This window comes from Myxocyprinus asiaticus, chromosome 7 (genome assembly GCF_019703515.2).
Source record: "Myxocyprinus asiaticus isolate MX2 ecotype Aquarium Trade chromosome 7, UBuf_Myxa_2, whole genome shotgun sequence".
In the NCBI taxonomy this organism is placed as follows: Eukaryota; Metazoa; Chordata; class Actinopteri; order Cypriniformes; family Catostomidae; genus Myxocyprinus; species Myxocyprinus asiaticus.
Window position 1 is genome coordinate 40,820,386 of NC_059350.1, and position 144,179 is coordinate 40,964,564.

General features: G+C 38.6%; 1 protein-coding gene across 1 annotated transcript; it reads right to left on the bottom strand.

Moving 5' to 3' along the window:
• Window positions 1–12,280: 12,280 nt before the first annotated feature.
• LOC127444117 (protocadherin-7-like) lies at window positions 12,281–63,238 on the bottom strand. Its single transcript, XM_051703319.1, has 4 exons — window positions 59,936–63,238; window positions 58,589–59,305; window positions 15,601–15,799; window positions 12,281–15,459 (listed from the first exon to the last, which is right to left on the bottom strand). Exons 1-4 carry the CDS (start codon window positions 62,504–62,506, stop codon window positions 14,957–14,959), a joined length of 3,990 nt encoding a protein of 1,329 aa, XP_051559279.1. The 5' UTR covers window positions 62,507–63,238; the 3' UTR covers window positions 12,281–14,956.
• Between the last annotated feature and the right edge of the window lie 80,941 nt (window positions 63,239–144,179).

Here is a 144,179-nt window from a genome sequence, read left to right on the forward strand (position 1 = left end):
GGCCAGAGAGACCATTAAAATAGTACTCTTGTATTTATCCAGATTGCTTCAAAACTGTTTAGAATAATGTTAAATGCCAAATGCATGGGTCCATTTCCACCCGGTGGCTTTCAGAAAACAATGAAAGGTGGACACATGCATTTGGCATTTAACATTAGTATATCTTCTGTGTGCATTGTGTGATTTCCATCAAAATAGACCTTTTTCTCACTCAGGGTTTTGGACACGGAAGTAAATGTTTGCAGGGTAAACATAAAAAGTGGTGAATGGGAGTGAATGGGAGATCACAGCTATTTTCACTTACCCATTTGCTCCAAGACCAAAACAAAAAAATCCACTATTACATTTGAATGACTTTCCAGAAGAGGAAAAAATAGAGAGAGCGGTGGATTAAGACAGTAAATTGGGAGAAGATGCCAAATTTACAGTCACACTCTCAGCAGCTGCAATAGAAACCTCCTTGCAGCTGTTATAATTTGTTTTTTAAAATGAATTCAAGGGTTATTACCCTGCATAATTATTACACAAAGCATAATGTTATAAATTTATGCTTAATATTTAAAAAAAATGTATTATATAAAAAACTGCGAGATTTACACTAATAAATAAGGTGGAAACACGCCATCACAGTCTATGAAAAAGGTCTATTGAGCTGCATGTTTGGTAATGGGAGATGATCACAAGGATGTGGCTATTGTGGGTCACGGTAATAGCGTCACCAACTGGCAGCAGAAAGTGTGGCACTTAAAACAGACTTTGAAATAGTCCTCTTACATTTACTCAAATCGCTTACAAATTGTTTAGAATAATGTCAACACTGCTGATGGAAAATTGTGAAGGGATACTTAATATCTTTAATAGGGTTGTCATGGCAACGGATTAAATTACATGGTGTTGTAATCAAACTGGCATGGTGGCATATATCTATTATGCATTGTATGATTAGGGTCAAAGTTTACATGAATGTTGAGCTGTTGTGGTGTCCATCATGCATTGTTTTCCAAAAGCCAAGGGTGGAAATGGACCCATGGTGCTTGGGCCCGTCATTGCTGCTTGCAGCTATATATATATATATATATATATATATATATATATATATATATATATATATATATATATATATATATATATATATATATTATTTTTTTTTTTTTTTTTTTTTTTCAAGGTTTCAGGGGCTTTTGGGGCACTTAACATGCTCAAAAACTCATAAAGTTTTGCACACGATTCAGAGTCGTCGGCCATTCATACATTCATGTATGACACTCAAAGGTTCATACATGGGCGTGTAGAGGGGGCTCTGTAGCACCACCTAGAAGATGGGCATGTTCGAGGGGCTCTGTAGCACATCCCTTTTGAGCTACAATCACCAAACTTTGTACACATATAGATCTCATCAAGCTAGACAACTTTTGCGCTAACAGTCATAAGCTCCGCCCAACAGGAAGTCAGCCATTTTAGATTGTTTGAAAAATGCATGCTCTGGAATTTGAAATACTCCTAGGGGATTCATGTTACAAGTACCAAATGTGGGTGACATCATGCCAAGACACTAAATTGTTAACAGATTTTTGATATATCGAACGGTGTTGCCATGGCGATGCGATAAATTAAAATAAAAAAATGGGAAATGGAAATAGAGAATTATCATAGAGAAAGTTGCGCCAAGCTTCTGTCTTGTATGAGTTAGGCTTAATATGTGAGTCTAAACCTTCAAAGCGGCAACACATCATGATAGCATGGGTAAATCAAAATTATGTAAGAATGTAAGAAATGAATACTGAAATTTTGTGTAGATGAATTGCACAAGCAGTAAATAAATGTATTATTACAGGGGCCTGGGTAGCTCAGCGAGTATTGATGCTGACTACCACCCCTGGAGTCGTGAGTTTGAATCCAGGGCGTGCTAAGTGACTCCAGCCAGGTCTCCTAAGCAACCAAATTGGCCTGGTTGCTAGGGAGGGTAGAGTCACATGGGGTAACCTCCTCGTGGTCGCAATTAGGGGTTCTCGCTCTCAATGGGGCGCGTGGTAAATTGTGCGTGGATCGCGGAGAGTAGCATAAGCCTCCACATGCAGAGTCTCCGCGGTGTCATGCACAACAAGCCACATGATAAGTTGCATGGATAGACAACTGAGACTTGTGTTCTGCCCCTCGGGTTGAGGTGAGTAACCGCACCTACTAAAGTGGATAAAATAAATAAAAATAAAAAAATATATTATTTATTATCAAGCCAAGAACCAAAATCCTGCCCAAAAAGTATTTTTCTAATTTAGGAAACTTGATGGATGCTTGGTTTGGCATACATTCAATTCAGAATCATGTACAGTTTTTATTTTTTCAAGTTTTCAAAATTAGTTTTGTGAAGCTACAGTGCTAGAGTCAAGGCATGTTGGAAGCTCCTGTTCCAATCCCAGATTATTTATACTATTCACTGAGATTTGAGTATTTGCGTGTTTGATTTGATTCCATTACAAATCAAAGCTCAAAATGCTAAGAGTCTGCATTGCAGATATTATTGAAAACCAATGATGGCCTACAACTACTGGCAATAAAGGAGACACTCAAAATGGAGATGCATCAAAATTTCAAAGTTAAGTGCGCTGAGTCCACTTCCAGAGAAGCATTTCGATATTCTACTGGGAAGGTGGAATCCTTGAAAAACACCATGCACCCTGAGCAGCTCTGTTCTTCAAAGAACGCTGGTTCATTGAAATTGCCTTCAGGGAGAAGTTCCTTGATTTTGACTCAGGCAATTGCCAAAATTTTTAGATATTCCATTACAACAGACACAGCTACTTCAAACAGCAACAATAATTCTGGAGCTGAATGTAATTTTTAAAATCAACTCAATTGCTAAAGCAAAGATATACATATTATTTCTACATTTCACCAATCTGTCTCATTTAAAGAAACTTGCGCATGGGATGTAGCTGTGGTGAATTGTTTCAAGTATACTACTCTAGGATCACTGTGCTGCACTAAAATGATTGTCAAAAATAACAACTTTCTCTGGTATTTTTCTACATACAGAATTCTAAACCACTAGCCCTAAGTCATTTCTTGTCCTGCATGTTTTGTACATTCAAAACATTGCTTTTCATGCCATGCTTAACTCTGGGCTGACACGTTTTTTTAACCCCCGGCTAAATTTTTTAACCTTGGGTTAAAGTTTCACACTTGTAATTTTGAAAGGTATAGTACACTTTTAAGGTATATTTCACCCCAAAATGAAAATTCTGTCATTACGCATACTAATGTCGCTCCAAACCTGTATGACTTTCTTTCGTGGAACACAAATGAAATTTTAAACAAAAATCTTCACTTGTCTTTTTTCTATATAATAAAAGTGAATAGTGACTCTGGGTTGTAAAGCTCCATAAAGGACAAAAAGACACCATAAAACCCCAGGAAATTTTTTTTGATGCAACTTGTGCACTATACTCAAAGTTTTCTGAAGCCATATGATCACTTTGTGTATTGAAGTAATTATTTAAGTCAATATTCACTATACAATCAAATAAAATCATTAACCAACTCTTGTAAATGGCGCCCAATTCAAATATGGCGACAAATAAAGAACATCAAACGTCACTGGTTCTTGTGTTATGATGTTTGGTCATGCGACAAGAAAGAACCAATGAGGTTTGGTGCCATTGATAAAGTGATCTTATGGCTTCAGAAAAGCCATGACTTGGAAAATAGATTCATTGACTACTTTTTACAGAGCTCCTTAGAGGACAGGCTGGGAAGTTTTTTCTGAAATAGTTTTGGGTGCCCTTGCAATAAGTTTTGCATTCCCTCGCAATAAATTTTGCATGCCTTTGCAACACGGACACTCATAGATGCGTAACTTGGCAGAGTGAGATTGGATCGGCCCCAAACTCGGGTCGACGGTAGTCCTGGTGGTACTAGAGCGAATGATGGCAGTACATCCAGCCGGGGAGCCACGTCTGAAAGCCTAAAGGCCCTGGGTGAACGGCAGAGCAAAAGCAGTGAAAAAATGTCGATGCAGTCGGGAGGAGCAGTTGATCCATGGTCACAGTGACAGTGACTGAAGCCGGGGAGAGTGAGGTGCCCAGGCTTGACAACTTGCCCCAGGCCCCTGGATGTGCAGTTTAAACAGGGGGTATGATGATTTATCCTATCAGGTGCAGGTAAGCTCCATACCCTCACTGTCAGTGACATAAGCCGAGGTGGGTGGCACCTCTCGGCATGAAGCAGAGCCCAAGGGGCCTGGATGAATGAGCAGAACTGGTAAAATGACAGTCAGGAGGAGCGGTTGATCCATGGTCACGGTGACAGTGAGTGAAGCCGAGGAGGGTGGCTCCCCTCATGCATGCCCCCTGGATGTGCAGTTTGAACAGGGGGTATGATGATTTATCCTATCAGGATCAGGTAAGCTCCATGGGGACAGTGATAGTGACCTAAGCTGAGGTGGGTGGCACCTCTCAGCTTGAAGCGGAGCCCAAGGGGCCTGGATGAATGAGCAGAACTTGTAAAAAAAAAAAAAAAGTCAAAGTTGAGCCACCCTCCTCGGCTTCAGTCTCTGCCACTGTGACCATGGATTAATTCTGACTGTCATTTTACCAGTTCTGCTCATTCATCCAGGCCCCTTTGTCTCTGCTTCATGCCGAAGGGTGCCACCCACCTCGGCTTATGTCACTAACAGTGAGGGTATGGAGCTCACCTGCACCTGATAGGATAAATCATCAAACCCCCTTTATGCACCAGAGAAACTAGCACGCAGCCATCTTGAAAATTTTGTATCAGAACTTCCGATCTAACGGTTGCTATATAGATATCTATGGTGTTGATGTCAAAGTGTAATTAGTCAGCGAAGTGGATTTACAGGTTAAAGAGTTGTCAAAAGTTATCATGAGTATTTTAAAGTGTTCAGGGGATATATAACGACTGGAAGCAGAGCAGGGAGATTTTAAAACAAGAGTGCTTCATTCATAAATCCACAAGGTCCTACCTGCACGCTGTGGATGTACCGATATGCCTCCGTGCTCATGAAACTCCAAGAGACAACACAAAGTCTTTAAAAATATCTCTATAAGACACCTCTGGCCAGGGGTGGACTGGCTATAGGGAGTACCGGGCATTTTCCCAGTGGGCTGCTTAAGTACAGGCACGTCCTACAGGCGATATAGATGGCCACCCTGGGCTCCAAATTGCCTGAGCCCATTACAGATTGAATGTTCAAAACACTCTATAAGATAAATCTTTTTATTCTGTCTTCTGTCTTTTGTAAAACTGTAATGACTTTTATTTTGATAGTACTCATCATAGCGCATTTCTGCATGTGCACAGTATTTCTCTACCTTGTGTGGACCTCATTATTTGACATACAAATTACAATAATGGTGACAACCAAAGACAACATATTAAGTATAAGATAAGCTCTGAATAATCACAAAATGACAAAGAACTGCAAGTTACAACAAATACAATAACAGCAGCATATATATAAAAAATAAAAAAAATTGCATCATTTATTCATACTGCAAAGCATTACTGGGAGCTGAAGTGCGGCTTGCTGAATAATGCTTATGTCTGACAAATTGCAGAAAAATTGAGGTTTACTTTGTTTAAAGGATAGCAGAAACAGCACTTGTCAAAGCATTGGGCTTTTTACTTTTTCTCAAGAATAATCTGGGGAAGAAATTAAAACACTGCAGATACAAAGATGCAACAAACTCACATGAGTGAAAATATGAGCAATTAATCTGCAAAATATCTGCAAAGTTCTCCACTTTAAGAGGTATGTTTATTTTGTTTTACATGTATTTATATTTGTTTATATTTATATATGTACATATTCTGGCCAACTTTGTTTTCATTGATTTTTTTTTAAAATAAACATTTACACATAGTTGTGAGTAATTGACATGAAATGTTGAGCATTGTCATCAGTGTCCTTCTGTGTGACACTTTCTTCATCTAACTGTTTTAAACAACATTTTATGATCTTGTATATAGCTACAGTATATATACATATACAATATATTATTATTATTATACTTTTGTTTCCACAACCTCAAATAAACTAAGACAATAGTTTATTTGCACTTCTAGAAAAAAGTTTAAAGTTGATTAAGATCTTTATGCTGACTTGTCACAGCACCTAAAATACACACCTTCCCTTGTACTTTCATGTACATTTTAACCTAATATCGGTATGTTGGGGAAAAAGTTTTCAGACATGTTTGCTATAAAGTGCTTATTTTAGTGCTTTCTCTAAAAAAAATCTACTCATCACATTTACAGTGGTTTTATATGTTTTAAAGTTATGACAATTTTTGCACCTTGGGGCCCGTTGTCATGACTAGCAGTCAATAGAAATGTCATTTTGTTTTATTTTTTCAACACAAAAATTTGAAATTGAGCCAGAAAATGAAATCAATGAGCCGGTGTGTTATGGTGTGGTGTGTTGCGGGCCGGGTTTGGTGGGCCACTCTGGGCAAGAAAGTCCAGGGCCACTTTTTAGTCCCAGTCCGTCCCTGCCTCTGGCAATCTTCTCCTGTCATTCACCCATTGCGTCATATGAGCAAATGTTTTGAGTGTTAAACCAGGACCAGTTTAGTTTTATTTTATATTTTGTTTACAACAATTTTCATCACATTTAAGCCTCTAAAAATGTAGGGAGACAAATTAATTTAAAAAGTAGAACTGTAATTTTCTTTAATGGTATGAAATTAAATGTGTAATAATACGAGCTGTCACTTGAAGTTGAAGCCTAAATATTAAACAGAATTACACGTATAAAAATTAAACGATTGTATCATGAAAAAGTGCAGTGTGTCGTTGTAAACTGAATATGATCTGCCAGGTCCAGTTTACCTCCACAGGTGTCGGAAAAAAACGAACATTTAGAGTGACAGAAAAAACAACTCACTTGCATTTTCACGTAGGAAAGGGGTGTATGGCATCAATTTTATATCACTAGAACTTGAATTTTGCTGTTGATTTTAAATATTTGAAAATATTTTGTGTGAATTCAACTAAAAAAAATTATTCAAGTGGTGGATTTCAAGTTGTGAAATTTAGGTCTCAATATTCAGGTTGTTGAATACGGGTTGAGAAATTCAGGTGGCAAAATTTGAGGATGATATCTGGGAATGCAAGGAAGAGCAAACAAGCGTCGATATAACACATCTCTCTCTTTTACAATTGCAAAGCGATGGAAACAGCTCAAAAGTAATTTTAAACAACTGTGGCAACAACATTGTGAAAACACAAAAAGGTATGCTTTAGGGATATTTATTATAATGTTTCATTAATGTATTTTGATGATCAACTTAATCAGTAAATTAGATCCTTCACCACTAATGATATGGGCACATTTACCAGTGGAAACGAATAATCAAACTACCTCTTTTTAACTGTAAGTCTACAAAAAAAATAATAAATAAATAAATAAATAAACAAAATTTTATTAGCCTAAGTATTAAATAATAAATCTAAAAATAGATTTATTTCTATACATCTGTTAAACGGTTGTGAGATCAAAAATAGCTGAACAGTTATATAATATATATATATATATATATATATATATAATTTCTCCGCCTTCAGAGAACAACAGAGTGTGTTTAATCATTATATCCAAGGTAATATGAATCGGGTAAATAGCTACCTCTTGTTGTTACTATAAATAAGTGAAATAATACAGACCTATGGCTGACTGAAACAACAGCCGCCTTTACCCGTTTTGTGTGTGTTGCATGACTTGGCTGTTTGATAAAATTATATTTCACTTTCTCGCACATTTGTACTAGTGATGAATAAAAATATAGTGAACTTCGAATGTACAACACACATTTTGTACCTAATTGTTTACATTACCAGTCTAGATTGCTTCAGTTAGCATGCCATCTCGCTTTTTAATATTTTTATCAAAATTCTGGATAGTCTAGCCTCATATGTATTACATTTGTAGACTATTGATGATTTGTCAGTGTCTTATTTATTATTATATTTTCAAGCAGACCATGCTACCTTCATGATAATATAAATCTGGGCTTCATCTATATACATTACAGAAGTGTTCTGTAATATGTGCATTTGCATTGTACCCCTTACTAAAGTCAGACAGCAGTATTCAGTTATAGTTTCTTTTGTCTTGCATGTAATGTATGCGTGAAAGATCAAAATAGAAAAGTGATCATTACACGAGTCATTTAACCTTAAATGTCAGTCTTTTTGTTCCTCACATTTTTAGTATTAACAATCACACACACACACACACACACACACACACACACACACACACACACATAATAATACAGAGGCCTATAAAGTATTTTTTGTCATTTCCTGTAGCTATTATTAATCAGGTATTATTATATTAATTTCCTTTATAAGACACTCAATTCGTAAATATACCAAAAAAATAAAAATAATTCATGGTAATGTATGAGCATATTGACCTTTTTCATGTGACATCACTGTATGACCATGCTGGGGATCTGGGAATCGTGTTATTTGGTCATATATGCGTGCAAGTGAATAATTTTACTTGCCTTTTCAGCAGATTCGTTTAATGTGAATTGCCAAGGAGCAAAGAAAATCTGCTCCGTTTGTTCATCTGTATGCAGCAATCACACAAGCCCTTTAACACATCTGCTTTCCAGTATAGTCTGCCGGTATTTTACTTTGGATTGAACTTAGTCAATTACAACTTATACGACAACAGAAGTTCACAGAGCTGCACGTGCTGTCACAGTCACTTAAGCTGAGTCCACCACTGCCGCAGCATCATGCTCTTCTAACTAAGTGAAACACTTTCTTCGCTCCGCACAGTGAAAAAAGAATAGTTTAGTCATGCAACACCATTTTACACCAAGTCGAGCGGATATTTCAAGATTAAAATTGCAGCTCCAATTTAAGGCAGCACATTGAGGTAAGTTGTGGCTCTAATGCTAATGAGGGCTTTTTTGTGACATGGTGATGGTCATTTTGAGGGAGATTCTGTAACTGGGCTCTTATGACATCAGTTTTTAAGTGTAAATTTTTAAATCTGCAGCAATATATCAGTGCACTTTGTCCTGGCTGTCTCGTTTCAGAAAAGCAGACTTCGAATGCAACCTTCTTTCACGGGAATTCGGAGGATGCATGAGGTGTATCCTTCGTGCGCACTCACAACCCACAATTCTTTGCTTCAACGGAAATGTCTAAAAAAATGATGCCAATTTGCCCGTAAATATGATGTTCAGATGCAAGCAATGTTATTTCCCAAGTTGAAGTACCTCAGTAGATGGGTGCAGAGTATATAATATGTATAATTATATTAATATATAATTAAAATAAAGTATTAGACTAAAAGTACAACTGTAAAATCTATTTTCTTTTCTCTTTACATCATTATAACTCTCCTAAAATGTACCTCATACATTCCCTTCTAAAGGGACTTTGTTCCCTTCTCACTCAAAGCGCTCGCGCTTGTTAAAGAGTGGCCTGCTGTCATAGCAACCATGCAATGTTCCGGTTCCGTTTGTCCTATGAAGGCCATCACGTTTAAAGAGGCTTGTTTAAAGGAGGACACTCGGTATACTGCAGCCTTTAAAGGACGCGTCCTACCTAGCATGCAGCCTTCCAAACCAGACACAGCCACATATCGCTTTCACATTCTTCTTCTTGTGTTTTTTGTGATTCACATTCTTCTCTGCATATCGCCCCCTGCTGGGCTGGGATAAGTCATCCTTAAAATGACTTAAATATCGATCTCTTTCTCACCCACACCTTTCATATCACTTCTGAAGATATGGATTTAACTACTGGAGTCATATGGATTACTTTTATGATTCCTTTATGTGCTTTCTGGAGCATCAAAATTTTGGCATCCATTCACTTGCACTGTATGGACCTACAGATCTGAAATATTCTTCTAAAAATCATAACTTGTGTTGTGCAGAAGAAAGGAAGTCATACACGTCTGGGATGGCATGAGGGTGAGTAAATGATGAGAAAATTTACATTTCTGGGTGAACTAACCCTTTAAAGTGATAGCTCAGCCATAATTTAATATTCTGTCATCATTTCCCTACCATGATGTTGTTCCAAACCCCTGTGACCCTTTGTATTCTGTGGAACACAAAATATGTTAGACAGAATGTTAGGGACTGACATTCACGATCACCACTGGAATGTTGGGAGTTAACATCCATTATGTCATTTGTGAAAGTAACGAGATACTCACTACTTGAGTACTCTTTTAATTGGATACTTTACTCTTACTCAAGTAATTATTTATGTTAGCACTTTTACTTCTACTTGAGTAATTATTATTATTATTTTTTTTAAAGTAATTATACTTTTACCTGAGTACAGTTTTTGGCTACTCTACGCACCTCTGGTTATAACACAAGTCTACAACAAGGAGATGGCAGAGATCAGTTAGCGTCCTAGTTCACATCAATAAATCGGTATATTAAAGTTTAAATGATCAATGTGCTGCACTTATAAAAGCAAGAATCTAGCGCTTCTCTGTTCGTTCTCAAAATGTTTAGTGTTTTAAAATATTTTGCATATACACTAACGGTCAAACATTTTGAAACACTTGACTGAAATGTTTCTCATGATCTTAAAAATCTTTTGATCTGAAGGCGTATGCTTAAATGTTTTAAATTAGTTTTGTAGACAAAAATATAATTGTGCCACCATATTAATTTATTTAATTATAAACCAAAAATGTAATAAAAAAATTAAAAAAAAGATTTTGAAATTGATGACTTGGACCAAATAATAAAGAAAAGCAGCCACTAAGTGCCCAACATAGATGGGAACTCCTTCAATACTATTTAAAAAGCATCCCAGGGTGATACCTCAAGAAGTTGGTTGAGAAAATGTCAAGAGTACATTTCTGAAAATTCTAGGCAAAGGGTGACTACTTTGAAGATGCTAAAATATAACACAGTTTTGATTTATTTTGGATTTTAGTCACAACATAATTCCCATAGTTCCATTTATGTTATTCCATAGTTTTGATGACTTTACTATTATTCTGAAATGTGAAATATATATATATATATATATATATATATATATATATAATAAAGAATGAGTAAGTGTTTCAAAACTTTTGACCGGTAGTGTATATATAAAACTAGCCTATAGTTTACACCATTTTACATTAAAATTATTTTATGTTATCAAATTTATAGACAAAAATTTTAAATACACGTTATAATATATATATATATATTGTACGAAATAAACCACAACAACCTGGATTGTTAAATATAACTGAAGTGTATTGTTTGGACATTTTAATCAGTGTACAAAAGGTAGTGGACAATTACTGTACATTATAATTTAAACCTCTTTCTAAACAAGAACTCATGAGTGGTAACAGACAATTTCAGTGTAGGTAAAATGGTGCTTTTAAGATTGTTTGCGGTAGTTCTTCGAAATACAGCCGCATCTTTCCTCAAATTTATCTCATGGGATTGAAGCATCTTGGTATATAGGCCCTGATTTAATTTTAGAATGGATCTATTAATAGTAAATGTTGTTCATGCTATTATAAATAGTGCAAAGAACACTTTGTAGTGAGCTGTTTATTATGAGATTTAACTTTACCACCCTTTTGTTTTGTTTTTTCGGAATCGAAAAAAATTAGTCTGGAATTGACTCTTGGATTCGATTCCATCAATTCCAAAACCAGGAAACGGACTCGGATTCGATTCCCCAATTTCTGGAAGCGAACAGCCCTACTTCTCAGTAGCTTCAATACAAACAGGAAGTTAAAAGGGGCGGGGCTGAATAAGTTGAATACTCGAATTGCGGTGCCGAATGAATTCGGTGTGAAACGTAATAAGTAATATCACAGAATATCACAGCAAGTTGTTTAGCAACAGATATAAAGTAAACAATGCTTGCCTCATTATATTCTATTTATATTATTAGCTTGCCCCATTATATTCAATGCGTTTTGTAGAGAACTCAGAATTAGATTAACTCCGTAGCTTGTTGAACAATTTCAAGTGTGAAAAGCACATCAAAATTGTGTATGCGTTATTATTATTATTATTATTATTATTATTATTATTTATATTTACACAATTTTATGAGAAGATATTGCGAGAGAGCAGCCTCAGTAGTTTTTGTGAAATATCAAAGGAATACCAATTTTCTCGTTTACCAGTAGGGGGCAGGCTTTTCAAAAGAAACCACTTCATGACTGTTATAAGGAATTCAGGAATGGCGATCAATTCATGTTCAAAAACATGTAGAGTTTCATATGTTGATGAATGCAAGAAAAAAAAAATCAGAACACTGTTTAAAGGTGTTTTAATGTCAAAATCAAACTTTTACATGTCACATACCAAATCTTTCTAACCATTCCAACCCCATTTTGATTTATTTGTCATAACAAATGCAATGAACTCATTAATTCCATGAGAGAGAGAGAGAGAGCTTCAAAAACTCTTTCACATAGCATAAAAACAGAGAAATAAAAAACATTTTTTCCTCACAGGTGCAAGATTAAAGACCGTCAACATGCCTTTCAGGTTCAAAGTTCAGTGGTCATTTCTTTACAGGGCAGCAGTAAAATGGCGGATGCTGGGCGAGTACATGAGTTCAGTATTTAACGCATAAAAAGGTTCAAGTGAATGTTACGCAATGTTATTTTGCCCTCCCAACCCCATTTTTCTGGAAGTGAGAACTGTTAGGTAAACGTGCAGTAAAAAAAGAAGACACACCATTTCATATACATTATGCACACCATTCTGTACACTACTTACAGACTGCTGTATAACAGCATTTTTAGCCTACAAACCTGGCAAAGGACACATTTTTAGAAACAGATTTCCTCTTTCGAGTCCTCCTGGTCCTGGTTTTACAAACCCTGTTCAATGGAGCACTGTCCACAATTTCCCCACATCCAGGCACTGAGCTGCAGGTTCTGGGCTAGTCTTTTTCAGGTAGGCCTAAGTTTGTGCACCAGCGCTTCCAGTAAAACTGGATTTTGGCATAGATGGACTGAAGTCCACCAGTCGTGTTCCAGACCCAAGGCTGTTCCGTGAAGTGAGAGGGATGAGTCTGTGATTCTCACTATGGAAAACCAGAAAACACACTTCCGACACAGTTGAGAGAGAAAAAGATACAGTGTCTGAAAAAAAAGAAAGAGCAAGAAAACAGGTCCCCCAAACTATGGCCTTGTGAGGACAAATTGATCAGAGACAGAGCGCAAACTAAAGCTCAGTGTTGAAAATGGGCCGAGGACACATACTGAATCTCAAGTTTCCTGAGGTGAAATACATGTCAGTTTGTTTTTATCAATCAGATTGTACTTACAATGCATAACAAGAGATCAAAAAGCCATTACACAATTCAATGTTAAACTTCCAGAGGCTTGATAAGACTCACTCAATGCCAAAGACCAGGTCATGGCTGTCTTACAAGATTAATAAAGACTCATTAAACTGCCTTGATTCATTTTTCTGTAATAATACCAGGTATTTGCCTGTATTTAAATTGTATGACTTGTTTTGAACACTATGGCGTGTCATTTTTAGCTTTTTGAACGACATTTCCAGCTAAATTAAAGACTGCTGTCCTCCGTTGATTCATAATAGACATTCTTACTTCACATTCACATTCATACCCACACGTGCACCCGCACACACTCCACTCCTAACAAGATTATTATATCTTAAGAAACGAACAAAATATCGGATTCTTATTTAACAAAATAAGCATTAGGTTATCGTCATGCAGTGTTGCCTTTAAAGAAATTTGGTTTACATATGAGCTCTACTTAAAAGGGATGAGATACAGTATATTCGTTGCTTATAGTATAGTATAGATGTATATAACATTGTTTAATACCCCTATGTATGCACTTTACACAGATGATTAGTTATTCAAATACATGTCAGTGTCTTATATACTAGCTGAAGTTCAAGCAGGCAAAAATGCTACAACTACTTTCAAAAAATGTTTCCTTAAAAAAACCTCAGATATGCCAAAATTGTCAGTCTTTTTATACATACACACCTGTACACACACACCTGCATGTAAATGGATACAGACAGAAAATGTATCTTGTGTCTGTTTGTAAGCGTTTGTGTGTGTGTACGTGTTTGTGCTGCGTACAGAGTGTTGCGTTGTGTTATTTGACTTATTTAATCTCTGAGGTCTGATGAGATGGTAATTTAACAGTCATTGTGATAATCACTCCATTACGGAAGTGAAATAGTAATGAATTCCAGTAATGGATGCTGCAGTATATTCCCATATTTGAATAAAAGGAAAACAAATAGCTTTACAAATGAGAAATAAAAAAAAAAAAAAAAAAAAAATTGACAACTTGAAACCTTTTCACCTTTTTCTCTAAAAGTCTCTAATGAATGAATTTACATTGCATGTGACTCTAATTAAATAACTGTACCGGCACAGCAACAGAACACTAGTGAGATTAATAGTCAGGTATCACCATATGATTGGTTGGGATATTCTATGTCTTTATGCTACATGGTAAATACTATTTCCGTAATGTGCCACAATCTGATTCGTTGTCCCTTTATGACATGATATCCTCTACCATACTGACTATCTAGATTGTGGTCTGTGACTGGATTGTGTCCTTATGTGAACTAATTGAGCGGAAAACTCTCAGAGAACTAGCCATTAATCCCAAAAGCGTCCCCTATCTACCAGAGGCCTAACATGCAACCGATTGCCGTTAACAATGTGACCAAAGTCCATCAATGGTTATGGAAGAATAAAAGATGATGCACTTTTTCTCCTCAACTTTGATTTCTATATTTTACATCCAGAGAAATGAATGTATAATGAATTTTTGGCAAGGAGAAGAAACCTGTACTGAACAGGTATGCGCTAATATCTCAATGATCCTCCAATGCAGTGAAGTTGCTCAGGGGGACCCATGGTGGAAGGAGAGGTCATCTGGTACCCCTTGCCCCCCGCTGAGGCCAACTGCAGCTCACAGGTACACTTCTCTGCGAGACAGAGTGAGACACGAGGTGGTCTTATAGTCACCCCCTGTCCTCGTAAGCGGTATGACCTCTGGGGGGTGTGAGTCTTCCTCATCCTGCCGACATCCGAAGCCGGCGCTGCTGAACGTGTCATAGGATGCAGAAGTCATTTTACGGTTCAGAAGATTGCGGTTGTGGTCGCCCATGTTCCTGTTGCGGTCCCGGCGGCTGAGCGTTCCGAGCGGATCTCCATTTGCAAGCGAATCTCGGACCTCCTCGCTGCCTCCACTGCTCTTATCCGTGGCTCCGTCTCCATCTTCTTCGCGGTCACTGTCGTCCTCTGTGTTGTTGTTGTTATCACCGGGCGAGGTGAAAGTGGAGAGCTGGGGTGGTTCGATGTGTCTCCGTGGTGACGGTTGTACAGGCATCCAGCAGGTGTCGGAATGACCAAACTCATCACACTCTCGGGTGCACTTTCCCGTCAGAGCCACATCAGGTAGCTGCCTGGGATCTAGAAAAAGACAGACAGTTTAAGGATATCCTGCCCGAGAACTGTCTCTACTGTCAAGTAGGCAGGTAGGTAGGTAGGTAGGTCTATATCTATCTACGTGTCTATATACGTGTCTCTCTGTCTTAGTGAGTTAACAGTTACCATTCTCCACATGTTCCTCCTCGCCTACACTCCCTTCTGGTGTTGTCCTCTCATATCCATCCTCAGGCAGCGGTAAAGATCCCAGTCTGGGTCCAGAGGAACTCTTGCTACTGGGGGTCTCTGAGTCCTCCACCCCACTATCATAGAAGCCTTGATCAGGAGCCTGGCTCACCACTGAAAATGTCACCCTTCTGAGGGGCTGCGGAGAGACACAGAGAGACATATTAAAACATATTAATGAGGATATCTAACACGTGTAATAGCAATGAGGATTATTCACTGAACTGACTTCACAATGATTTCACATTGATCTCCATGGATATACACTCTGTGGATATATAAAATATACCTAGAATATGTATCATATACTATGCAGAACCTGTCAACCACGGTATGGAATTATTTATGGCATGTGTTTTATGGCACCGTCTACATGCCTGTATGACTCCACGACTCCCCAACCTCATCTTACTCCAACAAATCAGCACATTCAAAGTCTCATAAAAAAATCATAAAGTCCTGTTCAGACTATCTGAAACCAAAGGGAGAAATGAGCAGATCTCAGTAAAAAAAAAATCCAACCGCAGGAAACTCACATCTTCTCTTCAGTAACTATTGGAGCGATGACTGACAGCAGTTAGAAGAACTGCTTTATGAGCAGCACATTTATATGCTCCAATGTCTGCCTTAATCAAGACAATGTGAACTGAGAGAGAGAGAGAAAGAGAGAGAGAGAGGGAGCTAAATGAACAGAGTAATTAACTGATGGTTTCATTTTTCACTGGTGGGAAGTGAAATCGTAACAGATATGAGAGAGGGTGATGAATCAGTCGTTATGGGTGTCAGATGTCAAATCCAGCAAGTGACAAATGAACATTAATAAAACAAATCATCTGTTTTATCTACGAGCTCACGTCTGACATGGTTCTGACATTTGAGAGGTTTTGCTGACAGGTTTTAGGTCAAATCAACAACAGCAAGCCCCAAAATATACTGTAGATGTGTTAAAAAAAGTTGGAGAAAAGAAAGAAAAAAATAATAATCTGACAAAGTATAAGGTCATGTAAACGCCTTAAGCAGTTTTCTTTTATTTGGGTAAGGTCATAAAAAGTTTAAGCATAAACCAATCAGCACACACACACATTTTTGCCCATTTCCCTTATTTTGTGTTGCATGTAAACGCTGTTACCAACATTCTTACCAGTTTATCCAATGTGTGCAAGTGTTGTGTGCATGCCGATTTAGAATTTGACGTCAAAAGGAGAGAAAAAAAACACAATGATTTCAAGTCTATTGTAAACGTGTTTTATTTGCACTGTAGAATTTTTCTAATAAGCAGATTTTGTAATTTATCAAAGTATTAGTGTACATATAAACACACTCACTGTTACTTATCGTAGTCTCATTGGATGCACTGCCTTTGACATCAACAACAAAAGATAAAGGTATATGTATTTTCTCTCATCTTTAAAAACGTTATTTATTTTGCTTTCCTAACAAAGCACCATATCCCCACAATTATATGGTTAGTTGTATTTTATTTTTTGCATTTAGCATTCCTTTTTCCCAGCAGTTACCTACTAGTTGAGAACCACTGTAATTTACGCAGTATTACAGTATGTAGCTGTCACTGCAGCTGCCATTTTCTCCACACTGCATATTCTATAAATAATATTCTTTCTGCCTCATTCTATCCACATTAAAAGCAGTAGATTGTGTGTAATTTGTAATGTTTACATTCTGCATTCAGGGCAAAGATTTGTGGATTTTAAGTGGTCATAATATGCATCTGTTACTGCCAGCTGTATTTTATGATTAATTTTGTTAAAATAATCAGTGTAAGATCATAAAAAAAACATTCTCTCTCTTCTCTCTCTCTCTCTCTCTCTCATTTGCTCGCACAGTCACACACTATCCTTTCTAGTAACTGAACTAGTAATGGAGGCTTGGGTTGTTTCAATGCATGATGCTTAAAAAGTGGTGTTTGAAATTAGTTCTACACACAAAAGCATATTGAGGTTGAAAACCTGAATGTTTTTAAAGTTAGAAACATACATGTTGTAACCGTGGTATATTCAAATGTTTTTAAATCACTGGAAATCTCCTAAAACACTAGTCACAGCGGTCTCTTCTTTTTAAAGAAGGTCAAGATTTCCTTGAATTGTTCTCCTGGTCATTTTTGAAAGTTCACAAAACTGACAGAACTTGCATTACCTTCGGCGGCATAAGTTTCATGGGAAGGACATGACAACTCATTGCTAAAATCCAACAGAAAACACTGGCGTGTTTTCACAGAGGAGAGAGAGGTCACGCTCTCATGTTTGCCAGATTGCGCAGATAAAGCATAACAATGGCAGAACATTTCCAAACTATGCAAGTGTAAAGATCTGATTAGGGGACTGCATCTCTTGATATCTGGCGACCCCAATTAAGTCTAAACCTACACAAGTCTCGTCTAATTGACGTTACTGTCATACATAAAGAATTAAGATAGTTTACTTGCATGATTAGTTCTAAGTAATACATATGACACAATTGATCTAAAGGGGATGTTAAGGCGGGATGGCGGTTTTACAAGGGGGATGATTTTTTGCCATTTGCTGATTAGATAATTGCATGAATAAGTAGGTGTACAGGTGTTCCAAATAAAGTGTTTAGTGAGTGTATACAGTATATACTGTATATATATATATATATATATATATATATATATATATATATATATATATACATATACATACAGTATATACAGTACTGTGCAAAAGTCTTAGGCACATAAGATATTTCACAAAAGCATTTGTCTTATGATGGTTATTTATACAGTATCTTCAGCTTTAGTGTGTCAATAGGAAATATAAATGTTAGATTCCCAAACATTACTTTTGCAAATAGAAAAGATTAGAATAGAAGAACAGGGAGCCCTGCAACAGATGTCATTGCCCCCACAAAGCCCCCACTGAACATAGTGTCAGTCTGAGATTACATAAAGAGACAAAAGCAATTGTAGGTTCTGCTGGTTGTTTAGATCAGTGTTACAATCAGAAATAATTAATAATTATTTCTTTAGTTATTAATTAATATTTAAATTAAATAATAGAATCTAACTCATTAAAGCCTCATATGGGGCACCAGTAAATGTAGTGCACTATGTTCAGGAGTGGGTTTGGTTATTAGCAATAATTAATCATTATCAAAGATAATGATCAATTATTAAAATCAATGGAACATTGATTAGAATGAACACTAGCTTATTGATCCTTCAAATTCAACAATCATCAAAGATAATTATCAATTATCAAAATCAATAGAATATTAATAAGGATTAATATCGCCGGGGCACCACCCTGGAATCAGGGACTAATAACCAGACAGTATAACAGTCTCAATATTAGATTGTTCTCTTAAGAAAATCGACATTCAAAAGGAAACAATGAAGGCTTGAATCCGAGCACTGACATCCCCTGCCAGCATTTGACACAGGTGTATACAAAACAAACCAAAACACTTCTCTTTGAAATATAACAAAGTTTATTTATGCAGTAATATCAATTAATAATCAATACAATGCAGTCAATAAACTTCTGACTTACAACTACAAACTAAACAGTGACATGATTAGATATGGTAACCAAAATAATCCTATAACACATGAGAGGAAGGTGTGTGTTTGTGTGTGTGTGTGTAAGGAGTGACACGCACAAAATGGCGGACGTGACTCTTGTGGAGAGTACGTCACGTGAGATTTCTGGCCAGAGAATATGGCCGCATATGTGGGCAGAGAGAAGACGGTTATTGGCGTCTGCCCGTTTACCGCGTGTCCCCGCTTGTACAATAACTTAGGGACAAAGCTGAACTTTATCACAAAGTTATCTACTAGCCAAAAGTGTGTGCGAGAATGTTTGAGAGGGATCGCTGTGTCCAGGTGTACCTAGGAGAATTGGTGCTGTTTTAAAGGCAAAGGTGGTCACACCGAATATTGATTTAGCTTTTTTATGTTTACTGGACTTTGTATGACATTAAGTGATAAATGAAAACTATTTATGTCATTATTTTTGAAGACATCCTCACTATGCAACATTTTATATATACTGTATATATAATTTTACTGGTAAAATGGGACACTTTTTGCCATTCATCTCAATGACAAAAGTCATTTTATCTGTATTCAACCTGTTATATATAATTGTGGTATCATTTTCAAATTATTCTGTGTTGTATAGTGAGTTTATATTGGGTAATAATTGGATAGCACTGTTTCTACATGGCAAACATACAGTAATTCCTGGAAGATCCTGGAATCTTTAATATTCTCTTTTAAACTTCCTCCACTGAACCCTTTTCCCAGTGTATGTCTGAAGAGACAGATAAAAATGCACACACACTACTAAGCTTTACGTTGTGCCAATCAATGCTGTGCCCTTGACCCATCTTGCGAGTCTCAGTGGTATGCTGTTTTATTGACCAATAATTCCCCACCATCATTTACTAACTGCAGTCCTCACTTTTCTCAGAGGTTCTGCCTTTTAATTATGAGCGGAGATATTGTACAGCCAGTTCCCACATCAGCTGTTGCTACATTAGAAGCATTTGAGATGGAAGCATCTTTCAGTTATAGATGTATTATATGAGAACTGCACACAGTTGACTCATTTGACTGTATGAGGGTGGGACAAGAGGCTCAATAACATGGGTGGGAATATAATCCTGTTTGCTGCATTGTCTTATCGACACAGTGGAACCAAGCAGATTAAAGGGGATTTCATGTTGAATTGCCAAGCACTGTTGGCTTATGTATTCCACTGTAAACTGATTACCCAAGCCCACATGTACACTAAGAGGTTCATTTGATTTGTTTGATGAAGAGATCAAATTCAAAAATGATATGAACTTGCGTGTGTTCCGTTAGTTTGCATTATCTGTGCTCAGACCAGTAGCCTTTAAAGCCAAGCTCTTGGAGAACATTTCAGAAAATTCTAGAGCATAATTTTATGCACCCAATTGTGAAGAACACACAAGTGCCTGAAGGATTTCAACAAATTACCCACTGAATTGAGTTTCACCTACTCTTTTACGAGGTTTCATGCAAACTCACTCTACTATAGAGTACTGCCGCGATCATTTGCTCCAAACAAGGCCAGCAAAATCTAGTTTAGGTGAATACTTGGCTACTTTGAATGAAAAATAGTGTAATCAGTCCTATTATGTGTTGAAATGAAATTTTGTCCATGTGTCTAAGACCAAAATATGGGCAGACTATGAGAAAGACAATTAAAGGGATAGTTCACCCGAAAATGAAAATTCATCTCATCATTTTTAGAAGAATATCTCAGCTCTTTAGGTCCATACAATGCAAGTGAATGGGTACCAAAAAGCAGGCTGAAGGTCCAAAAAGCAGATAAAGGCAGCATAAAAGTAATTCATAAGACTGCAGTGGCTGAATCCATATCGTCAGAAGCAATATGTTAAGTGTGGGTGAGAAACAGATCAATATTTAAGTGTTTTTTTACGTTCAATCCCCACTTTCACTTCTATATTCTTCTTCATTTTGTTCCCGGTGATTCTTATTCTTTGTGCATATCGCCACCTACTGGGAAGGGAGGAGAATATATAGTAAAAAAGGAATATTGCTTCTGGAACATGGATTTAATCACTGGAACCTTATGTTCAGTTAGTTGTCTGATTCTCAAGGTTAATGTTAATTATGTATTTGAGAAATGCTTTCAGGTAAGGCCTGGTTAACCTAAAATGTTATTCTACAGGAAAGAAAAATCACAAATGAAATCTCTTTAATACCTCAGTTGTTTCTTCGAGACAGCAATGAGATGGAATGGAGAGCAAATTGAGACTTTTGCTTTAGTCTACGGCTTCTATATGTTTCAGATGAGAAAAAAACTCCAGTAATCTCACATGTGCATCCTTTACTTTCTAAAGAATGTCATAAACTGTGCTCAGATTTGTCCAGAAACCAAAATCATAAATCTCAAAATAAAACACATTAACACTCAATATAACACATTAATATTATTTTATCTAGAATATATTTAAATTAGTTCTGTCAGTCGATTAAACATTTTAATCGCATATTTTTTTGTAGTTAAATGCGATTAATCGCAGATTTTAAAAGTGCTGAAATTTGACGCTATATATACTTTTTTCCATCAAAATTAATGTATTTCCATCTTAGGAAAGGAAACAAAACAATATGTAGCAATATAATGCTTTATCAAATTTTTCAAACAAAGCCTTCCACAATATAAAGATAATGCACTAAAATGTCACTAATTCAAGTAACATTAAATGTTTCCCAGAATCTAAGTGGGAGTTTAACTAACTGAAAGAACTAGTCAAATGAGCATTAAATCCCTCAAACTGTCATCCGCCACAATATTAATCTGCCGGTAGACTGTAGCTCTCCGCTTTCCTATAGCAATTGTGAAGCTGCATTCATAATTTGCATCAGGGCGGCAATGCCAACATCGAATGCTGCTTTGAACTCACCATGATAAGTGCTGCAGACAGTGTCTCATTCTGCGTTTTGGTGATAGTTAAGATTTGGTGTGCTTCTGTGGTAATTAAAACGTGCCTTACATAGGCTGAAAAATACTTGATTTCTATCACAAGTCTCATCTGGGCTTGTTTTGTACATCAAATAGTGTTAAGAGCTCTTTCTCCATCATTTTATCACTGACAGGGAAGCGCTGTCAGAGATTCTTTTATTTATTGAGATACCAACCTCCGCAGCTCTATCACAGGTGAGAGCATAACAGTCAACTACAATGTCTATGAGACCACTGCATTATGCTATTTTATACAAAGCTTGTAGGCTAATCTTTGTTGAAGGGCTCTGGTGCTGTGGTGTGTGCGTCAGTGTAATGACTCCGGGTGGACACGTTACAAAGGTTCCGCCCTTCACACCAGTGTTTAAGAGGTATTAACGGTAAATGCGTTAATCACGATTAAGAAAAATTGACTCATTCAACTTTTTTAATTAATCGCATGTGTTAACGCGTTAATTCTGACAGCTCTAATTTAAAAATGTGAATATATGTATGTATGTATATATATATATATATATATATATATATATATATATATATATATATATATATATATATACACACACATACACACACTCACCCAATCTCAGTGATTTAGACCGTATTGATTGTTGGTGCCAGACGGGCTGGTTTGAGTATTTCTGTAACTGCTGATCTCCTGGTTTTTTCATGCACAACAGTCTCTAAAGTGTATAGAGAATGGTACGAAAAACAAAAAGCAACCAGTGAGTGGCAGTTCTGTGGATGAAAACAGCTTGTAAATGACAGAGGTCAGAGGAGAATGGCCAGACTAGTTTGAGCTGACATCGGCCTCAATGTTCGATGTGTTGTATGTTCAGAAATGCTTTTCTGAATAGAACTGTTGTAACGTGTGGTTATTTGGGTTACTGTCACCTTCCTGTCAGCTTGGACCAGTCTGGCCATTCTCCTCTGACCTCTGTCATTTACAAGCCGTTTTCACCCACAGAACTGCCGCTCGCTGGGTGTTTTTGTTTTTCGCACCATTCTCTTTACATTCTAGAGACAGTTGTGCATGAAAATCCCAGGAGATCAGCAGTTACAGAAAAACTCAAACCAGCCTGTCTGCCACCAACAATCATGCCATGGTCTAAATCACTGAGATCACATTATTTGGTTGTTGTGAGCATTAACTGAAGCTCCTTACCCATATCTGAATGATTTTATACATTACACTGCTGCCACACGACTGGCTGATTAGATAATCGCATGAATAAGTAAATGTTCAGGTCTACCTAATAAAGTGGCCAGTGAGTATATATATATATATATATATATATACAGTTGAAGTCAGAAATTTACATACACCTTAGCCAAATACATTTAAACTCAGTTTTTCACAATTCCTGACATTTAACTGTAGAAAACATTCCCTGTCTTAGGTCAGTTAGGGTCACTACTTTATTTTAAGAATATGAAATGTCAGAATAATTGTAGAGAGAAAGATTTATTTCAGATTTTATTTCTTTCATCACATTCCCAGTGGGTCAGAAGTTTACATACACTTTGTTAATATTTGGTAGCATTGCCTTTAAATTGTTTAACTTGGATCAAACGTTTTGGGTAGCCTTCCACAAGCTTTTCACAATAAGATGCTGGAATATTGGCCCATTCCTCCAGACAGAACTGGTGTAACTAAGTCAGGTTTGTAGGCCTCCTTGCTCGCACATGCTTTTTCAGTTCTGCCCACAAATTTTCTATCGTATTGAGGTCAGGGCTTTGTGATGGCCACTCCAATACCTTGACTTTGTTGTCCTTAAGCCATTTTGCCACAATCTTGGAGGTATGCTTGGGGTCATTGTCCATTTGGAAGACCCATTTGTGACTGAGCTTTAACTTCCTGGCTGATGTATTGAGATTTTTCTTCAATATATCCACATCATTTTTCTTCCTCATGATGCCATCTATTTTATGAAGTGTACCAGTGTGCAGCAAAGCACCCCACAACATGATGCTGCCACCCCCATGCTTCACGGTTGGGATTGTGTTCTTCGGCTTGCAAGCCTCACCCTTTTTCCTCCAAACATAACAATGGTCATTATGGCCGTTTTGTTTCATAAGACCAAAGGATATTTCTCCAAAAAGTAAGATCTTTGTCCCCATGTGCACTTGCAAACTATAGTCTGGCTTTTTTATAGCAGTTTTGGAGCAGAGGCTTCTTCCTTGCTGAGCAGCCTTTCAGGTAATGTTGATATAGGACTAGTTTTACTGTGGATATAAATACTTGTCTACCTGTTTCCTCCAGCATCTTCACAAGGTCCTTTGCTGTTGTTCTGGGATTGATTTGCACTTTTCACACCAAACCACGTTCATCTATAGGAGACAGAATGCATCTCCTTCCTGAATGGTATGATGGCTGCATGGTCCCATGGTGTTTATACTTGCGTACAGATGAACGTGGTACCTTTGGGTGTTTGGAAATTGCTCCCAAGGATGAACCAAACTTGTGGAGGTCCACAATTTTTTTCTGAGATCTTGGCTGATTTCTTCTGATTTTCCCATGATGCCAAGCAAAGAGGCACTGAGTTTGAATGTAGGTCTTAAAATTCATCCACAGGTACACCTCCAATTCAGTACACCCCCTATCAGAAGCTAATTGGCTAATTGTCTAAAGGCTTGACATCATTTTCTGGAATTATCCAAGCTGCTTAAAGGCATAGTTAACTTAGTGTATATAAACTTCTAGACTCACTGGAATTGTGATATAGTCAATTAAAAGTGAAACAATCTGTCTGTAAACAATTGTTGGAAAATTACTTGTGTCATGCACAAAATAGATGTCCTAAACGATAGGCCAAAACTATAGTTTGCTAATATGAAATCTGTGGAGTGGTTAAAAAATTAGTTTTAATGACTTCAACCTAAGTGTATGTAAACTTCTGACTTCAACTGTATATATATATATATATATATATATATATATATATATATATATATATATATATATATATATATATAAAATTGATAAAAAATTATGTAAATTTTTTATAATTGTATTATTTTTTGTTTTGTTTTGGTATTAGTTATTATTAGTAATTAGTTATTAATTGTATTATTTAATGTATATATATATATATATATATATATATATATATATATATATATATATATATATATATATATACACAAATTAATTATTAATTATTTAACTAATAAAAATGTATTAAAATAATTGCATAGCTCTACTGTCAACAATTGAGTCATTCTCTTAATATTTCTCTGCTATTAAAAGTACATTACTATTCCATATGGCCATGACATGATTGGGCGCTATAATGTTTCTGTGTGTTTGAGAGAGAGTATCTGTCACAGAGGTTAAGCTTTTGGCTTTGTGATTGTTTGTGTTTTGTGAGAAAGCATTTGTCTAAAGACAGAGGTTTGGCTGTGTGAATGTGTGTGCCAAAAAAGCCTGGCTAAAGTCACAAAGGTTGGGCTTTTGGATGTTTGTGTGTGTGTGTGTAGGCGGGTTTGGGTGGTTTACGAGGACATTTATTTTAGGTTACAAACTGGTAATTACAAGGGTATTATGCTATAAATGTGATTTATGGGGACATTTCTAGTGTCTCCATAATTCAAATTGCTTAAAAAACATACTAAACTATTTTTTATTTTTATTTTTTTGAAAATGTAAAAATGCAGAACGTTTTTTGTGAGGTTAGGTTTAGGGGTAGGGGTTAGGGTTAGGGGATAGAGTCTATAGAGTATAAAAATCATCATGTCTATGGAGAGTCCTCATAAAGATAGCCACACCAACGTGTGTGCGTGTGTGTGTTTGAGTGTGTGCTTGGGTCTTGACTGGGGTCCAGCCTGTGCACCAGCAGCAGAAACAGGGCTGATGGAATATTAATGGACTTTGACGGCAAACATTAAAAACCAACCCTTTAATCTGACACAGGCCATTTTCTTTCCCTTTCCAGCATGACATCCGTTTGTGTATGTTTACTGATGTGACTGTCTGTTAAACCAGGTGTGCATCAGTGCCTGCCTGCCTTTGTGTGTGTGTCCGCCACCTCAATGCCTGTGTGTAGATGTGCATGCACTTCTAAGAAACTTGTTTGTGAGGTTTTAGGCCTTAGTGTGTGCATGTGTGTGTGCGTGTGTGTGTCTGCTTTCCGCAGTCATCAACATAATTAGAGAGAAACACTCTTACCTGATGGCTCAAAGGAAATTAACGAGGCCTGATTAATTAGTGCTTAGCCTCTCCTCTGCGTTCCATGACTCTGCATATTGAAAGGGCATGCCGCATACAATGAATAATTCAAGCTAGCTGATTTGGATATGGATCTATAGTGTGTTCCAACTAAGTAAATTCAATTAGTGACATTGCTCAAACAGCATAGAAGAGCCCCTCAAGCTGCCACCATTAACTGTGGAATCAGTTTTATTCACAATTAGTGTCCACAAACTGTCCTGTTAACTATGCCCTCTTCTTCTATGCAATTATTCATAAGCATTGGCTGCAGTTTTTCAAAATTGTAATTCTATTATATTCTATTCAATTAGTCTAGTCTGGTCTGCTCTTGTCCCATAAGAAAAATCACAAAGGAGATCTCTTTAATATCTCAAATGCTTTTTCTAGACAGTAATGAGATTAAATGGAGAGCAAATTGAGACTTTTGCTTAACAAAGTATCCTAACCAGGACACTAGTAATCTGTCACATATGTCTCCTCTAGAGTTTAAGAAGAGAGATCTCAAAAAAACTTTTCACACTGTGCTTAGGTTTGCTAAAATACCAAAAACTGTGATCAAGTCAGAGATTTCAATATGAAATCTAACATTTTACACCCAATTCTTCCAAAGGCCAAATTATTTGAGCTATATTGTCCATATAAATGTTATAGTTCTTTACTATTACTGTGTGTCAAAAATGCATCTAATTTGCATCTAGCTTTATTTCTCATATGGAAGTATAGCAGAAACATCTGAAAAGTTTCTATGAGCAACATCTGAGCAATACAATTTTAGTCTGACATAGCAGTGCTTGCACTAAAGGCAGCAAATTAGTGCAAGACACATGAACCTCAGGTACTTGAGCAAAGCAATGCGCCACAAAAGCCCTCACAAATGTGAGACTGAAAGGAGGATGTAAAATAGCTCACACAAATAGAGAGAGAGAGAGAGAGAGAGAGAGACAATTTGCTGTTGCGTGTTTACTTCAGTTTATATTCACTCATTTGTTTGTCCTGTGGAAAACAATTTCACGTGTGTGTGTAACTGCAGCAAACACTGACAGTTATTAACAAAAGCAGAATGAAAATTCACAATTTATAACTTGGGATTTAGAGCATGAGTCATAGAGACAGGTCCGGTTCTATGGGGGTGCTAAGCACCCTCAAATGAACCTTAGATCACCCTCAATTGCAGACCAGGGCAAACTATTGCCCGCAGGTCGATTTATCATGAATGTTTTTATTAGATCTTTCAATTATCTGGCTTTGGGACCAATCACACACACAAGCTTTTAATTATCTCAGGGTTGCTAGATAATAGATGCAACACCCCAATCAGAGATTTATTCTTGCATTTCTTGAGATAAATTGGAAATATTTTGCCTTATGTAATACTTAATTTATGCAATCTGGAAACCATGCATATGAGTGCACGCTTTCTCTTTCCTCTTCGAAAAAAACCGTAACGCAGCCAATCCGTGTCCATTCGTGAGGCTGCTTGTGCTGTTTAGTGCCAAGTCTGAGAGCAAACCTTTTCAGTGATGAACTTTAGTAAAATCCCAATAGATCTTTGCATCATTTGCACACAGAGGTTACACGCGAGCAAAACCAAGCGAGAGAGGAAAATGTTTGTTCTTTGTGTTATTTGTACAATGCTGAAGTCCCTCACACCTGTTTGTGAATGTTACTCTGGCAGTAATCATTTATCAGTGTCATGCAGCCTGTTTTATCCAGTGGTGTGCTGAATAGGATGCCAAACAAACCATTGACGAGACCCACATCATGACCCATGAGCATGTAAACAGGTTGATAATGTTTTGAGAATAAAACAACTTTGTCCACTTTGCGGCAAACATTAAAATTAGCTTTTAGATTCTATAATTTCTGAATATTTTATTTTACTGTTAAACCAGACTCCAAATGTAGAGTGTTAAATTGAATACTAAATTACCACTGCATTGAAGTACGCTAAAATAAACAATTAATAATTATAATCAGCCTTTATTTCGTTTTACTAACACATGATAGAAAAGTAGCAGCAAAACTTCAAGCAATCGCAGAATGGTCCCATCAGTATACACTTCAGAAAATTGTGCATCATTCACTGAGTGCATGAGTGTACTACTACTTCTGGGCATAAAAGATACAACTATGTAGTACTTTTTATCTTCTCTCTTCCATGTTCTATTTAACAGCTGATGTGACCCCTGTACCAAAATAATTGCACACCCCTGCTCAATTGAATATGTAAGACTAATACTGTAAATTGGCAAGTAGATTTCCTTGAATCCAATCAAGCACACAAAAATTGTGAACACACAAAATGCTGCATCAAAACTTATAAATGTGTATGATTTTAAAAATCAGTATGTCCTAATCTGCAGGCGCAGCATTTTGCTGTCATTTTCAGTGACAGGTCATGTTAAAAAATAAATTAAAAAAATTAAGCAATAAATGCTTTGTACATTAAAAAAAAAAAACAACCTTTCTTTATGTTGTTTTAGTAGCATTTAAATATAATTTAATCTATTAAAAAATGTGTAATTGTGATACATCTCCACTTTATACAGAGCACCCCCACTATTTTCAGTAGCACCCTCAGTGATTTTAATCTGGAACCGGGCCTGCGTAGAGACTATACTTGTATGGTAATTTTGTGCTTTTTTATTATTTTAATTTTTTTATTTTTTTGGAGCTTGACAGTGTCCATGCCCATTCACTTTTAATGTATGCAAAATAACATTATGAACATTCTGCATAACATCTAGTTTTGAGATCCACTGAAGAACGTTTGGAATGAGAAGAAGGTGCATAACTAAAGACAGAAATTTAATTTTGCATAAACTATTCCTATTCCTACTAATTCTTTTGAGCTATGAAAGAGCAACCTCTGATCAATAAAATTTTCATTTGACATAGCAGTGCTTGCTCAAAAGGCAGCAAAAAAGACACTTTAATGTCACATACTTGAACAAAGCAACACAAAATACAATGCAATCCCTTGCAAATGTGTAAGGATTTAAAGAAATAGTTTCACACAAAAATGAAAGTTCTGTCATTAATTACCCACACTAATATTGCTCCAAACCAAGGCTGTAACCATGTCTTGAACACAGGGAGGAACCAAACCATTTTGGGGGTGGGGGGTCGCGGGTGTCCTCGGTCCTTTAAAATAGTAAATGCGGTACATTTTCTGAATAAAGGCTTTAAATGTGTTAAAGTTTTTTAAATGTTTTAAATGTTTTAAATTTTTTATAATTTTTGTTTTTAAATTGCTAGCAATTTGCCTATTTCAGCCTATTTTCAGTCTTAAGCTTGATATGCTGAAAACTACTCCGTTAATGTTTTTCCATTCACATTTTTTACTGACATCCGAATCACATACTCTACATAACATATTTTCAATTCCAAACGACGAATTTCGCAAAATGGAGAATAGTTTGCACCCTTAGAAATTACTTATGGTACAACATCTGAATCATAAAACAGTGGTCAATTTTTGCATTATTAAGTTAGATACTTACATTTTACATGACACTAACACTCTTAACCTGAACTGCTTGCTGATGCGTGGCACTGTGATAATCCATGAAGTTCCTGCTTAGCATCTTAAACTTGAGTCTCGCCTTCATCGATTTGATTGGCTATCTCAAATGACATTGACGAGCGGTGTTAGACTAATGAGCATGCTAAAAAATAAACTTTTTTAAACCAATATGTTATTCCTGCAACAACTTAATGACAATTCCCCTTCTGTCACTCACTCGAAGTTGTGTCGATGTAGTGACACTAGCGGTTGCACTTGAGAGCCCCGAACACCTCAGGTCTTTGAGAAAACTCCATTGAGAATTGGCGAGTAGAATTTGCATGCCACTCCCCCGGACATACAGGTATTAAAGGAGCTGGCTCGCAACCACTCATTCAGATTTTTTCTTCGGAGCCGAGCGGTTGTACTATCAGCGAGCTGAATACTACTGCTATTCCATTCACCTCTTAAGAAGTGTATGCTGTTGGATATACAGAGCATTTCCAGCGGCTTTCTCTCCTTCTGCACGATGAGTGAAGATTTCGCCCCTGGGTGCTTCGACAGCGCTAAAAGTTTATATTCCTGCTAAAGAGTATATTTTCTCTATTAGAGTACACACTTTGACGTTGAACATCTTTTTAAAGATGCGTCTTCATAAAGATGTCTTTCTGTCTTTGTGTGATTCCTGGATGCGGTTGCTATCTGTCCGCTTCCGATGGCCACGGGCACTGCTTCTAGTGTCTGGAAAGCGATCACACTGAGGCAACATTCGTGGATGGTTCATGTTCTCATTGCGAGAATATGACCATGGCAACGTTGCAGTCGTGGCTTTCCTTCTTCCGGGGGAAAGCCACTCTAGCCGCCCCCCGCGCCTCACCTCACAGCCATGCCCCCCCGCGGTCCCTTTCTTCCCGGAAGTGCACGATGAGCTGACGAGGTTCTGGAGGGCACCTTTTTCTGCCCAAAATCGACCTCCAAGCTCGTTCGCTCTCACTACCCTCGAAGGCGGGGCGGCCCACAGCCACCTGGCAGGATCGCCCGGCACTCCCTTCCAAGGCCTGTAGGATGATGTCATCTCTGACAGCCAAATCCTACAGCGCTGCTGGTCGGGCGGCCTCCGCCCTGCATGCCATGGCCCTCCTGCAAGTACACCAGGCCAAGGCACTAAAGGAACTGCACGTGGGTAGTCCTGAACCTGATGTGATGCAGGAGCTGCGCTCGGCGACCGACCGACAAAGGTCACGGCGTGAGCACTCGGGCAGGTGATGTCCACCCTCATGGTCCAGGAAGAATCTAGAATCTAATCCACCTGTGGCTGAATCTGGATGAGATGAGGGACGCGGACAAGGTTCACTTTCTCAACGCCCCCATCTCCAAGATCGGCCTATTCGGCGACACCGTCGAGGACTTCGCCCAGCAGTTCTCGCCGGTGAGGAAGCAGACGGGGGCTATACAACACATCTTGCCCCGGTGCGGCTCAAGGTCCCGTATCCCGTCCCCCCGCCTTCGCGCGTCCGGTCACACCACACTCACACCCATGGCCAGGTGGTTGTGATGGACTACGAGGATGGTCAAAAAGTCCCTCCTACCCCGTCGCCGACCCCCCATGCCGGGTACATGGAGCAAGGTAAGTGCTTCGAGGGTCCCCTCAGCGCAGCCACGAGTTTGAGACGAAGCGAGGCTCCTCAACGTGGCATCACCTGCTCCCTCCTGCAGCAAGGCCCCACCCACAGGTACGTTAAATGCAATCATCCCCTTAGTGCCCCTCGCCCGGAGCTTGGACGCATGGCTAGCGCTTTCCAACCCGTCGCGGTGGTTGGCCAGGACCATCCTGGCATCAAGATTGGTTTGCGGTGGTAGACCTGAAGGACGCGTACTTTCACATCTTGGTTCTACCTCGACACAGACCCTTCCTACGATTTGCTTTCGACGGCCAGGCATATCAGTACAAGGTCCTCCCCTTTGGCCTGTTCCTGTCCCCTCGCGTCTTCACGAAAGTCGCAGAGGCAGCTCTTGTCCCGTTAAGGGAAGTGGGCGTCCGCATAATCAACTACCTTGACGTCTGGCTGATTCTAGCTCACTCTCGAGAGTTGCTGTGCACACACAGGGACCTCATGCTCAGGCACCTCAGCTGGCTACGGCTTCGGGTCAACTGGGAAAAGAGCAAGCTCTCCCCGGTTCAGAGCATCTCTTTTCTCGGCATGGAGTTAAACTCAGTCTCGATGATAGCGCGCGGTCGGTGCTGAACTGCCTGAAGTCATTCAAGCAGAGAACAGCGGTTCCACTGAAACACTTTCAGAGGCTCCTGGGGCATATGGCACCCTGAGACCACTTCAGCACTGGCTTCAGACTCGAGTCTCAAGATGGGCATGGCGCCACGGCACACGTTGCGTGGCCATCACGCCGATCTGCCACCACTTGTTCAGCCCTTGGACAGACCTTGCATTTCTACGGGCAGGAGTTCCCCTACAGCAAGTGTCCAGGTGCGTCATCATTATGACAGATACCTCCAAGCGAGGCTGGGGCGCCGTGTGCAATGGGTACGCAGCTGCTGGCTCCTGGACAGGACTGCGACTGTGTTGGCACATCAACTGCCTCGAGTTGCTGGCAGTATTACTTGCCCTGTGGAGGCTTTTGCCGTTGATCCAGGGCAAGCATGTGTTGGTCTGGACGAACAACACAGTGACAGTAGCGTATATAAATCGCCAAGGCGGCTTACGCTCACGTTGCATGTCGCAACTCACCCGCTGTCTCCTCTTATGGAGTCAGAGGTGACTGAGGTAGCTGCGGGCCACTCACATCCCGGGCAACCTCAACGCCACAGCGGACGTGCTGTTGTGGCAGGTGATGCTCAGGGGAGAGTGGAGACTCCACCCCCAGGTGGTCCAGCTGATTTGGAGTTGGTTCGGCAAAGCACAAGTAGACCTATTTGCCTCCCGAGAAACCTCCCACTGCCCGCTCTGGTATTCTCCAACAGGGTCCCCCCTGGGCCCAGACGCGCTGGCACACAGCTGGCCCCGGGGGCTGCACAAGTATGCGTTCCCCCCAGTGAGCCTACTTGCACAGACCCTGTGCAAGGTCACAGGACGAGGAGCAGGTCACCCTCGTGGCCCCGTATTGGCCCACCCAGACTTGGTTCTCAGACCTCACGCTCCTTGCGACAGAGATGACATTTTTTGGAGTGTTGGGGGAGGTTACGTGCAGACCGGTGCACCTGCTACTACGCACACAGCAGCTTGCTTGCACCTGCACCAGCACTCCACGTAACATGGTTCAGCTAGTTGTTGTGTTTTGTATAGGGACCCCTAGTGTCACTACATTGACACAATGTCGAGTGAGTGACAGAAGGGGAACGTCTCGGTAACTGTCATAACCTCCGTTCCCTGATGGAGGGAACGAGACGTTGTGTCCCCCCTGCCACAACGCTGTACTGGCCGGAACCCTGTCTCGGCTCCTCAGCACAAAACCTGAATGAGTGGTTGCGAGCCAGCTCCTTTTATACCCGTATGTCCGGGGGAGTGGCAAGCAAAAATGGCCTTTTCTCAAAGATCTGAGGTGTTCGGGGCTCTCATGAGCAACCCCTAGTGTCACTACATCGACACAACGTCTCGTTCCCTCCATCAGGGAATGGAGGTTACGACAGTAACCGAGACGTTATACAGCAGCACATAATGGACTGCAGCAGAACAGCAACAAGGATATCAATTACTGGGGGGGACTTGTCCCCCTCAGAGTATATTGTGGTTACGGCCCTGCTCCAAACCCATATGACTTTCTTTCTCCCATAGAACACAAAATTATATATATATTTTTTTAAATATTCATTTTTAAATCTTTTTGCCATATAATGAAAGTGAAAAGAGAGTTGGGGCTGTCAAGCTCAATAAGGACAAAATACACCATAAAACTAGTCCCACTAGTGTTTTTGCTGGTTCATGCTTTATTAATGGTAAATGTGTTAATATATATATATATATATATATATATATATATATATATATATATATATATTTATACAGGTGCATCTCAATAAATTAGAATGTCGCGGAAAAGTTCATTTATTTCAGTAATTCAACTCAAATTGTGAAACTCGTGTATTAAATCAATTCAATGCACACAGACTGAAGTAGTTTAAGTCTTTGGTTCTTTTAATTGTGATGATTTTGGCTCACATTTAACAAAAACCCACCAATTCACTATCTCAAAAAATTAGAATACATCATAAGACCAATAAAAAAAACATTTTTAGTGAATTGTTGGCCTTCTGGAAAGTATGTTCATTTACTGTATATGTACTCAATACTTGGTAGGGGCTCCTTTTGCTTTAATTACTGCCTCAATTCGGCATGGCATGGAGGTGATCAGTTTGTGGCACTGCTGAGGTGGTATGGAAGCCCAGGTTTCTTTGACAGTGGCCTTCAGCTCATCTGCATTTTTTGGTCTCTTGTTTCTCATTTTCCTCTTGACAATACCCCATAGATTCTCTATGGGGTTCAGGTCTGGTGAGTTTGCTGGCCAGACAAGCACACCAACACCAAGGTCATTTAACCAACTTTTGGTGCTTTTGGCAGTGTGGGCAGGTGCCAAATCCTGCTGGAAAATGAAATCAGCATCTTTAAAAAGCTGGTCAGCAGAAGGAAGCATGAAGTGCTCCAAAATTTCTTGGTAAACGGGTGCAGTGACTTTGGTTTTCAAAAAACACAATGGACCAACACCAGCAGATGACATTGCACCCCAAATCATCACAGACTGTGGAAACTTAACACTGGACTTCAAGCAACTTGGGCTATGAGCTTCTCAACCCTTCCTCCAGACTCTAGGACCTTGGTTTCCAAATGAAAACTTGCTCTCATCTGAAAAGAGGACTTTGGACCACTGGGCAACAGTCCAGTTCTTCTTCTCCTTAGCCCAGGTAAGACGCCTCTGACGTTGTCTGTGGTTCAGGAGTGGCTTAACAAGAGGAATACGACAACTGTAGCCAAATTTCTTGACACATCTGTGTGTGGTGGCTCTTGATGCCTTGACCCCAGCCTCAGTCCATTCCTTGTGAAGTTCACCCAAATTCTTGAATCGATTTTGCTTGACAATCCTCATAAGGCTGCGGTTCTCTCGGTTGGTTGTGCATCTTTTTCTTCCACACTTTTTCCTTCCACTCAACTTTCTGTTAACATGCTTGGATACAGCACTCTGTGAACAGCCAGCTTCTTTGGCAATGAATGTTTGTGGCTTACCCTCCTTGTGAAGGGTGTCAATGATTGTTTTCTGGACAACTGTCAGATCAGCAGTCTTCCCCATGATTGTGTAGCCTAGTGAACCAAACTGAGAGACCATTTTGAAGGCTCAGGAAATCTTTGCAGGTGTTTTGAGTTGATTAGCTGATTGGCATGTCACCATATTCTAATTTTTTGAGATAGTGAATTGGTGGGTTTTTGTTAAATGTGAGCCAAAATCATCACAATTAAAAGAACCAAAGACTTAAACTACTTCAGTCTGTGTGCATTGAATTGATTTAATACACGAGTTTCACAATTTGAGTTGAATTACTGAAATAAATGAACTTTTCCACGACATTCTAATTTATTGAGATGCACCTGTATATATAAACTTCCTTTTGTTTTCACAGAAGAAAGCAAGTCATACGAGTTTGGAATGCAATAGGGTGAGTAAATAAAGACATTTTATTTTCATTTTAGGACTAACAATTCCTTTATGGATGTAAAATTGCAGGCACAAACACACCAAGAGAGACAGATAGATAGATAGAGAGAGAGAGAGAGAGAGAGAGAGAGAGAGAGAGAGAGAGAGAGAGAGTTTGCTGTTTATGTTTACTTTAGTATTCACTCATATGCTTGTCCTGCATGTAATTGCAGCAAACACTAACAGTTATTAATACAAGCAGGTGGCAAACTGACAAGCGTGAGTTGGTGCAGGACAGAGATAGACGGACAAACATGTACACGTACACACACGCAAACATACACATACATAATTTACAACTGACAATTTCCTGTATGTCTCCTGCTCAATGACATGAGAATGTTTCTGCGGTGGGATAAAGGTCACCAAGGGAGACAGAGCAAGAAAGACGCATATGTGTTCTGCAATAGCGTGACAGATCCTCACAGTGATCATCCTGCACCACGCCGCACTCTGACTACATTTTACACTAATGCACATCTCTCTTTCTGCTTTCCTCCTTTCTTCTTGTTTCTCCTCTCTCTTGTTCCATTCTTTCTTTGCTGTATTCCCTTGCAGTTTCAACCTTTCACTCATTCACAGCCCCCCCTTAAATTCTCTCGCCTCTCTCTATATATATCTCTCTCGTCCCCTCTCTCTCTCTTCCTCTCCCAGCTCCAGGTGATTTACAGGGCTGCTCAGCAATATCTGAGTATCAGCACTGAGTCTGTGTGAGGAATAATAATCACCATGCAGTGAAAGAGCCACTGCAGAGAGAGAGGGAGAGAGAGAGAGAGAGAGAGAGAGAGAGAGAGAGAGAGTTTGTGTGTTGTGAGAGGAGCAGAGAGCAAACAGAGGTAAGAAGTGGCAGCGCTGGAATACACACAAACACACAGATATACAGGCGTAGATTAGAGCACATTAACTGTTGCAGAGAGATCATTTACTGACTGCAACTCAAAGTCACAGAGGAAGGCACCAGTGCCCCTTAGTGGCCAAAATCGAGGACTATCAGTTCCTCAAATGAACTGTTGGGGGAATGACATCAGTGCTTTCTTCTTTGGTAATAAGATCTGGTAACAAGACCCTTAGAAGTCTGTAATTTTTTTTTAATAAACATAAACTTAATGTAAACGATTTAGTCCGACATAAAACGTACCAGTCAGATCTTTGTGAAGTTGGACTAACAGACACTGCAAAAAATCAAACAAGATTTATTTATTTGACAAGAAAAATGTCGTAAGTTATGAAGTCTTGTTTTCAGAAAAATCTGACAAAATGTAGTGAACTTTATGCTTAAAACAAGAAAACATCTACGAAATGGGGTAAGAAAAATAAACTTGCTTTCCCTATAAATAAAAAAAAAAAACAATTCTTACCCCCTGGGCAAATATTTTTTTTTTTTATTTTTTTTTTTAAGCATAAAACATTTATAAACCTCAATAAATTTGGTTATATTTCTCTAACGATGCCATGTTCAATCGAGCATATTTCTTGGGGAATCTTATTTTGACCCCATAATATACAGTATGTTAGTCAGCTTGCTGAAGGTAATGGAACTTTGGTTAAATACTTCCTATTTTCTCAGTGTAAATTGTTTTTTACAATATGCATCAAATGGTTACTGATATATGTAAATGTTTACAGCCAAAAACATAAAGTGATAACAAGGTAGATGCATTTAGAACTACAAAACCATACACTCCGCCGCCATGTTGAAAGTTTACATCTTCTCGCAATTCGGAAACTCTGGTATCAAAATAATCTCTGAGTTTCCCAATCGTAATTACTACTTGAGGTGGCGTTCATGTGCAACTTCCAAGGACGACACATGTATTTAACATAATTCCGATGGCACGTGAAGGCAGCATTAATCCGACTTCGCTAAAATCGGGCTGGACTGTACTTTAAAAAGAAGAATTATTGTTTTAGTCTGGCTGAAATTGAATTTTTAGAGTGCATGTAAATGTACTGAGTGACCAGTGGCAGTATGCACTGTGCTTACCATAAGCACTTCAACTGCCCTTAGAAACATTTTCCCTGAGAATATTTCAGCAATCATGATGCATGTCCCGTATTTCTGTCTGCTGATATGAATCAGAGCTAGTGATGTACGCTTCATGAATGAATCATGTTTTTTAGTCGGTTCCTTTCAGTGAATTGTCCAAACGTGTTTGCAAAACGTTCTGAATCGATTTGCGTTTCAGTTTGATTCGTTCAGACTGCACATTCGCTGAATAATTTTCTCACTCAGTAAAACAGCATCAGGACACTTAAGAACACAGAGAAAAAACAGAGCACTGGATGAAGTAGATATTTACCTACAATCATTTGAAACAAAATACTATGCTTTTTTGAAAGGTTACTTTGAGAAATTTTTTTAGACGCCATGACAAGATAAAAGGAACTCAACTGTTGAAATGCGCCTCAAGACACCTGTTTTCTGCTCAGGTGTACCATTGCACTGTGTCTTGCTATTTTGGTGCAAGAACGTATTTGGTCTGAAGGGTCTCTAAGCCTTTTAGAAATATTTTAGGCAATAGTTACATTGGATGCTACACATACTCAAGAAAATAAAAAGAAATTCCTCTCAGTCACCAGAATTGAACGTTTTGGGGTTGTTTTTGCGCAATTGTTTTCAAGGGGGAGCACAACCCTGGACATTAAGGGTACCCTTTACTTGGTCAGGTTTCAGTGCGTACCCTGAAATAAAATCTTGAGATGAAAAAGAGTGCAAAAGAAATTACAGGGAGAAAAGGAGGAAAAGGATTGGCAAGTTATTTCTTACATCTGTTTGCTTACTGAATTGTGAATGGTCTTTTTGTTCTTACTAATATGTATCTCTGTATGTTGCATATTACTATTTCAATCTCTCCCTTTCTTCCTCTATCTATCTTTATGTTTACAACTTTTCAAACTATCATATCTAAAACTTTGACACTATTGTTTTGCTCCCTTGAAAGCACTGGTATTTTCTTCAAGAAATGTAAATCCAGTTATAGCTTGTTTTATTTTTTTACTTTGTTTGCTTTATTTATGCAGCCTATATATTTGCATTGCTTACCATCTTACTGTCTTACTGGGTGATTTATTCATTAAATCATGTAATCTTTTTGATTATTATTTAAGGCCAACTTCTCTCATGTTTGGCTATACTGTGTTGTTTTACTAGGCTGTAATTATTCCTAAACTGGCAATCAAGACAAATTCAGCAGTATCTCTGCAGTGGTGACAGAACACTATTCAAATTCAAATTCAAAATTCTGATTTGGAGAATGACTAAACCTTCAAAAATATGTTATTTTTAAAGACAATAAGTACACATTGTACACACTAGGTATGCTCAGAGGTGTCAAACCATAAATTCTTATAATGTTTTAATACATATTCCGTGATCTTGCAGTTCGTTTTCTTCTTTATCATTTGTTTAATGAAGCCAGACATCAGACTTCAGTCAATGCACCACAGCTGTGTCAAAGTCAAACATGTGTAAGCACTTAATTCCTGGAGGAACTAAAGAGCATCTTTTGATGCAGAGCTGTTTAACCAACCACACTGTGGTGTTAAGGAAGGATTAAGCTCTTGATTTGAGGGCAAACAAATCCATGTGTGATTGGGCATTGACTGAATAAAAAAATATGATTAGGTGGATGCTTTACAGACACATCATGTCTTCCACATTCATTTCACCTAGAACAATGCTCTCTTAATGAGCGTGTCTCTATGTGTGCGGAGGTGATATTTACAGCTTACCTTTATCATCATCTCAGACTTCCACATAAAAGTCTCCATTGTGCTTTAAGAAGTAAACAGGATGTTTCAGCTCTAGTCTTGTCTGTGTGTGTTTGTGTGCAAGTTATATGTATCGTGAGACAGTGAAATTGAATGAATACCCACTTGTGATGAAAAGCTACACCCACACGCACATACATGGACATACACACACACCCACCTCTATTGTCCATTTTATAGTGACCAGCACCCAAACAAAGCAGTTCTGTTACAAATGCAAAAAAAAAAAAAAAAAAAAAAAAATACTATGAAGTGAATAAGGATGTCTTGCAATGTGTGTGTGTGTGTGTATTATGAGCAAGTAAGTCCTGTACCGGGTGAATTATTTTCACACAGATGAACTAATTCTATGTGAGACACATTTTTAATGAGTATTGTTACACAGAGTTTTGCTGACAAACACACACACACACACACACACACACATAATCTTGTCTCTATTTTCTGTCTGAAACTTGTCACACGCCAGGACCAAGAACCCAAGCCAAAATCACACGATTTACACAGTCGTTAAATGCAAAACAATAAATACATACACACTTAGTGGCCCCAGACAGTGAACACACCCCTGGGTCAGACATAAATTTGAACCAAATGTCTCACGACATATTGCGGTTGCTGTGACAATAACCTCAGTGTGTGTAGTATGTGTGTGACAAAGAGGGATGTTATTAAGCGGAGCACACTACACTCTTTCAGTCCTTTCTACGATTACTGTTCCTCTCGGACGCAATCATTCATCTCCTAGAAGCCTTCATCATATAGGTTCATCTCTTGACGTTCACTCTAAGAAAAGGGCCTTTCTTTGACAATGGCATAATTAACATCAGCTCTCTCTCCATTCCCTCATCTTTTGTTTTTCTCCTCCCTGCTGTCGTTTTAGTCCATAAAATATTCAGACTATTAAATGCAAACATTAAATCACTCTACACTTCAATTCATACCAATTCGGAGAGATAATGACCAGCATAAAGCATCATAAAGGCTGCTGACACAAGGCTCTGGTCTTTAAAGTCCAGGATGTTGTAAACATCAATTACAATCCTTGTGTGTGATGAGGGTAAACAGGTTTGGTTTGCTGTCCGCAATGAAGGGGCTTGAGTCCACTCTCCCGGATGTATTTAATTATAGAAGTAAATGTGGAGTTGGGGTGGTGGAGGGATACCAAAAGAATTGTCACAGGAGATAGGCAAGCAGCTGTGTACATATCCTTAGTGTTGTGATTAGCAGAATTAGATGAACATGCTCCTCCTGAACATCCGTTTGGAACTCCATTATTATGTATAATGTATATAATGTATATACTGGAGTCACATCTAATTAGTTGTTTTTTTCGAAATAGAGAGATTACAGGAAATTACAGGACGAAGGGGGAAACACATTTAGGACATGGCGATTCAAACTCAGATGAGCACCACGGCTTAATGTGTCTGCTAGTCTGCAGCTTTGACATACTGGAGGTCTAAAAAGTATTTGGACACTTAAGCCACCTAAAAGTGTATACATTACCAGTAATGAGATACATTTTTTAACTAAGTGGCTTCTGCAAACAAATGATGCTAGACCTAACTAAGGACTAACTTTTGCAATTACTTTTAACCAATTGGTCTCAAGGTCATTTTAAGTGCATGTAGGAAATCAGTTCCGCTCAAGTTCACAAATATGTCTAGGACCACAGGTGTAGTTCATCACATTAACCCTTTAATGCATACCTCAGGTCTTTAGTGAGCTGGGACCTCATTCCACCACCTGTACCTCATCCATTTTTTTGGAGTTATGTCCATACCTCATTCCTCAACCTATCTGAACAGTGTAACAAAAAAAAAAACAAAAAAAAAAAACAACAACAACAACAACAAAAAATATACCAAACGTGTATAGGGTCATATAATACTCTAGATATGTAAAAGTGTCTGGGTTTTTTCAGCACTTCCATAATTTTTTTAATGGATTATTTTCTATATATCTATATAAGTTTACTATCACAGGATAATATTTTTTTTTTTTTATTACACGACAAATTAGTACTTTATTCATACAAATGACTACATCACATTGATTTTCTGTGTGACAATGGTGAATTATCAGTATTCCATATGCATGTACACATACATATTACACATGCTATTTCTTACTCAAGGTGGCACTGATTTGTCAGTGATTTACTTGATTTACATTTGACATTGCTATTTGACGAAGAAGCAACGTGGAAGTAAACTACAGCAAGTGTAACACATAAACAGCATGATTTGGCTATTGTCGTTTGGGTGTACTACTGAAATTATATTGTGCATCTATTTAGACTCAAAAAGTGCCTGAGAAAATATAAATGTGTAGATTGTGCATATCTTATGTGTTATGTTTAGCTCAGTATGTGTTTAACAGCCAGTTTCTAATGAAATTTCAGTGTGGAAGTTATAAATCCTGTTCTATATTTGTTGCATCATTTCTTTGATATATGAAAAATAAAACATCAAAATATATCAGAATTAGGCATGTAATGATACACAAATTTCATGATATGATACGATGCATAGCCTCACGATATGATACAATACGATACGTGCACCCACAAATGTTTTGCTCAAACCTATTCTAGGATTCTACATAAATGTCTTTTAAATCATAAATGCCACAAAAGTGTCTGACATTGGCAACAAAAAACAGAACTCTAAGTAACTTAAACAACAGCACTGCATTTATTTTGTTTGATTGTTGAGAAAAACTAATATGGACTCACAATTTTCATGTTTTTCTTGAGAAAATAAGTTTGTCTACACTCTTGTCATTTATATTCATATAGCACTTTTCTAAATACACATAGTTTCAAAGCAGCTTTATAGAAAATCATGCCTTATTGTCTGAAAGCCCCCTGTGAACAAGCTGAAGTGACTGTAGCAAGGAAAAAACTCCTTTCAGTGTTATTTAGTGGTGAACATTTTATATATATATATATATATAATTTTTTTTTTTTTATATATTTTTTTTTTTATTTTTTTTTACACCCCTAATCAGAATATATTCTATTCTGTTATTTTCAAATTATCTTGAAAATGTTTTGAAAATTTGACACTATCTGGGCATTTTGTAGATCCATTTGTGATAGATAAAAAAAGACCCAGGTATGTAATAATGTTTGGTGAAACACACATGCATTTAAGGTTTAATAATGGACATGTTTCACTAAATCTGACAACCAGAAAGTCTATCTAAAACAATATCTATTGTTTTATTGTGTATCCCAAAATAACAGTGTTAGGTAGTAACCAATTACATGTAATCTGGATCACGTAACCAGATTCCAAAAATAAATTACTTGTAATTAGATTACATCATTTTTAACACTCTGTATTCAGATTACATTTTTATTGATTACATGATTAAATTTTTTTTATTCATTATCAGTCAGCCAATGGCAATAAATATTACATAATTTTCTGATTATGCTCCTAAATTTTAAAAGATTTACTTCCGAAGGAAAATTTTAGTGTTAGTTGGCACCTTTATTTTACTCAGTGACTGACCGCAATTTGCTGCTGGATTTCATGTTTACTAATGTTTAATGAAAGGAATGTTAACTAAATAAATTTTGTACTTAATACATTTAAAATTAAAGTTTAGATTACCTAAAATGTGTAACCTAACAGATCGCGTTACTGATTACAATTTTAGTAATGTAATTTGTAATCAGTAAGGGATTACATTTCAGAAGTAAACTACCCAACACTGAAAATGAATTCACTGTAAGGTGTAATATAATATGCTTTATCAGATCCAAATACAATTGGTGGCTTTCAGCATTACAGGGACATTTTTGTGTATATTTTCTTATGAAATACTAAAACTGTCACAGATATTCTATTTTAACAAATAATTTTATCAGCTGTGATAAGAGCTGCAATAGTGGCCTGATGTGATGCTGCAAAAGATTTATAGTAAGTGTGTAGCACAAACAGAATATTGTGGGGGGAAAGACACAGTTTACAGCACTGCCTCTGGAAATGGACAACAAGGGAACAGAAAAAAAAATCAATCCATTTGGCAACAATAAACAATACGTGGCTGAAGTGCAATCTCAGCTTACAACTCAGCACTAATGATACTGTCTAGCTGCGTGTTTACTGTGTGTTGTTGTGTGTGTGAGAGATAGAGAGAAACACACACAGAGAGGAAACTTTTAAGTTAAAGATCATTAAAATGATAATTGACAATTAATATGGACTTCAAGGTAAAATTTTATATGAACATACATATAAGGGAAAGTTTTTCATCATTTTTATCAACTTTTAGCTTTTTGGCAGTTCACTTAAATAGTCCTACGGTGCATCAAATGAATTTTTTAAACAAATATTCCATGTAGTCTCTCAATTCATATGAGGTCATAAAAACTGCATATCTAATAATTATATAAGAATAGTTAGATGAACACTGTCACACTGCTGTCAGTGCTTGAAATGTCATATGAACTACCCAAATGTAAACATTTATTTAGGCAAATTTGTGTATTTAGGCAAATTTGTGACATTTCCTCTTGGTAATTTGATCATTCATCAGGCATTTATACTGTGTGAATTTGTCTCTCTCCATAATCTGTGTTTAACTTGTCAACACAGTAGCAGATCCTGGCATAGGTGATATAGGCAGGCGCCTAGGGCGGCAACACTCTCTGGGGCGGCACGACATATTACCTGATCGATCGCCCCTGCACAGAGCTCGCAAGATCGCAATGGGAGAAAGGTGCCCCAAATTGTGTCATACCGCCCCTGGCTCGCGATGGGTGAAAGGTGCCCCAAATCATGCCACCCCATGACCCGGCCCCACACAGAGCTCGCAAGATCACGATGGGAGAGATGTCCACAAATCATGCCACCCCGTGATCCGCCCCCACAGCAGAGCTCGCAAGATCACAATACCTGACAGGCTACTCAGCCTAAAAGGCTCAGGATTATAGATGTTCATAATGCATTCTTACATTCTGAGAGGTGCACCACGTCGGATCTTGCCTAGGGCACCATGTAAGCCAGAACTGCCACTACGTCAACAAACGCACAGACACATACTGCAAACTGCAACGTCCCGTGTGAATTGTCTGACCGTGTCGTGCGACTGAAGCCCCAGTCACAGGTTGAATGTGTTTGTGTGTGCGTGCACAAGGAATAGATATCAGCCACATTTTCTCTTTCTTCTCCCTTGCTGTTTTGAATGCACAAACATTTTTAAAAGTCCCTCTGTTGTGAGAAGCCTGAAGAACTGGTGCGTGAAACTTGAACTTCAAAAACAGCCTTTCCATCTCACACTTTTCTTTTTGCCTAGCAAGTGCTCACTTTAAAGTACAAAGAACCCCCAGCTCTTCCAGCCCATATAGTTGACAGTCTAACTTATGTTCGGCGAACGACACATGCACACAACCATCTCCCTGCTTCACATTGCTGCTTTTCCAAAAAGTCCTTCTCAGGTCTGTCTGCTTAGATGTATTGCCCCTTTTATCCAACCAATTAGGCATCAGAATTTCATCTCCCAGGAAACGTTTGTGGCTTTAATTGGCCATTTGATTTGCATCGCTTTGATTTAATTCTAACCGAGTGAAGAGTTTTATTTTTGCCCAGGCGGCTGTTGTTTCCCCTGGGGTCGGTGCCACATGCTAGTATGTGTGTGTGTGTGTGGGCTGTGTGAATGGGTGTTTATAGGTTTAGGTGTGTGTGTGTATCAAAAAGGAGACTGAAAAGTGTGTGTGTGATTCAGATTGGGAGGGTGTCAGATTTAGATTCGGGGTTAGAAAGTGTGTTACCTCGCTTGCTTTACTTTCAAACATTTTTAGCATTCTCTGAAGTGTGGTGGGTGTTGTTCTGAACAGCGTTACACTTGGCCAGTGTGTGGAGAGCATCACGCCTTATCTCTGTGGGCTTCCAGTCAGCGTGTATGGGCAGGTGTAAGGGATCACACAACACACACACACACACACACACACACACACATACACACGCACACACACACACACACACACACACACACACACACACACACACAGAGGAACAGGCCCTAACTTGCCCACACACTCCTTTTCCACCAATGGGATGAGACAGAGGGGGGTGGACGGCTGTATAGTGGTGTATCTAAGGAGAAAGTCAAGTAGTTCTTTTTTCTTCATGAAAAGTAAGTAGAAAACCAGCATAGAAACACAAAAGATTGCATATAGAATGCTCTTATTGCATCTTATATTTGCTCATTTGTTTATACTACAGTCTCTCAATTAATGTGGTCAATCAGCATGCAGTGAAAATGTATACATTAAATTTTAACATTGTACTTTTAAAAATTCATTTGCCACACTGCAATACCATTGAAATGAACTATGGTTGTAAAGGCAAAAAGATGATTAAAAATGGTGAAAAGGGAGTCACATGACGCCATGCGAGGAGTGGACGTGTGAAATGCGAGCTCTGCGTACTTTGCTAGTTTTAATACTATTTGTGTCATAAACCGGTGAGATTCGATACACCCTGATTCTTAACTGTTCTAGGAAGACAATATGTCAAAGAATTCAAAATCCTTGGGCTCTGGAGACATTAAAAGACACTTATGTGCTTAAGCTGATTCCCCGCAGCGGCAGGCCGAAAGCCCCTGACTCAATTCGGATGGTGAACTGAAAGAAATCCGGCGTGAATTGATGAATGTGTCGTTGCAGGCTTGGAGGATCTTGCTGTGATACGTTGATCGATCACTGCCATTGAGATTAAATTCTCTGAGATGGTTACAAGAATGTCAGATGTTGAGAAACGGATTGATATCTGGAGTCATCGGAGAGGGAATTAGGTGCTAACCTGCTAGCAACCAATACAGATTTTGAACACGTCTGGGAAATACTGGAGAATTTGGAGAATCGTAAACAATGTCCGAATTGTTGGAATTCCCAAGAACGAAGAAGGCTGTGATATGGTGAAATTCCTAGATGAGCTCTTTCCGAGTCTGCTCGACATAACAGGCCATAAGCTGGAAATCGAGCGAGCTCACAAGGTCCCGGCTCGGAGATCCGCAGAGGGAGATAGGACCCGATCAATTCTGGCCAAATTTCTGAGATCATCCAATAAAGATCTCGTGTTACACGAGGCTTTCTTGGAAGAACCACGGCATTTTCTTGTTCCCAGACTTTGCGAATTCGACAAGAGAGAACGATTCAGGGAATGCAAGAAACTCTTACATCAACGGAAGGTTGTGTTTGCTCTGATGTTTCCGCCAAACTGAGAATAGATACTAAGGATGGCCATAGAGAATTTACATGCCCACAGCAAGCATTTTCCTACATAAAGACAATGGAATGAGTAAGCCATTTGGTGATTTTCATGTTGCCGCCTAGTGGACCTGACTCACTGAACATTCTCTTGACTGTTTGAGGAAATTGGCTGCCTTTTTCTGTTCGTTTTGTGATGGTGATGTGGAATATTTCTTGCAAGACACTGGAGTGAGTTTGACTGCCCAAAGAACTGAACGACCCGTTTTTTTTTGTTTTTTTTTTTGTGCTGGTTCCGCTAGCGGCCGGAGCTTGTTTAGTGGAGGCACACACCTTCGAGACAGTTAAGTGGATGAATTTACAAGTTTTTTTTTTTTTTTTTTTTAGTTTTTTATTCTATTTATTGGCTGGAGCTTGTTTTATAGATTATTTTCTGTTATGTAAATCTGTCTCACAAAATTTGTATAGAAGCACCGGACTTGAGCAACCCGATGGCAAAGTTGTCGTGGGGGCTCTCGTAGGCGTACATGGATTGTTTGAGTTTAGAGGGATTAATGTGCTCGTTTTTCTTTTTCTGTTTGCTTGGTTCAGGGGGAAGTTCGGGGTTTGATTGTTGCACTAATGTTAGAATGTGGGCTTTATAATTTTATTTTTGACACACAATCAATTTTTTCTAATATCTCAAAATGTCAAATGTTAATATGTGCGGATTGTCTCTCTCTATGCGGAATGTGAATGAGCTGGGGCACCCCATAAAAAGAAGGAAGGTTATTTATTTTCTTAAACATAAGAAATATGATATAGTGTTTCTTCAAGAAATGCATCTTTCCACGCTGGAAGCTGAAAAATTTGGGAAGTTATGGGGTGGACATTTATCCTTTAGTGCTGGTTCAAGTAAGAGCAGGGGAGTAAACATCTACAATTCAAATGTCTCAAACAGATTAAAGATAAATTAGGAAGAGTCATTATTGTTTTAGCAGAAATTCAGGGGCAAAGGTTGATTTTGGCTAATATTTACGCACCTTACGCTGATGATCAGCATTGCAAGACGCTGGCACCCCTCATGATATAATATTGGGAGGAGACTTTAATTTATTGATGGACTCAGTCCTTGATCATAGTGAAGAAAAAGTGTGTAAGCCCCCTAGAGCAACACTGATGCTTCACAGGATGTGTAAAAATCTTGGTCTCACAGATAGAGACTTTTGTACCCATCTGGTAGGGACTATACATTTTTTTCATCAGTCCATAAGATTTATTCTAGAATAGTTTTTTTATTTATATATATCTAAGTCCCTAATTTAATCTGTTGTTGATTGCTCAATTGGAAACATTTTAGTCTCAGATCACACCCTAGTGAGTTTAGAGTTGTTGCCACATACAGAGAAAAAAAATCATATTGTTGGTGCTTTAATGTATCCCTTTTGCAAAATCCTGAATTTCAACAAATGTTAAAGGCTGAAATCAATGTTTATATGGAGACCAACTGGTCCTCAGTGTCCTCTGTGGGCATGGCTTGGGAGGCACTTAAGGCAGTTCTTAGGGGTCGGATCATACAGTATGCCTCATTCACCAAAAAATCCAAAGCACGAGAACTCGTGGAGTTGGAAGGGAATATAAAAAGTGCAGAGGCAGAGCTGAAGCGCCAAATGTCGTCTGATGGCCTCAGAGAATTGACCCGATTGAAATATATTATACCATTTTGTTGCGGAAGGTGGAGTTTTGGCTATTCAGGGCAAGGCAGTCATACGTTGAGTCAGGGGACAAAGCAGGGAAAGCTTTTGGCTAGATACATAAAGCAGAGAGAGTCTTTTTCTACCATTACCTCAGTGAAATCTGTTGGTGGTGAAATATTTACCTCAGCCATTGATATTAATAATGCTTTTAAAGAATTCTATCTTGATCTCTATAGTTCCATGTCTTCATCTACTGATGAAGATATTACAAACTTTGTGGAACCATTAGAACTCCCTAAACTGACGACTGAGCAAAAAAATTCTCTTGATTCTGAGATAACCTTGGAGGAGCTTGGCGAGGAAATTAAGGCCTTGCCTACAGGAATTTTTAGATCTTATGCTACAGAACTGGCTCCACTTTTGCTAGAGGTTTATATGTAATCATTAAAGAATGGACAGCTTCCGCCAACCATGACACAAGCCCGGATCAGTCTGATTCTTAAAAAGGACAAAGATCCAAGTGAATGTAAGAGTTACCATCCAATTTCCCTGATCCAGTTAGATGTAAAAATATTTTCAAAAATTCTGGCTAACCGATTAAGTAAAGTTATGACATCTCTTATACATATAGATCAGGTGGGGTTTATTCGGGGCCGCAGCTCTTCTGATAACATTAGGCGTTTCATCAATATCATGTGGTCAGTGGCGAATGATCAGACTATGGTCATGGTCATCTCACTTGACGGCGAAAAGGCGTTTGATATGGTAGAATGGGATTGTCTTTTTAAGATTTTGGAAATATACAGGTTCGGGAACACTTTTATTGGATGGATAAAGTTACTTTATAGGCATCCGGTAGTGGCGGTACAAACAAATGGATTAATTTCAGATTATTTTACTCTGGATAGGGGCACCCGGCAGGGTTGCCCTCTTTCCCCATTATTGTTCTGTCTTGCCCTGGAGCCATTAGCAGCTGCGATAAGAAAGGAGGATGATTTTCCAGGGGTGGTGGCGGAAGGTATGGCGCATAAGCTTTGTGTCATCCAGGGGTTTTGGATGAAGGTTCAGAGTTTTGTGTGTGATGTGTTGGGCACTCGGATTTTGTTTTGCCCCAGACTTCAAAACATAAAGAATTGGGTCCTGACCAGTGTTATGGTTGCCAAACAGATTGTTTTGAGGGGATGGAAGTTGGCTGGAGCACCCCCATTTCAGGAGTGGTGAACGGAGATGGAGAGGGTGGTGGCGTATGAGGAAGTGGTATTTAGTAGACTGGGTAATTTGGATTTGTTTGTTGCGAAATGGGGCAAATGTTTGGCATTCTTGAGAGAGGTTTAGATGTAGAAGTGTATGATTATTTTATATATATATTTATATATATATATATATATATATATAGAGAGAGAGAGAGAGAGAGAGAGAGAGAGAGAGAGAGAGTACTGTACAAAAGTCTTAGGCACATAAGTTGCTTTACAAAAACATTTTTCTTAAGATGGTTATTTATATTTTCAGCTTTAGTGTGACAATAGGAAATATACATTTTAGACTCACAAACATTTCTTTTGCAAAAAGAATAGAATAGAACAGAAGAACAGGAAGCCCTGCAACAGATGTCATGGTCCCAACAGAGCCCCCCACTGAATATTGAATCAGTCTGGGATTACAAGAAGAGACAGAAGCAATTGAGACTAGACAGAAGAACTGTGGCAAATTCTCCAAGAAGATTGGAACATCCTATCTGCCAAAACCAAAGAAAAACTGTGTCCAGGTGTACCTAGAAGAATTGGTGCTGTTTTGAAGGCAAAGGTGGTCACACCAAATATTTATTTAGCTTTTTTTTTATATTTACTCGACTTTGTATGACGTTAATTGATAAATGAAAACAATTCATGGCATTATATTTGAAGACATCCTCACTATGCAATGTTTTTCCCAAGTGCCTAAAACTTTTGCACAGTACTGTGTATATATATATATATATATATATATATATATATATATATATATATATATATATATATATAAATTATTATTATTATTTTTTTTTGTATATGCTCATGTGACCACGGGAGTGTTTGTTGGGGGTTGGGGTGGGGTTGGGGGTTGGGGATTGGGAGGGGGAGTGGTAGTGGTGGGGGTTAAATGTTAAATGTTGATTCCATGTATATATTTTTTGCTTTTCGTGTTTTCTGTGTGAATCAATAAAAATGTTAATAAAAAAATTATAAAAAAAACGGTGAAAAGGAAAAAGTGACCAGTCATAGAATCTAAAATATACACTGTCCATTATACAGTATATTAATATAACTGTCAAAGGAATATTTTAGCCAAAAATACAATAAAAATGTACTTTCATTTTCACACAAAAAGTGGAACTTGTATTGTGTTTAACAAAACCACTGTGAATGAGCTTTTCTCAAAGCGCTAATGAAAGTGCAACGGATGTCAAGATTTTCACTGAAAAATTATTTACATTTCTGCTTGTTTTCTGACCAAAATCGTATGACTTCAGAAGATTTGGAATATGATGCACGAGTTGCATGTGATACTTTTATGATATATTTGGGTCCTTTTTAAGCTTTAAAGTGAGCCACTATTCACTGCCATTTTATTGAAAAGATGGACCACATTATTCATTAAAACATCTCCTTTTGTGTTTCGCATAAGAAAGAAAGTCATATGGGTTTGAAATGACATGAGGGTGAGTAAATTATAACAGAATTGTAATTTTTGGGTAAACAATTCCGTTAAATCTTGATGTTATTCTACTTAAAAAAATTACACGAACCTACGTGAACTACGCATATTCAGCGAGGAAAAAAAATCTGCAGTTTCCAAGCAGAATAATGTCTCAGTAGTATGTCTGACCACTCTAAATACTGTCGTTCAAAACCTCCCCTGCTCCCAATAATGCTGCATTCTTGCACTATTATTCCACCCAGTTGTCATGCTGTTCACATATGTACTGTGTACAATGCTGTACTAAATGTTAGAAATCACAACACAATGTTATTTAATTTGATTGACATACTTTACCAACTGTACACACATTAATAAATCCCTCAGGATGGTCATGTACACGTATACATGGGTAGCCAGGAACAGGCATTAATAAGCCAGAGCAATATGATCTGCATGTCTTACAATGTGTTAAGAGGAGGACAGAGTCACCCATTCCCCTGTTTTTATCTTTTTTTCTTTCTTTCCTAAGAGGAGGACAGAGTCACCCATTCCCCTGTTTTAATCTTTTTTATTTCTTTCCTGCTCATCTTTCCACAACCAAATTGAGCCAAGGTATAATCCCTAATTATAGTCTTGTGATAGTCCAAACAGACTCAAAATGGTAATTAAAGAGGGGGCAATCAACACTGTACTCTTTCTGTCTTTACTCTTTGTTATGTATGCTAATATACACATTACAAATGGAATTTCAGCGTGATCGCATTGGTATGGTATTTGTTATTAAGACATTAAGTTTTGTTCTAGCATATGTAAATTTTTTACATTTGGATAGACAATGATGCACTGTAAAAAGGTGTAACCTTCAATTGTTTTCTTAATTAAATAACTATTTCTACTAGACATAACCCTTAATATCAGTTTTGTTGGAGTAAACTAATGTGTTCAGGTTGATTCTTTGATGTCAAATAATATTTTTGACTTGGACCAGTTAATTTAGATGTTACCGTATGAAAATTAATGATAAATGAATTTATCAACATATAATGCATATACAAATTTGGCATTATGGTTTAATTTTTAGTCTGCGTGATTTCAAAAGCCAGATTAGTTGGAACTTACATTTCATGCTTAATGAATGTTGAACGTATGTGTGTGTGTGTGTGTGTGTGTGTGTGTGTGTGTGTGTGTGTGTGAACTGAACTTGTTCACTTGTGTAGGCAATTTCAATTCCAACCTAATCTTTTGAAAGAACAGAAGATTTAAAAAGATTTGTAAGATCTCTAAAGTTGTATATACATAAAAGACAGATGTTGTGTAGAAAATGTACACAGATGAATGCCTATGAATACTAATATCATGTAGGAAATTTATACTGTAGAGATATAATCTGTATATATATATATATATATATATATATATATATATATATATATATATATATATATATATATATATATACACACACACACACACACACATATCATTTCTTACAGTACTATAAATATATAATGATATATTATTATTAAATATATTATGTTCTCGCTTTCACTTTTTAATATTTATTTCTTATTATATATTTATTTACTTTATTTTAATTTTTTATTTTTTCTTGCTTTACTCAGGGGTTTAACTATGCATCTGTCTCTCTCTATCTGACAGGCAGAGGCAGCCTGGGTTGTTTAAATAAAAGATGAATACTCAGGCTGGTTCATGACACTGGGGTAACCCTGAACTGTAACAGTAGAACCACAGCGGTAAAGCAAGACCACAACAAAAGGATCACCCTGCGAGAACCTCAAGTACCAGGGAACCAGGGAACCGGAGAGTTTGGTTAATGCTGGCTCAAATATGAATGTCAAACACGTAGAGATGAATGGGAAATGACACTGGAACTCTAAATGCTTGAGCTTCTCACTCAATACCAGCAGTGTGCTGAGAACGAAATACATAGTGCTAGCAAAGGGGTGTTTTATTGTGTGCTGTTGTTTGTTTAATTGCCTGCATAGGGTGTGTATGTGTAAATGTAATTGTCTGCCAGTGTAAGTATGTGTGTGTGATTTGTGATAGAATTGATGCCTGTCCTATTAAATGTGGCAAACACCTACAGGAATATCTTTAATAATAGCCATCAAGCATTTGGCAAGATAATATTTTGGAAGCAGAGCTATGGAGCATTATGGAAAGAGAGAAGCAAAGTGAAAATCTTATTGATCTCATCATCTCTTTACAAAAGTTTCCCATTCTGGGTTCAGAAAGAAAAAGTGCACAGTCATAGCCTACTCTAGATCTTCTATGGAGGAAACTGACGTAAGTGGATGGGAAATTTTCAGCTCCACAACTCCACAACACAATTTGCATCTCAGCCTAATGTGTGTGTGTGTGTGTGTGTGTGTGTTTCTGGTTCTGTTGCTGCTTGTCTGTGTGCATTTGGGTAAGGAATACCGTAAATTCCTGTCATGTCTCATTTTGAGGTTGAAAGATTTGGGCGAGGAGGTCTGTGCTTTACAAAGCTCAGTCAGCCTTGGTGCTATGACTCACTTCAGATTTATACGGTGTGGCAAACAAAGCCTAAACGGACACGGAAGAAGGAAGACAAGGAAGAGATTTTAATTTTAAAAAATATATATAATAAATTTAAAAAAATAATAATTATTGCGTTTCTTTCCATATGACATATTTGAATAAAATGTATTTTTCTATTCACTCTGCTAAGTAAACTAGCAGGACTGTGGAAGTTAAATTGAAGATATATTTTCTGAAGAATGGTGTGGTGCTAGGGTGTTGTGGGTGGTTGCTAAAGTGTTATGAGCAGTTTTAGTGCATTACTATAGTGTTGTTGGGGAGTTCTTGGTGGTTGCTAGGGTAGGTGGTTGCTTACTGGCCCAAGACAAAAGAGTCCACCCACAAGTCTCTATAGCTATGTTTTCATCCACATTTTTATACATATTTTGAGATATTGCATAAAAAACACTAAGTGATGGAAACACTAATATGCAAATAAAATCTCCAAAATGCGTATAAAAACGTACATACATTCGCTTGAGGAGGATAAAAGATTTATTCAATAAGAAGTCATGAACTTAAACTACAATGGGAACACATTTACGAATATATTCCTAAATATTCCTAAAGATCTAAAAAATCATGTAACTGAATAATTCACTCATAACTGGACTAACCAGTAAAACAATATCATCGCATGGCATCTCAAATGTTGCTCTGGTCATTCTGAAATGCCAGAACCAAACCCTGTCATTAAAATGACTGGCTACAATTACTGTACCTCCCAAAACTGCGTGGCATGCTTTCGTTCCCAGGCAAACACATTTGCTGCCGATTGCAAACAAACATGAGATTTGTAACCTCATGAGCTTTTTGTTAGCGCGTTTTAAACTGCGAGTTATTTATTACGTTAAACAAAAGAACTCTACCACCCCTGGAGTCATGAGTTCGAATCCAGGGTGTGCTAAGTGACTCCAGCCAGGTCTCCTAAGCAACCAAATTGGCCCGGTTGCTAGGGAGGGTAGAGTCACATGGGGTAACCTCCTCATGGTCGTGATTAGTGATTCTCGCTCTCAATGGGGCGTATGGTAAGTTATGTGTGAATCGCGGAGAGTAGCATGAGTCTCCACATGCTGGGAGTCTCCGTGGTGTCATGCACAACAAGCCACGTGATAAGATGCATGGATTGACAGTCTCAGAAGTGGAGGCAACTGAGACTTGTCCTCCGCCACTTGGATTGAGGTGAGTAACTGTGCCACCACGAGGACCTACTAAGTAGTGGGAATTGGGCATTACAAATTGGGAGAAAAGGGGATAAAAATTTAAAAACTCAAAAACTAAAAAAAAAAAAAAAAAAGAACTAGAGTTGCTTTACCAGTGCATAGCTACAACTTCCATTTTCCATTTTTTGTTCTCGTGAACAAATGGGATGGAAACGCAGTTTTTTTGCTAATTGTTTTAACGTATTGCAAACTTAAGCATAAATTACATTTGTAATGGAAACGTGATTTTTATACTGATATTGCTTGGGTCCCTCCTCAAATTTTTGCCTATGGGATTTCTTCACCTGTTTTATTGTCCTTCCGGCAAAAATAATAAATCTGATCACTGAAAAGTAATAACACACCTCTGAGTAACATCACGAAAATTTTTAAAAATTGTTTTGAGTTTGTAATAAAACCTTTGTAATACAACAAAAGCATATTAAAATTGTGTTTAAATGGCAGGTTTACACCATTTATACTTATCTCCTCTATTCTTAATTATCTTTCAATTTCACTGAAGGAATATCTGGATAAATTAGTTAAACTTGGACTAATGGCTGTTGATGTGGTGGTCACATGAGAACACCTCCCATCTGTTTGTGGCCATCAATGCTACTAACCTACTGTGCCATCTATAAATTATTAACCTCTCATTTTTCACTATGTTAAACTTGGCCCCTGAAAAGCATCATTTGCCATTTTTATAGCATTGCATTTTGCAGATGTCCAGCACAATTTTATGGGAAGTACACACAAGTGAGGTTATTTATTGCAAGTGTACAGTGCTTGCCTTGAATTAAGGGACTTTTAATTGAGCACTTGAAATAATATGTGATCTGAAAGGCAATCAGAAAACATAATGATGCAGAAACTGAGATAATCAAAAGTTATGTAACTGAGGTTATGTGTATTAAATTAATATCGTTTATTATAACTGCTACATCCAAAGCCTAACCCTACCCCTGAAATACAACTTTTGCCATTTTTAGAAGCGAATAAAGACATTGTTTGGTGTCTTAATAAACCATTTTTCCTTTAGAGGACATCCCCAAAATGCATTTTCTTTTCTGATTTAGCCAGCTTCTGGGGACATTTTTTAACAAATTCTGTCCCCAATAACATAGCTAGGTCAAACACACACACACCCACAAACACTCACACACACACACACACACACACACACAGTCTGCCACCATCATTCTTATATCCTTTATAACTATTGCAGTACACGTCCATGTAAAAGCTTTCAAAATGCTTTCCCAATGAAAATCAATACAGCCCTGCAAAAATGAGGTAGGCATTAGCGGTCTCCCCTCATTTCTCTCTCCCTCTATGTGTCTCCCTCTGTCTCCTAGCCTCTCCATCTCTAGTCTCCTCCATTAATTTATAATATCTATCTCTGGAGTTGGCCCTCATGAGTGTATGCATGGCCCCTGCGTGCATGCAAGTGTGAGTGTCAAGTATATCAGATAGCCATCTGACCTGTTGCCTGATCCCGAGATTCACCTACTGCGCACCTGTCTGATCATTAACCCTGAACACCTAAGTGTGTGTGTGTGTGTGTGTGTGTATATATATATATATATATATATATATATATATATATATATATATATACTTTACTCTCAAAACACAAGCCTAAATTAACAAGCCTAGTATATTGATTACCCTTTGTCTATTGAAATGATAGGAATGTGGGCTGCCTTGGGGACAGGATGCTGCCGGTCGATAGGTGTTGGCGTGAGTGGGCAGGAGGGGGAGGGGCTAGAGAAAAAGTGCGCTGCGGCAAAGAGGGAGTTTCACTCAGGAACATGCTGAGTTGTGCATTTATAGCTGATAGGGTAGAGATGCACGATTGAGAGAGAGAGAGAGAGAGAGAGAGAGAGACAGATATAGGTCAACAGGATTTCCATTTTCATCACTGTTCAATTCTGAAAGTGCCGTTTAAGCGCAAACACTCACACGCACACATGCAAGAGCCAATTTGCTAATTCATACAACAGTGGGGTATTGGTTTGCCATCACACTATACCATCATGGAAGCAACACACAGACACCCAAACACACACACATATGCACTCAGCACCAAGCTTAAGTTAGGCTAGGTCACAAAGCTCTGCGGTAGAGGAGTTAATTACAGTGTGATCAATAATTGATTAAACCGACAGAAAGAGTCCAACAAACTCTCCAGTAAGCATTAACACACACGCATATGCACACCAATACACAACCGAAATCACCATTAAGCATTTTCGTCTGACAGATGAAAAAAAAAACATTCAGCAGATTAAGAGTATTAACTTGGTATTGGATTAACCCACCCACTGTGGTCAGGATCGCACCACTGTGGATGGATTGATTAGGTCATGCGACTTCATCAGCTGTTTTTTAAGACACTCACAATCCAACTGTCAATCATACTAAAGAGGCCAAAAATGACATGTCATTTAGGACTCATCTGTGTAGACCTCTGTGGATTTGGTTTAAGCTCCAAATACCTGTCAGAAAATGTAACGAGATCCCGGTGTTCAATTTAACCATATCTTGCTATTATGAGGCCACCCTTTGGTTTGGGCTAAATCCACAGCACCTGTCAAATGGTGTATAGATAATTTTTTTTTAATACCATCGTTAAGTGCTATGTTAGCACTTTGGATATGCTGCATTAAATATATGACATGGATAAATGTGTAAAGATGACAGATTATGTAAAAAAGACAACTCTGCTATAGCCTATATGTTTCTCTCTCAACCGTTTCCACACCGACACACACACACTGGGCACTTTCCACCCAAGGCTGCATCAGAACAGGCATACAGTATATTCCACTCTATATTTAACACTACCAAACATGTGTCAGAAAAATGAAAGTGTGTGTAAAAGGAGTAGAAAGAATGTCGAAGACAGAAAAAGAATGGGAGTATGATGAAGAGCAAGATATAAAGAGAGGAAGAAAGAGAGACTGAGCAAGTAAAAAGAGATCTATGATGGTGTAAGAGAAAATGGGTTAGCATTTTTCCTCTCTTCGACAGTCTATTTTCAGTAGCTACTCCTGGAAAGGAGAGCAGGCACTTAACACCATATAACCTTAACCACTCTATATGCTGTAACACAACAACTGTGCAGGGTGATTGCAGAAGTTGCCACTTTCTTTGGCTAAGACGAGGTTTGCTTTTTTCATTTGTATTTTTTGAGATTCGAATTTAGCTATGAGCAGATCATGAATCATATAACCAACTTCAAACTTTCATCTCAGTACTAAAATACAATCCAAAAGCTATTGACTACATATGGGCAACTTATTGTACGAGTATCTAAAAGTATACTGTATGTTTACTACAGGCTTATTTCTTGGAAAACTTAACTACAATTTACACAAAGAAAATTAGTGGAGTAATCCATGTACTGTCAGCATTTTGAATATTAATATGGAAATATCCCACAGGACCTACAGAATTGAGGTTGATTTTGCAATTCAAATCTAGTTAAGGCTAGAGGCTTTCGTCTTGACAAGCCTTGTAACATTTTTTGGTGTTACAAAAAAACTTTCACATTTAAAAACAAAGAAATTACAGTGAAAGTAGGCAAAAAATAAAATCAAAAATTACTATTAACTGACTAACTGCTTCTTCTTTTTAGCCTTAAGCAAAAGTGTTATTAGATCATACAGTAGACTATTGAGTGAAATCATGTGAATTCAGATTATAAGATGAATTCTGACTCAAGATCGGTGAGCTTAGGCCAACACATATATTGTATACTATTAGTATACTAATATTAGTCATTGCTAGCTAAATGGTCAAACTAACCCAAAACTAACACGAGACACTTAGTAAACATGGCCTGGAAGTACCTGTTGAAGCAGTTGGTCTGAGTCACAGACCATTGAGTTCTTACCTGTTTGCTGTACTTCGTAGACTGGCAGCCATAATCGGAGCACTGGTCTGAGCTGAGTGACATGGCGTCTGCGTTACTAGTGCCATTACCAGTGAAGGTGTTAGTGGGTGGCAGTTCCTGCACAGCCTGGTGCTTCTTCCCTTCCACAGGTGGTGAGTTGGGCTGCAGATGCACTGCAGGTAGAGGTGAGCTGGACTTGTAGTGGCGGGCCAGGTCGGGACTTGATTGGTGGCGTCTTGTGCTAAGTCTTGGACTACTGGGGTCTCCATCTGCAGCCGCACAATAACGGGCCGCAATCCTCTTGCTGGCACTGCTCGCCTCTTCATCCTCCTCTTCTTCATCGCCTCCCCCACGTCTGCAGCCATTCACTGTCATAATTCCACTGTACAGAGAGCGCTCAGATTTGGTGCTACCATTGCTACGCTTGTCTCTGCGTGGTTTGCGCCCACGCTCGTTTTGGGAGCCCTGGGCTTGTAGAGGGGGAGGCTGTGGACTGAAGAAGTCCTCCTCTGGCTCCTTCTTGCCAGCCTCATAGCCGTTCTTACCCTGGGCGCCGCACTGTCGTGCCGTCACCACCAGGAGGATCACCAGTATAACGGCAGCGGCACCGGCTAGGACTCCAATGGCAACGCTCAAGCGCTGTTTACCCAGAGCTCTCTCGCTGTCTGGATCACCTGCAATATCCAGAGACAGGGGGACAGCAAGGCTGCGGGCCACCTGAAAGAGCAAGACATATAGAGAGAGAGAGGGAGCAAGAAATTGGAAGCAAAATTCATAAATGGTGTGTCTGCCCTTTGATAACTGCATCCTCATTTTACAGCTCAGTCTGCTGAGCCACACACATGCACACACACACACACACACACACACACACACACACACACACACACACACACACACACACATTCATTCCTACTGCAAGGCCCAGACTTCTCAATTATCGTGTCAAGACTTGGATATTCAATCATAATTATGCTGCACAGGCAAGTTTGACTGTGTATGTGAATGCTTGTGTTCATGTATCTTTCATCATTGTATTTGTGTGAATTTCCTTCTACCCAATATCTATGTGGGTCAACGGCAATTTGATGCATGAATATTTATAAACAGCAACATTCTTAGAAATGTGCAGTGATTTCCTAGTTGTGCAAAGTTATCAGAAAGTCTTTGACTGCAGTTCACCTTTCAATTTGATCATTTCATAGCAAACAAAATTACTCTATTAAATTTCAACCCTATTGAGTTGCTGACTTTAATTTTCCCCCATTCTACATAGGCTGATTATTCAACAGCACAAGCTGCTGCTGTTTCTTTAGCTGAATTAGCCCTTGTTTGTGTCTGTCTCACCTGTGCATCCACCAGTGAAGTGTTGGCCAAGCTCTCATTGATGAAGACATGCACCAATGCCATGGAACAAAGGGAAGGCACACCACTGTCATTAACCCGGACCACCAAGCGGTGCAGACCCCTGTGTCTTCTCTCCAGGGGCTCTGCCAGGGTGATGACCCCACTGCTTGAGCCAATTTCAAACAGACGAAATGGGTTTCCACCTACAAGTGCGTAGCGGAGATCAGCATTAGACCCAGTGTCGCAGTCAGAGGCTGTGACTGTGCGGACTACAGTCCGGGCCCCACTAGCAGGTGGCAGGAGGGTGTATGATTCATTAGCGGGTGATGTGATGGATGGCGCATTGTCATTTTCATCAGTGACAAACAGGGAGACAGTGGCAGTTGCAGACCGCGGCGGCTCTCCACCATCAACAGCACGCACGCGGAATGAGTATGCACTACGTCGCTCACGGTCAAAGGATGCAGAGGAGAAAATGGTACCAGTGTTATTTTCTATGGAGAAAACTTCTTGCTTTTCCTCTTTGCCCTCCTTTCCACCCTCATCTTCATCGTCATCAACAAAAAGACTCAACTCTGCATTCTCCCCTTCATCTGCATCGGTAACTGTAACCATGCCAACAGGGCTATTGGCGAGCAGGTTCTCTTTGACATAGAATGTGAAGATTTCCTGTACAAATTTAGGAGCATTATCGTTCCTGTCTGTGACCTGGACCACAACGGTAGCAGAGCCCTGCAGAGAGGGAGTTCCCTTGTCTCGAGCTATCACACGAAATTCATACCGTTCCCTCTGCTCTCTATCCAGTGCCCCAGTGGCACGAATATCACCGTTATCGGCATCTATATAAAAAGCTCCATTTACAGATGGATCCAGAGAGTAAGCAATCTCTGCATTTTTGCCACTGTCTGCATCAGCCGCCACTACAGTAACCACTCGTTCTCCTGGGGCATTATTCTCTGCAAAGTGGACCTCCACCAGGCTTTGGGCAAAAGTTGGAGCATGGTCATTTATGTCCACCACACGCACTTGGAGAGAACTGTTACTAGAGAGGCTTGGGCTACCAGAGTCCACTGCAACGATAGTGACACTATATTCACGTGTAGCTTCATAATCCAACAGTGCTGAGGTGTGGAGAAAATATTTCTTTTTGTTTCGTTCAAAGGCATCGTCCGTGGCTGGTGGAGGTGGTAGGGCTGTCTCACCAGCTGGTTTCAATGTGAATGGAACATCCCCCACCACAGTGCAGGTCACTGCACCATTCTCTCCCTGGTCACGGTCTGACACCTGCACTAATGCTACAGGTGTGTCCACCAACACATTCTCTGGAACCATTGCGGCACCATCCCGCACAAGGATACGTCCAATTTTTCGAATTTCCACGACAGGCACATTGTCGTTTTCATCCCTAACATTGAGAACAACAGTAGTACGGTCAGTGCGGGGTGGCTGGCCACGATCACGGGCTGTTACTGTGAAGCGTAGCTGTGAAACTTCTTCACGGTCAATACGATGCACAACACTTAGCCAACCTGATGCTTCATCCAGCCTGAGGAGGCGCCGCACTGATTCCGTTGCGGCTCCAAACACATACTCAACCTGCCCGTTCACACCAACATCACGGTCTGTGGCACGCACCTGCAGGACAGGTGTGCCAGGTGGGGCATTTTCTGCCATTTCTGCTTCATACACTGCTCTCTCAAAGCGTGGACTGTTGTCATTAATGTCTGTGATGGACACACGTAACAGAGCTTGTGAGGAGCGTGATGGGGTGCCACCATCACGGACGCGCAGCACGAGTTCATAAGAATCCCGAACCTCGCGGTCCAGAGGGCCTTTTACAATTAGCTGTGGCTGCTTTTGTCCATCAGGTGTGTCTGCAACTTGCAGTTCAAACACGCTGCTCCTGCTGCTAGTTCCAGCCACTGTGTCAGACCCTCTCCTTCGGTCACCACCATTTCCATTTGTGGGTCCATTTGCAGGTCGTCGCAAAGATGAACCCCCATCTCTGCTGTCTTGGATGAGCTCATAGCGATCAATGCCGTTGCGGCCAAAATCACGGTCTGTGGCCGTGGGAAGGAGATACAGAGTGCCAATTGGACGGTTCTCCTCAACAGACAGGGTGAGTACGGGGGAAGGGAAAGAAGGGGTATTGTCATTTATGTCTGTGACCACAATACGCCCCTCAAACAGATCCACCCAACTCTGCAGCGGACCTATGACGGACACCTCAAAGTCCAAAAAGCATTCATTCTCATCAAATATCATCTGACACTGTGGCAGCTTCTCTCTGTCAATCCTCCGGCTACCTGTAGTGAGCTCTCCAGTCACATTATCAATTTTGAAGTATTCAGAGCCAGATTCCAAAGCGAAAGTGACATCACCAGTCCCAATCCCAGAGGTGGACAGCCCGAGGTCCGCAGCCACGTTTCCTATGTGCACATCGGCCGGCCCTTCTTCCGCCACGCGGTAGCGTAGCGCTGAATTAACGCGCGGGAGCTGAGTCAGCAGCTGCAGGATGAGCACAAGGTAGCAGCCCGCTGAGTGCACTGCGCCAACGCTCCAGCTCCCCATGACTCTCGCTCTCTTTCTCTCTCTCTTTCACACTCTATCTGCAGCTTCCTCTGGTCCAAAGCAAACGGTCTCGAAAACCGATTAATTTCTATTGATGTGTCCTATGCTGCGTCGGCAACAATCTTTGTTATTGCCAATAGTCTTTTAGTTTCCCAGTCACGTTTTCAACACGATAAAATAAAGCATCCACTTTGTGAAGAGCTCAGCACCGGCGATAAGTCTTAACACCACTTTCACGGACAAAAATATTCCTTTATGCCTTTTAGGAGTAAACGGGAGTTAAATTCGAGCAGTTTAAATGACTTTGTCCGGCTCATTGAGATGCTGTGGAGCGCTGGCTCCTCTCGCGTTTTCACTGTTTTAAACTGCAATGCAGCAGAACACAAAAGAGATCTGTCTGTGAATTCAGCCCTCGCATTCGCATCCCAAAGCTTGCGCTACTGGCTGGGAATAAGCCAGACTGCTTTTAAAGTCTTTTTTCCATTCATATATGTTTCTCTTACCTTGAAACACAGCGAGGGAAACCGGAAAGCTTTCCCTGCAGTCTTGCGTGTGAGTGCCAAGCTCTTATTGATTCCTTACGGTTAACTTGCAAAGAGAGAAAGCTTTTCAGTTCGACTTCCAAAAGCAAGTAAATTAGCCACTTATGGAAAAATGCAGAGCAAGAAAGCGAAGTACCAACAAAAGCGTTTAGTTATTCCTCTAGAGTCCGCGGTGGATGTGTGTGAAATGTTTGAGGAAAAAGTCCCGCATTCTCCTCCTCCCCTCACCTGCACGTTCTACTGCACTGCATGTGAACGTCCCTCAAATGATGCTGCAGTCTCTTTCTCTCTCTCGCTCTCGCTCTCTCTCTCACTCTCTTCCCCCTCAGTTCACTGCAACATTTCCTTCGCTACGTAACTCGACCGGTCAGATGAAACGGGAGACGGAGTGAGTGCAGATCGCGTTATGTCTCGAAGCAGCTCGCTCTTTCCTTTTAACCAGTCTAAAAAGCACAAATAAAGCGGGTGTGTTTGCATACGACCACAAAACAAAATACCACAGAAGCGAAAAATATACGAATACAACAATACAAGTCAGAGGAGAGGGAGAGACTAGAGTACTTGTATCTAAACAGATCGAAATTAATTAATTTTCTGTATACTGATTATTTAAAGTTATTGTAAGCTTCTCATTCCATCATATATTTCCAACTCGTTTATTGGAAAGTCGGTTCCCACTTTATTCACTATCCGCTTTGATTACGTTTAAATACGTTTAAAAAGGTGGTTTAATAGTTCATTAAACGTTTGTCCGTTTGCCAACGAAGAACTGGGCCATTTACGTTAAACCGTGTTATTTTGATAATTCATTATTATTAGGCTGTCTATATTACCTTTATTATTATTATTATTATTATTATTATTATTATTATTATTATTATTATTATTATTATATTGGTTATCTAATATCTCTGAATCATGAAAAAGTATTCTCATTGTCTGCATGCGGCAGTACTGGCTGCAGTCGGTTTTCGCTCATCTTCTGAACAATGAGCATGTATCACACACTCTTTCTCCGGTCCCAGCACGGGCTGCCCCGTAGCCACGCGGATGCGCGAGCGCAATGCAGCACTGACTAAATGCTACAGTCACACAACAAAAGGAGCAGCCCTTCACCGTTTATGTTCTCCATTCTCTCTCTCTCTCCAGTCAAACGTGTTTAATTCATGGGTTGGTGTGGATGAAAGTGACGGGAAGGGTTTCACTGGTCAATCTCAGTTCATTCGGTCAGGAGTAGAGGAAAAGAACGTTGGTTTGGGAGCGGAGCACAGGTTTCGGCGCGGCTCTCCTGCTGCACCGGGACTGGTTAACATTCCACCGGCGTGCTGGAAGCTCTGCGTCTCGCGCCCTCTGTTGTTTCGCCGCGCGCGTTTTGATTTCGCTTCTGAAATCAATTGCCCCGTCGAAGTGAGTGGAAGAGTGGATTTTAGCGTTCATGTCCCACGATGAGCACCCTCCATCTTTATCCCATCACGTTAACGTATGAGTCTAGTTACAATCAACTGGTGAAACTTTATTATCTGCAGAACTCAAATTGCAATTTCCCTAATGCCGTGTCTCATGTTAGAATGTTCATCAAACAGCTAAATCTCCTCCATATGAAACATGTGAAAATGACAGCACAAAAACGTGACTTCACAATATACACTGATAATATATTGTTGTGCCTTTGCCATATAATTTAAAACTAGTTATGATACAGTTTTTCTGATTGCTAAAACACTAAATCCCATTCTCTGAACCAGTTGCTCAGTGGCCTATTTGTAGAATCAGTCACCTTTTTAGCAAAACTCTAAACACATTCTCACTCACTAAAACACATTTTGCACTGTGATGCACTTGTGTTGCAAAACCATAAACACAGGCAGCAAAAGTTAAACAATATATTAATTGTACTACTGTAAATTGTGATTACTATACTTTTTTGACAATAATTACAAAATGCGCTTACTGTAAAAAAAATAAAATAAAATAAAATAAAATAAAATAAAAAAATCTGTAACTACATGCCCTGGATGCTGTGTTATCCATTTTCTGATGTAGTGTCTAATGAATGCTCTTTGTTTAAATATTGACTTGCTGTGTGTATGATCTGAAAGCATTGTTTGATTTTGAGCACAGATTAAATTGTTTTGAGGCGATTGTTTGATTTTGCCAGATGAGTCAGAGGTTTGGTGAATGTAGTTTGAAGATTTGATTTTGTATTTAAAGTTGCGAGAAAATAGATGAAGGTATCAAGAAATGTGTTTCAGCAATTCAGAAAAGCTGTATTGTGCAAAAACCATGCTAAAGTAACCAGGTTTACATTATTAGCCGGTCATGATATGAATTGTATTTTCATTCCAGTTAAAAAGTATTATTTAACTAGTGAATTAACCTGAATATATTAGGTCACACCAACAAAACTATTTTTAAGGGTTAGACTTTACGCAGACATGGTTGATAAGTGATTCTGTCACACCAGCCCTTTGTTAACACATAAAGTGTTATAATTACACTCAGGGACTAAAAATAGTCCAAGGCTTATTTTCACTTATTTTGGTGAGGCAAGTGGCTTATTTTGGGCTTGTTTTTCCAGACCAGGTTGCTTGTTTCTGTTGTGAGATCTGGCAACACTGCAATTGGTATTTCACCCACCCCTTACCACAGAGTACTGTCATTTTAATAAGAAGCTTATTAACAGTTTTTTTTTTTTTTTTTTTTGTTCTAACCTGTAACCTTTTGGAAAGGAGGCTGTGGAACTTCTGAACCAGAATGAAAAAATACAGTTTTTGCTCAGAACGAACCGAAATGAAAAACATTTAGTTTTTAGTCCCTGATTACACTTTCAAAACAGTGTTGCATATTTTAAACATTATTTGCAGTGAAGAACGCTGATCCTAAAGTTATAAATCACAATAACCTCCCCCCCCACCCCCTTTTTAGTTTCTGTCCTTAGAGGTGTTTACATCAATGTCCATCAGTTGATTTGCTTAATATGTTCTGTCTTATCTTCTCCCACATGCTTTCTTAATCCATTCACTTCATGTAGATTAAACATATCAGAAAAAATTGTCTGTTATGTTGCTTTACTTTTGAATGGTAACTATGGAAACCACTGTAACTTTCGGGAAGTGAGAGAGCTAAAATTGCACTCTTCCCCAGTTTACAGATTGGGAAAAAAATCAGAGCAGAATCCCTATAGATTTTAATTAAACATGTTTCTTATTTAACACATATGTTGTCTTTTGTTTCTGGTCTATTTATTGTGACAACGTGACAATACCTTTAGACAAGGGGCATTACACCCACTGTGTATCAAAATGACAGTATGTATGTCAGCCACATACTTTATGAATATTCTAACTTACAGATTGCACATTTAAGAAATTGAAAACAAAAAGCAATTTCCATTGCTTTGAGCCAATTGACAGTCCAGAGCAAGTGGTAAAAGTGCCTCAAAACTAGACATACTATTTCCTTGATTAATTGGCTTTAACAAAGCCCTTGTAAGGAAGAAAAAATTGCAACACTTAAGAATATAATGAAATTCTTTGCAAACTTGCTTACAAACTCCTTACAATGCTGAAAACAAACATATCATCAGAAAACAAAGCACAAAAGCACAGTGAATTAATTGGTGCTCACAATACATAGCCAATTCCCCCGGCTCATTTTACATGTTTAAAATTCATGTCCTACTCCATGCATCAATGTCATTCATGTCATAGTCGACGCAAGATTGCACAGCACTGTGTGTTGAAGCCACACACCTGAGAGAACTCCTATGTGATGGCCACTGTGTAAGAGGAGTAATCATGCACATTCATATGCCTCTTGACTTTTTAACCCGAATGCTAACTTTCCCTCTAGAATGCATGGGTTAAAAATGATAATGACAATTAAAATTGTGTGTGCATGAGAGTTTTATTTGTTTCTGTATGAGCGCATCTAACCCTTAGATTGCTCCAGGGGGATTTTCAATGTAATACAATAAGTATACTGTAAATCACTTTGGGTAAAAGCATCTGATTAATAACAGCTTGCTATTTACTTTCTTACTAAATATAAATTGGAACATGAACATGATATTTTAGATTGCCTTGGTATTTACTTATATAGATAACAGAAAAAAATAAATAAAAATCTATATGTATATGTTGATATGTGACACATATGTAAACTAGGGGTATTAATACAAATTCACTTTTAATTAGTGTTGGGTGTAGCCCAATTACAAAAATAATAAAATAAATACTTTTTAATCAATAAGTAGTGTAATGCATTACATTTTAAATTCTTGCAATCAGATTACAGTTACTGACTTTCAATTAATTTAATTAATTTTAAGTACATTATAGGGTTATGCTGATTTCTAATATATTATTTATGTATGGCCCCATAATGAGTTATTGTGAAGGAGAAATGTGAGTGTTTGACTTGTGTGTGAATATGAACAAGGATAAGTATAGACACTATTTTGAATTTGTTGAGCGGAAAATATTTTATAAAGTAATTTAAAATTAAAGTAGTTAGTCATGTGATTACTTTTTCAAAGAAGTAATTAGTAAAGTAATCTGATTTCACTTTAAGACAAATAATTAGTAATTTAAAGTAACTTACCCAACACTGCTCTTCCAGTTTTTCTGAATTGCTAAAACACTAAACCCCATTCTCTGAACCAAATGCTCAGTGGCCTAAACCCACACTGTTAAAAATGTTCTAGTAAAAAAACAGTAAAGAACTGGCAGCAGGGTTGCCAGCATGTTACTGTAAAATTAACGGTGCCTTGCTGTTGCTGAAATTAACAGCTAGATATTGTTTTTACAGCTACAGTATACAACTGTAATTTAGCAGCATATAGCTGTCAAATTACATACTATCTACTGTTGCTGAAATTTACAGCTATGTTCCCAGCATGCACTGCGGCATGAAGAAATTACTTCGATTTTTTACTATTTACTGGTTTATTTTGACGTTATTTTTGTTGTAGTCTAAGTTACTTATATTTTAATGTTCAGCTTTTACTTTTTACGTAAAAGTATGTTTGTTAATTGTCACCATTGTTGCATTTTGTATGCCGAAAGTTGATATCTGTGTGTCCTGATATCAACTCAAGTTATGCTGTAAGTTCATCAGAAACATCAAACATTCATTTCAAAATTTAAGTTTCAAAATGTCACTACAGCTTTCACCAAGATGATATCATGATTTAAAATGTTAATTTTCCCTAATGCCTTGCATAGAACAACTATTTACCATAAAACTAATCACTTCACATTGAGACTGCTCTTGATCTCCCAGAATGCAACATTTTTAACAGCAAACTACTGTATTTAATAATCACAGTAGATTGCTGTAGGAATTTGACCGTAAATTTACAGCAATTTTTTACAGTGCATTTGTCGAATCAATTACTCTTTTTGCAAATCTCTAAACACATTCTCACTCACTAAAACACATTTCGCACTGTGATGCACTTGTGTTGCAAAACGGTAAACACAGGCAAAGTTGTCATCGTTTACACAAAACGACTCAAAATTGTTCACATTTATTTCTAATGATGTGAAAACGTGATGCTGAGGCAGGATGAATCTCTTTGACTTTGCAGTTGCACAACATTTTTGAGTGAGTGTACCGTAATGTGTTTTTCATTTAGAGTGTTCTTTGGGGTTTGGCAGTTGGACTACTGTATTTTTACAGTATGCAAGTGCCGAATATACAGACATTCAATACTGTATTACTTGCGGCACTTACAGTATACAATATATTCATTGTACTACTGTAAATTGTGATTACTATACATTTTTAGACAGTAATTGCAAAATGCGCTTACTATATACAATAAACTTTTTTTTTCTGTAACTACATGTCCTGTATGCTGTTCTCCATTTTCTCTTGTAGTGTCTAATGAATGCTCTATAGTGTTTATATATTGACTTGCTGTGTGTATGATCTGAAAGCATTGTTTGATTTTGAGCACAGATGAAATTGTTTTGAGGCAATTGTTTGATTTTGCCAGATGAGTCAGGAGTTTTGTGAACGTAGTTTGAAGATTTGGTTTTGTGTTTAAAGTTGTGAAAAAATGGGTGAAGATTTAAAAAAAAAAAAAAAAATTGTTTTGGCAATTCAGAAAAATTGTAAGATATTCACACCTTTGTGGGAATACTGTGTGTGTGTGTGTGTGTAATTCTTTATTTGTATGTGTGAGAAAAAAATGCATTGGTGCCTCCTCAATCTGTGAAAAAGCTCTATTCTGTCATATGCAAAGAGCAGGCCTTTGCAAATGATGAGCAGGCTTTTTCAAAACCAGGCATGCTTACGTAGACAACCCACTAACATTCACCGTCCACATTAATCTGAATATATTTGAAAACGGTGTTTACATTTTCAAAACGCTCTCCATCTACATTGCCGTTTTCAAGCGTTTTCCAAAAGTTTCTCGTCCACACGGAAACATATGAAAATGCTGAAATCTCCTTAAAAATAGCCGCTCCATGTACTTGTTCAGTCACCAGACAGCAATTCCGTGTAAACTTCCCGTCACCTTTGAAGGAATGCAATGTGAAGGTTGTACAAAGTGACATTTATCTTTAACAATGCTGTCAAATTGGGTAGCAGCCAGCAGGCACAACAACATCGCTACAACATAGGCCGCCATCTTGTTTGTTTTGGGTTGAATGGATCACATGACAACAAATACATAATAATTTTCAGATATCTCCATTTTCCCTGTCCACACTACAACGTGAAGACAAAGTTTTCAAATTTATCCACTTAAGAGAGCGTTTTTGAAAAGCACAGTTTTCGCTGTCAAAGACGGCATCTTAGTGTGGACGGAAGGCCAAATCATAGTAAAAAAGGTACATTTTTGTTTGAAAATGGATGTGGCCTGAGCCAACAGGAAAACGTAGATATAATGTAACAGGAGTCACTTTTCAACCACGATATAACATTTATGCTTAGTGGGAAGGCCTTTAAGAAGGCTTCAGACAGGTTCAGTATGACGATGATGATGATGTCAGATGACGATTATTACAACATGATATTGATTCCAAATGTGCATGTACCCTGAAATCGACAGATTTACCGACAGGCGCCATCCACCATCAAACATATTTTTACACGTGTTTTTGATTTAAAATTTAATTTTTACTCCACTGATAGTTAGGCTTAGGGTTGTGGTTAGGGTTAGGGAATAGGGTTTATAAAATATGCCTGCCTGTTGACTGTATGACATCATTACTAATAAACAAAAAACAAAAAACAAAAACTCACTTTTGGCGCCACCATGTGGACATTTCACCTCAACAACGTTTCCAGTTTCGGCCACTGAGAGCAGTGGTTTAAATTTCAGCAAGAACAGACCAATTTCAGCAGCTGAACTTTTGACCTCCTGTCCCTGAACTCACAGTGTGATCAGACTGATTATTATTATGTCAGGTATAATAGCCACACTTCCATGGAGTAACACCTCACCTGTAGCCAGTGGCAGAAAATTTGTAACATGCAAGGAATGCTGCCTTCAAGTCATATCAGATTGATTGTTCTTATGAGATCAGTGCAAATGAATAGAACCACAATGTTGTTATTACCAGGGGGAGACTTGTGATTTTCTTTAAGCCGCAACTTTTTGAAAGAGGGGCAGGTTTATTCATCTTGTCCAAGTCAATTCTCAAGATTATTATTATTATTATTATTTTTTTTTTCACTAGTTCAAGCCAAGTCTTAAATCTCTTTTGGTGACATTTTTCAATTTGCTGCATTTTAGTTAAACCCTGAGGCAGAACAACTAACCTCAATAATTTTTCTAGGAAAAAGTGAGCAAATAACCGCACATATTTACAGGAATATGCAACAGAAAGTGGATGAGAGGCTCACTTGTAAAAATATTTCTCCTTGTAGACATAAAGACTTGTTCAAAACTTTCTAACTTGGAGTCCAAGTCAAGTCTCAAGTCAATTTATTTTGCAATTTGAGGGAATATTACGGGTTCGATATAAGTTACGCTTAATCGACAGCATTTATGAAATAAAAAAAATCATTTAGATTTGTCCTTCCTTTAAAAAAAAAAAAAAAAAAAAAAAAAAAAAAAAAAAAGAAGCTAAAGTTTCAGTCACAGTATGGCACTTACAATGGAAGTAAATTATGCCACAAGTGCTGCAGATTGAGCTTAACTTGTATTGAACCCGGAATATTCCTTTAAGTGCAACTTGAGTCTCTCTGGTTGGGGGCATGTCATTCAAGGAATCACAGCAGAAGCTAACTGGTATTGGTTTTAATTTACATTGTAATTTAGTTTGTATGCATTTGTGTACTAGAACCTGTACACATTGTGTACATTCTTAATAAAGAATGGTGATAATGTTTGCCAGGAAATACTACTGATTTAGCCTGTTTATGTGACAACATGGTTGTGCGACAAAATTACATTTTGCATCATTGTCTGTGGCAGCCCAAAAATGATCAAATGCACTGATAATCATCACGCAACTAATGTGCATCCTTTGCTCTTATTTAATTTTTTTTGCATTAGCTCTATGAAAGATATATGAAATTATCCAACATGTCCAGTTTATTCTGACCAAAATGCACATCACATTGTAATTTCAATTTCCTAACTCGTAAGTAGGAATCTCTTAGGAGGACTTGAATGCAGCATAAGACTTTGATCTCCTTCACAGCACACTGTATCCATATATAAAGTGTCTAATTATAAAAAAAAATTTTTTTACAAGGCTATTCCTAAAATGTCATGTTAATGTCTAGAACTTACATTAACATTGCATAATTAATGTAACACATCTATTAAAGACTGTATATTTATTTAGTCAATGTAAGACTGCTTTAAATTCGTATAAAGCACTCTGCGTTGGGGCTCTCTGCTGTATTTGTGCCCACTTAAAGCAAAGTGTCAACAATGATATTTTGTCACTGGAGGTGCTAAAAAAGGCATCAACACAGCAGCGGTTGTCTGCAACAATCACAATACATTATACAGAAAACAGGAGTCCCCAGATCATCTGTATTTAAGGCCAATGTGAATACTGAGGCTTGAAGTACCTGGTACAGGTGGAACATGTTTTATTGTAAAGACAAGCTGTAGATGCAACGCTGGGAAAACTTTTTTTAAGGACGTTAGAGAATAAAAAGCCTGTCAGTCATGCCAACCCAATCTCATGAAAAGTCATACATAATTTGTCTCGCACGATGTTGTTTGCATAAACTCGGACGACTTCATCACGTGCAAATTCCCTGATGTCTAATGTGGAATAAGCGCGAGTTCCACGCATGAGGCGTTAAGGACACACTTATTAATATTATGCCCTAACTCTAACCCCTTATCAAAACTTAACCAATCAACTGAGTGTGTAAACATGATAGGAAGATGTTGTGTGTGACAGAAGCAAGTAACTGTCGCGTATTAGATGGAAATGATGTCCATCGACATCATTGGTTGTAGTGAAAGTCGTAGGAATTCAAACGAGTGCAGTCGCACGATATCATACGAATTAGCCAAATTTAGAAAAGTCATACGAATCCTGATGATTTCACCGTGGTCATGCTGTGAATTAAAGTGGTATTTTGATCTACCAAGATGCACACTAAAATTAAACTGTTTTATTAAAGTTTATAAAAGAAGCAATTCCATAACGTACAGGCCTACATAAGCATTACGATGATGACTGTTATTCAGTCAAATTATTAAAACAGTTTGCTGTTTTGCATAATTTATGTGGTACTCAAATTGAACTGGATTTTCATAGGACAAGTTTCTTTCTTTCTTTCTTTCTTTCTTTCTTTCTTTCTTTCAAAGCTTGTCATGAACCCCTACATTTCAACACTACAATATCAAAACAAAAGTACAACTGTCTGTCCAACAGCCACTTCAATTTCTTTAATTATGCAGTTAAAACCATAGTTTTTCTGGAATTAAATTACAAAACAATCAATATACTGTTAAAAAATATGAGGAACTTAGAGGAACATGTCCATAGTTAATATGATGAACAACCAATAAAGTTCTTAAAATTGGTTCATGATGTGCAATCTCGAAAAATTTGTTTTAAAGTTTCATCACCCTTTACAGCAGTCTGTCTTTCTTTCTCTCCCTTTTAAGTGTGTATCATGTGTTGCCTTTTTATGTTCTATGTGTTTGTTGGGTTTAGCATACATCTTGGCATATATTATTAAACATTCTGCTTAGCTAGCTCACACACTGGGACTATTCCTTCGCTTTATTGTGTATGGCCAACCTTTAGTAACCTATGCCTGCACATTTTATTGCGTTATTATAGTTCCATACATAAAATCCTTTATTTTTAGTGGTTTCAATAGAGTTTGGTATTTTATCATGGACAATGTGGAGATGTTCCTTTTTTATTCTTTTTTTTTTTTTAAGATAAAGTGTATGCTGACTCGCCAATGCGCTCTTCCTCTTTGTCTCTCTCTTTTCCTCTCTCTCTCTCTCTCTCTCTCTCTCTCACACACACACACACACACACACACACACAGCACACACTCACACACAACACACACACACACAACCACCAGGTGATGGATGGTGTTATTACCTTCAGATCTTTAAGGGGACAGGAAGGCTTTAGTGGGTGTAAACACACATTCTATCATTAATGATTAAATGCACACACACGCACACACACACACACACACACACACACACACACACACACACACACACACACGAGAGAGAGAGAGAGAGAGAGAGAGAGAGAGAGAGACATGCACACAAGGTAAAATCTCAGTTTAACTGCGGCCAATTAGAGCAATCTCTAATAATTTCCACTAGATTGAACAAGTCCTCCATAATATCTACAAAATACAGCTAATACAAATATTTAATGACTGGGAATTAATAGTAATAATTACAAAATAAATGGGTAAAAGGGAGGTGCAGAGATTTCTTTGATAGTCAGTGGTGTCCTCTCACAGACCGAGTGTCTGCCTGTATTTCTTGTTCGTCTCCGGTTTTGCTGATTGTTGGGCCAAATAAATATTTCATGCCCCATGTCTCAATTTTGGTGGCATTGGAGATCAAATTATGCCTTCACAGCTGCATCAAAGTCTCTCTCTCCATTTCCTTTAGTCTGCTCTCTCTCTCTCTCTTGCCCACTCACAATCTCCTTTTCCCTGCAGCTATGTCTTCCAGGATTTTAGACCCCACTTTTGTTTAATATTTTTCATCTTTCTTTTTCATCTTTCGTACTTTCTTCTTTTCTTCTTTTCCTTATTTCTTTCTTTTCTGTTGAATTTTTGTTTATTCATTGTGTGAGGTTGAGAGATCTTTGAATTTTATACTTTTTTATATCATTTTTATACTTAGAAAGTATGGGTGAAGAATTTTTATCAGTGTTTTATTAAGTGGCCTTCAGTATAAATTTCACGAAAGGAACACAATCTGTTAATTATGCAAAGTTCCTGATGGGACTGGCTATTTGGAAGACTAAATAAGAAATAAGAAATCAATTATTGATTTAGTTGACACAAAGTGTGTTCTGAAGGGGAAGGTGACTGCCACAATTAAAATGAGTGTGCATTTTTAAAATTGGTTAATGATATTTTAGAGTTTTCTACAATATAGTACAATAAGATGATGATGAACTCTTTTTTAAATAGAGCAATCATTTTTGTAATGTCTTAATGTGGTATTTTGTATTTGTAAATTATGAACTATGTACACTCACTGAGAACTTTATTAGGAACACCTGTACATCTACTTATTCATGAAATTATCTAATCAGCCAATCGTGTGGCAACAATGCAATGCATAAAATCATGCAGATACGGGTCAGGAGCTTCAGATAATGTTCACATCATTAGAAAATGTGATCTCAGTTATTTCGACCGTGGCATGACTGTTAGTGCCAAACAGGCTAGTTTGAGTATTTCTGTAACTGCTGATTTTCTGGGATTTTCTCTAGATTGTACCCAGAATGGTGCAAAAAAACAAAAACAAAAAATAAAAAATAAATAAAACATCCAGTGAGCGGTAGTTCTGCGGACGGAAACACTTTGTTGATGAGAGAGGTCAACGGAGAATGGCCAGACTGTTTCAAGCTGAAAGGCTGTGGTAACTTAGATAATCACTCTGTACAATTGTAGTGAGCAGAATATAATCTCAGAATGCACAACACGTTGAACCTTGAGGCGGATGAGCTACAACAACAGAAGACCACATCAGGCACTTTATTAGGATAATACTGTTCCTAATAAAGTTCTCAGTGAATGTATATTATATATACAGTATATTCATTCAGGATTTGTATTTATATACATATTTATAACTATATATTCAGCATTTTCATCCATATATTCAGATTTTATAACTATTGGGGCTGTCGATTTACTGCCTTAATTTAGTGTGATTTTTCATTTAAAAAATAATAGTAATAAAAATAAAAAAATTATTTTATTTATTTATTTTTTTAAAGCTACACTAGGTAACTTTTGGCCCTCTAGCGATTAAAAAACGAAAACTGCATGCGTTTTGTGGAAGAGCATTGTTTTGGTTGTGGTTCAGCTCTGCTCCTCTGTGCGGATGAATGTGGTTCGAGGCACCGGTGTACACATGAATACAGGACATCTTATCAGAGCGAATGGACAAATAAATAATGAAAGAAATGAAAAGACGGATATCTGAAAACATGTCATCGGAGCAGGTAAGTGCCATTTCTTATTCTGTTGTTTTGAATTATTGGGAACATTGATGTTTTGAAATAAATGACATTACAAAAGTTAGGCAACATTCATTAACATTAGACACAATGATTGCTAGTCTGATAGGTCAAACGTTGTAAAGTTTTTATAACTGCAGGATATGGCCAAACAGACCACAGTAGTAACTAATTTATAGATTGTCATTGTTACCAACCAGTGTTCAACATCATTTCAACACTCACAAGTCCTTGGAAAGCCTAAGACTAAAGGATTTATTTATATTACTTATTGCCGTTATAAAGAAAAATACATGTTTGCGAGCAAGTGAAAAGTTCTGCACTGATTACAGTATAATTGCAGAATGAGTATAATGAACACATTTTGGTTAATTCAACTGAAATTAAGTGTAAAGATGAAATTGTTAGGCATTTTAATGAGCATTTTATATCAGCGGGGTCTATTCTTAATACATATGTAGCAGGATCGGGGAGCTCTAATTCTAACTTTGTAACATCATGTACTGATTTACCTAGGGACCCCTTTTAGACTTATTTCTAGTGTGGAGATCTGTAAAGCTTTGAAAGCTACTGATCCAAAGAATAGCCTGGACCCAACAATTTGGATCTGATTTTATTGCTGAGCCGACTGCTCAAATTATTAATCAGAGTCTCCAGACTAATGCCCATCCCTAAAATCTGGAAAGCAGCCTATGTTCTTCCTTTACCGAAGGGTGGGGACCCTTCGAATTTAAACAACTATCACCTGATATCCAAACTCTCTACTCTTGCCAAGATTCTAGAATATCAATTAATCTCTCAATTGAAACAATTCTTGGCTAACAGTAATATTTTAAGTGAAAGACAGTCTGGTTTTAAATCAGGTCATAGTACCATATCTGCAGCTATGTTGGTAACAAATGACATTATGAATCCCTTGGACAGAAAACAGCATTGTGCTGCCCTATTTGTTGATCTGTCAAAGGCATTTGATTCTGTTGACCATGAGCTGCTGTTAGACAGACTTAGTGATGTCGGACTGGGTGACAAGGGTATAGAGTGGTTTAAGAACTACCTTGCAGATAGAACCCAGTGTGTATACATAGATGGACATAAGTCAAGCTTTTTGGAAATCTCTAAGGGTGTCCCACAAGGTTCAATTTGAGCCCCTGTGTTATTTTCAATTTTTATAAACAACATTTGGGAGGGACATGTCTACAGCTAAAGTGCATCTTTATGCAGACGATACAATAGTCTACTCAGTTGCCTCTTCTCTGAACCAGGCTGTTGTTGATCTTCAGCTTGCTTTTCAAAAGCTCCAAGTCTCATTGTATGATCTTAAGCTGGTACTTAATGCTAAGAAAACCAAATTTATGATCTTTTCTAGAGCCCACTCCCAGACCTCAGATATTGTTGGCATTTATACTTCAGGAGGGGACTCAGTTGAAAAAGTATCATCTTATAAATACTTGGGTATCTGGGTGGACGATAGACTCTCTTTTAGAGTACATATTGAACACCTAGTGAAGAAGCTGAAGGGAAATAGGGCCTGCCTTAATTTAGCAGCTAGGAAAAAGCTTGTACAGGGTACATTCTTAAGTGTTCTAGATTATGGAGATATTATTTACATGCATGCTGCTTCCTCTATACTTCGCCGTCTAGACTCTGTGTATCATTGTTCTCTTCGTTTTATAAGCAATTCATTGTCTAGTACACATCATTGTGTACTTTATAATTTGGTCTCTTGGCCATCATTAAGCTTAAGGACACAGCATCACTGGTATTTTTTTTTATTTATAAAGCCATACAGGGAAAACTACCTCCTTATTTGTGCAATCTTTTGTCACTCATCAATAGCTGTTATGATTCTCGCACCTCTAGATGGCTACTCTACAGGGTACCCAGGATTTGCTCTGATCTTGTTAAAACAGCTTTTTCTTATTTTGCGCCTTGGTCATGGAATTCCCTCCAGAATATATTACATATAAATCACTTTGTTACCTTGGGTGAATTCAAATATTTGATAAAAAATTGTATGACTGAAGAGTGCAATTGCTATGCATAAGCTGGATTCTGTAATTGTAGTCCATTGTTTTCATTAATGTGTCTTATTTTTGTCTTATGTCTGTTTTTGTTGTGTTGATCTTATAACTTTTTTTTTTACCTTGTTTGGTGTGCTTTCTTGGCCAGGTCTCCCTCGAGAAAGAGATTTAATCTCAAGGGACTTCTTGGTTAAATAAAGGTTAATAATAATAATAATAATTATTGTATTTCACTACACACACAAAACTTATGCAATCAATCATGCCTCCAGACCCGTACGTAAATTCTGTAATATGCATTTTCCTACCATTGGAGCAATCAGGGTCGCCAGAACTGATTCTCCCAATTTGTCTAGTTTCTGTATGACAATGACATTATTTCCAACCCTGCCTCTTTCTTATTATTTTCCCTCTTAAAATTTGATATGAGCAGCAACTAGGGAATGACATTGTTACCAGTAATTTTAAGGTAATGTTATGCAGTGTCTCTAATTATAATAGCGGGAGTTTATGTCTTCATGTCACACATTTTAAAAACTCTTAAGAGAAAGTAAAAACTAAATTTAGTGTGCAATTAAAGACTGCAATCTTCACAGGGCCATCGCCAGAACATATGGAATAGGAAACATTAATTTACAGGTAAGATTTTATCAAAGCAATAACCACACCAATATATCTTGACATTTTTTATATATAAAAATTGATTTTTATAATTTCATTGCTTTTCTGCTCATGCCTGACAAGCAATTGTGGGGGTGAAAATATGTCACTTGGTAAAACGCTGCTCACTAATGTTTAAAACTATGCTGATTGCAAAGGAATGAAAGAGTCAAGTCTTACGGTTGGAGATGCGATTCTGAATAATTTGTAAATAATACGAAACTGATAGTGATGGGTCGTTCATGAACTATTCGTTCATTTTGAACGAATCTTTTATGTGACTCAGAAGAACGACTAGTCTCAGAGAGTGATTCGTTCGTTTTGTGTTGGCCGCGCATGAGCATTGGCGCAACCTCCGTTCGTTTGTTACGTGAAAACCGCATAGGCGCTGTACAGGAAACATAAATTATTAGTTCACCTCTCGAGTCTTCTGGTCCGAGTCGTTCGTTCTTTTGACACGTGACTGCCGTATACCGCTATGCAGTGACAAAAGAACGAACGACTCCGACAAGAAGATTCCAGAGATGATCTAATCTTTCTGTTTCTCATAATTTTTCCTTATTAGGACTATAATCAAAGTTCGCTTAAGCAGACGTGGAGAATAGGATCTGACTTTTGAAAATGTTATATTTTAATTGTACTCTATTAAATGAAATTAACTAAAGAGCTTAATTAATTATTCATTCGTTTTGTTGAAAAAGTCCCAAAAATTCAAACTAGTCAATAATATGATCCATCCTTCGCTGCATTTGAAACTTAATGTTAATTCGTTGAACAGTATAATAATAAGTCAAAGGAACACAGATCTCACCCACGGTAACTAAAAAAAAATAAAATTAAAAAAACATGGCAAAACATAAAACGACATAATTAACATTTAACAGAACGTAAAAATAACTATAACCCCAATAACTTTTAAATGTTAATAAATAACACCCCTAAACAGTCCCCAAAACCTGCACAGATTTACCTCATTAATTATGTAAAGACAACAGCCAATAGCAAGTCCTCAAGCATTATTATACGTTAAAGTATATTCCGGGTAAGGACTATAATTCGATGTAGTTTTAGTATCTGATATTCTTTTTAATATGTAAACGTGCCATTTTGCCCTTTGCCAAGAAAAGCAAAAAAATACAATAAAAATAAATAAATAAATAAATAAAAATGCAGATGTATGATCTATCCATCTAACCACTGATCTACAAAATCCCTGGAACCTGAATTAAAAAAGCCAGACATGAATGAAAAAGAATGAGGGTTCACTGGCTGTCACTGCCATTCTATGTTGTTTGTAGACGCGTGTTGAACTATAGGGAGATGTTCCATTATACACAAGTCCAGATGTTTATGTAAGTAGGTATAACTTGCATTATATGACTTATATAATAGTCGTAGAATCACCATATACTGTTTGAACAATGTTATCAAGCTTATCAAGTAAAATAACAGTGTTTTAAAACCTATGTGGGTTTTGTGTTATTCTTCTTTCAAGAGGGAAATTTGTCTTAATACACAGTGAGACAAGACTGATATCGAAGATCAGTCATAAAGTCAGCAGTATTAGACAAAGTAGGATAATGAGCAAATATTGTTTTGTATACTATTATTGGGGATGAGAATCAAATAACTTTAACCCTTACCTCTTCAAGTCACACAATGTCGAATGCAATATGCTGTTTTAAAAATGGTATAAAACACAGGGCATGTTGTGCTTGTGTAACATTGTTGAATGCAGACACAAACAATAAAACGACTGTCAAAAGATTTAATAGACACATAAAAAGAGGGACCGATACACAAGAACACGCAGTTGAACCAGCAGTGTTCCAGTAATATCCGAAACTGGAAGACAGATGTCTCAGCAAAGGTATGTGTGAACTGTGAATATAATGACAAGTGTAGGCTATAGCCAGCCTCTCTCTGTTTCAGTGCTGAAGCAGATTTGAATCTCTTTAGTTAGATTACATCAGCGTTCTGTGTGTGTTGATAACTAGTCATCACCGTGATTTTGACAATCTTGGAAGCTGGTCTGGTATAAATTGGCCGTATATACATTATCTGTATATTTATTTATACCATATTATATATATATATATATATATATAAATATAATTGGCCATATTGATTACAGAATGTTGTTGTGATGACGTCACAATCAGCCCAGTCTGATTTATAACTATATATCCAGTGTTACATTTTTATATTTATAACTCTAAATTCAGATTTATAATTATATATTTAGAATGTGTGTATTTATTATTATATAATACATAAAATCTGTGAACATTCTTTGATTAATATCGAATGCAATTTTTCTTCTAACTTTTCTTCAAATAATAACTTGATTTAAAGACTTTTAATATATATTAGTCTAATATATATTAGACTGAAAAATAAGACACAGATACTCATAAAGAATAGGATTTTTGCAGTGAAGTGTCGGTTTGACTTGAAGCTGCCCTGCAGAAAAGACCAGCAAAGCCAGTCACCAGCATGTTGCGTTTTGGATACTGGTCTTGAGGGATGCTAGTATGCTGGTGATCAGCCTCACCAGAAAGCTCATGATTATGTTGGTCTATGTTGGTGTTTTTAGCATCACAGCAAGCAAAAATCTGCGAGGCCTTCATCCCCATATTTCAGTTGATTTCCTATTTTATTGTTTCACATATAGGCACACAAAGATACTTTCTCTGAGAAGCCCACAAAAATCCCTCCCCCCCCTCTCTCTCTCTCTCTCTCTCTCTCTCACACACACACACACACACACAAAGCACAATCATGGATGCTGAGGCTGTGCATGATTCTGTCCTGTGGCTGCAGGGCAAAAGCACACACTCTTCTATCTCTTAATGAACACTTGAAGCTGAAGCTCACACCTTTTATCCTAGTCCTTCCTCACACTTGTTCAAACTAATTGCTCTATTTTCAGAACTGCTTTGTGCTCAACTCGCCATAAAACAGCTAATAGCATAGCTCTAGTATGAAGAAAATATATGCTCTCTGATGGTATCTGAGTACTAACAGTACTTTATCTTATATAATTAATTATATAAGTAATTATCATTATAGGTAGCTTTCTATAGCTACTTTGTTACACCTATTTTGTTAACTTAAGAAGTAACTTCATTTGAAGAATTAAGGCACACATTTAAATTATCTATAATCTTAAACTTTCAATTTTAAATTAATCATCTTTGGAGTGCAATAATTGATGATATGGCTATAAATTATGGCAATTTAAATAGTAATGGGGGGGGGTGGGGGGTTGTACTTGGCTTAGAAGTTAAACCTTCTGAATAAAATCTGTGTTCACTTGTTCACACAACAGCTATTACAAAAATATGGTCACATTGACATTTTTACTCGGAGGATAAAATAATAATAACAATAGTTTTGAATGTTTATGTCATGTGTATTTTGTTGATTCTTGTATTTCATGACTTTTATTTTGAAAATTCTAGTTCCTGGTTCATGTCATGTGTTTCCCTAGTCATGTGATTTGTGTTTTCCCTCCATGTTCATGTGTCTTGTTTTCATTGGTTTATTGTTTAATTATCTTGTTTAGAGTTCTGTTTGTTCATTGGTTTGCTCTCCCATGTCCGTGTATTTAAACCCTCATGTTTTCCATTGTCCTTTGTCAGGTATTATGTTTGGTAATGTTGGTTCCATGTCAAGCCAAGTTTTAGTCAAGCCTACTGAAGTTCATGTTCATGTTTCACATTTATAGTTAGGGTTTTTTGGATTTCACTTTTGTAAATAAAATTGCACTTGGGTTCTTCACGTCATCGTCTTCGTCATTGCCAGCAGCCACTCTTTACAGAAATACCTGACTGACACAAATTAACCCAGCAATACTACTCCTACGCCTATGTCAGGGGAATCCTCCCCTGGATGACTATGTGGAGGACTTTTGCGCTCTGGCCTACCGGGTGAACTTTAATGAGGTAGCCCTCAAGGACATTTTCCGGGCAGGTGTGAGCCAGTTTCCTTCCTGATGCCTGACGGTCGGAGTACCTACAGCCTGGTTCAGTATATCGACCTCGCCCTGCAGAGAACTGGTTCTACGTTCACTGTGGGGGAGGCGGATGCCGAGCCGGAGTCCCACGTCATGGGCACTGAGCCGGCGACCCACGTCATGGCCGACGAACCGGTGACCCACGTCATGGCCGACGAGCCTGAGTTTCACGTCATGGTTGCTGAGCTAGTGCCATCTTTTGCCCTGGATCCTCAGCCTGCTCCATGCCACGTCACAGCCACGCCTGAGCCTGCTCCATGCCACGTCACAGCCACGCCTGAGCCTGCTCCATGCCACGTCACAGCCATGCCTGAGCCTGCTCCATGCCACGTCACAGCCACGCCTGAGCCTGCTCCATGCCAAGTCACAGCCACTCCTGAGTCTGTTCCACGCCATTTCAAGGCTACATCTGAGCAGTTGGACCTGGAGATGGTTCTTCGGTTACTCTCCGGGTATCCAGTTCTCCATGGCTCTGCCCCTAGAGCCTCTCAAGGCTCCACTCCAGTTCCTGGTTCATGTCATGTGGTTTCCTGGTCATGTGATTCCTGTTTTCTCTCTATGTTCATGTGTCTTGTTTTCATTGGATTATTGTTTAATTATCTTGTTTAGAGTTCTGTTTGTTCTCCCATGTCCATGTATTTAAACCCTCATGTTTTCCATTGTCCTTTGTCAGGTATTATGTTTGGTAATGTTGGTTCCATGTCAAGTCAGGTTTATGTCAAGTCAAGTTTTAGTCAAGTCTATTGAAGTTCATGTTCATGTTTATGTTTCACATTTATAGTTAGGGTTTTTTGGATTTCACTTTTGTAAATAAAATTGTACTTGGGTTCTTCACGTCATCGTCTTCGTCATTGCCAGCAGTCACACGTTACAGTTTAGAAATAGTTATCTAAAAAAGATAATTTTTAAATATGCATTTGAAACCAACAAAACCACCGCTAGAGAAAACATACATTTGTTTAATTGGACTTTTGACTCAAAACCTGACAACTTCCCTGCATTATATCTAACCCCGGTCTCTCCTATTTGTTTAAAATGAAACTTTTTGGTCAAACACTGTGGCTCTGAGTTGCTATCAAAAGCAGCTCATCCTGCCCTACACAGCAACATTGGCTAGACCAGTGCTGTGAGTTTGGGGCCGGACTTTCTGTTTTGGTCAAACAATGAAAAACGGGGAGTTTTCTGAAATCTGTTTTAGAATAATGATTATTTTTGTAATTCCATCTGGCGACGCTAGTGACGAAACAATTACACACTTCAGCTTTAGAAATACATATTTATATTTTTGTTTGTCTTATACACAGTGCCGCTGCTCCCTATATGGAGATTATGCAATCTGCGTAGGGCACCAACTCTCCAAGGGGGACACCGTCTTACCCTAGGGGGGCATCAAAAAGTCCACAGACTGCTCCTCCATGCAAGTTATACATTATTGAATGACCTGATAGCAGTCACGGAACACTTTCCATCGGACAATCGCCATGCACCCCAATCAAGATTGATGAAGTCATATCAATCTTGATAAAATACATAGAACATTATAGTGATCATCTCTGAATTATTTCAAAGTGGAAATAATAATAGCAGGTGAAATTGTGGGACATGTTTTGCACAAGTATCAAGAATCACATGTCACTGGATGTACAGGTATGGGAGTATCAAGGTCTATAAGCACCTGTACAAGAACACCTGTGTGTGTGTGTTGGTGTGTGTGTATGCTAGTGCACCCATGTGTGTGTTGGCAGCAAAAGAGGAGGCAGATGCTGTCATACGCCCTTCTGCGGAAATGAGACTGTGCCAAGCCCAGTACCAATCCAGCCAATCACAATTCAGTACTGAGGGTGAAACAGAGTTAATGTCCACAAACACAAATGCACACACACACACACACACACACACACAGTATCTTTCAGAAACAGACACAGACTTTCTCTCTTTCTCTCTCTCTCTCTTGCTCTCTGTCACACAAACACATATACACACACCGAGACTCCTGCCAGTCTATGCCGTTTGCTGTGCCAGCTCATTCTCACCCTTTCCATCTCAGATCTGTTTTCATTTAGCCCCACTCCCCATTGCACTAGCCTGCCAACCACTCTCTCTCTCTCTCTCTCTCTATCTCTGATCAAGCTTTAGCACACTATCACATTTATTCTTAACTTCATATATATGCCACACTCTCTTTAATGAACGAGAGAAATATGAAGCAGGTAAGGAAGAGGAGAGGAGCTTCCAAATCAGGATGCCCTGGAGGATGGTGGATGGTCTATGTAATTTATTTCAGCGGAATTAGAGAAAATTATTTAAAAATGTACTATTATTTAAGTGCAAAACACAGTATTTTGTCAAAACTGAGTCATGATGGAAATCAGGTCCCATGGACTATGATTGGGTCCTGTGACAGGTTTGGCTCAGCCATGCACAGATTCAGAGAAAACAGAGTGAACACTGTTGTTACTTCAAAATCCATTCTAACAACAATACTCTGAAGCCATTTTTCTCAGTTTCAGCATTGGCGTAGTTACTGCATTTGGGCTTTGTCAAGCAGTTGGTGCATTTCATATGATGGTCTCTTTAATTTAATCCAAGTCAGTTTTAAAGAGATAGTTCACCCAAAAATGGAAATTCTCTCATCATTTACTCACCCTCATTATTATTATTTTTTTCTACTGAACACAAACTAAGATTTTTAGAAGAATATTTCAGCAATGTAGGTCCATACAATGCAAGTGAAAGCTCTAAAAATCATCACATAAAGGCAGCATAAAAGTATTCCAAATGGCTCCAGTGGTTAAATACATATCTCCAAAAGCAATGTGATAGGTTTGGGCAAGAAACAGATCATTATTTAAGTCCTTTTATATCCATTTATAGTAAAAAATTATGGAAATATTCATCTGTTTCTTACCCAAATTGATTGCATCACTTCATAATACATATATTAACCCACGGGAGTTGTATGGATTACTTTTATGATGCCTTTATGTGATTTTTAGAGCTTGAACAGTCTGGTCACATTTCACTTGCATTGTATGGACCTATAGAGCTGAAATATACTTTTAAAAATCTTCATTTGTGTTCTACAGAAGACAGAAAGTCATACACATCTGGGATGGCATGAGGGTGAGTAAATGATAAATTTTAATTTTGGGGTAAACTATCCCTTTAACTCTTTTTATTAACATGTTAATTTGCAGTTAAAGTAAAGACTTGCCTACATGTCATCTATAGTTTTTAATAAAAAATATTCACAACATTGGAACATTAAACCATATAATTCCAGGGTGATATAACTTAGTGTCACAGAAGTCTGAATGTGCATTCACAATCAGCATTTGTCAGATTTTCCTCTGTGGGTGATAAAAAATTTACATTAAGAGTAGCATCAAAACACCTCATTTGCATTTTCACATGTGATATAAGGTCCGGCCATTTCAGCGGGTAGTTCAGCGTTGTGACAGGAGGGACCAATGTCTCGTTCCCTCCATCAGGGAATGGAGGTTACACCAGTAATCATGACGTTCCCTATCTGTCACTCACTCGACGTTGGTGTCGATGTAGTGACACTAGGGGTCCCTATACAAAACGCCACAAGGCTGAACTGTGTTATGTGAACTGGCGGTGTGTGGTGGGCAGACTTGCTGTGTGCCTCATAGTCAGCACCCCAGGCTGACACGTAACCTCCCCCTACACAGTTATGAGTGTCGAACGGCCCTTTTTGGGGACAAGTCGACTACCCAAAGATAGAGACAGGCTTAACCCAGTCGTGGCCTCTTTTCCCCTTCTCTTTTTCCACTCTCTAAAAAAGAAGGGGGATTATCCGACTGGGCCGCCAGGTCTAGTCGGGGGGTGTCCCTCCCAAGGGGAAGACACCGCGGAGACCACACCTCGCCCAGGGGGGTTATTTAAGGGGGGGATATTTAAGTGGAAAAATACGTCACATGGTCTTTCCAACCATGTGGAGAGCTTTCAAGGTAGATCCTGCTCAATGGGGGAGGAGTTACTACAAACATGGAGACTGGGGCAGAGGGGCTGTGCCCAAGGAAGATGCAGTTTGCCAGCAGGGAAACAAACTAGCGGAGGATATAGATCGCATGGAGTTTAGCCTTACAGGGAACCACCACAGCCTTACAGAGCACCTACCCCAGAACAGGACTCTTAGTTAGCGCATGTACTGGGCTGGCAGTGAGTCTCTCCAAAAACTCGACTGCCACAGGGCTCGGAGGAAGTCAACCAGGGAACAAATTTTGTGAACACTACTGGGAATTAATGGCACACGTCTTCAGCTCAAAAGGAGGTGGAGGTCACTATGTGCAAGCGATACACCCGGCCGGCTATCCCGGGCTTATCCGCTTGTATTGCGTGCCAATACCTGGGATGAAACCGGTTCCACCCGGAGGTTGTAGAACCTTGCAAAGGTGTTGGGTGTTGCCCAGCCCACTGCTCTGCAAATGTCTGTTAGAGAGGCACCTCTGGCCAGGGCCCAAGAAGCCGCTACACCACGGGTAGTATGGGCTCGTAGCCCTACCGGGGGCGGCATGTTTTGGGCAAGATATGCCATAGTTATGGCATCAATGAGCCAGTGGGTGATCCTCTGCTTGGAGACAGCACTTCCTTTCCACTGTGCACCAAAGCAGACAAAGAGCTGCTCAGAGATTCTAAAGCTCTGTGTGCGATCCAAATAGATGCATAAAGCGCACACCAGACACAGCAACGACAGGGCTGGGTCTGCCTCCTCCTGGGGCAGCGCTTGCAGGTTCACCACTTGGTTCCTAAAGGGGTGGTGGGAACCTTGGGCACATAGCCCAGTCAGGGTCTCAGGATCATGTGAGAGTAACCTGGACCGAACTCCAGGCATGTTTCGCTGACAGAGATTGCTTGCAGGTCACCCACCCTCTTGATGGAAGTGAGCGCAGTCAGGAGGGCAGTCTTCAAGGAGAGTGCCTTAAGCTTGGCTGACTGCAAAGGCTCAAAGGGGACTCTCTGTAGACCCTGAAGAACTACAGAGGTCCGATGAGGGAACAAGGTGCGGCCTGGAGGGATTCAGCCTCCTGGCGCCTCTTAGGAACCTGATGATCAGGTCGTGCTTCCCTATGGACTTACCGTCGACTGCGTCATGGTGTGTTGCTATGGCAGCAATGTACACCTTCAAGGTGGAAGGGGACAGCCTGCCTTCCAACCTCTCTTGCAGGAAGGAAAGCACTGATCCGAATGTGCATCTCTGGGGGTCTTCCTGACGGGAAAAACACCACTTAGCGAACAGACGCCACTTAAAGGCATACAGGCACCTCGTAGAGGGAGCCCTAGCCTGAGTGATCGTGTCTACCATCGCAGGTGGGAGACAGCTTAGGTCTTCCACGTCCCGTCCAGGGGCCAGACATGGAGATTCCAGAGGTCTGGGCACGGGTGCCAGATGGTGCCCCTTCCCTGAGAAAGAAGGTCCTTCCTCAGGGGAATTTGCCAGGGGGGAGCTGTCGCGAGGAGTGTGAGGTCCGAGCACCACGTCTGGGCGGGCCAGTAGGGTGCTACCAGGATGACCTGCTCCTCGTCCTCCCTGACCTTGCACAGGATCTGTGCAAGCAGGCTCACTGGGGGAAACGCATATTTGCGAATGCCAGAGGGCCAGCTGTGTGCCAGCGCGTCTATGCCGAGGGGGGCCTCGGTCAGGGCGTACCAGAGTGGGCAGTGGGGAGGATTCTTGGGAGGTGAACAGGTGCACCTGTGCCTGTCGAATCGACTCCAAACCAGCTGGACCACCTGAAGGTGGAGTCTCCACTCTCCCCTGAGGTTAACCTGTTGTGACAGCGCGTCCGCTGTAGTGTTGAGGTTGCCCAGGATGTGAGTGGCTTGCAGCGACTTGAAGTGCTGCTGACTCCAGAGGAGGAGACGGCGGGCGAGTTGTGACATACAACGAGAGCGCAAACCACCTCGGTGGTTGACATATGCTACCGTTGTCGTGTTGTCTGTCTGAACTAACACGTGCTTGCCCTGGATCAGTGGCTGAAACCTCCACAGGGCGAGCAGAATTGCCAACAACTCGAGGCAGTTGATGTGCCAATGCAGTCACGGACCCGTCCAGAGGCCGGTGGCTGCGTGCCTGTTGCAAACAGCGCCCCAGCCCATTTTGTAGGCGTCTGTCGTGACCACGACGCGCCTGGGGACCAGTTCTAGAGGAACACCTGCCTGTAGGAACGAGAGGTTGGTCCAAGGGCTGAAAAGACGGTGACAGACCAACGTAATGGCCACGCGGTGTGTCCCGTGGCGCCATGGCCGTCTCGGGACTCGAGTCTGGAGCCAGTTCTGAAGCGGCCTCATATGCATCAACCCGAGCGGGGTGGCCACCGCCGAGGATGCCATATGCCCCAGGAGCCTCTGAAAAAGTTTCAGTGGAGCCGCTGTTCCCTGTTTGAATGCCTTCAAACAGGCCAGCACCGACTGGGCGCGCTCGTTCGTAAGGCGCGCCGTCAAGGAGACTGAGTCCAACTCCAAACCGAGAAAAGAGATGCTCTGAACCGGGAGGAGCTTGCTCTTTTCCCAGTTGACCCGAAGCCCTAGTCGGCTGAGGTGTGAGAGCACCAGGTCCCTGTGTGCGCACAACACGTCTCGAGAGTGAGCTAGGATTAGCCAGTCGTCAAGATAGTCGAGAACGCGAATGGCCACCTCCCTTAACGGGGCAAGGGCAGCCTCTGCGAACTTCGTAAAGATGCGAGGGGACAGGGACAGGCCGAAAGGGTGGACTTTGTACTGATATGCCTGACCCTCGAACGCGAACCGCAGGAAGGGTCTGTGTCGAGGAAGGATCAAGGCATGGAAGTACGCATCCTTCAGGTCTACCGCCGCAAACCAATCTTGATGCTGGACGCTCGCCAGAATGCGTTTTTGCGTCAGCATCTTGAACGGGAGTCTGTGTAAAGCCTAGTTCAGAACTCACAGGTCCAAGATTGGCCTCAACCCACCGCCTTTTTTCAGTACGATGAAGTAGGGGCTGAAAAACCCCTTCTTCATCTCGGCTGGAGGGACAGGTTCTATCGCACCCTTCCGTAGGAGGGTAGCGATCTCCGCGCAAGGTAGCAGCATTTTCGTCTTTCACCAAGGTGAAGTGGACACCGCTGAACCTGGGCGGATGCCCGGCGAAGTGAATCACGCAGCCGAGTCGGACGGTCCAGACCAGCCCTTGTGACGGATTGGAAAGCGCAAGCCATGCGTCCAAGTTCCGCGCAAGGGGGACCAAAGGGACAATGTCATCAGACGTACCGGCAGGTGGGGCCTCTTGGCGGGGTGGAGCTCGAGGTGCCACACCACGTCGTGGCCGTGCTGAGTCTAAGGACATCGAAGCACTTACCTGGCTCCTTGTGACCACCCCTGGAACAGCCTGGGACGGGGGAGGAAGAGGCCTGTTCTCGTGACACATGGAGACTGTCACATCGGGGGCGGATTTGTGCCACAGCTGGGTGCTCAGGGGCAGGAGACCGCCGCTGGAGTGCAAAACCTGCCAAATAGAGTGGTGGACGGTGGTCGTGACCTCCGTCGCTCGGAGAGCGAGGTCGGTCGCCGAGCACAGTTCCTGCATCAATCCCAGGGCGGAACTACCCTCGTGCAGTTCCTTTAGCGCCTTGGCAGACATGCAGGAGAGCCATGGCGTGCAGGGTTGAGGCGGCTTGTCCAGCGGCACCGTAGGCCTTGGCCATCAGAGATGACGTAAACCTACAGGCCTTGGACGGGGGCTTTGGACATAGGTGCACCGCGAGCGCCTTTATCCACCGGGGTGTTGCCGAATAGCCCTTGGTCGCCCCATCATCGAGGGTATTGAGGGCGGGGAAGCTGAAAAGATCGGGACCGGGCAGTAAAAATTGCCTCCCGCGACCTTGTCAGCTCTTCATGCACTTCCGGGAAGAAAGGAACGGGGGTGGGGCGTGTCTTTGAGCGGCGCCGCGAGCCCAGGAACCAATCACCGAGCCGTGAGGGTTCAGGGAAGAGCAGTGAAATCCACTCTAACCGACGCTTGCGGCTGCCCGGGAAAGCAAGTCATCATCTCCGCGTCAGCCTGTGACTGGGCAATCGACCCCAAAGGGAGAAGCCCAGCTGAGGCTTCCGACTGGACGAGCCCGCTCTCCGATGCTGCGCTCGAGAGCTCATCACTTTCGTGGGCTCCGAATAAGAGATCAAACTCGCCGTGAGACGAGCCGGCGGACTCACCTGGAAGCCCGATCGGGGCAGACGAGCGTGCTGGGGAATGGGAGGTCCGCGGGGGGATACCCGGCGGAGGTGGTCCCATTGGGGTCCCCAAATCGCCCCCAGTGCTAGCCGTGCTGGACTCATACCCGTGGGTAAAAGGACTGAGGCGGGAGCCTCTGGGGTGGCTCGCTTTCTTACGAAGGTAAGCCGCGACCGCAACGTTGCCATGGACATATTCTCGCAATGAGAACATGACCATCCACGAACGCTGTCTCCGCGTGAGCAATGCCCAGACACGAAAGACAGTGATCGTGACCGTTAGAAGGTGAGAGATAACGAGCACAACCAGGAATAACACACGATCGGAAAAGCATCTTTAAAAAGACGCGTCTTTAAAAAGACGTTCCGTGTGCACTCTTTTAGAGAAATATATACTCTTTTAGAGGGGAAAAATGCTCTTTCAGAAAATATACTCTCTAGTTTTTCTGCCGAAGTGCCCAGGGGCATTCTCTGCAGTGCACCAGTGCAGACGAGGGAGAAGCCGCTGAAATGCGCCGTCAGATCCAGCAGAGGTGAATGAACAGTAGTATTCAGCTCAATGAGCATGACCGTTCGGCTCCGAAGAGAAAATCTGAATGAGTGGTTGCATACCAGCTCCTTTTATACCCGTATGTCCGGGGGAGTGGCATGCAAATACCACTCGCCAATTTTCATTGGCTTTTTATCAAAGACCAGAGGTGTCTCGGGCTCCCAAGAGTGACCCCTAGTGTCACTAAATCGACACCAGCGTCGAGTGAGTGACAGATAGGGAACTAGTAACATTGTTATTTGTCTTACTGTATAGTACCCTGGAATTAATAATAATAATAATTAAAAAAATAAATAATTAAAAAAAAATTATAATATATATATACACTATATTGCCAAAAGTATTCGCTCACCCATCTAAATAATTGAATTCAGGTGTTCCAATCACTTCCATGGCCACAGGTGTATAAAATGAAGCACCTAGGCATGCAGACTGCTTCTACAAACATTTGTGAAAGAATGGGCCGCTCTCAGGAGCTCAGTGAATTCCAGCGTGGTACTGTGATAGGATGCCACCTGTGCAACAAGTCCAGTCGTGAAATTTCCTCGCTACTAAATTTTCCACAGTCAATTGTCAGTGGTATTATAACAAAGTGGAAGTGATTGGGAATGACAGCAACTCAGCCACGAAGTGGTAGGCCACGTAAAATGACAGAGCGGGGTCAGCGGATGCTGAGGCGCATAGTGCGCAGATGTCGCTAACTTTCTGCAGAGTCAGTCGCTACAGACCTCCAAAGTTCATGTGGCCTTCAGATTAGCTCAAGAAGGGCATAGAGAGCTTCATGGAATGGGTTTCCATGGCTGAGCAGCTGCATCCAAGCCATACATCATCAAGTGCAATGCAAAGCGTTGGATGCAGTGGTGTAAAGCACCCCGCCACTGGACTCTAGAGCAGTGGAGACGCGTTCTCTGGAGTGACGAATCACGCTTCTCCATCTGGCAATCTGATGGACGAGTCTGGTTTTGGCGGTTGCCAGGAGAACAGTACTTGTTTGACTGCATTGTGCCAACTGTGAAGTTTGGTGGAGGGGGGATTATGGTGTGGGGTTGTTTTTCAGGAGCTGGGCTTGGCCCCTTAGTTCCAGTGAAAGGAAATCTGAATGCTTCAGCATACCAAGAGATTTTGGACAATTCCATGCTCCCAACTTTGTGGGAACAGTTTGGGGATGGCCCCTTCCTGTTCCAACATGACTGCGCACCAGTGCACAAAGCAAGGTCCATAAAGACATGGATGAGCGAGTTTGGTGTGGAAGAACTTGACTGGCCTGCACAGAGTCCTGACCTCAACCCGATAGAGCACCTTTGGGATGAATTAGAGCGAAGACTGCGAGCCAGGCCTTCTCGTCCAACATCAGTGTCTGACCTCACAAATGCGCTTCTGGAAGAATGGTCAAAAATTCCCATAAACACACTCCTAAACCTTGTGGAAAGCCTTCCCACAAGAGTTGAAGTTGTAATAGCTGCAAAGGGTGGGCCGACGTCATATTAAACCCTATGGATTAAGAATGGGATGTCACTTAAGTTCATATGCGTCTAAAGGCAGATGAGCGAATACTTTTGGCAATATAGTGTATATTAGTCACCACTGATACGATTTCAAATACAGCTGTTGAGGGAGTGACAGTACATTTGGCAACTTTTTCTCTGATGACTATCAAAATCCATTGTTCTCTATTTTTCCATTTTTGAAAAATTGTATAGACGTAATAGTGGATTGTATTATTTTGCTGTTGGGCCAAATAGGAATGCAGAAATAATATTTGCTGTGGTCTCCCATTCAACGCTGAAGAAGTTCACCCCACGGGACACACCTCATGAATCTGGGACATCTCAGGTAAACTGCAATGTCTGGTCGCTCTAATTAGGTGCAAACAATAGAAAAAGATTGGAAAGTATAACAAGAGAAGAGGACAGGGAGTGAACTTAAGCTAGAGGGAGATGAGTCACTGCAGTGATGCAGTGTGTACTGTCTCACAGCATGTGTGAATGAGAGAGACTAAGAGAAAGGTAGAGAAAGAGAGAGAGCAAACACATGAGGGAGAGCTGTGCTGGAACCAGGCCAGCTTATTCACATCTTCATTATGACATCATAACACAGTCATTTACCAGGCCTCAGTGAGCATAAATGTGTGTGATTTTTGTGCTTCCAGAGTGGACAGTATTCAGTCAATATTTAAATGCACACCAAGCAATTCTTCCACCAAATAATATATAATAGTTCATTAGTGTAAGTGCTGGTGACATTGTAGATATAGACTTGGTGCATTTAAAAGCAAAATAAGCAAAAATATACAAGATGTGGTGCTCTATTGTGAATACAGTCTTGTCAAAAAGGTATTTTTATATAAAAGTACTATGTAAGTTTATCTGAAGTTGATACTGTAGACACATAGACCTGGAACTTTAATTAAGCAAAAAGATACAAGAAGTCATGCTATATTGTGAATATGTTCACATCTAAATTATGTTTGGTATCAAATACTGTAGTTAAATGGAGTAACTGTAGTTAAAAGGTTGTTCTTTATTCTGAATAAAGTCACATCTGAGGGTGTTTTTAGTCATCATGCACATTGGAGTACCTGCAACTTCTTTAGCAGTGACTATATTGACATTATAATATGGCCTTGAGTGATTTATTGATTACATAAAATGGTTACTACAAGGCTTGGGATAGATGCTGTAATGTATGAATAAAATACTGATGGTTACTTTAAGATGTAAGTAATGGGTGGAGTCATGTAGGATGACGAAGTGATTTGCTCCTAGAATGTGTGTGCAGTGTGAGCATTAAAGATGCAAGTTCTGTTGTTCCTGAACTGGTATTCCCAACTCTTCTTTAGCATCCTCTGTCTTAATGAATGATAAAAGGAAGACATGACAAAGTGGCGACGAGGATTTTTGAAAGGACCTATGTGTGTGTGAACCGCCAAATGTGAGATTAGGGCATGAAACAGTGCTTGTAAATTGATAAGCAAGAAGATATGGCTGGCGTCATAGGAAATATAGGCCAATTCGACGAAAATGGCGAACAATGGAGCTCATACACAGAGCGATTTGAATATTTCCTGCAGGCAAATGGTATTGAGGATGCAAAGATTGTGCCTACTTTTCTCAGTGTGATCGGTGCCGAGACCTTCAATTTGCTGCGCAGTCTCGTGCAGCTGGCGAAACAAGGTCAGAAAACGTACGAAGAGATCGTGGCTGTGTTAAGTGCACATTTTTCACCTAAACCATTAGTGATAGCGGAAAGATTCCAGTTTCACAAGAGAAATCAGCAAGAGGGAGAAACTGTTACTATGTTTGTGGCTGCTCTGAAGAAACTTTCAGAACATTGTGAATTCAGTGATGTTTTAAATTATACCATCAGGGACAGGCTCGTGTGTGGATTAAGAAGTGAAGCCATTCAAAAAAGACTGTTAAGTGAAAGTAATCTCACATTGCAGAAAGCCACTGAAATAAGTGTAAGCATGGAACTTGCTGCTAAAGAAGCACAGCAATTCAGTAGCTCAGGAAAGGTGCATAAATTGGCAGCTGACATGAACACATTCCCAAATTCATCTGGCAAAGCACCTAAGAATGCAACATGTTATAGATGTGGCAAAGCTGGACATCTTGCATCTGAGTGTTGGTGTAAAGAGTTGCAGTGTTGTAGCTGTGGAAAAAAAGGCCATGTAGAATGTGCTTGCAGAGGAAAACAAAAGAATGCAAAACAAAGATTCAACAAATTGCCTTACACAACTAAGAAAAAGAAGAGGGTGCATGCAATGCAGACAGATTGCGAGGAGTACACAGATGACACTGACTCCTCTTTGGAGGAAGTGACATTAAAAGTCCAAGCAATGGAAGGGCACTCCAAAGGCTATTGGGTGACACCTGTCATTGAAGGACAGTGTGTGCATATGGAGATAGACACTGGCACTGCATTCTCCATTGTGTCAGATGCTATGTACCACAAAAAACTCAAATATGTCTGCTTAAAGCCCAGCAATATAGTGTTGAAAACATATACTGGAGAGTCTGTGGCCACAAGAGGTGTAATGGATGTGGAGGTGGAATTGAATGGCCAGTCAGCAAAGATGCCACTTTATGTTGTAAAAGGGAACTACCCAGCTTTACTAGGATGAGAATGGCTAGAGACAATGAAACTGGATTGGCAAACGGTGCGGATGGTTTCAAAGGGAAACATGGAGCTCAGTGTTGTTCTGAACAAATATGTTGATGTATTCATAGACGAACTGGGTACTATAAAAGATATCACTGCCAAGCTCGACATCAAGCCAGTTAGTAAGCCCGACATCAAGCCGTAAGTTGCAAAGCCCGTTCTGTGCCATATGCTATCAGATCAAAAGTTGAGACAGCTCTGGAAGAGCTGGTTACAAGTGAAGTCCTTGTGCCAGTGAGTAACAGTGACTGGGCTACATCTATAGTACCTGTGCTTAAAAAGGATGGTTCCATTCAAATTTGTGGTGACTTTAAAGTGACAGTGAACCCCGTACTGTCTTCCGAACAGTATCCACTTCCCCTCATTGATGATGTGTTTGCTGGTTTTGCAGGGGGGCAACGTTTCAGTAAAATTGATTTGAGTCAAGCCTACCTACAAATGAAAGTAGATGAGAACTCTAAAGAGTTACTGACAATTGTCACACACAAGGGACTTTTTAGATACCAGCGTCTTCCTTTTGGTATCATGTCAGCACCTTCACTTTTCTAGAGGGCCATGGACCAGCTGTTAAGTGGCCTGTTGGGGGTGGCCTGTCAGGGGCCTCTCACCAAATAACCACGGCCTCCACTCTATGTTTTGTTCCCCGAAATGTAATCACAAGGGTCACCACAGGGTAGATGTGAATATTCCCATGCACACACTTCACCCTCACCGTTTTAGCTGTGCCCAAAGCCTCGTGTTGAAGCAAGCATTGGTGGATAGTGGTTTGATCACAACCTGTGTCCACCAATGCTTGGTGAGTACTCCCCTTGACTCTTACCGGTATCCGGTAGGCTCTGGCCCGACTGGGGGCAGCCTGCAGATCATCGGGGATCCGGACCACCATTCCCAGCTCCATCACAGGGCATTGATCCCGGAAGTGTCCCGGATCCCCGCAACTCCAGCAGACCGGCCCAGGTGCCCTAGGTGAAACCCTGAGAGTTGGGTAGATCCGTGACAAAATCCACAGCAATATGGGACCAAGGATGATGAGGGGCAGGCAGAGGTTGAAGGAGACCAGACGGGAGCTGTCGAACAGACTTAGAGGTGGCACACACATTGCAGTTCTTAACATAGTCAGTGACCTCAGTCGCTAGGTTCTTCCACCAAAACCGGTTTTGAACTAACCTCTAAGTAGCTTGTGCGCCTGGATGTCAGGAGTAGGCTGAGTCATGTACCCACTGAAGAACTCTGCTGCATAAGGATCTGTGAACAAAGACCTTATCAAGAGGGCAGTCAGTGGGAGTGGGTTCTTGGTTCTGAGCTTGGGTGATGTCTGCCATAATGTACCATTGTACGGGAGCGACAATGAGGGTTGGTGGGAAAATCAAAGTCACAGGGTTGTTGCAAGTAGTGGACCCATACATGGCATTGGCTTTGGTATTCTTGGAGCCAGGTTGAAAGGTTATGGTGAAATCAAACCTGGAGAAGAATAGAGACCATCGAGCTTGACGAGGATTTAGATGCTTAGCAGACTGGATGTATTCCAGGTTGCGATGATCCATGATCACCAGGAAAGGATGACGAGCTCCCTCTAACCAATGTCTCCACTCCTCGAAAGCCACTTTCATGGCCAACAGTTCACGGTTGCCGACGTCGTAATTTCTTCAAGCAGCTGACAACTTGCGTGAGTAGAAGGCACAGGGATGGAGTTTGGCAGGAGATCCTTGTCATTGAGAGAGTACTGCACCAACTCCTGAATCAGGAGGTGTCCACTTCCAGCACAAATGGTCGAGTGGGGTCTGGATGATGGAGAATGGGTGCAGTCGTAAAGCGTTGTTTGAGGTCATCGAAGGCTTGATGAGCAGAAGGTGTCCAGATTAGTTTCAGAGCTTTTCCTCGGAACAATGAGGTGAGTGGAACAGCCACTGAGCTGAAACCTCAGATGAAACGTCTGTAGAAATTGGCAAAACCAAGGAAGTGCTGTAGTTCCTTGACAGACACAGGTAGTGGCCATTGCAGCATGGCTTGCACCTTAGAAGAGTCCATGGTGACCCCCTCGGAGGAGATGACATACCCCAGGAAGAGATGGTAGATTGGTGAAACTCACATTTCTCCATTTTGGCATACAGTTGATGTTGAAGGAGGTGGTTGAGCACCACTCTGATGTGTTGAACATGTTCATCAAGAGAATAAGAGTATATCAGAATGTCATCGATGTAGACAATAACCCATTTGCCAGTAAGGAATTTGAAAAATTTCATTTACATAGCATTGAAAGACAGATGGACTGTTGGAAAGTCTGAAAGGCATCACCTGGTATTTGTAGTGGCCAGTGTGTGTAGAAAAGGCAGTCTTCCATTCATCCCCCTCCCGAATGCGGATTAAATTGTAGGCGTTACGAAGATTCAGTTTGAAGAAGATTTTGGTGTATCATAACTGCTCTAATGCTGCTGGTACCAGAGGGAGAGGATAGCGATATCTGATGGTGACTGTGTCAGGCCTCGGTAGTCAATGCATGGACAAAGGCCCCTGTCCTTCTTTTCTACGAAGAAGAAACCAGCAGGAGCAGGTGAAGTGGATGGTCGAATGAACCCTCTTTCTAGGGACTCCGATATGTACTCCTCCATAGCTTTAGTTTCAGGTGCAGATAAGGATTATATTCATCCGTGTGGTGGAGAGGTGCCCGGCAGAAGGTCAATGGCACAGTCACAGGAACGTGAGGAGGAAGTTGCATAGCCTTTGATTTGCTGAATGCCTCCTGGAGATCCAAATAGTAATGTGGCAGGACCGATATCTCCTTCTCAGAGAGGATAGTCGTGGTGCTTACAGGGAAAGAGATGGGTTCAGGAAGGTTGAGGCAAGACTGGAAACAGGAAGCACTCCAACGAGTGATTTGTACATCTCTCCACGAAATCTCAGGGTTGTGAAGTCTCAGCCATGGCAGGCCAAGAACAGTCGGGTTCTTAGGAGAATGAGTGACTAGGAATTGAATCTCCTCATGATGAAGGAGTCCAGCTTGAAGACAAATGCGTTGGGTGATCTGTAGAATCTTGCCAGAGCCTAGAGGTCATCTGTCTAGCGCTGATGCATGTAAAGGAGGGACACAGGGGACAAAAAACAGATTTAGATTCGTGGTGAGACCCAGGTCAATAAAGTTACCTGCAGCCCCAGAATCTAAAATGGCAGATACATGGTGTTCATTACTTAACACATGCAAAGTAACAGAAACTTAAAACTGTTCGATAAGAATTAGGTTTGAAAGTTCCAAACTCACTGCCGCGTCCCCCTTCCTAGTGTATATGCATCTTTCATATAGCCTACACAATGTATTTTCAGTTACAAGTATGTCTTTTTGTGGTTTGACAGCTTGAATGAAACCACTTCAAAGATACATACAGTACACAGAAATTGCCTAATAATTTCAAATCATTCAGTTTGCACAGTTGAACTAGTTTCATACACTAACCTGCAAACTCATCAATGTCACTTTCATTCTTGAAGTACAAAAATATTTGTAAAATTGTGTATGTGTCCTGTGCAAGGAGCTCTAAAACACCCGTCCTATGTTGTGATACCTGTGCCTTGCGACCTGCTTCAGTAAATGTTCACCCTCTTGTGTTCTCCCAACGCTATTACACCAGACTGTTAAACAGAGGCCAACTGAGTGAATTGCAAAGCACACAAATAAGGCTCTAATTATTAATGTCTGCTAATGTTAATATATTTATATTAATTTATTAATAATATTTCAAAAAAATATTGATTAAATAAAGTGTCGATCAATAACACTATGTGACACAATTTTTGTTCCTGGGTAGTAAGTGTTATTTCCTAATTACTTATGCCTCAAAAGTATAGAAAATGGCTATTATTCCCCACAAACTTTGCTTTTGTGAACAGGACAGCGATATTTTGAGATGTACCTATTTCCATTGAGAAAACGGGCAAATTTGTGTCTTTTCTTTCACATAAAGTCAGAAAAAAAAAACAACAGAAAAATATGAATCCAAAATCCTTCTTTATCTGTGGTCCAACAAAGACTTTGAACTTTGCCTCAGACAGCTTAGGGAAGAAGTCTTGAAGGTACTTGAAGGGTGCCGACTCCTTATCTAGAGCTCTGACAAATTGTTTCATAAGGCCCAATTTGATGTGTAGTGGTGGCCTCAGCACCTTCCGGGGGTCCACCAGTGGCTCCCACATGATGTTGTTCCTCCCCACAGAGAACTCGGTCCCCTGTGGACAATCTCGCCTGTGGTAGTGCGCCCTGCTGTCCCAAAGACAAAGATAGCAGGGAAACTTGGTAAAACCGCCTTGGAGACCCATCAGGAATGCCACCATTTTGAAGTCTCCTATGACCTCCCAGCCATACTCATCATATTTCAAAGTGTCCAGCAAGGTCTTGATGCTGTTATAATCCTTTTTGAGGTGCACCAAGTTTGCCAGGGAAAGAGATGGGTACTTGTCTCTTCTGTTATGGACCAGCACAGCTTTGAATATTACTTTAGTAGACTTTATGTGAACGAAAAGACACAAATTCGCCTGTTTTCTCATTGTAAATAGGTAAATTTCAAAATATTACTGTCCTGGTCACAAAAGCAAGGTTTGTGGGGAATAATAGCCATTTTCTATACTTTTGAGGCATAAGCAATTAGGAAATAACACATACTACACAGAAACATTGTTACACAGCATAATCGATACATAAATATTTACAACATAATAAAAATATTGAGGACAGAATTTTTCTAGCGCTGTCAGTCAATAATATTTTTTATGCAATTAATTTCATGTTATGCCATTAAATTAATCGAATGAAACACATATATAAATATTTGCTGGAAAAGACCCCAAAATAAAGACATTTTAATGTATAATAATCAAAATAAGTAAAAATGGGCCTATAATAAAACGATTATATGCGTTAATATTTTTAACTTGTTATTATTAATATAATTAATTGCAATGAATAAACATGTTAAATTGACAGCCGTAAATTTGTTGTTAAAACACTATTTTATTAAGCAAATTCATTAAGTGCCATCCTTTCAAAAAAAAAAAAAATAAATCAATAAAATAAAATAAAAAAAAATAAAAAATAATAATAATAATAATAATAATAATAATAATAATAATAATAAATAAAATAATAATAATAATAAAAAAGACACTGACAAGGTTAAAAGTTGGTCTCTATAAGTGCTGCAGTTATAAATAGTACACAGTAGCTAGGTGATCAGGTATTTTGCATCATAACTGTTGGTATATTGTGTTTAATGGCTGGAACACTCAATCAGCATCCAAGACCGAAACCATCCATTTCATAATATAGAATTCAAATCAAATCGTACATTTGCTATTTTACAACAGCTTCAAATGCTGGTCATTCAGTCAGATTACAGAGGCAAATTAGCTATTTTATGAATCAATGTAATCTGTTTAATTAGTGGAGAGATGTCCCAATGCATTTTTTTTTAAAGTGAGCACACACACACAGTCCCAGTTTTAGGAGCTTTTAATCAGTATATGTTGCCTTTTTATTCAATACCTATCTAGTGCCATTTTAATCCATGCACTGTGGATGGAGATGGTACTTTACTTTACGGCAGAAAGTGTGAATGTGCCCTTTGAAGTGAGAGGACAAAACATTTTAAAGATTATATGCAAATGAAAAATCTCTCCTTGTGTGCCTGCATGTGTGCATATGAGTATGTGTGACTCCAATATATGTGTGATAGCACAGTATGTATATGTGTGAATGTGATAAGGCATGTTTGAGAGATCATAAAATGTGTGTGTGTATGTGGAATCATTACATTAGAGGCTAATTATGACCCTTGGACATGATCATGTTTAAGTATTTTCATTAATTATGCTCAAAAACGGTCTGTTTTGATGACCTCCATACATTAAGGGCATATTCTTGTGTGTATGCTGCTGAGGCATACACATACTCAAGTGTTCCATTAATTTGAAAATTCATGTGTTTTGTATTGAAGAACATTAATCTGAATACTGTACTGAACTGTACTGTAGTGCTGTATTGAGATCAGACCACTCTTACAAAATAACAACCACTCACATCTATTTGTCATTATATATTTTAACAGATAATATATTACAGAAATTTGGTCACACTTTTACCAGAGGCAACAAAAACTTTGGCAAAATCCATGGAAACAACGTTGCCATGGACACTGGCCAGACCGTAACTGCTGGCAACAGATGCCCATAATAACTTGCCACAGCCAACATCTTTGTCAACCTTAAAGCTGCGGGGCCCCTTACGTATGCTGTGTATGTGCCAACAGAAAAGAAAAATTACAAATGAGATTTCTCACTTGTTTCTAAGAGACAGTAATTAAATATAATGGAGATTGATCATTACATTCATAGTCATAGATAGAAAGACTGCAATCAAAAGTCAGAGATTTCTCATCAAATTCTTCCAGGACAACATAGTCATTATCCACTTTTTTTTTTACATCAATAATCTTATTGTGTGTCAAGAATATTAACAGTATTCTTTTTTTATTTGTCTTAAGGAATGGACCTTTTCACAGATTGTCAAGATGCATTTCCACCTTATTCAGCAGCGTAAATCAAGCTAGCTGTTTTACATTTTTAATTATTTAGTGTAAATTAGTGTAAATTTATGACATTATTCCTTTTGTTAAATTACCCTGCCATAAAAACAAACACGGTTGGGTTTTCAAAATACAGCTGGTGAGGAAATGACAGGAAATTTGAAGAGAAACATCTGAAACAAAGCAACTCCTTGGAATGTCATTTCAAACCCATTTGCTGCATAAAGTTTCTTCCAAAATTATCTTTAACAGCATACAGGTTTGGAATGATATGGGGGTGATTAAATATGACAGAATTTTTATTTAGGCTCTTTTAACTATTTTAATATTTACTATTCCTTCATAGCCAAGCCTCCTGTGCTATGAAAAAACAGCCCTCTGAGCAATACAAATTTCCTCTGGGTGTGTCTACAAGCAGGCATGTGTTGTAAGCGACTCAAAGAAAGCAGAGAATACCATTCAAAATCCTAAATCAGGGTAAAGATTTGCTTCTCTATGGTGGAAGTTTCAAAGAGCTTAAACCCATGCACCTAAACACACACACACACACACACACACACACACGCACACCTCAATGGTGAATTTTTTAGTGTGCTTTGGGAGCACAAAACTGTCGGAGAACTACTTCTGAGAGCGGAGTAGTTCGTTCTGTTCCTGTCAATCAAAATAATATTTCATTTCATCTCTGTCATTTCACCCAGCCACCATATTTCTTTAGCAACCTCTGGCAAACGTTATCAGCAGGCATAACAAATTTGTCCAATTCTGCCAACCAAATGTTTCAGTGATTCATTAATGAGTAAAACTCTTACTTCATAACATATGTTTTATTAAAATAAAATGTTCTATTTGCTATGGTGAAACCATGTTCATGTGTGTATGGAATAAATGTCTTGTGTTTGAAAGACAGTGTGATGCAAAGTGCATACATATACACTCACACACAGACACACGTTTACTTAGTTATCTAAATAGGGACATACCATTGACTTCTATTGTTTTTATATAAAACTAATAATATTTACTGCAGACTAACCCTTACTCACACAATTTGCATTTGTGGAATAAATAAATACATAAATAAATAATATTCTTAAATTATAAATGTTGTTTTCCAAATGAGGACACCTTCAAATGTGCCCAAAGGAAGGTTTCAACAGATTTAGCCCACTTCTTGGGACAAATGTTTCCGCATGAGGGCTGGAAAGCAGCTGCTAACAAAACAGCAAGTGTGTGTATTGTTTGGTGTTATTGATACTGTAGAAAGACAGGTACAATCAATTTATATATACAGTATATTACCTGATATTAAAACATATTTTTAAAATATTAAAATATAATATGTTTTAGTATCAACTTTATACCAAAGCACTGGTGCTTCTGACATCATTACAAGATGGTAAAAACTTTCGTGGCTTAAGAACTGTTAGCCCAGCCCTAGCACCACCAATGGTACTTTAATGTGGGTGAGAAAGGTGAACATATGAATAGCACGACTGTTGAACTGTTGCCTGTTGTTATATTGTTCAACTGCCTGTATGTGTTTACTTGCGCTTCTGTGGAGCCACTGCTCTTTTAAAAGGTTGTCACAGTTTGACAGATTGCATGGAGACAGTGGCACACTGGGCTTTCCCCTGGAGCAGCACAGCATTAAGTGGCATGCTGTGGGACACAAGGGCATTGGTCACAAGAAGGGCAGGGATATTGGAACCTATAGTCCTTCTGTGCTGAAGCAAGATTATTTCCAAGTACTATTTCCTTGTTTGGAGTAAGAGAAAAAAAAAAACAAACAAACAAACAAACAAACAAACAAACAAACAAAAAAACTCAGTTATTTCTCCTAGACAGATAAGATTAAACAGAGAGCAAATTGAGAATTTTGCCTACGTGTTCTTTCTGTGTCACTAGCGTCGACAACCAAATTGCTTTGAATTCTGCTCGTAATATCATATTTGTGCTTAGATTAAATGCAAGTATAATTAAGAGAAACGGTGCGCGTTTTAAGCGCTTTCTTTTTCTTCTTTTACTTTTTGCACTATATGATGCTATTATACACTGACATATGCCTAATGATTAATGTGTGATTATACCAGAGTCTCTCCCGTGAAATCCAAACACAACTGGTCAAAAAAAGAAGCATAATATGACCAGTTATAACAATGATGTGTCTCACTTGTCCACTTCTGATTGAATCACCCCAAACGGGTGCAAGCCATTCTGTTGTGTTGTTTGTTTACATGTTATCATGAATTAACCCTGCTGCGTACAGTCTCCAAGGTTCTGTCACAGTGTCTCTGCATAATAGTGCATTTGATAGTGCACTATACTGTAGAACAGCAGAAAATGCTGAAACCCTGCAGGTAATCTACGCTGACATTAGCCCATTAATCCCTCCAAACGGGGTGAAAGGGTTTTAAAAGGAGTTGTTGATGTATTTTACACAAGTTGACAATTGTAAATGACAGTGCAGACTTTCTTTTCGCATGAGTGGTGCAAATAGTCACATGACCAGAGCTATTTAAATCCACTGTGTCTGTTAAAACACCATGAAAGGAAGCAAATATGACCTGTCATAATACACACACACACACACACATTGCATATTTTGAATTGTGCTGTGTCCATGGTAGGGTAGATTGTGTGTAAATGACTGAAAAACTATAAATACTTCTGAATGAAGCATATTTTGTCTACTCATGAGATATTGCGATTAATCGTGATTAAAATTTTTAATCGTTTGACATTTATATATATATATATATATATATATATATATATATATATATATATATATATATATATATATATATAAATAAAAAACACACACTCCACTTTTATGTCTCCTGCTTTTTCTCCTGAGTTATCTCACATGTGTATTCTCTGGAGCTAAACTATACTTGCCAGACACAAAGTATGCAATCAAACATCAGATTTCAGTGTGAACTTAAACATTTCTCAGCAAATTATACCAAGATTCAATTATACATCCAATTCAGAGGTACTTTTTCTGACATTCCTGAAATTCCTAAATTAAGGTCCTTATGAGTGCTCTCCATAGACATAATGATTTTTATACTGTATGAACTATAGATTCTATCCCCTAAACCTAACCCTCACAAAAAACTTTCTGCATTTTTACATTTTCAAAAAATCATAGTTTAGTGTGTTTTTTTTTAAGCGATTTGAATTATAGGGACACTAGAAATGTCCTCATAAACCACATTTATAGCATAATACCCTTGTAATTACCAGTTTGTAACCTAAAAAATGTCCTCGTAAACCACCCAAACCCGCAGACACACACACACACACACACACACATTTACTTAGATAACTACAGTAAATGAAGCCATACCATAGCCGTAAAAATTTTTCCAATTGTGGACATCCCCGAATGTCCCTAAAAAGAGTTTGTGTAAGATTTAGCTCACTTTTGGGGACATTTTGTCTCTTAAATATAGCTACTGTTAATATGTACAGTACACTCAAAATCTAAATTGCAATTAAAATGTACAGTATTTTCGTTGGCAAAACAAGTAGCAATTTAAAGAATATGCATCTAAATATCCCAGGTGTATAGTCTATTTTTTATGTCAACAATGTTTTAATTTGTTTCCTATTATTTTTAAAGCTTTTGGTAGAAACATTTTAGACAAAGCTGATACGTGAATAATAACTGAGAACTTAAGTCTCCTGAGCAAAGAATTGAGGCACTTCCAAGCAACCAAATTTTCCTCTGTGTATTTTTAACAAAGCAACACCCTGATCATTAATTAACAGAAAAGACTTTGAGACTAGGGTACAGATTCTTCTGTGCTGTCAGTGAAATGGAGTGTTATACATATGTTAACATGCATTATAACTCCAGTGCCACAGAAGGGGTAGATGTGATTTTTCCACTGGCCTGCATTGGCCCAGCTAGGAACAATAAGCCTTACTGTGCGTTAACTGTAGCTGCACTGAGCTGCAGCTGGGACACAGTGGGCCCTCTGGTTCTTACCCTGAGCCCAGCTGTACTTCAGAGTGCATTAACTCTCCTGCTATTTATTACACGACATCTGGCTGGTTGAAAGTGAAGCTCTGAGCCGCGCAGCGTCTCCAAGGTTACAACTATTCCCTCTAAGCCTCTTACATATGCCACACTGTAATAGAAATAGGAATGTGCCTAGTCTTTCTAAGGAAGCTGATGTCGAAAGAAGTCCAGAACTTTTCGTGGAAGCTTATTTGATGAGGACCATCAGGGGTGGGGGTGAGTTATTGTCCCAACGGGGAACCATGGTAACAGGGTCTGGCCATGCTAAGGGATTGGATATGTGTTAAAATAGCAGCTGCAAATATACATGCTACAGAGAATATATGGCATTAAATGACAATAAATTAAATTTTTCTGTAAAATATTGCAAAACCTATGTTTATTTATGGAAGTAGAAAGTATGAGTTATATGAAAATTTATGGTGAAAATCTATATTATCTTTAAAAATAAATTAAACAGAAAAAAGCAATGAATAGAACAGAATTCAGGTGTCTCAAGACACAATTGAAATTCTTTTTAATTAGACAAACGGGAAGCTAACAAATCAATGAGAATGGCGCAACAGTGCCAACAGTGATAGTGTTTTGTGTTTTTGTGGGTAACACTGTGCACTGCCTGTACAGGTATAAGTTTATTTACCATTTCATGAAAAGGTCAATTTTGATAAACTTGAAGTCATCATGTGGCCTTTTACTTTTTTTCCTCATAATGTTTCATCTGTATTGATATGGAGGTTATTAGTATATTATAGGAGTTCAAGTGAGTTGGTATAACAACATTATATCAGTTAATGAAGCATATGGTTATGAACTGTAAAATATATAATAGCACAAAAATGCCATCCTTTATGCTTGAAAAGTTGACTATATTGTTTACAATATCTGGCAACCAAAGCTGCCAGTTTTTTTTTTTTTTTTTTTTTTTTTTACTCTGAATTTAACATGATTCTTTTTTATACAGTGACCCATTCATTCACTGTCAGACACACTTACAAGCAAATGCTCACATATGCACAGGCACATTCCCAAAGTGCAACAGACCATCACACTCTCAAACAACTCAGAATTGACAAGCTCTAACATACTTGTAGAGATTCCCCGCAAATATAGCAACATATAAAAATAAGCGAGGGTATGACAAATCAACTAGGCACTAGACAGACACAAACCCACACACAGATATTCCTGAAACATATTTCTTTATACTGTAAATAAATACAGGGGAGAAACCAGGGCTAGTCACACGGGGAAGTCATCACAAGGGCTACAGTAGCAAGAACAATTATGTGAACCCTTTGGAATTACCTGCATTTATGTATAAATTTGTCTTAAAATCTAGTTTGATCTTCATCTGTCACATTAATGAATAAAAACAATCTGTTTTAACTAATAACACACAAATTATTGTATTGTTTTTGCACATATTGAATACATCATTCAAATATTCACACTATAGGTTAGAAAAAGTGTGTGAACCCCTAGGCTAATGACATCCACAAAAGAGTCAGGAGTTGGCAAACCTGGCATCCAGTTAATGAAATTAAATCGGAGTTGTGGGTTAGAGCTACTTTGACTTATAAAAAGCTTTCAAACCTTTTGAGTTTGCAATTCACAAGAAGCATCTGCTGATGTGGACCATGCCTTGCAAAAAATCAGAAAACCTACGATCAATAATTGTTGCTCTGCTTAAAGCTGGAAAGGGTTACAAAGTTATCTCAAAGAGCTTAGATATTCATCTGTCCACAGTTAGACAAACTGCCTATAAATGGAGATGATTTAGTACTGTGGCTACTCTTCCTAGAAGTGGCCATCCAGCCAAGATGACTCAAAGGGCACACTGCAGAATGCTCAGTGAGGTAAAAAAGAAGCATAGAGTGACAGATAAAGAATTGAAGGAATCATTGGAACTGGTTAACATCTCTGTTCATGAGTCTACTATATATAACATTAAACAGGCATGGTGTCCATGGTAGGAAACCATGAAGGAAGCTGCTGCTTTCCAACAAAAACATTGCTGCGCACCTGAAGTTTGCCAAAGACAAACACACTCCACAATGCTACTGGAAAATTTTTTTGTGGATTGATAAAACTCAGGATGGGCAAGTTGTCACATTTTTATTGGTGCAAGATGTCACATGTGTTTTAGACAGTATGTCGTAATGTATAATTTGTTAATCACAATTTCTTTTGGCAAAAAAACAAACAAACAAAAAAACTATGCTTTTTTATTTTCATTTTTCATTTTAAACATTAATTGTTTTGTGTTTCATAATTCATTGTTTAAATTTAACAGAAAAGCCTTTAATAGGTTGTTTAATAGCAAGTTCCCATCAAGGCAACTAACCCCAAACACATTGACAAAAGGTCAATGTGTGTTCAGTGAACTGTATCTTTTTTTTCCTTCTGTTTAATAGTGCAAATATTAGCTTGCATCTACAGTATGCATAAATTGACTTAATTAACCTACCCTGAGGAGTAGTCACTGGAGTGAAAAGTGAAAACTAGCCCTGGTCTCCCCTTTTTGCATTGTAATTCTGAATAAAATAAAAAAAGTGGAAAAATAAGGGCATTTTACAACCAACAAAGAAACGAGAGCTAAGACAGAAAGAAACTGTTTAAATGCTCAGAAAGCTGCAAATTTGGAGTCTGCACTGAGGGCAAACAACACAGTCAACATAATAGTACACCCTGCTCAGCTGCATTGGCCTGCCACATGCATTTTAGAGAGAATTTCTTCATGACTGCAGCTCTCAGGGGACAGTTGATGCTCTAGGTTTATTGATGATTTAACCGCAGTGTTAAAGGTGAGCTAATCTTAAACCTCAGCTCAGTATGTCCTTAATATGCTGAGTCTAGTGGTTTAGATGCATATTGCATGTTTAGAGGGATTTGTTTGCAGCCAAATACATTTGTTTAAAGAACAATATGTAAAAAATATAGGAAGATCATAAATATTGCCATTTCTAGTACTTCAAAACGTGTGCAAAGTGAAGCACAGTGAAAAAAAACAACAACTATACATATCTCAACACTACGTAGAGCTCGCCAGCACTGGGCACACTTCCAAAATGTATTACAAACCGATGCCAACAGCTCGCAGACTGCATTCACATGAAAACTGCAGAGGATGTGCTGCATCGCTCTGGCTCCTGTCTCACTCAGTGGCTAGGTCGATGAAATAATCAGAATTCTACAAACACACACTCTATTGTGGCACAAAATGCATGAAGTTTTCTTGTGCCATAGTTCATTTCTGTACACAAAGTTAGGTAATTGGTTTCCTGGGAGACTACTGTTGCTGTACATAAAAACAAAACATTAAGCCTTAATAAGTCTGTAAATACAATCTTACACTTAACATGCACTCACAAACACACATTACGGATGTCTACATTGTGCTTATGAGTTCCTTACAGTGCTCCGGTCTGTTCTCAATAGCCTTCTACTGTACTGTACTGAAATCTGCTGTCAAGAGAGCTCCATTTTAATTATCTCAGGGAAATCTCAAACCTCGCTTTAAAATCAATCATGACAGCACACGTCTTCTATTTTTATATTCTCTTCTGTCTTTTGCCTTCCTTCGATGCTTTGGGAGAAGTGTATTATCTTTGTTACTCTTGTATCACTCAGAGAGAAAGACAAAGAAGAATAGAAAGAAAGAGAAGGGGGTAGAGAGAGAGAGAGAGAGAGAACACACAGAGAGAGAGAGAGAGAGAGAGAGAGAGAGAGAGAGAAGAGAGAGAGAGATGAAGACATGAACAATTGCAGAAACGGACACCTTTCAAAACCTAAAGTTCCATCATTTTATTAATCTGCTATAGAAAGCAGAGATGCTTTATGATAATTTTACAGACATTCTGACATTGAAAGTCAAAGGAGGGTCAACAACACTAGCAGGAAATGAAATGCGACTTGGTGCTTTTGTGCTTTAGCTATGTGCACACATCTTTACTTATTTATAAGGTTATGGGTAAATCCAGGCTTTTACAGTCATTATACAGCCATAATGTTGACTATTCCTGCTGTACAGTCTTGTGATTCATTTGTGGTGGGTTTCCATTTATTAATTTTTTTTTACATAAACAGCACTTTTTGTAAAGTGTTAGATATGTCACAACACTAGAAGATTGTTTTGTATAATAGTAATGCAGTTTCAAGTACTCCACGACATTGTGGTGATAAATGAACCATAAATATACACTGAGCAGAGTATGTGAGTGGTGTGGAGTGGAAGTAGGGAGCAGAGTTGCATGATTTTGCCTTGAGCGAGAAGTAGGTATTTTGAAAATTGGAGAAATAGTGTTCTCTCTTGCTCAAAGATCACTCCGATACTGCTCTATCACGAGCGTAACATATTAAAAGACTTATGTTAATGTATCAATAAAACTTAATTTTTTTCTCTATTATTCGTTTTTTTGAAAGAACAAGAAAGGAAAAGAACAATGAAAAACTTTACAGTGAAGCATTAACTATGTAGCGAACTCAGAGCAAAGGTTTCTGAGCAGGGAATGAGAAAATTGAAAGTAAATGGAGTCATTAGAGAACACTTTGGGCAGGTAGGGGAAATTGCTGGTGTTTCACTCCACTCTTATTCTGAGACTGACACTCACCATGAAGGCAATTTGTAGTGAGAAAGCAACCATATATTTTCAATGAAAATAGCTCATTTGAGGTGATATGAGCGTCAGAGGCTGTTGGTGCAGACTGATCACACTGTTAATTCAGTGGGAGTAGTTCGAAAGTTCTGCTGCTGAAATTGGTCTTTGCTTACTGAAATTCAAACCACTGCCATCAGAGGCCAAAGCTGGAAGTGCTGTTGAACATATGCAAATAGGTATAGCTGCAAGCTGGAGATCTCCAAATTGAGGCAGAATCTCAAAAAGAGGGTGGGGTCACTCCAGAAGGGGGGTGTGGTTGCTCCAAAAGGGGGTTTTGGCAACTCCAAAAGGGGGCATCACTTCCACTCACAGTTAAAGTTAGGGAAAGGGTTAGGTACGGGGCTCCCTATATCTTTAATGACTATTTGGAGCCCCTGCCCCTATTTGGAGCATTGCCTACAGCTATATCCTTCTCAACGGATGGGCAAGTGTGAGCTCCAATTTCTGGGTGAAATGTCCACAGAGTGGTGCCAAAAGTATGTAGCATTTTTAGTTATAAATAATGAAATGTAGACTCAAACCCTAAACCTAACTCCCAAGGAGTACAACTATAATTCTAGAGCAAGAATGCAACCTCCGAATTGCGCTCGTCATTGTTTATATGAACTTGATTATTTCCTGGTTTCCAAGGGACCTAAACCTGTGTCTCGGAGGTTGCTTGCACAACATGCTATCAGTAGAGTTAGAGAGAAAGGTGATCACATTTGAAGTGATGCAGAAATGTCTGATGGGGGACGGTGCTTGTCAGTAATTTCAGGGTACATGAACATTTGGAACCAACATGTAAATTTCCCATGTTACCATGTTGGAGATGCAACAAAGGTGAGTTAAACTTTATGCAAATGTACAGCGACGCAATGTGAAAATTACCAGTAAGTGTTCAGAGAGGACCTCTCATGCCTTAACTGCCGTATTTTTAAAATGCCGTGTCAAGTTAAAAGACATTAAACTTTTAAAAATGCCTATCCAGACCCATGCATTCTGTTTTATTTTGTTGCACACTTTCTAGCTGTTGTTGAACTCAAAAAATGTGTCCTGTGTGAACAGCTCTGACAACAGATGATAGACCGGAAGTCATTAATTTCCAACGGAGAGTCGCACAGGGGCTGCGTGAGGTACCGACCGTGTCCGGATGCGATATTTTCGGATCCGATTTGAGCCTCGGCCACGTTAAAATATTTCAACTAGTGCGACTAGACCATATGTGACCCCCCCGACCGGAAGTGATGTATTCATGCAAAACTATCAGTGCGAAGTGAGAAATATCAATAGATTTAGTCCTAAACTTTTTTTCTAAACACCTGCTAATCTGTCCTTTGGCCAATTAATAATATAGAAGTCAAATATTATTTTGGAATTGCATTAAACGTGTGATTAAATGTGTACATGTGTCATTTATTTCTGCACATGCAAAACCTGCATATTTAAAATCACATCTATGAATTTCTGATTCATATTTGCTGAATTAGGGTTGTTGTTGCTGTTAATTATCATAAAATATACTTATATATATATATATATATATATATATATATATATATATATATATATATATATATATACACATACATAATATATAATATATACTATTAAAACAGTAATACTGATAAATAATATTATTAATAATAAATCATGAGTAATATTAATCTTGAATTTTATTGAATTTATTCATCTGCTCAACAAAATCACACACAGTAATGTCATTCTGAGGTAAACCTCTGGTAGCTTCTCCTTCAATGAACAAAAGCCATTGCGAGCAAAATTACAACTCATCACGTCTGCCACCAGGGGTTAAAATACGACATATGCGAATGTTGGAGACAGTGGAAAAGCGGCTTCATAGTGGCCGTGTTGTGTAGTGAGTGTTCTTTGTTGTCTTGCGGGATGCAGACAGATACATATGGCTCTTTTGGCTTTTTTCACATACTGTGTGTGTGTTTTCACAGTAGTGGAATCAGTTTTGTAGTTTTAAGCCTAATTTAGCCCCACCTGGCTAACGGCCTCTGGATGCTGGAACTTGCAAATCCACAGGGGCCAATTATCATTTCAGTCCATGGAGCACAGTCACGTCACAAACATAATGCATACATATGTGTGCACAGACACAAACAAACTCTTCTCAAAGAACAATTGTTTATCTCGGTTTGTATTTCGATAAGTCAAGGTCACAGCAGCGATTAATGTGCAGTGAATATGTACAGTGCTTTTATTTCATCAGCCATTGTCATATGTTATCACTCAGCTCAAGGTCTACACAATTGAAACAGAAACTTTATGTGATACAGAGAGAACAGGAAGGCCACGAAAAATATATTCACTCTTCCAAATTGTAATAAATTACAATAGACTGGAATGTATTTATTACATTTTTTTTTAATGTTATACATGGCATGCTACATTGAGTTCTCATAGAATATCTGCTTCTTTATTCACTTGTACAATTTTTATTTAAATGTTAATGGTCTATACCAGTGGTTCTCAAATGGTTTTCAGAATGACCAAGATTAAGTGTTAGGTTTCTAATGTCTCTAGTTTGGTATCTCTAGATTTTCAATAGTTTTATGCTCTCGACAGCCAATAATTCACCGTACAAAATACTTTGTGGTCGACACATGCTTATCCTCACTGTGATCCCACATTTAATTAAATCTGGGTCATGTTTTCATCTACCTTGCGTAGTTTTGTTCATGGTTTTCATGAAAGAGGGCATGTCATGCAATATGTCCATCCATGTTGGCATCTGCCTAATTTGGCTATAGCTTCTAAGCTTCTACAAAGTGACAGATAAATCTGCACCAAAAGACCATAGATCTTGATTGAATACATGGCTTTTGAACATAAAAAAAAGAGGTATTTCCATCTCCCTTTTTGAGATGATAGGTGATAAAGTTGATAAGCCTGTTTATTTCATTATGAATGATTATATTGTTAGTTCCATTTTATTATTTATATTTAGCATGGAGTTTTCTGCTTTCCAAGAGATCCATTGCTATCATAACAAAGTGGTGTGACCTACTGTATATTTGAGTCACGACCCACCGGTTAAGCACTAGTCTATACTCAGAAAACTTCACCATTTACCTTTGATATCCATTCAGTTATCTCCACCTTGCTACTACATATGCTCTGCAGAGCTGCCTTCCTCTCACCATGTCCCAGAGGACGAGTCACAGGAGCCAGAAGGGGTTTAGTAAGCTTCAGTGAAAGGCCTGAGTTAGCCTTGGGGTGGATGTTTAACAAGCTCCCTTGCACATAATCCCTGCTTGCAATGCACAAGCAATGTTTGCTGCCCCAAAAATGCTAAGTACGAGCAACTACTAATATAATGATTTATATTTTGCTATTTCTATATTTATTCTATCTTGATTGCCATCTACTCATTTTAAAGACTAGATCAGGGTATCTGTGTAACCCCATACCTAGGGGGTCCACAGCAGTACTGCAGGGGTCCTCCAATTATTGTTTGATCTCAAACTCATTTTTGCGAGATTTTATTTTTTAAATAGGTCTGAACCCTGATAGAGACATGAGACGAAACATGTCACACAACTTACCTACCATTAACTGCTACTGCATTAACCCTTATCTTCTGTTGAGATTTGCTTCACTTCCTCATTGTTTGGGGTCACTGTTACCCCAATGATTAAAGTGTGAAAATGATAATTATAATTATGAAATAAACCTTTTTTTCCTGCTTAAATGTTCCTTTCCATTTATCCTGAGCTTATTGAACGGATAAAAGAATAGAAATAAGTGTATCATTAACATAAATTAACATTTACTGAAGTACATACAGAAATAACAATATAATTTTTTTCATTTACACAAAATAATGAAAAGATGTTCTATATATGTTATTGAACAAATATAAATATCCCTTTTGTTAAAAAACAAACAAAAAAAAAACAAACGTATTTTCTACTTATGAAAATACTTATGTTTGGGGTCAGATATCATTGTTTAAAAAAAAAAAAAAAATAAGTAAATGCAAAAGTGCTTTTTTTTACTACACACTCACTAACAAGGCAAACTAACTTTGTGCAAATTTACAGTATATACACATCATCTGGGCAACAGGAGAGCCAAATGTAAATTTCATGCAAATTTCAAGGGCACGTTTCAGAAAAAAATTAAAATAAATTAAATCTAAAAATAACCATATAACTTTTGATTACACAAAATAATAATAATAATAATAAATGGTATATGGAAAGATATATATAGATATATATTTGACAAAAAAATCCAAATGCAAGTGCTTTTTTCCACACACTCACCAACTAGGCAGACAAACTATGTGCAAATTTACAGTATCCTCCTGGCAACAGAGCAGCCAGACGCAGCCTCTGTTCCCTAGTGCTAGTGAAAAAATAACAGGCACATATTACTGTTACCTAAGACAAACACCGAACTTTTTTCAAAAAGAACATTTCCAAAGCTATATAATTGATGTGCTCTCTGTAATAGATTTTGCCAATACCAATATGTCTTGAACTGCTGATAATCAAAGAGTTTTTCTTTTATTCCCTCTATATACATATATAACATGTAATACACAAAAAGGATGGCCAAACACTTTTCTCCTAAAAGCCTGTCACACCACAAAATTCCTGATACTGTATTATGCTAATGGTGAAAACCAAAAAAGACTAACTTCAGATGCAAGAAGAACAGATAATTTGTGCGTGTGCTGTACACAAATACTTGTGACATTTCAGACATCTTTTGTTAGTCTTTGAATATTTTTTCTGGAGCAGACCTGGCATCGTCCACGTTTTCCAGCAGCTGCTGCGGAAGTGATTGCTTCAGGCCAACTTTGAATCTCTCGCACAGTGGATGCACCTAGCAAAAAGTGACCTAGGAAGGTGCTCTCTCCTGTCAATGTGAGGCCTCATCAAGGCTACCAAGGCTCACTAGCTGCTCCAAGAATATTCTCCTCCGGTTCATTTTGCCACCACACCACTCATTGTTGATGACACACCAAATCACAAACGCATTGTATGCACTGATATCCAGGATGTTAAAGAATATTACCTGGGACCAACGAGCGGTCTTTCGTTGACAGTATGTGGCAACCACTTTGTCCAGGTTGTCTACCCCTCCTTTTGTGTTATTGTAATCTAACACCATGTCTGGTTTTCTGTCATCTCTGGTGCTCAAAGATGTATCTCTGTGCAATGTGCTCATCAGAGTGTGTGTGTGTGTGTGTGAGAGAGAGAGAGAGATAGTGTGTGTGTGTGTGTGTGTGTGTGTGTGTGTGTGTGTGTGTGTGTGTGTGTGTGTGAGAGAGAGAGAGTGTTTTGTATTGAGAAATTGCACCTTAGATACCAAACAGATTCAAAGCATGTGAAAATTCTTTGCTCTCAATGATATTTATTACTGGGGTCAATATGACCCCAAACATCACATGTGTGTAGTCATGTCATAGCGGATATCAGAAACATTATCATTAAGTAAAAAACAAATTTCTGAAAAGATCTTATGTAATTAGGAAAATTCATGAAATATCAGGATAAAAAAAAAAAAAATAACGATGCATATGTTTTTTTTTTTTTTTTTACTATTTGAAGAGGGTCTGGGGTCATATAGACCCCAAACAGTACATAAGGGTTAAATGCATGTGTGATATGCAAAATATGGTTATTTTCAACACAATGAGATCTTCTGGCTGACAATTCAGTTGATGGAACTGAAAATCAGTTTGAAACCAAGTGAATGCCAGATTTGTCAATATTTATAATAAATATTTGACACATTATTATTATTATTATTTGTATTATTATAATCTGGTTGTGTTGACCCATAGTGAGCAATAGGCAAAAACGTTCTCAAGGCAAAAGTATGCCTTTTGTAAAGAAAATGGAAGTGGCAGGAGATAGCTCTCAACTCACACATAGGACATTACCTATGAACATGTTGAACAGATTCATCCAAAATAATTCCTTGATATTAAAACTTTTTTTTTTTTTCTCCAGTTTTGTAGCCTGTTTTGTCCAAGAGCTTAGTGATCAATGGTAAAGAAAACTTTCAGTCTCAATATTTACACATTTTAACTACGCATACATTGCAAAACATAAAAATAAACTTTATTGATGTACAGAATCATATACTTGTACATTGCGTTTTAATTTTACTAAATACATTTGAAAGTGGAAGGGGCAGTGAAATGTTTAGCTGATCTTGGATGAAGTTAACCTCAGTTAATCCCTAATAGTGTATTTTTGTTTAAATGAATATTCCGGGTTCAATACAAGTCAAGCTCAATCGACAGCACTTGTGGCATAATGTTGATTACCACAAAAAATTATTTCTACTCATCCTTCATTTTCTTTAAAATAAGCAAAAATTTAGGTTACAGTGTATGATACATTTACAATGGAATTGAATGGGGCCAACTGGAGAGTTTGGAGGCAGACATGTGATGTTTATAATTTTATAAAAGCACTTACATTAATTCTTTGTTAAACTTGTGTATTATTTGAGCTGTAAAGTTGTTTAAATCGTTTTTATGGCAGACTACTAAATAAGAAGGATTAAAGGGTTTTTGATGATTTGTCGTCATGACAACAAAGTTGTAAAATTGGATACAACTTTACACAGAAAAGGTTAGACATGCATAGTGTTTACGTATTGTGGCTATACTTTTGAAACAGTCAGTATTTTAACATTTATGGATCGGCTCCATTTACTTCCATTGTAAGTGCCTCACTAACCCATATTTTTTAAATAGGAAAGAGTGACAAGTCAAAATTAATTCTGGTGGACTTGTATTTTACCCAGAATTGTCTTTTAAATAAAACTACACTATTAACTAAGGTTAACTTTAACCAATTAAGCTAAATAGTTCCCTGCCCCTTCCACTTTTAAATATATTTAGTAAAATTAAAATATAATTTACAAGTGTAATGACTCTATACGTGAATAATTATTATATTTATGCTTTTGCAATTTAAGCATCATTAAAAAGTGTTTAAATACAGTACTGTGCAAACGTTTTAGGCACATAAGATACTTCACAAAAACATTTGTCTTAAGATGGTTATTTATATTTTCATCTTTAGTGTGACAATAGGAAATATACATTTTTAGACTCCCAAATATTTCTTTTGCAAATAGAATAGAATAGAAGAACAGGGAGCACTGCAACAGATGGCATGGTCCTGACAGAGACCCCCACTGAATATTCTGGTATTAGAAGAAGAGACAGAAGCAATTGAGACCTAAATAGATTGAAGAACTGTGGAAAATTCTCCAAGAAGCTTGGAACATCCTATCTGCCAACAACCAAGAAAAACTGTATTCAGGTGTACCTAGGAGAATTGGTGCTGTTTTGAAGGCAAAGGTGGTCACATCAAATATTGATTTAGCTTTTTTTATGTTTACTAGACTTTGTATGACATTAAGTGATAAATGAAAACTACTTATGGCATTATTTTTGAAGACATCCTCACTATGCAACATTTTTCCCAAGTATAATAATATAATATATACACTATTTTTTATTATAGATCGGTTTATTATATATAGGTCATACTGTAGATTCAACTCTCAATTTTATACAATATGTAACAGGCGGTTCATGCTCCACTTCTATCAAGCGGTCCTCGGCCTGAAAAAGACCCCTGATCTAGAAAATGTTTTTTTAAAAAAATTTGACGTGTAAAGGAAAAAGAAAACACACTATAGTAGTTCAAAAGCTTAGCAAACACATGAACAGAACCCACACACAAACAAACATTCACAAACACACAAGCATATGCACAGCAAATGTACTTTGTTGCTCTAGAAATCTTATTCGGCTGATGACTCTTCAAAGGCTCATTATATGAAGAACATGTTTATGTGTACCTCGAGTCGAGAACATTAAACATTCAACTCACGAAAATGATAAAGAGCAGTTCCTCTTTCTATCGTTCACTTTCACACACAAACACGCTTTCAGTCTCTCACCATCTGCCTAGATCCTCAACACACACACACACACACACACACACACACACGCACGCACGCACGCACACACACACACACAATCAACCCAATAATATCAAATGAAGTATGCCTCCATACTCTCTCTCTCTGTCTCTCTCTCTTTCTCTAATTTTCATTGTATGGCACTTCAGCCATAACCCCAATCCCTTCACCCCCTGCTTTTTTTGCAATTGGACTATTAATCATTGGTAACAATCTCTGAACACTAGTTATGATCTGTCTTGTGTCATAATGCACTCTGACAAGATCAGCCAAGAGACTAAATTACAGTACTTCGTCTATAGTGTCTTGCCGTAGGGGATGAAGGAATGCACAGCCCCGCTCAAATGTGAATCCAGAGATTTATATCTCTCCTTTAACTCAGCTGCGCTTTTTCTCTCTTCTTTATGTTTATCGGTCCGGCCTCTCTCTCGCTCTTTCTCTAAATCAGTGGACGACTCATCCATCATTGTCATTTTTGCTGTCTCTTTCAATCTTTGTTGCTCCGACTAGTGCTCTCTTCTTCTTTCTAACACATGCTTTTGGACACAGTCGTGTATGCACATAGACACACAGGGAAGCATCTACGCAAAAACTCACAACGGTTGTTTCTTTTTGGGCACTTTTGGTGCTGTAGACTTAAAAAAAAAAAAAAAAAAAAAAAACTCCCTTAAAACACACTTTTCAGATCTTCAAGTTTATTTCATTTCTCTGTTCTTCAAGTTCAACAGTGGATATACATGCATCACAGAAGAATTCTGTCATTCCCACCATGACTTCACAAGGTCATGCCTAATTCCATGAGTACAATTTGTATAAACATTTATGTATTTTAATCATTTTCACATATTACATATCGAAATTTGTTATGATTATTTCACTTTTTTTAAATGATCATATACAATAATTTTCATATTTTATTATAGAAAGTCAGGGTTTGGGACAAGGGTAGTGCAATATAATCTATATGTAAAAGGCATTTGAAAAGCAGCAAAAATAAACAAAGAAGGCATGGTTAAAATACATATATACATTTTTAAATAAATAAACCCTTGGGATCTAAAAGTGTCCATACTTGAAGAAACACCCAACTATCTAACTTGGCACAAGCTTGTTGAGCTGTTTGTATATCACACTGATTTAAAACATGGATTTGAGTGCACCAGTGACTCACTTGACGGGGGGTGGACATGGGGAATTGGTGTGGTTTATGGTCAGCACAGTGGTGATAGTGTGTGTTTGTGTGAGAGAGAGAGAGAGAGAGAGAGAGAGAGAGAGAGAGAGAGAGAGAGAGAGAGAGAGAGAGAGAGAGAGAGAGTAAAGTGCTGTAAACAGCTATATGCCGCTGCTTATAAAAACACTATACAGAGTTGGTTCACCAGGCAATTACTGTCCCTACTCCAAATATTGATAAGGGGAAAATCCTAAGGACTGCAAGAATGCAGCATGTTCCAAAATTCTTCAACCCCTTTAAACCAAATGTGTGGACTCACAAGCCTTAGAAATTAGTTCACTGTGTATACAACAGTCATGGCTAAATTTAAACCATCCAGTGCTAATGCTCTCAGAATGGTCTAATCTAGGGATGCACCGATATGGTCTAATCAATTAAGTCTTCAAGAACGTTTTTTATAAGAAATTTCATTAATTCTTTTAAGTTGGCTTACTGAATGATATTTCAAAACATAGCCAAATGACTTGAGATCTGCAGGAGTGTTGAAGCAAAGATTTAATGCAAAATTGCTTTCCAAATTAATCCTATTATCTGTTCTTCTCCCAAAGTCCACCTCCATCATCTCCCAGCAGGTAAAGCGCACTTGAGAACTTAATGTTGAGTGGCTACAGTAAAACGTTAGATATCTTTTCTAAGAAGTTTCCAGGAACTAGGATGCCATTAAATGACATGAAAGAATGCAAAAAGGACTGCCAGGATTATATTTTTTGTAAAAATGGTTTGTCTATGGCATTTATTTCTTTATTTCTAATGCAGAGTAATAAAGACATAAATAAAACTTCATATGTCAGTCCATTAAAAAGGTTAGACCACACACCTACAGAAATCAATATATTAAATAACACCAGCTTAGTCACAAGTTATTTGTGTTTAACCATCTCATATTACAAGACTTCAAAAAACTTTAAATATATTCCAAGCTTTCTTGTTTCCAAAGTAGGTCATTTCAGTCTGCTTAACTCTCACACCCATCTACACTAAGGTCTATACCTATAAATAGCATTCCCACTCATTTCAATGGCAATTGCTCGGTTGCCGCATGCACCACCGGAATAAGAGGACCATCTTTGCTCATGGACATGCAATTCTGACTCAGAAAATTGTGTCCAATCACTTGAGTCTTAAAAGCCATGTGACTAATCACTGTAGAGCCACAGAAAAATTACTTTCAGAAAGAGCTGATTGACTGATGGCACCACAAGAACACACAGTCCCAAGCACTTCGCTACTGACTATCCTGCCAGCGTAAGTTGTGACGTCATCAAAGGCAGCAGACAGGTGGGGAAAAAAAGTATTATAAGCACACATATACAGTATATATATATATAAAGTATATATATATACACATATATACCAATGAGCCAAAAAGTTATGAGCACTCACAGGTGAAACGAATAATGTTGATAATCTCCTAACAAGGCCACATGTCAAGGTCTGGGTAGATTAGATGGTAACTGAACAATCAGTTCTCGTAGTCAGCATGGTGAATGCAGGAGAAATGGGCTGGAATACAGGCCTGAGTGACTTTGACAAGGGCCAAATTGTAATGGCCAGATGACTGGGTCACAGAATGTCTGAAACGGCAAGGCTTGTGGGGTGCTCCCAGTCAGCAGTGATGAGTATCTTCTGACAGTAGTCCAAGGAGGGACAAACCACAAACTGGCGACAGGGTGTTGGATGCCCAAGGGCAACGAAGGCTATCCCGTCTGGTCCGAACCAACAGAAGGTCTACTGTGGCACAAGTCACAGAACATTTTAATGATGGTTACAGGAGGAATGTGTCACAACACACAGTGCATCGTACCCTGCTGCGTATGGGGCTGTGAAGCCGCAGACCGGTCAGAGTGCCCATGATGACCCCTGTCCACCGTCAAATGTGCCTACAATAGGCACGCGAGTGTTGGAACTGGACCTTGGAGCAGTGGAAAAAGGTCACCTGGTCCGATGAGTCCCGTTTTCTTTTACATTACGTGTGCGCCATTGACTTGGGGAAGTGATGAAACCAGGATGCACTGTGGGAAAATGACAAGCAGGTGGAAGGAGTGTGTGACGAGGAGGAGGGCGTGTCCAGGCCGTGGCCAGGAGAGGGATAAATGCAGCAGGACGTGTCAGTTCGGGAGAGAGAAAGCCACATGCAGTTGCAGTGTGTGCATTTGTGTTTATGTATTTTCTTTATGTTTTAATTTCTCTATAAACATTATTTTGATTGTTCGTCCAGTTGGGGGCCGGGCGTGCGTAGTCACGGCCTGGCCCCGCCCTCCTTGTCATCACAGAGTGTGATGCTCTGGGCAATGTTTCAATGTTTCGGCCATTCATGTGGAGGTTAATTTGACATGTGCCACCTACCTAAACATCATTGTAGACCAGGTAAACCCCTTCATAGCAATAATATTCCCTGATGGCAGTGGCCTCTTTCAGCAGGATAATGCGCAATGCCACACTGCACACATTTTTCGGGAATGGTTTGAGGAGCATGATTAAGAGTTCAAGGTGTTGCCCTGGCCAAAACCCCAGATCTCAATCTGACTGAGCACCTGTGGGATGTGCTGGACCAACAAGTCAGATCCACGGCGGCTCCACCTCGCAACTTACAGGACTTGAAGGATCTGCTGCTAATGTCTTGGTGTCAGATACCACAGGACACCTTCAGGGGTCTTGTAGAGTCCATACCTCAGCGGGTCGGCACTGTCTTTGCGGTATGCGGAGGACCAACAGCATATTAGGGCAGGTGGTCATAATGTTTTGGCTAATTTGTGTATATATATATATATATATATATATATATATATATATATATATATATATATATATATATATATATATACAGGTGCATCTCAATAAATTAGAATGTCGTGGAAAAGTTCATTTATTTCAGTAATTCAACTCAAATTGTGAAACTCGTGTATTAAATAAATTCAATGCACACAGACTGAAGTAGTTTAAGTCTTTGGTTCTTTTAATTGTGATGATTTTGGCTCACATTTAACAAAAACCCACCAATTCACTATCTCAAAAAATTAGAATATGGTGACATGCCAATCAGCTAATCAACTCAAAACACCTGCAAAGGTTTCCTGAGCCTTCAAAATGGTCTCTCAGTTTGGTTCACTAGGCTACACAATCATGGGGAAGACTGCTGATCTGACAGTTGTCCAGAAGACAATCATTGACACCCTTCACAAGGAGGGTAAGCCACAAACATTCATTGCCAAAGAAGCTGGCTGTTCACAGAGTGCTGTATCCAAGCATGTTAACAGAAAGTTGAGTGGAAGGGAAAAGTGTGGAAGAAAAAGATGCACAACCAACCGAGAGAACCGCAGCCTTATGAGGATTGTCAAGCAAAATCGATTCAAGAATTTGGGTGAACTTCACAAGGAATGGACTGAGGCTGGGGTTAAGGCATCAACCACACACAGACGTGTCAAGGAATTTGGCTACAGTTGTCGTATTCCTCTTGTTAAGCCACTCCTGAACCACAGACAACATCAGAGGCATCTTACCTGGGCTAAGGAGAAGAAGAACTGGACTGTTGCCCAGTGGTCCAAAGTCCTCTTTTCAGATGAGAGCAAGTTTTGTATTTCATTTGGAAACCAAGGTCCTAGAGTCTGGAGGAAGGGTGGAGAAGCTCATAGCCCAAGTTGCTTGAAGTCCAGTGTTAAGTTTCCACAGCCTGTGATGATTTGGGGTGCAATGTCATCTGCTGGTGTTGGTCCATTGTGTCTTTTGAAAACCAAAGTCACTGCACCCGTTTACCAAGAAAGTTTGGAGCACTTCATGCTTCCTTCTGCTGACCAGCTTTTTAAAGATGCTGATTTTATTTTCCAGCAGGATTTGGCACCTGCCCACACTGCCAAAAGCACCAAAAGTTGGTTAAATGACCATGGTGTTGGTGTGCTTGACTGGCCAGCAAACTCACCAGACCTGAACCCCATAGAGAATCTATGGGGTATTGTCAAGAGGAAAATGAGAAACAAGAGACCAAAAAATTCAGATGAGCTGAAGGCCACTGTCAAAGAAACCTGGGCTTCCATACCACCTCAGCAGTGCCACAAACTGATCACCTCCATGCCATGCCGAATTGAGGCAGTAATTAAAGCAAAAGGAGCCCCTACCAAGTATTGAGTACATATACAGTAAATGAACATACTTTCCAGAAGGCCAACAATTCACTAAAAATGTTTTTTTTTATTGGTCTTATGATGTATTCTAATTTTTTGAGATAGTGAATTGGTGGGTTTTTGTTAAATGTGAGCAAAATCATCACAATTAAAAGAACCATAGACTTAAACTACTTCAGTCTGTGTGCATTGAATTTATTTAATACACGAGTTTCACAATTTGAGTTGAATTACTGAAATAAATGAACTTTTCCACGACATTCTAATTTATTGAGATGCACCTGTATATATATATACACACACACTCACTGGGCACTTTATTAGGAACACTATGCTCCTATTAATGTGCCCAATGTGGTCTTCTGCTGATTTGTAGCCCATCTGCCTCAAGGTTCGATGTGTTTTGCTTTCTGAGATGCTATTCTGCTCTCTACAATTTGATAAAAACGTTCTATAGCAATTATTTAAAATTTCACAACTTCCTTTTGAGGACATAATTTTTTAGGGAAACTATTTGCTCTTAAAATAATAATAATAATAATAAAAAAATAATAATTCTCTCTCTCTCTCCCTCTCTCTCTCTCTCTCTCTCTCTCTATTTTTTTTGCATGTTTATTAGGGGCTACTTAGTAAATCAAAAAGGCAAATGAAAAATGCACACAGCAGTCGTGCTCGGATTTCAGGAGGATAATATAATGGAATATTTTAAATTTATATGTTGCTTGCAAAAACTACTTTCTGTCAGAATTCTGAGCTACTTTTGAACCATCCAAGGACAAAGATGGTTTTTGGTCCCATAATGATGTAGTTATGGCATTTGCAAGAAGGGGCTTGCTTTTGTCCCTTTGGGATATACCATACACCTACAAAAGAATGTGTGCCTAAAAAGTTAAAAGTCAATATCTGAAATACCACCAGTTAAGTCAGAACATTTTTGTGTCCCCTCAATTCACAGGATTCACAGGACTACAAAAAAAAAAAAAAAAAACTGTACTGTAAATGCATTGTGGGCTTTTACAGTAGGCTATTTTAGTTAACTGAAATCTCACACCAATCTACATTGCTAACGATGTGACGCGACAAACTAGAGCACTCCCATTAAACATTACTGCATGCTTGCAGCTTCATTGAACATAATAGAAGCATTCTAGTGTGATCACTGCTAGCTTGCAATGTAGACACTGTATCAAGCTTTAGATAGCACAAGGATCAAAGTTTGCTGACCTCACATCAGCCGGTCCTGCACTAACAGGGAGGAGCTGAGAAACTCTGATTGAACAGATTTAACATGGACTCTGCTCAAGCTGAGAATAACCTGCAGGAGAAAAAGATAAAAAAGAGGCATAAAGATAAAATCCAATTACAGACTTTCCAAAGGCTCATTACGAACAGATCAGAATATTAAGCATTTAATAAAAACAGTATCATGGTTAATCTTGGCAGTGAGTGGCCGCATAAAGACATGAAGATGTGTATAGAACTATGTGGAGGGAAAATCAAGGGAGAGTGTGAAAAGTGGGTGTCAAGGTCAAGGCACTGGACCGGAGAAACAGCAAGAGAGAGAATAGACGGAAGGGGGAGGAAGTGATAGAGGAGGTAGAGGAGGAGGATAAAAGAGAAGAGAAAACAAAAGAGAGAAAGCATGACATATTAGGCATGAGGGAGTATGTAGCATGCCAAACCTCCCCTGAAGCATCTCTCCGGTGCTTTAAAAAACCCTTGCAGTGCTTTGTTAAATATGAAAGACCAGGAGATGGGTTATTAATCTTTAATATATCATGCAACCATTTTAAAGTGACAGACATACCATAATCTTAGGCATGTTGACTTTTGTAACAGACGAGCTCTGTTATTTTGAGATGAATGATGTGGGTGGAGGTTATACTCCTTTAACACTCATGAAATATGCAATATGCCAAACCAGTGCACTAATAACTATAGCTGCAAGCAGAAATGAATGTGTGGTGAAAAAAGACAATTATTTTATTACCTACAGTTGAAGTCAGAAGTTTACATACACCTTAGCCAAGACAATTATTTTATTACCTACTGTATAGTGTTGTACAACTGCGTATAACTTTTGACCAGTAGGTGGAGCAGTCACCAAATTGATATGGTATTGTACGGGCTTGGACACAATGCCATACATGAAGTTTCATGGCAATATATCAAAGCGTTCAACAGATACAGCCTAAGATCCTTGTTGGCATCTTGCCATTAAATTAATTAATCCGTTAAATGAGAACGGTTTGGTCTATTAAAAACTTTTTGCCATGAGTGTCTCTAATAAGAATTACGTTCTAGGAGGACTTTGAAAAAGTAGGTTTTAAATTAAATTAAAAATGGCGGACAGGAAGTATAGCCGACCATTGCAAATTTAGTATTAACATACTTGGCATGACCCAAGGAAGCGAACAACACAAGTCTCATGACTAGGGATGCGCCCAAAGCCAAATACCTTATTCGGAAAGGCACGAATAATTACTTCAAAACGAATAACGAATTCATCCGAATAATAGAAAAAATATTCTGAAGACTGATCATCCAACGAGCACAGGCATAAAGTGATATTTTAAATAAACATATAGAAAATTACAAAGCAATGATGAGTCTGTGAATCCAATATTACTACAGTGTAAACCTTATGAATGAAAATGTGCATGGTGATTTTAAATTCTGATCGGATGGCTGCATTCTCGACTTTGTTTGCAGTCTCAGTTAATTGTGCGCGTCTTAGAAATCTAAGCTTGTAAAGAGTATTAACTATATCATACACATTTTACACTTCTTGAAATGTCTATTTGAAATGTCTGATCACATTAACAATGACCAGTAGGATTTGTCCAGTCACACAATTCACACTTAATAACGCAATATTTAATTCCTGACCAAAAAAATGATGATTTTATAGTGGAGCTCGACTGTAAGTTGACCACATTAAGATAAATATCTGATTAATCATTTATTCCAAAAATGTTTAAATGCTGCATAGAGGTTTAAATATTTCATAGAGTGTAAATCTATCCAGAATTTTCCTGCACATGGAAAACATTATTTTTCACTTTAAATTTCTAGAAATATATAGAGGCTCGATTTTGCAATTTATTCCACTGCATTTCACTAATACTGCACATGTGATTTAACTAATTCATTATGTCCTCCACAAAAATATGTGAACACAAAATAAGCCTCAAGTGTATCATAAAACTTTCTGATAGAGATTTACGGTGCTTTCAGTTTGTAGGCTACATTAATTTATTCTCATTTCTTTTAATATTCGTATTTGGATTTAATATTCGCTGCAAAATGTGTGCTTGATATTTTGCAATTGCTTGACACCTCGTGCCTCCAGAATAACATTGTTACAGACATAAATAAAAATGTTGTTTCAGCAGATATTAATGTCCAAAATACCAGGAGAAACCACAGTTAACATCATATTCCATAGTTTATGTAGCCTACATATTCAGCTTCATCTGATGAGAAAAAAATAAAGAATATATCAATAATAATAATAATAATAATAATAATAATAACAATAATAATAATATTATTTAAATAGGCCTATACAGAAGCTATAGCCTAAATATCAGAAAGTTACATTTTAAAATGAGTTTTCACATACTTTCGGTTTAAACCATGCCCACATCCGTTCCTATCCGAATACAGATACAGTTATAGTTGATTTTGTCATAGTTACAGATCCAGATAATGGCTTTGCTGCACACCCCTACTCATGACAATAGACTAAATTAATCAAAAGTTATAAGCATGTCTTTGTATCTTTTGACCAGTAGGTGGCGCTGTCCCAAACTTTTTAAGTACCTTTAGTACATGGCCCCAATGACTCATGCCAAATTTCGTAATGATACGCCTATGCATTTATAATTTACAGCAATTTAAGGCAAAATTCAAAATGGCTGACACCCATATGTCCGACATAGGACAATTGGGTATCATTCCACTCAGTATACCCCAAGGAATCTAAAGAGACCAGTCTCATGATTTTAGGTAAAAAAAAATCAGAAGTTATAAACAAAAACAGCCATTTTTCATATTTCTTGACCACTAGGTTGCACTGTGCTGAGACGGAGCAGGTACCCTCAGGTCATGCTTGTTATGACATATACCAAATTTTGTGTCAATACACGAAAGTGTTGTGAAGATACAGCCTCACGCACATTTTGGCATGCTCGCCGTCAAATTCATTAATGCGGTATACGAGAATGGTTAGTTGTTTTTTTTATTATCATGAATTCCATAAAGTTTTGCCATGAGTGTCTCTATATGATGCGTGCACAATTTTGTGCAAGTCGGTCATACAGCCTAGGAGGAGTTGAAACAGTAAATTTTTTCAGAAAAATACAAATGGTGGTGCTTGGGCCCTAACTAATTAGACTGAACTACTATTTTTACCTTTAGGTTAGTAGAAAATAAATGACAGAAACATCAAGCTCTGCATTAAATTCAACCTCATCACTTTATGAGTGTGTGAGGATCAGTGGCAGATTCTGGCACAGACGACACTGGCAACCGCCTAAGGCGCCAACATTCTCTAGGGCAACACGGCACCACCCCCTCAAAAAGCTCTCAACTCACACTACTCTATAGCTCATTCGCAGAAGATTGTACCTCTTCTAAGTTCTGCCTGCCCCGTTTTTGAAAATGATCATCTAAGCTGGTAACTACTTGCGAGCAGTGCACTGTACTGAGGGCAGGATTAAAGACTGGCCATGTAGGGCACAAGCCCCAGGTCCCTAGACTCCCAGGGTCCCTGGGCTTGAGATACTCCCACAAACACTTGGTTTGAGGGCCCTACCCCATCCCATCCAAAGGGTCCTTGTTTTTTACATGCACTGGAGCCCAATATTTAAAGGATAGGGTTGGGAACCATGAACTGGTTCTTATTAGGAACCATATGACTGGAACAGTATGATTTTGATGAATTTAGGTTACGTTAAAAGCTCTAGAATGTGCATTTTTTCACTGATGCAGATGGAAAGCTTACAATAAACAGTACTCTGAAAACGTTTCCTGATGCACTATTCAGTTGCAGTGCTGTCCCTCTACTAAATCTACAGTGCAAAACACACAACACAACCATTGTAGTCCAATTCCTGAACTAATGACTCTTTTGAAATGGTTCTTTTCAATCTACTGTGCGAAACACACAGCACAAACTTGTAATGAGGTTCATGATTACTGTTATGAGTCTGGTTTCTCCCAAGTTTTTTTTTTTTTTTTTTCTCCACTAACCAAATTCTTATATAGTTTTGGGTTCCTTACCACAGTTGCCTTTGGCTTTCTCATTGGGGGATTCATTTGTATGGCATGATCTTCCAATGAAACTATTCAACTAAGACTTTAAGACATTACAGACATTTCAGCATATTTTTCTGTAAAGCTGCTTTGGAACAATGTGTATTGTAAAAAGCGCTATACAAATAAAAATTACTAGACTTGACTTGACTTATGAGCCTGTTCATTTATGTGAATCAAAAACACCTCAGTCGGAGAAGCTACTGAATTCATCTGACTGACTTGTAAGTTCTGACTTCTGTCATGTACAACTTGAAATGAACCAAGAACTATTATGATAAAATAAATGAAATATGTTTTTTGGTTTGTTTAGAATTTTTTATGAAATATTACAGTAGGAATAATTATTGATTTGCATTTATGTCTTTAAAAAACTTTGAAAAGTAATGAAAAAGTCTGTGTAAACACATCTTTTGCTAGAATTGTATTACAATCATCTCTGATTTGTTAAACTTGATCTATTATGATCAGAAATGATCTTATCATTTGGCAACAAACTGCTGAGTGCAGTAAATGCAATAAAATTGCCATTTATGTCCATATAATTCTTCCTCAAACGTAAGAATCATTAGTGATTTTCATCCTCAGTAATGGAGGGCCCCGCATCTCCATGTCCCAACACTGCCTCTAGAAAAGCACAAGGCCCCTTGAACCCTGAATCTGAAGTTGCCATGCATCAGGATTTTTATAAGTTATTGAGAAAGAAATCAAGGTAGAAACTTCACTGAAAAATAAATAAATAAATAACCCCAAAAATTTGCTTTATGTGGTCACATCAAAATTAACTGGTTTGATTCAAGTCAAATATATTTAAGAGTTAGATCAGGTTGAAATAACTCCTTAAGGTAACAATTGCATGTTACCACTTTTTAGTGTTTGGTGTTTAGTGTTTAAACAACCAATATTCATTCACAATTTACATAAATGTCACATTTTAATGTACAAGCATTTCATATGTTGGTCAACAGTCTACTACAGTTCACTATTGTACATCTATGTTTTTTAGGCCAGCGTACCCACTAGATCAATTGATCTGCAAGACACTATTATAGGATGAGTGTTTGCTCATCTGTAATACTAGATGTATAATTTTAATGCCAACAATGGCATTGTAAATACAAATAAAGCATTTTGCTTTTGAGACCTTTTACTTGAGTCAACAGTGCAGGTGCATAATTGGGTGCAAGTAATATGGAACAATTGCAGCTGCTAGTGTGTTGACATCATGACATGCAGTCTACGGATGGTATTAGGAGTAGAGGATGTCACGAAATAATAATATACTCATCCAGGTCTTGAACATAGGACCTCTTTCAATCAATGTGTGATTCCTAACCCTAGACCAACTGAGCATATAACCTCAAGTATGATTTTGTATTGATTGTGTATTTAATTTTGCCATTTGCATGCTTGCCCAGGGCACCAAGTGAGCCAGGACCACCACTGGTTAGCATAGATGACTTTCTAACATAGAACAGGTGCATTATTACGTCAGTCATCATGACAGTTGTCATGTCAACATGCGTGCTGCCCTCTGGTGGTGGTCGAGGGGGTATTGGGCAATCGTTGAAGGACAATGTTTGTGAGTGATTGTTATTTTCAACTCTTTCTTACTGCAGAGTCAGGGGTTTTGACTCCTCTACCACAACACTGTATGCACTGATAGACAGAGCTTAAAAACAGACGCTGCCTGGGGGGAAGTTTGAGTGCATACGTGTTTGTGTATGTGCGTGTGTGTATGTTTTAATGTCCATGGATGCTCACGTTAAAGCCGGTGTTCATCATCTATGAACACATTGTGTGTGGGAGGGTGTGTGTGTGTTTTGCCAACCAAGGGTCACTGCCTTGTTTCTCTCATGTCACATCAAAGTCAATATAAAAGGCTTGCGCATGTGTGTATTTTGTGTGTGTGTGTGTGTGTGTGTGTGTGTGTGTGTGTGTATGCTGCTGTGTGCTTCGGGTAGGTGGCTCTGGACGGATCAGCCGGGTTGTGACACACACTGGTGAATTTAAATTTAGAGAGCTCAGCACAATATTGCCACAGGCAAGAGTTGTCCTATCTAATACCTACTTAAAACAACAAGCAAAACAGAGAAAAAAGAAGTGAAAAGGGGAACTGAAGGGAAGAGAGAAGAGAGAGGAAAATGTGGATATTTAAAGGCAAAATTAACTTATAAAAAGAGTGCTTACCTTTAGCTTAAAACGGTTTGGCTTGCACCTTTCGGGGCCAAATTTACAAACATAGGAGTTCAAACACAGAACATTATTTTTGTTCAGTCATAGTGTCAGATGGTGATACAATGCAATCAAATAGTCTTTAAATTCATGTTGTTTGCATTTGTCCAATTATATGCATCAGAAACATTATTGCAGCTGAAACACATAATTAAAATCTCTCTGAAACAAAAAAGTAGCACGTGCAAATATTACATTTTTAGATGATGTCAAGATTTCAACACAATTCACTTACAATGTTTTATTATTTCTTATTTTTTCTACAAAGATTATAACCACAAACATAACCAACTAGTGTATGCGGAAGCCATAATGCAAACTAAATCCATGAGCCACTGCTGACTTTTAACATAAACTCTTTGAAATATGTTTTGTCATCTGACCTCATCAATAAGACAACACATTATGACTAATAACAGCGTATTCTTGCACTCAAACAGGGACAGTATTGATTATCAGACAGCAGATAAATATCCCTCCAATAATAGGTCTTATATGTGTGCCTGCACACATGTTGCCTCTAGTCGATTGCTTTTAAGAATCTATAAACAGATTTTGTCTCCAAGGCATAATAATTCAAAAAATTAAAAACGTGTATGTGAGCAGTGTTGGGGGTTACACGATAAAAAATTACTTTTTCGAGTAACGAGTAAAGTAATGCAATTTTTATTCTATTTTAGACCATAATATCTGAGTTATTTTTTAAAATAAGTAACATATTACTTTTGTACACCTCTCCTTTCCCCATATTGTGATAAATCAGGAGTAAAAGTGTGCAAACTTTGAGGAGGGGCATGATGGGTATTGTAGTTCTAGAGAGTGGGAGGCTTACTAGAGATGTTCAATGAAGTTGTATGTGTGTGCCTGATGAGCACTGCAGTGTGCACATGATGGGTATTGTAGTTCTAGAGAGTATGAGATTTATGTTTTAAAAATGGCAAAATATTGCTGGTAAAGGAATGTAAATCTGAACGCTTCAGTGGAATCCAGTTGTACTTATCATTTGCAGCAGTGGATTTTTTTTTTTTTTTTGTGCACTGGAGCTTAAATGAGCAGCCGTCATAAATTTTGCCATTGTCATGACAATCACAGCAAGAGTTAATAAATGTTTTCTCATAAGGCAACATTTTGTCAAAAATGTAACATTGGGGTGAGTGATACTTTGATTCTCGCGATTGATTCATGTAGGCTGCATTTAAAAGTGTGTAAACACAAATTTTTGTGGTATAATATAGCATAGGCACAAGCCGGAGAAGTCTTCCCGTGGCCATGGTATGATTATACAGATACATACAATGTGAAATGATCACTCACTGTTTGTGCATCCAAATTGCTTTGTTTTAAAGCTGCCCGTAACTACTTCTCTAGGATCAGTTTGCATCCGAACTGCTCTGTGTTAAAGCATTTAACGTTCAACATTCATTTGAGTGAAACGCGACTGATTCATTTGTAAATACATGCTGCATTAAAAAAAATCAGAAAACACGTTTAGGCAGAGGGATTATAAGACTAGTCTTCCACTGGCCATGGCATGATATATAGGGTGAAATACTCGCTCAATTCACTGACTTATGCAGCCGAACTGCTCCGTGATTCAGCTCCACTTAACTGGGAGAATGGGACAAGAAAAGCTGACTCTGGATCAGCAGCTGCGAGCAACGTACTACATGGTTTGTGTCCGCAGACAAAATGTCTTAATTTTTTAAAATATTTGACATTTTTCTTTTATAATAAACAAGTAATTTGATTCCTGAAACAAAGTTTTGAAGACATTTTGGTAGCATTAAAAAACGATTCCATTCAAGTTGTATCAACGTGCGCGTTTGCAGTTGTATGTGATCAATCAGTGGCGTCTGTATGCACCGTGGATCAGCTCAAAACAAGCATGCACTGAGATGACTTAAGTGAAAAATATTCATTTATTCATCAGACTTATTCCTTGAACATGTTAGGTTGGCATTCCCCACTGAATTTTATCCTGACTTCTGAAAAACATCTCAAGTTGACTCTGGCATTGTCGATGGGCACAACGCATGATGACATGTATGATGCAGGTTCAAGTGTTGGACTTTGCTGCTTTAGATAAGGCAGTGGTTATTCTTCATTATTCATGTTGGCTGCCATGTCAATGGAAAAACAAATCATGCATATTCAGTTATTGAGTCTTTATTATAAATTTGGCATGAAGACCTGCTGATTGTAGACTTTCTAAATATCTGTTTGTTTAGTATGTTGTTTTGACATGAGTATTGTACAGTAGCTAGCATGACCTGTAATGTCTCTACATATCTCTTGTATTTGTATTGAATTCACAGCAGAAGAGAGAACGGCAGTGATAAAAAAAAGTAACACAAAAGTAATGTAACACTTTACTTTCCATAAAAAGTAACTTTTTTATTAATTTAGATACTGTTTTAAGGAGTAACGCAATATTCTAACGAGTTAGAATGCAAGTGAGTGTGCATGCATTGGTGTGTTGATGTTTGCAATCAAGGTATCCATGATTTTAAAAAGCTGCCTCATTAATTAGCATACGAATCACCAAGACATTTGTATTATGTGTAATAAAGCATTTCTTAACAGGTACTATGTAAGAAGAATATTAATAACTGCTACCACTCATTTTTAATGGGCATCAGTTCAAAATAAATATTTATCCACTTTATAAATTCCTTGTGTGTGTGTGTGTGTGTGTGTGTGTGTGTGTGTGTGTGTGTGTCTGTGTGTCTGTGTGTGTGTGTCTGTGTGTGTGTGTGTGTGTGTCTGTGTGTGTGTGTCTGTGTATGTGTGTGTAACTCACTCTGCAGCTTTGTATTCACAGGCCAAAGGCAGCAATGCGACACTCTGGCTTTCTCTCTCTCGCACACACAAACATATACCCATTTACACAAACATAAAACGGCCCCAAAAAACTAGTATGAACCAGTGGACACATGAGACTTGGATGCTTTCTAATAAACCCCAGTAGACTAAATGTATCATCAAACATGAACTACAAAACACATATACACACACATATATTTACACTATGGCAAATTTCCCCCAAAACATCTTTTAACAAGCCACAGGGCTCTGATTCAAAAACACTGTAGAGCACATTGGAGGACAGTTACAAACTCAAGGATGTGAGCCATTGATTGTGTACCTACACAGCAAGGAACCTCAAAATACTCTTTCACAGTCATGTTTTGTAAGGTATTGTAAACCTTACACTGAAGCTATTTGTGTTTTTGTGGGGGAATGGCATGCATTTGTATTTTTACAGGAGTATTTGTCTATGGCATTTTTTGTTGTCTGTAGCCCTACTGAAACAGAACAGTGCACTACTGATGACTAATAGAGGCATTAAAACATGCACTCAACAACAACTACTACTACTACTACTACTACTACTACTACTACACACACACACACTGACATAATCACTCACTACACACACACTCACATTATTATGGTGATTATACTTGATTAGATTGGATTAGATTAGGTTTGTAATAATCAAAATGATAATAAATGTCTGGAAACAGAACAGACTGCCATTTTGATCCAGGTCTAATTTAAGGCCTGGATTGTGATGACAAAACATCTCTCTCCAGTAAATCTCATAACATGCATACACATTTGTCACAGTTGGATTGATTTTGGGATTAAACTCAACCCCTGCTCAAACATACACAAGCTTTCCATTTATGACTTTCCATTCATCTAATGTTCATAATGCAAGCTAATTTTGATTAATATGGAAGACTACCCCTAAATTTAATCCTACAATAAAACATTTTCAAAAAATGTGGGCCGCAGATAAATTGTAGAGGGTACATTAGTTATTTTGCAAAGGCTAAAAGTAGTGTTTTTAGAGACATTGCATCTTCATTAGTTAGGATAAATGTTTTTTCTACACTCTGAAAATAAAAATAAAAATTTTATAAAGTACATTTTTCAACCTGATCTCATAAAATCGCGTTAATATACCTACATTTTTGTTAAATTAGTTTTACTTGGCTCATTATGAGTATCGTGGCAGTCTCCTTGTGAAATAAACACTAGAGGCACTACAAAAATGACTTTCATTCTCTTTCAAACAAATCATGAGTAAAAAGGCAGATTATCACTTCATAAACACTTGTTGCTCACACAATGCCATCTTATGACATCTAAACACTTTTGCAATAGCTCACGACATTTAAGAAGATTTAAAGTTTGGTTTACATAATCAACACATTTACAAGCTTGTTCCAGTGCAAACAAATAATGTGGTAGATCTGATAGGGCTTTACACTTGCTATACAAGATGAGCCAAACATATGAGCCAAAACTGTTGTAGAAGCACCACAAAATTATGAGGTTGCTTAAATAATTGCACTTCTCATCTCACATTTGCTTGTATGACACTATAGGTTAGTTTTTGGTTTAATGTTTAGGGTAGGGAGGTAGGTTTAGAGAAGGGATAGAGAATTAACCTTTAGAACCATCTGTATTGGAGAACATTTAACTTGCATTTAGCACCACACAGTAGACATTTCACCTCAGATCTGCCATAAAACGTGTACACATAATACGTGTTTACATTAATTTAGGTTAGGTGTCTATTGTGGATTGTTTTTTTAATGCCTTGCAAGTAACTTCTACTCTTAAAGTCAGTCTTGTTTAAGTGTGTGAAACAAACAACTGGATGCAAATAGCACATCACATTGTGACTAAAGAGCTCCCATTTTAATCGATGATGCTGTCAGCACTACAGATGTAGTGAAGTCAGAGCAGGCAGTGTAAACATAATCCTCTAGTTCTGTAACAGTGCATTCGCCACTCACTTTCAGTTTAGAAACAGACCCAATTAGAATGTGTTAACAATCTAATCAAAAAAGATTTTTTTTGGTTACAATTAACAAAAGTTAATTATTGAGTGAGTACATAAAAAATCAGTGTTCAAAACCATGTTCTTGTCTTATCCCGATTCACTACAGTAAGCATACAATAATGATTTATATTTTGAGGGAATTTGAGCTGTCGGGTCGGATTTGGCGCGAAATCGCTGGCATTTGTCATTCGTCCTTGCATGTTACTAGGGATATGCCCAAAGCCGAATACCTTATTTGGAAAGGCACGAATAATGACTTCATACTGAATAACGGATTCATCCGAATAATATCAAAAATATTAGTTTGACTGATTATCCAAAAAGCACAAAGGATAAAGTGACATTTTAAATAAACATATCCAAAATTACAATTAATTTATGAATCTGTGCAGCTAATATTTCTAAAGTGTAAACCTTAAGAATTAAAATGCGCACAGTGTGATTTCAGATCGGATGGCCGCGGTCTTGACTCTGTTTGCGTTCTCTGTTAATTGTGCACGTCTGGAGCTTGCCAAGTGTAACATTAACTAAGATACGACATCATATTCACTTTCCATTTCTTGAAATGCCTATGTTAATATATCACATGATTCACACGTGATTCTCATGTATTTATTTATAGCCTAAACCTGAGCTCGATTTTAAATTCCTGACCTGAAGTGATTTAACTTCGGAGCCCATCTATCCGTCTCTTAAAGTTGATCACATCAGTGATTAAGGTTATTAACTGGTTAAGACTTTATTCTGAAAAAAAGTTTAAATGCTCCATAAAGGTTTAAATGCCCTATAGAGTGTTCATCTATTAAGAATATTCCTTCTTATGTACAACGAACAAACTGAAACATGCTCCGTCTTTTTTTTTTTCCTATTTCTTCTTCTTTAAACTGTGCTAAATTTGAAAATGTTAAGTGTTCTTGAACTCTTTATTATTTAACTAAAAAATGGTGTCCTATCATAAAAAATTCCTGATAGACTTACAGGACTTTCAACTGTTTGTAGGCTAGATCAATTTATTTTCATTGCTTTTAATGTTTGAATTTGTATTTATTATTCATTGCAAAATGTGCTTGACATTTCACATTTTGCTTGGCACCTTCTGCCTCCAGAATAATGTTGTTGTTCATGCACAGATAAATGAAAATTCTGTTTCATGCAGATATTAATATCTGAAATACCAGGAGAAACCAAAGTTACCAACATATTCCACAGTTAATATAGCCTACAAATTCATCTTTATCTGGTAAGAAAATATATAGATTTTTTTTTTCTTTTCTTTTTTTTTTCACCTTTTTGGCTTTTTACTGGGATAGGGAAAGTAGAGAGGTAACAGGAAATGAGAGGGAGAAGAGTGGAAATGGGATCAGGAAAGGACCTCACGAGCCAGGGCTTGAACTCTGGTCACCCGTGATGCATCAGCATCACATATGAGCACAGCCCGCTAGGCTACGGCTCTGACAAAATGTATAGATTTTTAAATACAAATTTTATTATTGTATTATTATTATTATTATTAGGCTATTATTATGAAAAGTCATATACAAGCAGTGCTGGGGAGTAATGAAATACATGTAACGGGAATATGTATTTAAAATACAAAATTTAAGTAAAATCATTAAGTTTAAATCATTGATATTTAGAATACAGTTACATTCAAAAAGTATTTTGATTACTGAAGAGATTTCTTTGCATTTTATTGTCATTTGTTTCATTAAATATTTAGTCCTTTCAGATGGAAAACATTTATACATATATGTCGTATTCCTCTTGTTAAGCCACTCCTGAACCACAGACAACGTCAGAGGCGTCTTACCTGGGCTAAGGAGAAGAAGAACTGGACTGTTGCCCAGTGTTCCAAAGTCCTCTTTTCAGATGAGAGCAAGTTTTGTATTTCATTTGGAAACCAAGGTCCTAGAGTCTGGAGGAAGGGTGGAGAAGCTCATAGCCCAAGTTGCTTGAAGTCCAGTGTTAAGTTTCCACAGTCTGTGATGATTTGGGGTGCAATGTCATCTGCTGGTGTTGGTCCATTGTGTGTTTTGAAAACCAAAGTCACTGCACCCGTTTACCAAGAAAATTTGGAGCACTTCATGCTTCCTTCTGCTGACCAGCTTTTTAAAGATGCTGATTTCATTTTCCAGCAGGATTTGGCACCTGCCCACACTGCCAAAAGCACCAAAAGTTGGTTAAATGACCATGGTGTTGGTGTGCTTGACTGACCAGCAAACTCACCAGACCTGAACCCCATAGAGAATCTATGGGGTATTGTCAAGAGGAAAATGAGAAACAAGAGACCAAAAAATGCAGATGAGCTGAAGGCCACTGTCAAAGAAACCTGGGCTTCCATACCACCTCAGCAGTGCCACAAACTGATCACCTCCATGCCATGCCGAATTGAGGCAGTAATTAAAGCAAAAGGAGCCCCTACCAAGTATTGAGTACATATACAGTAAATGAACATACTTTCCAGAAGGCCAACAATTCACTAAAAATGTTTTTTTTATTGGTCTTATGATGTATTCTAATTTTTTGAGATAGTGAATTGGTGGGTTTTTGTTAAATGTGAGCCAAAATCATCACAATTAAAAGAACCAAAGACTTAAACTACTTGAGTCTGTGTGCATTGAATTTATTTAATACACGAGTTTCACAATTTGAGTTGAATTACTGAAATAAATGAACTTTTCCACGACATTCTAATTTATTGAGATGCACCTGTATAAATGTAAGAGTAACACTTAAAAATGGTTGTTTCATTTGGTCGCCTCCAGTTTATGCCCGGTTCTATCAGAATAGGCCTTTATCACACTTCAGCATTTGCTTGATTAGTAGCATAAAACAACTTCCGCAGCAGTCTGTTTCAATGACAGTTTTGACAGAATTATTATAGCCTATTTTATGTACAATTCATCTCAAATACTTAATCTAAACAGACCTACCTCACCGTACAATCATTATTCAGGGATGATGAAGTAAAGAAAAATGGTGTCATGTTGCTTTATTACTTTAAACAGCATGTATGCAAACAGGGAACACATCACAGAGTATAAGTAAGTTTTTTTTATTTTTTATTATTAGATTAATGCAATAATATATACAAACAAGAGTGCCTTTACATATTAAAGAGCATTACAACAAGACAGGGGTATACAGTGTGTCACAAAAAAAATAAATAAATAAAAAATAAAAGTATATTCGGAGTAAAGATTCTACAGAATATTTGTGATGATAATGATCACATTGCTTTCATGTACTTACTTATTATGGTCACACTTTATATTAGGTGGCCATAACTACTATGTACTAACATTAAATACATACAATACTATGTATTTACTGTGTAACTACATGTTGTTCTGCAAAATTCCCACATTTGCTGCTACTAAAGTGGAGGTAAGGGTAGGGTTAGGATTAGGGGTTAGAGGTTTTGGGGTAAATTATGGGTTAGGGATTAGAGTTAGGTTTTGGGGTAAGGGATGGGTTAGGGTTAGGGGTAAAGTTAACAGTGTAACTACAAATGTAATTAAATGCAAGTACTTCAAATGTAATTACAATGCAACAACTTGTATGTACATAATAAGTACATTGTATCAAATGGTTAAGTACATAGTAGTTAAGGCCACCTAATATAAAGTGGGTCCCTTATTATAATCTCCATGTATGACCATTTAAAAATGTTCAAATAAAGAAACATTTCCATCCCAGAGTCCGATTACAGAAAATAACTGGTTTAATCGTTGTTAATGTAGACTTATATCCTTATGGTTTGAGTACGATGACTGAAGTGTCTACTCGTGAGTTGCGACTGAATGCAATGTAAAACATAAAGATGAAAATGTCCCAGTGTCTACAACTGTATAATATTTACAAACGGGAGATGAGCATGTTGCAATAGTGAAAACAATGACATTAAAACACTTAAACGCCATCTCTTCGGACTTGAGTTGAGCACTTTCATCCTCTGGGAGTAAGCTGAACAGCACACGCAGCTCGTCATGAACTGGGAAAACTTTGCGCTGATAATTGCCTCGCTCAGATACTATTACACATTAAAGTGCTAGATAACACATGGTGAAGTGCTGTGTTAATCCAAAGAAACAATTAAATGTATGATGTTTACTGCCAAGTGCATCCAAGTTGGCTAAATTTATTTAGAAAAACCGCAAGCGTCCATAGACAGATCGATGAGTGGATGTTTGGTTACGCTACTATTCGGAGCCGGATATGACGACACACGGACTGTGATAAAGGCCTGTGCAGAGACAGATACAGATCATTTTGTCATATGAACAGATACAGATACAAATACAGATAATGGCTTCACTGCACACCCCTAGTGTTTACTTCATATCCGTAAGCTGAGAATGAAGGTCTGGGTGTGTGGCGAGATGCGGAAAGCGAGTGCGTCAGCTGTTCAGTCAGTCCAGTCGTGGTTTCAGGAGTCAAGACAGCAGGGGAGTAATATCACGTTCCTAAAAGGATTTGTTTTTTACTGTTTGGCAAAGTTGTTCACCTGCTATACTGCTTGGACATATTTTCTTGTAGGGTTATTAAATCTTAGATTGTTTGTCATGCATTAATGAATCGACCCACATTAGTGGCATTTGCTTAAAAACTACACGGGAAGCATGACTTCTCCTTAAATTTGATAAGAAATGTGACAATGATGAGTTTAATTTATAAATAATCTATATAAATTCAACATTGATCTTTGTACATTTTATTATTTTAGTGAATAAAAGTGTAAAATAAAATATCAAGCATAAAGTACCATTCAAATCAATGGCACAAAAGAGTCTTTAGTTCCTGCGCACTATTTGCATTGGATCTGCATTTGATTGCTTGTAATATTTTCCCACCTGAAAGCCCGGCTTCTCTATATGATGACTATACGAGCTCTCAAATGGGCGGGTCTTTGCAACAAATGGCCAGTAATTGAAACAGTCATATATGTGATTGACAGTTATTTGCAATCGGACATTTATTTCAGCTTTCCTAATCGCATATTTTGCCTATTTTGTTGCAAAAAAATTTTTATATCAAAAATTTTATATCACTTAGTAGTTTAGTTCGAGCAGCTTTGGGAGTGACATTGCAGACACTTAAAAACATATTCTGTGCTTCCCCACTTTTGAAAAGCACCAGCCGCCACTGCCTTAGATACAAATATGGTCATATCCAGTTCAACTGTTAATAAGGCAGAGTTAAATCTAATAAAATAATAAGAATAAGAGACACAAAGAACAGATGAGAAGAAAGAAAAACTGATAGAAAACCTTCTCATTCTGTCTGCCATGCAGAGCATCAGAAATCAGAGGCTGAGGGTGTGAGACACACATCAGTTGTCAAGAAACTGAGAGAAAGAGGGGGTGATAGAGAGAGAAAGAGAAATACAGGGAAAGAATGATAGAGAAGCTTGACAACATTGACATGCAAGGCACAAGATCTGTCAAGTGTCATCCAATCTCTCTGACCCTTTCTCTCCAAAACACAAACAGACTAACAAAGTCTGCATTGCTGGCTGAGTGGAATTACAACAGCACTTTTTTGTGTCTTTGAAACCTCTTGTGTAAAAGATGATATCATCCAATGTTCTATAATAGATAATAGGCCGACGAGAGTCTCTGTCTTATCTTAGATTCTAGATTAGCAATTAACAATCCACAATTAGAAAACCATTTTAGGTTTGTCCAGGCAAACAGGATTTGTGACAGAGGGATATCCACCGGAGAAACAGAATGAGCACGCTGTCTAATAGGATTAGCAGCATGTCATTAAACGAGTTGTCCCGGGCGGAGAGGGAAAGAATGAGAAGGACAGAGAGATTAGGGATGTGAAAGTCAAAGCGACAATTAACGTCTGAAAACAGAACAGATATTTTGATCTAGGTGTCTACATTTAAATCAAGTCCTGGACTCTAACAACAAAACACAGTTTTGTGCTTAGTTGCTTCAATTTTCCAGCATTTCATTGCAAAAACTTGCGTCTTATTCACTAACAACCCACAATCCAGTTTAACCATTTACATTTATTTATTAAGCTTTAAAGTGACTTATAAATGAGTTTAATAAAAAGAGATGAAATCAATCCAAGGGAGAACACAATACAAGCAGTGCTATTATATAAAAAATCTGAAATTACCATAGTACTACAAAGCTCTAATAATTAACCAGGTGCTAACCAGATGCGCTGAAATAGCTGAATTAAGTCAGTATTTTGTTGAGTTGAGTATTTAGTTAAATTAAGTCTTTGTCATTATTTTAGAACAAAAATAGCACTTTTTATGTTAAGTAGACTTATTATATATCTTGCCTTTAAATAGAAATTAATTGCCTGGCAGAGTTAACTTCCATTATATAGATATTTGTATGTATTTTATATTGAGCCTTATAGCAATAGCAAGAAATGTATCAAATGATGATCAAATTATATATCTATAGCATATTCAAACTCAACTTAAAACCAACATAAACAAACATGCAGCGCTGTGTGCGTCTCTCTCTCTCTCTCTCTCTCTCTCTCTCTCTCTCTCTCTCTCTCTCTCTCTCTCTCTCTCGAACCGGCATCTCTGGCTGCCCTTTATCTCACTCTCCCACTGATCAGCTGATTCAGCGCCGGCCGTGCTCCATCACGGCCCGGTCACGCCCTCATCCTCGTCACAATTGTATTTGTACTTGTTCTCAAAAAAAAAAAAAAAAAACAATGGTATCGGGACATCCCGAATACAAACAGTGAATTCCTTAATGGCTCTCCATTGTTATTAATTGCTTTGCAAAGAGTGTACACACCTTTTGCTAGAGGCCTAGAGATACTGATGAGGAATGTCTGATGACAAAAACTCTACAAATGGCAGTAATTACTGTAATGTGGTCGGCTGTAATTTCCCAAGTGCATTAACATATGTTTAACAATGTATTGAGTGAAGTTTGTTTGTTACAGTGTGTGTGGCTTGCAATAAATGGCAAATCCCTCAATAGTTTGTGTGTAGCAATATATTTTCTACTTGCAAACATCTAAAATGTAGGAAAATTGTAAGCAGTGGAAAAATTGCCATATAAAAAGGCCTATAGCATGGCTATTTTCAGATTTGCTGGTGTACTAAACGAATGCCCATATACATTAACCTTGACCTTATATAAAACATATGCAATGATGCAATTGCAAAACTGCTGACAGAATGTTTCAAAAGCTCTGTCAAGAAAGCATATGTATACCTTCACTGTTTACAAGTGAGCATTTGCCTGTAGCCCATGATTTTGATAATTTGTAACATTTAAGAGAGAATATCACCCTGACACATGTAAAGTTTTTGAGTGTCCTTGAGAGATACAAGCTTAAGTTGCTTAACCCTCTCAAACACACCAACGGATTCACAAGCATACAAAAATGCAGGAAAATCCAAGTACATGATGTTCAAAATGTAATTAGTAAACTATCAAAGGAAGTTGTTCTTGACATTTGCATTTTCAAACTTGAGTCAAATCATATTTTATTTGCAAAAATTCTCTCAATAATGAATTCATTTCATCTCACATTTGTAAATCTGTTTTTTGATGCAATGGAAGAAAATGCTTTGTGAATATATTCACATCAAATTTGCACCAAAGAGGAGAGACTTGGAAAGAATTTCAAAGAGAACATTTATCAAAGGAATCACACAAATGCTGCTATTTAAAATTATCTAGTTACAAGTGTCTTTGAAAGTACTCATTTGAAAATGATTATATGATATTCCAAAAAATACAAGATACCAACAGTGTATATTAAGACACCTTCCACCTAGGTCAGGGGTTTGCAAACCTTTTAAATGCCAAGGACTCCCAAAAATGATGAACCCCTTGCGAGGGACC

Coding starts and splice junctions, on each gene's coding strand:
- LOC127444117 (XM_051703319.1), bottom strand. CDS start 62,506: ATGGGGAGCTGGAGCGTTGGCGCAGTGCACTCAGCGGGCTGCTACCTT. Junction 59,306..59,935: donor CTTCACTGGTGGATGCACAG/GTGAGACAGACA, acceptor TTGCTCTTTCAG/GTGGCCCGCAGCCTTGCTGT. Junction 15,460..15,600: donor GGAGGAACATGTGGAGAATG/GTAACTGTTAAC, acceptor GTCTTTTTCTAG/ATCCCAGGCAGCTACCTGAT.